This window comes from Schistocerca americana, chromosome 8, assembly GCF_021461395.2.
Source record: "Schistocerca americana isolate TAMUIC-IGC-003095 chromosome 8, iqSchAmer2.1, whole genome shotgun sequence".
NCBI lineage: Eukaryota > Metazoa > Arthropoda > Insecta > Orthoptera > Acrididae > Schistocerca > Schistocerca americana.
In genome coordinates, this window is record NC_060126.1 from 221730110 (window position 1) to 221874288 (window position 144179).

The following is a 144179-nucleotide window of genomic DNA, read 5'->3' on the forward strand; positions in this document are numbered from 1 at the left end:
AACAAAGCAATTCTCGTCTGATGACCAGTCACTTAAGACAGGTCAGACTGATACTTAACATATCATTTAGCAGTTAACTACAAAAATTGACAATTCGGCTGTTGACCGTGAGGAAAAGTTACAGAAATGATTTAATGTTCAGGAGTACAGATTTTCCGAGAGGTTTTCGAGAGGGACTGATAACAGATGCAGAGATTAATGAAAAATTAGAATTCGCGGTACAAATGGCCAGTAATATTGACGAGGGTACTACCCGGGAAGAATTCAATCGCGACTTCAGTCAAGTAAGACCTCCAATAGTGACAAGCTGAAGTAATTGAACTAATGAATAACATACGTAAGGAATTTTCAACGGTCAAGAGTAGTGTGCATAGTACGCCGCATTTAATTACTGGTATAAGTGACAAGTATATGACCTTTAGTCCATAATTCAGTCTATTTCTCGAACATTTGGCTAGTGCTACCTGGGCGGCACCTACATTGTCTTCAACCTTAACAGAGGAAAGCCTCATAAATCATAGGTTTTCTCTCCAGACAAGGAAACCACTCTCATGCCAAAGACTTGAAAAGATTATCAAGAAATCGAGATATCACAGCCTACATTCATGCTGAAGCTGCCCTCCGAGCGAGAGAAACACTGGAAACATATGGTACATACAAAATATTTGGACAGGAGTTTTGGGCAAAATACTGGTCACCTTGTGTTCAAGAACGACTACGGAAGGAAGTTTTTATCCTGAACAGTAGAACAGAAAGCAAAGTAGCTTGAGGAAATATTTCGAAAGATATGTGAAGAAATGCGAGGTTGAGACTAATCGATTTTACCTAGGGACGTCTTAAGAATATTGAAAGCAAACTTACCGCTCCACGAAAATTCCTGGCACATTAAAACTGTGTGCCGGACTGAGACTCGAACTCGGGAGTCTCGGTCCGGCACACAGTTTTAATCTGCCAGGAAGTTTCATATCAGCTCACACTCCGCTGCAGAGTGAAAATATCATTCTTACCGCTCCATACTTAGGAGAAATTGGTTCATAACCTTGAAAACAACCTAGAATGTCTTCCAGGAAAATTCTATGAACAATGGTAGTTACGCCAACAATTTTCCAGCAAACACGGCAGCAGTCAATGCTAGAACGGCGATTATCGCAACAATGATGCATTGACATCAGCCACATCAATAAATAATCTACATAACACCCAGAGTTCTTCCCATTTCGCAAGGTGGCAAAGGAACAATAATAATAGAGAAAGCTGGTCAGTACTTCCTTGGATGATAAAATTGTCCCTGCTTTTCTCATCTGCGTCTTGAATGTTTTAACACATCACTCTATCTTTGAATTCGATGGTGGTCGGAAGTCTGATACCAACTCAGTGGCTCAGAGGCAGAACAGTTGAATGAGGTGACCTGGGAGATGTTGCCTGTTATGGTAGTGTGCGGAGCAAAAAAAAAAAAAAAACTGTTCAAATGGCTCTGAGCACTATGGGACTTAACAGCTTTGGTCATCAGTCCCCTAGAACTTAGAACTACTTAAACCTAACTAACCTAAGGACATCACACAACACCCAGTCATCACGAGGCAGAGAAAATCCCTGACCCCGCCGGGAATCGAACCCGGGAACCCGGGCGTGGGAAGCGAGAGCGCTACCGCACGATTTGCGGAGCACGTTCAGCTGCGAAGACGGTCATGATAGTGTATGTTGTAGTGTCTGCTGTTGTTTCATGCATCCATGCCACGTAAGTAAAATATCAGCTTCAATCCACTGTCGTCCTGTAGCGTTGTGACTGCTGGCAGCCAAAACACTGAAAGTCTGTCCGGTCTCCTCTATCCATTCTGGGTCGTTTTTTGGCTATTTCTATCGCCTGTCTAATCTTCCTCCTCAAGGTAAATAGCTGTTTCGCTTCTCAAAATGATATCTGTGGCCTCCATTCTACGTGGTGGTCCGCCATCGCTGACATAGTGTGTGCAACAAAAAGATAAAGAGGAAGATTAGGCAGGTGATACAAATAGGCAAGAGACGCACCAACACGAATAGAGAATGTCAGCAGGAACAGTGCTAGGGGACGTCAGCAGTCGCAAACAACATTCGCAGGTGCGCTGGAGACCACAGAGTTCTTGGCACGTCTAAGCCGGCACTGTGTAGCAAGTATACATCGTTACACCACAGCTACCTCCAGTTCTTCATTCGCCTATTTTCTCCAATGGCAAAAATAAACTCGTATCTGTGACGTCTATTGCCACCAATAACAAGTGGTAGGTTACTACGGTTATCATTTACGGTCGCAACTCTACCACCTGTTGCATCTAGCACGCACGCCTACTAGACGTGTGGCCTGCCAAGCGAGTGCTTCTAATGTTTGTGGAGCGGAAATGTTGATATGACTTATCTTAGCCACTGCTACTGTTCATTGACAGCAAAGACCTGTCACCCAACTGTTTCGCTACATTTATCTCTTTTTAATTATATCGGCGCAACGGAATTAAACGCTTCTGACTAATAAATTTTAAATATGCCACTGTCTGTAAACTTTTCCGATAGACTCACTTCACCTTCGCAAGACCACATTTCCATTCTATTGCATTCACTTAATTCAGAGCTTGGCTATTCTAGTAATAGGGAGCTTGTGGGGCGGCGGGTAAAAGTTAATCATTTGTTAGTTCGCCTTTTTCCTCACGCGAGCCCGGCAACTAATTTAGTGGTCAGCCAGAAAGTGAAGGGATACATACTGACCTTATTTTCCAGTCTTCACGGCCATATTCTGCTCCAGCCTACTGAAAGAAAGGTTTGTATCCTCCTATTTCTTTGCGGGATCAGGACTTTGCTTTTAAATAAAAGTACAAAGTTCCAGTCAAAATTATATTGCATAAAGTTTCTCCCATACAATACATGAAAATTCACTATTATCAATTGAATGCAAGTCTTTCTATTCAACAGTACATTTAGCAGTTCAGAGGCGACCTCTACGGCATGCTCCTACCAGATTGTCTTTCGTCCTGACTAAAATTACTCAATGAAAGTTTGCAATAAATGTTCAAAATTAATGCTCGCCATAAAAGTGGAAATAAAGTCACCACTTGCCACGCGGAATTGTTATTCTCGCGGACGGCACACCAACAGTTACTCCGGCGAATTCTAAGCGATCCAGGACGGCGCACAGTCCTCGCTAGTTCACTATCCGTTTTTACCGCAAAATACGCGCTTTGACACAGCTCGGCTCTGACGTCATCCGAGGCAGAGCGCGATCCGACGTTTGACGGAGTGGACCTTACAGTGGTTGAGTGCCAAGTGAACCGTACTACGGTCTCTCGGGCTGTATTTATGTAGGTGCCGGAGCGGACGGCCGAGGGAACATCTGTTGCCTACGGCTATCTGCATACTGCAGCAGCCTCCTAACGACCGCTTTCTCGGGCACATAAACTTTAATAATATAGTTACAAATTACTTCAGAAACCTCTTAATTTTTACTTGTATACAGTTAATCTGCTTGAAGGCACAGAAAACGTTTCGGCTCGCTACAATGAAAACTTTGCCTTCTAGAATTTTTTTTAGTGAAACTAACGGTAGATCGTTACCACTGAACCATATCTCTAGTAGAACTTACGTCAGCAGCTATAAATACTACATATCTCAAATTTAGTATAGCTCTATCACTTGCATGTTTTATCATCCACTTTAACCAAAATTCTGTATCATTAAAATCACAGGTACTTAATCCACAACAACTGGGTACATTTTAGTCGCAAAATTTTGTTTTTACTTAATTACTCAAAAACTGTAAGAGGTAGCTTAACGTGGTCTTTCAGTTATTATTTTTGGGGTGAACTGAAGCAGAAAACAAATTTTCATGTTTCTAAGTCCATTATGTAGCGCCTCTGATTTTTCCTAAAAATGAGGATTCCGGCGTTAAGTTTTGTTATATGGTTTAGGAAACATGCACCACATATTTATGAGCTCTAGCTGCACATTCTGACCAAATTCTGGCTTTCTAGCTTCATTATTTAGCGCCACTTATTTTTCTCTTAAAACGGCATTTTTACGTAAGCTGTTAAGCCTAGAACATAAAGACTTGGTATTTCGAACGTTATTACACTAAACTATAATTTAACAAAGTTTTAAACATAAATGTTGATTTTTAATTTCATACTTAATTGTGGTGCAATACTTGCGCGCTACGCGCAGACGCGTTAAGGTGTGGCTCTACTAGCAGTGAACTCCGGCGCCGGCCAGAGTGGTCGAGCGGTTCTAGGCGCTACAGTCGCGAACCGCGCCCTTCGCTACGGTCGCAGGTTCCAATCCTGCCTCGGGCAAGGATGTGCGTGACGTCCTTAGGTTAGTTAGGTTTAAGTAGTTCTAAGTTCTAGGGGACTGATGACCATAGAAGTAAAATCCCATAGTGCTCAGAGCCATATTTTTAAGTCCCGGCACACTCACTCGTCTCTGTATCTCACACATGATACAGCGCTTGCTTTGCTTCAAGCTTATGGAAAAAATGATCATGACCACTATTTCGATTCATATCTCCTCTTTATTTTCTGAGATTCTGTCACTGCAGTGATACAAAATATCCTATAATACATTTAAACATAAAAGGAAACAAGGAATTCCCTGCCTAGTGGGCATGATATTACGTACACATTTCAATATCCTATGGTCTCTTAATGTTTTTCCTTATTATTATTGTACACTTTCTGGATTTGTGCGGATATCCACTACTTCTCTCTCTTTTGTCTGTCCATCCTCTTTGCAGGACGTCTCTGGGATGACGGCCATTTACTATCCAGACAAAAAATAAAAATACCTACAGCCGTCCTCATGATTTTATTTTATTTTGTGGCTACCAATTTCGACGCCTCATTGCGTCATCTTCAGGCTTGTATGCATAAAACATTAAAGATAGCATTATCAAATTATCGGCGAAGTTATATAGAAACTGATTAAAATAGAATGAGAACAAAGGCAAGACTCTACAAATGAATTTAGAGAGAACAACTGATAGAAAGAAAAGACATATATCTAAAATGTACCACCATGCATTTCCACTCAATACATTGCACAATTATACTATCTATTAAAACTTCTTTGAATACTATTCACGATTTTTATTTGACAGTCGGACATGCATTATCTGCACAACCTTGAAATAACTTACTGTAAGACAAAATAAATGTAAAAGGTGATGAATGGAAGGAAACAATATCTCACAAAGAATTAAAAGGAAGGAGCATGACTTACGTGTCGTGTCAAAGTATCAAATGCTTGTATGTACACAGATGAGGGGCATACACTATGTCATACCTATTGAATGAACGTCCAAGACGTAATATAAACCGAATTTAGGAACCACATACATAGAATGTATGAAAAACACCCACAGGGAAATTGTTTATGATGAAAACGTTCATATGCGAATGCATCATATATCGTGTATTGCCATCAAACAATCACACACAGGGATATTAAGTAGCCTGTAAGGATGCAGTGTCTCATGAAGGATGACAAATGTGTGTGTGTGTGTGTGTGTGTGTGTGTGTATGTGTGTGTGTGTGTGTAACTAGTACACACTTCCGTCTTTCGATGGCATTAAAACCAAAAGCCAGTCCATGCCAGAAATTAGAAAAATTGCGACGCAATGAAGCGTCGAAACTGGTAGCGACAAAATAAAATAAAATCATAAGGACGGCTGTAGGTGTTTTTATTTTTTGTCACTTCTCTCTCTGTCTCACTTTCATAAGCTCATTCCCCTCTGCGGGTTCGGAGGTAAGAATAGGCCCGCGGTGGTCCTGCCTGTCGTAAGAGGCGGCTAAAAGAAGTCTCAACTGTTTCGGCCTTTAATGTGATGGTCCCCATTGGGGTTTGACCTCCATTCTTCCAAATTCAACAGAAGTACGAGCCTTTTGGGGAAGAACACCTTACGTGGTGCACCATCATTCCCCTATACCCTAAGACCTTGCCACTCTTTATCGTCTTGGCGTCGTATCTGCATCCTCCATCCCTCATTTTGGGCATACACATCTGATGGGTTGCGTAAGTTACACCATTAGTGCATCACCATCTGCACCCACGATAACTATGGCACCCAAAATCCAGCATGGTAGCCAGCCAGTTGTGGTGGGGCCTTCATGTACGCTCTAGATTGTAGCCCCCTGACAACACAGGGTTCGTACTGCCGATGCCTGAGCTGACACCTCCCCAGGCAAGCCAAGGAGGAGATGCCCGTCTCTCTGGGGCATCGGGACTCCCGGAAACGGCCATCCTGCCAGGTTGCCTTTGCTGTGGCTGGGTGGCGCCCGTGGGGAGAGCCCCTGGTCAGAGTGGGTGGCATCGGGGCGGATGCCCCGCAATAAAATGGGTGACGTCTCAATCCGGTGGTCGCACGACCGCCAACGTCTCTAAGCGCAGTAAGGTAGAATTTAACGTTGTGACATATAACCCCAAATCGTTCCCATCCCTAGCCACACCATGGGAGAGACGTAGGGCTGCGGACAGACAGGAGCCATATTCACCGCGATACCTTGTGTGCAGCAGAACCAATGTGATTTCGTTTTTCGGGACTAAGCCTCTCTTCTTTGTGAACAATCCTGATGATAACTTTGGGGAAGTGGTGTCTCTTTCCAAAATGAGGAGTGGGGCCATCCTGATACAAACAGCTTCATCTGCACAGTCACGGGCATTACTCACCTGTGAGAAGCTCGGTGACATCCCTGTTAACGTCACTACCCATAAGACCTTAAATTTGGTCCAGGGGCTTATCTTTCATAAAGATCTGCTGCAGTCTGATGACAAGCTATCGGAGACCCTGGCACGACAATCCGTACACTTTGTCCATTGTGTCTTTAGGGGGCCCAAGGATAATAGGGTCGCTACTGGAGCCTTCATCCTGGCTTTTGAGGGCGACTGCCAGCCTGAGAAGGTCAAGGTCATGATTTACCGGTGCGCTGTCAAGCCCTATGTCCCGCCCCCTATGCGATGCTTCCAGTGCTGGAAATTCAGACACATGTCCTCCAGGTGCACTGCCAGCCCCACGTGTCGAGATTGTGGACGACCTTCACATCCCAATGCTCCATGTGCTCTGCCTCCCACCTGCGTTAACTGTGGGGAGCATCAATCTCCCTGCTCACCAGACTGTGCAGTCTACCAATGAGAGTGGAAGATACAAGAAATTAAGACCCTGGACCGTTTAACTTACCAAGAGGCAAAGAAGAGGCTAGAACGACTCAACTCCACAACTATGTTAAGGAGTTATGCTACTGGAACACTGCCACCACCAGTTCCTGCAAAGACTCCCTTCTCAGTTGGCCCAAAGAGCAATCAAGTTACGCCTGCCCCACCGCTGGTAAGGGCCACAGTCTCTTCCACTACTCCTGAAACACCCAGTTTGGGAGCAGTGCGCCCCTAACAACCGGGGACGTCAGTCCCCACCTCTCAGCCCAAGAAGCGACAGCCTTCTCTGGCTACTCAGCCAGAGAAGCGACAGCCTTCTCCAGCTACTCAGCTGAAGAAGCGACAGCCCTCTCCAGCTACTCAGCTGGAGAAGCAGCAGCCTCCTCCGACCTCACTTGTTTGGAAGAAGTCCCTTGGGAGAGCCTTCCAAGGACTTCCCCAGTGTCTCACAAGACACTAGCCAGTGGCTGAAGAAGCCACCAGCTGCTGGTCGAAGGGCTTCACGCTCTTCCTCTGTTCCCAACAATACGTCAGGAAAGCCCTCCCACCATGCGACCCTCCTCCCATGCGACAAGAGAGAGACAAGAGAGAGAAGAGAAAGCTCTCTAAGAAGAATAAGGAAGGACCCAGTGGTTCCCGCACATCCACTTCCTCTCAGATCAACCTCTGATGATGAGATCGAGCTCTTTGCGTCCCCTGATGACCTGGACCTCGCTGTCTCCTCAGAAACGATGGAAGTTGCGACGTCAGTCACTCAGTCGGTGGCAGCATGTAACCCTGTGAAGTAATTTGCCTTTTCAGTGCCTTCATGCCCTTACAGGACACGCTTTGTACAATCCTCCAGTGGAATGGTGGCGGTTATTTTAGCCATCTACCTGAGCTAACGACAGCTTCTAAGTATGACACCTGCTTTATGCATTGCCCTCAAGGAAACCTGGTTCCCGGCAATGTGGACCCCTGTCCTTTGTGGATACAGGGGTTATTACTGCAACCGTAGCACTCACAATAGTGTGTCAGGTGGAGCCTACGTGTATGTCCTTACCTCTGTATATAGTGCTCCTGTGCCCCTTCAAACATCATTGGAAGCTGTGGCTGTCTGCGTAAGGACTACCCAGGACATAAGCGTCTGCAGTGTCTATCTCCTTCCAGCTGGTACATTCCCCCTGACCGAATTGGCTACACTTGTCACCCAACTCCCCACGCCTTTTCTTCTCCTGGGGGATTTTGACGCCCACAATCCCCTGTGGGGTGGAATGAAGATAACTGGCCGAGGCAGAGATGTCGAGAATCTCATCTCCCAACTCGACCCCTGCCTCTTAAACACTGGCGCCGCCACATATTTCAGTGTGACGCATGGAACGTTCTCGGCCATAGATCTGTCGTTGTGTAGCCCAGGGCTTGTACCATCGGTCCACTGGAGAGTCCATGACGACTTGTGTGGTAGTGACCATTTTCCCATCTTTCTTTCACTACCCCAGCGTCGCTGGCCCAGATGGGTATTTAGCAAGGCAAACTGGGAAGTATTCTCCTCTGCTGCCACTGTGGAATCTCTCCCCTACGGTACCATTGATCTGGCGGTTGAGACACTGACTGCAGCGATTGTTTCTGCTGCGGAACGTACCATTCCTAGTTTGTTAGGATGCCCCCGGCGAAAGTCAGTGCCTTGGTGGCCACCGGAGGTCACTGAAGCCATTAAAGAGCGTCGGCGGGCTCTTCAGCGACATAAGCGGCACCCGTATTTGGAGAACCTAATTTTATTCAAACGTCTCCATGCTCAGGTCCGGAGGCTCATCGAACGGCGGAAACAGGAGTGCTGGGAGAGGTACGTTTCCACCATTGGTTCCCGTACTTCACCCTCCCAGGTGTGGACAAAGATTCGGCGCATCTTTGTATTGCAGCACTCTACAGGTGTCCCAGGGCTTTCCGTCAACGGGGCGCTGTGCACCGATGCCGATGCAATCGCCGAGCATTTCGCTCAGCACTATGTTCGGGCCTCTGCGTCAGGGAATTACGCACCCGCGTTTCGTGCACTAAAACACCGGGAGGAAGGCAAACGACTTTCTTTTGCTTCTCGCCACCCTGAGGCGTATAACGCACCGTTTAGTTCTTGGGAACTCCAAAGCGCCCAGGCACAGTGCCCCGATACAGCCTCTGGGCCAGATGGCATTCACAATCAGATGCTCAAACACCTGTCCCCGTACTGTCTGCGATGTGTTCTTGCCATTTTCAACCGCATATAAGGGCGATGGTGTCTTTCCGTCGCAGTGGCGAGAAAGTACCATCGTTCCGGTGCTGAAGCCTGGTAAGGACCCGCTTAATGTGGATAGCTATCGGCCCATTAGCTTAACCAACGCTCTGTGCAAGCTGCTGGAACGTATGGTGAGTCGACGGCTGTGTTGGCTGCTCAAGTCTCGGGGTCTCCTGGCTCCGTGCCAGAGCGACTTCCGTCAGGACCATTCCACCACCGATACTTTGGTCTACCTTCAGTCTGCAATCCGCAATGCTTTTTCCAGGCGCCAACACCTCGTCTCCGTCTTTTTCGAACTCTCCAGAGCATATGACACGACGTGGCCGCACCATATTCTCACCACGTTGCACGGGTGGGGTCTCGGGGGCTCTCTCCCCATTTTCATTCAGAATTTTTTGTCTGTTCGGACATTCCGCTTTTTACTTGGCACATCCCATAGTTCAGATCACGTCCAGGAAAACGACGTGCGACAGGGCTCTGTAGTGAGCGTGCCACTTTTCCTTGTTGCCATTAATGGCCTTGCAGCAGCAGTAGGGTTGTCTGTCTCACCCACGTTATATGCTAACGATTTCTGCATCTTTTTCAGCTCCTCCACCATTAGTGTTGCAGAACGTAGGTTGCAGGGTGCCATACGCAAGGTTCAGGCATGGGCCCTCGCCCATGGGTTTCACTTTTCTCCTGCGAAGACTTGTGTCATGCACTTTTGTCGGCGTCGAACTGTCCATCCCCACCCTGAGCTCTATCTTCAGGATGCCATGCTCAGGGTTGTTGACACTTACAGTTTTCTGGGATTGCTGTTCGATGCCCGGCTTACATGGCTTCCACATATTCGTCAGCTCAAGCGTCAGTGCTGGCAGCATCTGAATGCCCTCCGCTGCCTCAGCAACACAACTTGGGGTGCAGATCGTAATACGCTGCTGCGGCTCTACAGAGCCCTCGTGCTGTCCTGACTCGATTATGGGAGTGTGGCGTATGGCTCAGTGTCGCCCTCAGCGTTGCAACTGCTGGACCCCGTTAAACACTGTGGGGTTCAACAGGCGACAGGAGCATTCCACACCAGCCAAGTTAATAGCCTACTAGCTTAGGCTGGGGTCCCTCCACTTCGCGTCCGGCGTCAACAACTCTTAGCTAACTATGCTACACATGTCCGTTGTTCGCCCCGTCACCCTAACTACCATCTCCTTTTCGCTAATGCGGCAGTCCATATCCCACACCGGCGGCTGCGATCAGGCGATACAATTAGGATCCGTGTTTGGTCACTCCTTAGTGAACTCGAGTCTTTGCCTCTTCCATCTGTTTTCCAGGTCCGCCCACATACACCACCTTGATGTATTCGTCGGCCGCAACTTCGGCTGGAACTTTCACGATGGCAAAAAGATTCAGTTCCTCCTGCAGTCTTGCGCCGTCAATTTCTTGCTCTCCTAGGCGCATACCGTGACTCGGAGGTTATCTATACCGATGGCTCGGTGGTTGATGGCCATGTGGAGTATGATTATGCTCATGCGGACTATGTAGACCAGCGCTCCTTGTCGGAAGGCTGCAGTGTTTACACCGCAGAACTGACAGCCATTTTTCGTGCCCTTGAGCATATTCGTACCAGCACTGGAGAGTCCTTCGTCATTTGCAGTGACCCTCTCAGTAGTCTGCAGGCTCTTGACCAGTGCTACCCACGCCATCCCATTATTGTTGCCATCCAGGAGTCCGTTCACGCTCTTGAACAGCGTGGTCGTTCGGTGGTGTTCATATGGACCCCGGGACACGTTGGGATGGCGGGAAACGAATTCGCCGACAAGTTAGCTAAAGAGGTTACCCGCAAACTGACGCTGGAGATAGGCTTCCCGACAACTGATCTCCAGTCGGTGTTGCGCTGTCGGGTCTTTGGGATGTAGACCGAGCGAGGTGGCGCAGTGGTTAGACACTGGACTCGCATTCGGGAGGACGACGGTTCAATCCCGCGTCCGGCCATCCTGATTTAGGTTTTCCGTGATTTCCCTAAATCACTCCAGGAAAATGCCGGGATGGTTCCTCTGAAAGGGCACGGCCGACTTCCTTCCCCATCCTTCCCTAATCCGATGAGACCGATGACCGCGCTGTCTGGTCTCCTTCCTCAAACAACCCAACCCCTCTTTGGGATGTGGGGAGACGAATGGCGCACTCTGTCTGGACCCAACAAGCTGCTGCGAGTAAAGGAAACCACGACTGTGTGGGGTTCCTCGATGCGGGCCTCTCGCAGAGTTTCTGTTGTTCTCTGTAGGCACCGCATTGGTCACTCTTGGGTGATGCATGGTCATCTGCTGCGTCGAGAGGACCCCCTCATTGTCATTGTGGTGCAAACATGACGGTGGCCCATATGTTGTTGGAATGTCCTCTTTTAACCGCCCGCAGGCGAACTTTTAATCTCCTGGGTGATTTATCATCTCTTTTAGGTGACAATGTCTCTATGGCAGATCGGGTTTTAAGTTTTATTCGCGAAAGCGGCTTTTATAGGTCCATCTAATTTTATTGCGTCACTCTCCTATGTGCTGTATATTTTACTTAGTTTTGTGTTGTAATTCGACTCCATCCTAATCTTTTAGGCTGGAGGTTTTAACGTGTTGCAGAGTGGCTAGCTCATCCTTTTATTTTCGTGATCAGCCAGCCACGGTCCTCTGCTGCACAGTTTTAACTCTTTCTGCCTTTCTTCTATATGTTGTTTTTGTTGCTGTGCTCCATGTTCCATGTTGCCTTACCATTGACCGTGGGGCTTTTCTTCCCCCGGAATTTTTATTTTAGTGCTTAGCCTGACTGGTGGATGGTTTAAATATGCTCTGTGTATTTATGCAACAAGGGACCGATGACCTTTGTAGTTTGGTCCCTTTAGTCTTTAAACCAATCAACCAACCATAAGCTCATTCATAGTGGTCAGGCTATTCAAAGAAAATTCTTGTTATTTGGTACAGTACTTGCAACTAAGTCGCCACATTCATATTACACAGATTAAACACGTAAAATAAAACAGAACAATCGACATAATCGACTACGTATCAAATCCCCCCCCCCCCCCTTCCCCGACAAAATTTCAACACAGATTATCAAGTCACAGACCTTCGGACTAAATTTCACGCGTAACCTTTCCTATGGACCTACCACATACTCTGGAGGATTTATGCTCATCTCCCACTGCAATGTAACCCTCATTGTGTTGCTGGGCAGATGGCCAACTCACCTCTTTCTCTCTCAGAGTATCAAAATATCTAACATGTTTCCCACAAATGTAATTAGTAATGGTAATTTTGGTATCATGATTACTTAATTCTCTCACACACGGATCCTCAACTGAAAGTTTGTACAAGCACTTACGTTTGAAAGGGGCACATCTTCGAGAAGGCTGGAAAGTACGTTTTCGAGAAATACGCGGTAAACGCGACCAGTTACACCGTGTGGAACAATATAAGGCTCCACCACTTGGTTGAAAGTAATTCCCGCCCAAACATTAATTGAAACTCGTTCCTAAAGATGATGGACAGCCGTACCACGACGATTTTTGCAAGACGATACATGGGAGTGGCGACTGATGATCATTCCTTCGCGGGTGAAAGCCGACTCTTAAGTCCACAGATCAATGTTTGAGAAATCGGGAGTTAGTATTCTTTGCTGCAAAAACTAAATGGGAAAGTTGTTCCGAATTTTTCAGTTAAACTTAAAACCCAAAACTTTAAGTCTCTGTAGCATATTTCACTATTCGCAATGAATGTGGTATTCAATATTTCGAGGTTCAGAGCCCTACTTACACGTCGATATCTCCCTAAAAATACGTTAAAGTAATAGTCTACAACAATGAACGAAATCTGCATTTTTTAATTTTTATTATGGTCAGGAACTGCATAGCACACGTGATTGAAAGCGCGTTGATATTACTAAGAGGGTGCTAAATGGTATATTCAGGTTCTGGACCATACTTACGCATCAGTAGGTATGTTGTTCACACAATTCAACAGTAATGAAGGAACTTTGCTTTTTTTAAATTTGTTCTCTGGTAATGCGCGTTATGGAAAATGCCTTGGTATTGATAGGGTCAGATTAGAAGGGTCACGGCAAAAAAAAACGACCAATCTCTTTTTAAGCATGTACTTCGTCATCCACAACTTCAATAATTTTTCAGTTTACTGATGCAGTCTCGAGAAACAAAGCATTTATCCACATAAGCTCCTGTCCTTTCAAGTGATTTACATAGCCTTGGAACTAGGATCTCTATACCTACACGGCAGAGGTCAGGACAAGCACGTTTGAGCCACTGTTTACCAGTCTTCATGAGGGAGTCTTCATCTTCAAATCTCGTTCCATAAAAGGATCATTTCAGTTTACGGAAAGGTGGCAATCAGACCGTGCCAGATCAGGTGTGGAGGGTGGATGTGTCAACGTTGTCCACCTAAAGCTGTGTGCTCCAGGCGTGGCGCAAACCTTTCTCAGTATTAAGCACACACTATTTTGTCCCATTCTCTCTCGGATTGTCAGTTCGTTTGGTGTTATGGCTTTGGCGTCCAGGATTTTCCGGAGTTTTTTCGGTACTCGGTCTGCCGTTGCGCGGGAGGCCCCGAGTTTTATCGTGCCCAAATTCAACAGGCAATCTGCTTGCCCAACAACTGACTTCCTCAATCTCTTGTGAATATTGATGACAATCTCATACTAACATCACAGGAACACTAAAACATCTTGTCGCTTGAGACGAACATCAAACCGAGTGAGTTAAAAGAACAATGACACAGTCGTTAGCACGTCACATTCGTATTCTGATAACGACAGTTCAAATACCGTCAGACCAAGGAGATTAAAATTTTCCGTGATTTCTGTAAATCTCTCCAGGCCAACGCTGGGATGGTTCTTTTGAAAAGGACACATCTTTGAAACAACCCTAGCTTGCGCACCGTCTCTAATGGCCGTGCTGTTGACGTGACATGAAACTCAAATGTTCCGTTTTCGAAGACCACATGCAGCAGCTATCATGACAGAGTGCTACGTCTGCACGACTAGCGGAAACAAGTCGAATTAAATTTGAATACAAGGGGGAAAATGTTTCTACGACCTTATTGAATAGCAAAGACATCGAACAGAAGCTGGATTTCTCTTGCAGTGACCCTCACATACTCGTATTTTTATGTTCTGAAATCAGTAGTAACCCTATCTGCTTTCCGTATATAGCCCTCTTTCAACACAGCCTTTTATTTAGACGCAATCGACTGACCGACGTTGAACGTCGCAGTGGCTCGTTGGCCTGCCATAGGTTCCGGACTATCGGTTGGACCGGCCGCCGGTGTGGGCTAATCAGGTCAAGCTCTCCCTCTGCCCCCTCCCCCCCGTCCGCCCACAACAGCCAATTAGCTCCCCGTGTGGGCGCTGACAGGTGTCTGCCGCCGCGATGTAGCCGACACACCGTGCCACCTGACGTCACTACCTCCGTCTCCGCTCAATCAGTGTGATTCCGGATAAGAGACCTACTCCCCCGAGAGGTCTACAGCCGTTGTGTCAACAGTGGGAAGAAAAGTTTGTCTGGTTCTTCCTGGAGCTGGTCATTTCATACTTAAGTCATTAAGACGGTAGCATCCGGATGACGTTCATGGCTCTTATTCCCCTTACCCACAACGTAAGAACAATAGTACGTAATGAATCACTGCATTCTACGATATTTTTTAAATGCTTCATTCTGTCCTCACACTTTTCTTCTGCGCACTCGCGACCAGTTACATCAGCGCATAGTGGTCAAGGTCGCTTCCAAAGCAGATGGCAGTCACCTACTTGTGAAGAGGATGATCTAAAGATAGTATCTGGTACCGAAACTGATAGCCGGTGGACGAATTAAAACTAACAGTGCTACTATAGAATAAATCAAATACCTTTTTCTAATTGTGTAGGTCTCTGTTCCATCCGACAGTGTGACGAGAATATGTGGTAGCGAGAGTGATAAACTTTTGAACACTTTTCATACAATAAACTGTAGAAGTAGAAGTTTAGAATATCTTTTATTCCATTTTGAAATAATAATATTTACGTTTCATGCACCGGAGACTTTTTGAAATTGCAAAAATTATATCGGAAAATAGGTTTTCCAAATGTGTAAACACGTTCCAAGGTACAGAGAGAACAGTCATGCGTCTATCAGTCGAGAATAAGTTGTCAATACTGTATTTAATAACCCATCTGTTAGGCTATTACTCTACTGCATACAAATACTCACGAAGTGAAATGCTGTTACCCAGAAGTATTATCAAAAACCAGTTACAAGTTAATATATTTTGAAATGGAAAACAGTTAAATCTCTTAAGACATCAACGAAACTCGGATAATCTATAAATATCTTGTACTTTGAAACAGAAGAACGCCTATTACCGTGGAACATATGATACTTGCAAATGAAACGAGTTTCTTTAATATCTTAACAAGTTTTTCTGTTTACAAGCAGACACTAAATACAGTATTGACAAAATGGAGTACGACCGACGGAGTATGGCTTATCTGTCGATACGTTAATAAATAGTTCTAAAAAAATGTAGCATTTTACTTAATGCAAAATTCTGTTTCTGAAGAGATCGCAATATAGCCCGGACAGCTTTAATATGTTACGCGGCACTGAAATGTCTGGATCTGAAACATTCAAAAATGCTGCGCAAAGCACAATCTCATACCTAACAACATCAAAAAGTGTAGAAAGTGGAGGAAACTTCTTACGGTGGTCTCTCGAATGCCTTCCTTTATGTGATTCTAGCATCAATCTCTAGACTGAAGAACCTAACAACATCAAAAAGTGTAGAAAGTGGAGGAAACTTCTTACGGTGGTCTCTCGAATGCCTTCCTTTATGTGATTCTAGCATCAATCTCTAGACTGAAGAACCGACCGAAAAACATCGTGTATTTGTAGGTACACTATTCTCTAGGTACAACACTCTCGGGTACTCTATTTATTTTGACATAATTAACGTAAAAATGGAATAATACGAGGGGCGTTCAGAAAGTAAGCTCCGATCGGTCGCGAAATGGAAACGACTATGAAAATCCGATAAAGCTTTGCACAGATGTGTTGGGTAGTGTCTCTAGTATAACCCCAGTTAGCATCACGTCGCTCTTCTCATTTCTGAGCTCGCAGTGAGTGCGTAAAGATGTCTAGAAAATAGTGTCTGCCGCCAAGTACGAGGGCCTGGTGAGAAATTTCGCCTGAAGCTATGCAGCTAACATTACATAACTGTCGTGCTGTTTCGTCTTCACGACAATTCTCAGCCGCATTCTGCAGGGGCAATGAAGATGCTCCTGCATAGTTTTCAATTGGAAATGTTAGATTACCCACAATACAGTCCGCAGTTGTCTCCCCCTGAGTTTCATCTCTGGTCACATGAACCGCTGTCTTTGAAGACAACATTTTGACACAGACAACGAGGTGTAGGCCAGCGTGGAGAATTGGCGGAAAGCACTGGCGGCTGCCTTCTATGATGAGGCTATTGAAAAGTTGGTACAACGCTATGACAAAAGTCTAAGTCAGAACGGCGACTACGTAGAGAAGTAGCTGAAAGGTGTAGCTAATTGTTACAAGTAAAACATTTCTGATGTTCACTGTGGTTTCAATTTGGCAATCAATCGGAGCTTACTTTCTGAACAGGCCTCGTATATTTGTTGTCGGATATAATTTTGTCATTGGGACTGAAATCGTGCGTCTGCAATTTCTGTGACGCTGCTTGTATACTTATTTTAGTCCGCACTTCTTTAATTCGCATACAGATGATTCATTTAAACACCAAAGTATATCAAAATAACGATTCAGTTTGAATATTTTAATAATAATAATAGCTACGGGAGCAATGCTGTTATGTTACGTCGATCATACCTTTTCTATTTACCTTTTCAAGTAAGATTAAATTTTCTACGAATTTAGAGGCCATCTGAGCTTGGAGGTACTAGTAATTACCTTGCTATGTGCTAGAATTTGTTTAATATTTAGCATACAACTTTATGAACAACTAAAAAATTCGCTCTCCATAGTCAGTTTCTCATATACACAATAGTGTACTTGTGGTCTCCCGCGTGCTGTGCATCGAACCGCATTGAATGTAAACTATCAACTGCGACTCACGTTCAACTCTCTAGTAACTACCGGTCCACACAAGTCGATATCAGGCTAAGCTTCTCTCAAGCGCTTCAGTAATGCGCATTAACTGGCAAATTGGGCGAATATGTATCGAAATGTGGTTCGATTGCAAGCTCACTTCCAGTCGCAGACAGTGTAGATGTACAGCATCGGTATCCAACAGTAGAAGACATGCGGTGGTGTAGATGCATAGCACAAGAATCCAACAGTGGAATATATGCGATGGACAGTTCGGTGACAATGAGGTGTACCACTGGGTCACCTGGAGTTGACACCGAGACTGTCGTACAAGGATTAAGAATACTCAGGGCGTTGCAGGAGATATTGCAGCGGCCCTTGAGACCCAGAACGTAGAACCCTGCATCGTCACGTAAAGACATGAACTTCATAATGAGGCGTGTGTGTTGGTTGGAAGAATAGCTGTAGCTACAGCTGTGGTAACAGTCATCTTAAATCTTAAGAGTGTTAATTAATTGTACCAACTATCGTTCTTCCCTAGAAGATCACTCATACACTGATCTTCTGTCCCAAGCGTCGGACTTAAACCCAGTAAAGAACTGATTAAAGTGACAGCAGGGTAGCTACAGGCCAATGAAAGTCAGTATCGTCTGGCTACGCGTCTACTCAGAAACAGACACATAAAGGAGAGGTAAAAATGTCTTCAGAATATACACCAGTCCCTAGGGAGAGCGCAGAATGACTTGATATGAATCACTATAACAAAGATACTACTAATGGATGAAGAATGTGGTCACAGCAACAGACGTCGGACAATAGGGCTTACCACGCTACATATCGATATGCAGGTCGTCTATCTTGCGCTGAAAATATAAAGACAGCAAAGATGCAACCATTGTAGTTGCAGCTAACTTCGTAATTATAAACACCGAGAGCAACTCGCGGATGGTTAACACAAGGCAGTTCCCAAGGTAATGGAAGACAACACCTGTCACAAAATTGTGGTAACTGTTGCTCCCTCCAACCGATGACCGTCTATGTAGACAATACCTCGATTGTGTCTGTGGACCTGGCAAAATTAGTTGAGTAGTATTAACTGAATAATTAAGATGGACGAATGTTAAGTAATTGACCGGCCTGTTTCTGCTTGGTATCAGTTTAGCCGGAATATTATTGTGAGTTCGAATCTGTACTCAGGTATAAAGGATTACTTTTATTACTGTCTTCTTTTGCGGTGGGGACTAGTCTGGATAGACGCTGTGGCCTCCCCACGTGTATTATGTGTTTGACGAAGGCACTGCGTTACAATCATTAACACAGTACTGACGGCGGGCATTAAGGTAACGAAGGCTGAAATATATTTCCTTGATCGCAATATTTTTATGCTTCCACGTGCAAAGATACTGAATTAATGGATACTTTAAATTGTGCGTATTGTTTGGGTTGCGTTAGAGGAATATTATGACGTCAGTCCAATAAGTGTGCTTATTTGCGCTGCAATTTCAACGCGTAATGGCTGGCACAGGAAAGTAGCTATAAATTACCTAACCTACGGATTATTTAATTTACTTGACTTTATTCCCGAAGTCCTATGAAATAGACCTCTCTGCGTACTTGTTCAAATATGGATTTATTATTATGCGTTCATTTGTATTCTACATTTTATATAATCTGAGTATTCGGTACATGACGTGAAGTGTGTAGGGGATTTAAATGTGCCGGCCGGTGTGGCCGGGCGGTTCTAGGCGCTACAATCTGGAACCGCGAGACCGCTACGGTCGCAGGTTCGAATCCTGCCTCGGGCATGGATGTGTGTGGTGTCCTTAGGTTAGTTAGGTTTAAGTAGTTCTAAGTTCTAGGCGACTGATGACCTCAGCAGTTAAGTCCCATAGTGCTCAGAGCCATTTGACCCATTTTTTATTTAAATGCCAGTTATGCTAGGGCGAGACGAAACATCATGACCATCAGCTGAAAATCGTGCTGTTCCACATTTGGAACGCTGTAGTAGCCACTCGGCTTTGTATGGATTTGACGTGTCTTTAGCAGGTTTCTGGGGGCGCGAAGCAAACATGTCACTCATATCCGTAAATTATCGGACAGTGGTTTGCGGGCCCGGGGCTGACGCCCTTAACAACGCAGATGTGTTTCATCGGCTTCAGATCGAAGAAATATTACGGCCAAGACATCAACGTGAGTTCACTATCATGTTCCTCAAATCACAGAGACACTAACGAAGAAAGATGCTATTTTGAAAGTCGCTGTCACCGTTGGGGAATGCATCAATAGCTGGTCGTGATCCGTAGTAACGTTCACGTGGTCCATATCTGTGAAAGTATCTTCAATTACTACCGCAGGTCTCACAGAAACCAAGTTGAACGTCCACCATAGCATAATACCGCCCCTAGCGGTCCGCATCCGTGGTGCGTTGCACGTTCCCCTTCAAGACGACGTATCCGGGCAAGATCATCGGCCTGTTGTGAAAAGAAACGTGACTCATACGAGAAAGTTACACTTTCCACTGAATCACAGTCCACTCTCCAAGATCCCGTGCCCACTGCAAACGCAACGGCAGATTTCGTATCAGCATGGGAACAAACTTGAAGCTGATAAAAATGCTCTTAACGCCTTTATAAGATACAGTCTCCACTCCTTCCGATCTGATCAGGTAAGCGTAGAAAAGATGTGGAATGATTTCAAAGAGATAGTGTCGATGGAAATTGAGAGATATATACCACATAAATTAATAAGTGATGGTACTGATCCCCCCTGGTTCACAAAACGGGTCAGATCGCTGTTGCAGAAGCAACGAGAAAAGGATGCCAAATATAAAATAACGCAAAATCCCGAAGATTGCCAAAGTTTTCCAGATGTTCGTAATATAGTGCGTGCTTCAGTGCGAGCTGCTTTTAAAAATTTCTACAACGAAACTGTGTCTCGGAATCTGTCAGAAAACCCAAAGAGATTCTGACCATACATAAGGCACACCAGTGGCAAGACGCAATCAATACCTTCACTGTGCAATAACAACGGTGAAGTCATTGATGACAGTGCTACCAAAGCAGAGTTATTGAACACGGTTTTCCGAAACTCCTTCACCAAAGAAGACGAAGTAAGTATTCCCGAATTCCAATCAATAACAACTGCGAGGATGAGAAACATAGACATATATATCCTCGGTGTAGTATAGCATCTTAAATCACTTATTAAAGGAAAGTCTTCCGGTGCAGGTCATATACCAGTCACGTTCCTTTCAGAGTATGCAGATGCAATAACTCCATATTTAGCAATTATATACAACCACTCGGTCACAGGAAGTTCCGTACCTAAAGACTGGAAAATTGCTCAAGTCACACCACTACCCAAAAAGGGAAATAGGAGTAATCCACTGAATTACAGACCCATATCACAAACGCCGATTTGCAGTAGTGTTATGGAACATATACTGTATTCGAACATTATGAAGTACCTCGAAGAAAACGATTTACTGACACATAAACGATTCAGAAACTATCGTTCCTTCGGAACACAACCAGCACTTTATACTCATGAAGTAATGGATGCTATCGACAGGGGATGTCAAATTGACTCCATATTTTTAGATTTCCAGAAGCCTTTCGACACCATTCCTCACAAGCGTCTTCTAACCAAAGTGAGTGCCTGTGGAATATCGCCTCTGTTGTGAGACTGGATTCGTGATTTCCTGACAGAAACGTCACAGTTCGCAGTAATAGACGGAAAGTCATCGAGAAAAACAGAAGTAAAATCCGGCGTTCCCCAAGGAAGTGTTATAGGTCTTTTATTTTCCTGATCTATATTATCTGAAGGCTGAGATTATTTCCAGATGATGCTGTCATTTACCGTCTTGTATAGCAATCAGATGACCAAACCAAACTGCAAAATGATTTAGATAAGACATCTGTTTGGTGCGAAAAGTGGCAATTGTCCCTGAATAAAGAAAAGTGTGAAGTTATTCACACGAGTACTAAAAGAAATCAGCTAAATTTCGATTACGCGATAAGTCACACAAATCTGAAGGCTGTAAATTCAACTAAATATTTAGGGATTACAATTACTAATAACCTAAGTTGGAACGATCACATAGATAATGTTGTGGGTAGAGCAAACCAAAGACTGCGATTCATTGGTAGAACACTTAGAAGGTGCAACAGATCTACTAAAGAGACTGCTTACACCACACTTGTCCGCCCTATTCTGGAATATTCCGGTGCGGTGTGGGATCCGTATCAGGTGAGACTGGCGGATGATATTGAAGAAGTTCAAAGAAAGGCGGCTTGTTTTGTATCATCGTGAAATAGGGGAAATCATTAAAACAAAGGCATTTTTCGTTGCGACAGGATCTTCTCATGAAATTTCAATCACCAGTTTTCGCCTCCGACTGCGAAAACATTCTGTTGGCACCCACCTACATAGGGAGAAATGACCATCACGATAAAATAAGAGAAATCAGGGCTCACACCGAAAAATTTAAGTGCTCGTTTTTCCCGCGAGCCGTTCGAGAGTGGAACGGTAGACAGACAGCTTGAAGGTGGTTCATTGAACCCTCTGCCAAGCATTTAATTGTGAATAGCAGAGTCATCACGTAGATGTACGTGTAGATGAGTCGCCTGCTGCACATCCCCATGTTCGACAATGTGAACGATGCTCTCCGAAACACCTGCACCAGCATTCTACCCTGTCGTCAGATCTGCCATCTTCTGTGATGCATTACAGAGTGGGAACGCCTCCGATCTCTACGTTCTGTGATGAGGGGTGAACTTGGCATTTACTGGTAGTGTGACGTCCAGCGAGCTGTCTAGACTCTGACAATGGGGACTGGAGAATGTCCGTCAATCATCTAACGTGGAGATGGCTAATTGGAAGGTATAAAGAGTTATGGAACTCGGTCCGGAAATAAGCAGGCGAAGACAAGACATGAATAATTACAATCTTTAATTGCCCGTCTGAGTAAGAATTGGACAGTGACTTGAATGAATGTACACTACTCCTGACTGAAAAATCCCATGGAGGCATATATGCGACAAGGTCTGCGCGCGAGCAGAGCCAGAGCGAATTCTTTAGGTCCAGCCCCGGGCCTGAGCTACACAGAGGGTGCTCCTGGACCGCTGTCAGTATTGAACTCAAGGTGGCCTACGACGCCTCCGTCTTTCATCCGTGCGGCTGGCTGCATCGCCCCTGCACGTTGTTGCTTCCGGCCACCACCCTTGGGGCCTCGTATGTGACCATATAAGGCGCCACCGACACCTTGCTACGCCTCGCGGCTTCTCTACATAAGCCCATGTGGTGCCTCGTGAGTCCATGTAACATCGCCGGCTAACGGCTAATATCCCAGCCACAACTCTTCCTGTGGTGTTGCCTTTGTATTCAGAATACTTTCAAAAAAACCTATTCCTTATTAATTCTGTTCGTTACATTTTCTAAGTAAGCTGCACATCCCCCCTCCCCAGCCCACCTTAGGGAAGAATACATAAGCGCTTTCCTCAGCGAATACAAATATTTACACAAGGTTTTTTACAAATTTTGTTTCATTAATCGGGAAACATACACTTTTGTTTTACATCAATGTTCAAAACACACACACAATTGTCTTACAACCGTCCACGGCAGAAGTGCACATAATCAATATTTTCCTGTTAGAGAAATATTTACATTTTTATCTCTTACACATTGTTACACATTTTAGAAATAATTCAAAAGCCAAGATCGCTAAATACTATTTACTGTATGACCGGCTTCAACACACTAAAGGAGCCATCACCGGATCTGAATGTAGCTCAACATTTAAAAACCATTTGGATATAACGATACATGACGCAGACCAGCTGATATAAAATCATTGTCACAGAAATAAAAAAGTAAACAACTCCTCTCATGGTCATTCTATTGTTACATATTCTGATACTTGAAATAAACATTACATTTTATTTTAAAATATGAGATATTTCGTATTATCCTACCAGTCCTCTTTTGTAGTAGGATGGGTATATGTATTATTTTACAATCAACTTTATAATGCAGAAGTAAATTTTCACTCTGCAGCGGATTGTGCTGTGATATGAAACTTCCTGGCAGATTAAGACTGTGTGCAGTACCGAGACTCGAACTAGGGACCTACGCCTTTCGCGGGCAAGTGCTCTACCAACTGACCTACCCACGCACGACTGGCGACCCATCCTCAGAGCTTTAATTCCGCTAATACATCGTCTCCTACCTTCCAAACTTCACAGAAGCTCTTCTGCGAAACTTGCAGAACTAACACTCCTGGAAGGAAGGATATTGCGGAGACATGGCTTTTCCACAGCGTGGGGGGATGTTCCCAGAATGAAATTTTGGCTCTGCAGTGGAGTGTGCGTTGATATGAAACTTCCTGGCAAATTCAAATTCATAATGAATTATACTCAATACATTGATATACACTTCATAACATAATTGCAATTTAAGCAATTGAAAAGGAAAACACTTTACACTAGTTTTTCATTCTTCAGCGTTTGTAAGTTTTTTTGCGTAACACTTTGATAAACACCACTTCTAACGTCACTTCTAACTAGTCTAGCAGGCTCGAGAGATCTGTCAGACATTGTCTCTTCACTGTCTCCAGAAGCGTTTCTCGCAGGACGGCATCGCTCTCTGGACACTGTTTTAACACACACACATTTTTCTACAACAATCGTTACCCACTGATTTTCACACAGATTTGAAACAGTCTCGGCAACACTTATATACATAGACAACATAATGTTACTATAATTACTACACCAGAGCCCATGAAAATCCAGAAAGAGAAATGGCCTAAGAAGAAGCTCTTGAAGGCACTTCTCTCCTAGTATTCAGTCTCACTTTGTAGCTCATCCAACTTATGTTCTGCAGCTGTTCGGTCATCTGACTGCCTAATTGCAGGTTGTATTGGCAGTTCCAGGTCAAGATGACTTATATTCTTCACTATGTATCAGTCTATTTCCATGCTTAGGTTCGGCACAATATCACTAATGGGGACATTTGTTCGTATTATATGTTCAGACCATATCACCATCTCAGCCGTATACGTATGGGATCTACCTAAAAATTTTATATTGCCTGTGACTCGGAGCATGATACTTGTGGGTGTCCCATCATGAAAGATGACAGTAATGCCTTCATCTTCCGGGGCAACAAACAGCCATTGATCATTAAAAAATGGTGTCCACAATCTTTCGTTTAATGCTATTAGCTTCTGTACCCAATCCTTTTCAACTTCTCGCACTGGTTGCATCATCTTAGCCTCACACTTATCATAAACATACGTGAATGAAAGTAGAAATGCATGCTTGCATATTCTAAGGCTCAGATCTACCGTCTTACACTGTAAATGCTCGTTACTTAATTTCACATACTGACGTTTCTCGTCATCAATTAGCAGCAGCTATTTCTCTGGGGCCACAACGGAGGGGTATCTTTTGAGAGGCCAGACAAACGTGTGGTTCGTGAAGAGGGCAACAGCCTTTGCGGTAGTTGCAGAGACCACAGTCTGGATGATTGACTGAGCTGACCTTGTAACATCAACCAAAACGGCCTTGCTGTGCTGGTACTGCGAACAGCTGAAAGCAAGGGAAAACTACAGCCGTCTTTTTTCCTGAGGGCATGCAGCTCTGCTGTATAGTTACATGATGATGGCATCCTGTTGGGTAAAATATCCCGGCGGTAAAACAGTCCCCCATTCTGATATTCGGGCAGGGACTACTCAGGAGGACGTAGTCATCAGCAGAAAGAAAACTGGGTTTCTACGGATGGGATAGTGGAATGTCCGAGACCTTAATCAGACAGGTAGACTAGAAAATTTCGAGAGCCAAATGGATAGGGTAAAGTGTGATATAGTGGGAATTAATGATGTTCGATGGCAGGAGGAACAGGACACGGTGAGTTGGATACAGGGTTGTAAATACGAAATCAAATAGGGGTAATGCAGGTGTAGGCTTAATAATGAACAAGAAAATAGAAGTGCGAGTAAGCTACTATGGATAGCGTGCTGTACACATTATTGTAGCCAAAATAGACACGACGCCTACACCCACTACAGTAGTACAAGTATATATCAACTAACTCGATACATGATCAAGTGATTAAAGGGATGTATGATGAGATAAAAGAAATTTTCAGATTCTTAAGGGAGATGAAAAGTTAACACTGATGGGAGACTGGAATTCCGTAGCAGGATAAGGAAGAGAAGGAAAAATAGTAGGTAAGTATGGATTGCGGGAAAGAAATGAAAGAGGAAGCCGCCTGGGAGAATTCTGCATGGAGCATATTTTAATCATCACTAACACTTGGTTTAAGAATCACGAAAGAGACGCGGAGACACCGGAAGGTTCTAGATTATACAATGATAAGACAGATTTGGGAACTAGATTTTAAACTGTAAGACATTTCCGCGGCAGGTTTGGAGTCTGTCAACAGTTTATTGGTCATGAACTGTAGATTAAAACTGAAGAAATTGCAGAAGTGGCAGAGGGAGCATTTGGGAATGACTGACAACAGAAAGAGAAAGGAATTCAGTAGAAGAAGAAGGGGTGGCTTTGAGAGAGGATATAATGAAGGCTACAGAGAATCAAATAGGAACTAAGACGAGGTCTAGTAGAAATCCTTGAGTAACATAAGAGACACAGAATTTAGTTGGTGAAAGGAGAAAATATAAAAATGCAGTAAATGAAGCAGACGAAATGGACTACAAACGTCTAAATAATGAGAGTGACAGGAAGTGGAAAATTCCTAAGCAGGAATGGCTGGAGGACAATTGTAAGGACTTAGAATCATACATCACTTTGGGAAAGACGGATACAGCCTACAAGAAAATCAAGGATGCCTTTGGAAAATTTATCCTAAGCAAAGAAGGGAAAGCTGAAAGGTAGAATGAGTACATAGAGAGTCTATACAAAGGAGATGTACTTGAGGGCTGAATTATAGGCACTGAGGAAGATATAGATGAAGACAAGATGTGAGATATGATACTGCGAGAAGAATGTGTCAGAGCATTGAAAGACCTATGTCGAAACAAGGCGCCGGGACTGGACGACATTCCGTTAGAACTACTGATAGCCTTGGGAGAGCCGATCATGACAAAACTCTTGCATCTGGTGAGCAATAGCTATGAAACAGGCAAAATACCCTCAGATTTCGCGAACAATATAATAATTCCAATTCCAAAGAAATCAGGTACTGAGAAGTGTGACTATCACCGACCTATTACTTTAATAAATCATAGTTGCAATATACTAACACGAATTATTTACTAAAGAATGGAAAAACCAGTGGAAGCCGACCGTGGGGAAAATTGGATTCCGGAGAAATGTTGAAACACGCGAGACAATACTGACCCTACGACTTATCATAGAAGATATTTACAGCATATGTAGACTTAGAGAAAGCTTTTGACAATGTTGATTGAAATACTCTGAAATGTTGACGCATCAAGGGTAAAGTACAGGAAGTAAAAGGCTACCTACAATTTGTATAGAAACCAGATGGCAGTTTCAAGAGTCGAGAGGCATGAAAGGGGAGCAGTGGTTGAGAAGGCAGGATTGTAGCCTATCCCTCGTGTCATTCAATCTGAACACTGAACAAGAAGTAAAGCAAAGAAACGAAAAATTTGGAGTAGGAATGAAAGTTCAGGGAGAAGGTAATAAAGCTTTGAGTTTTGCCAATGACATTGTAATTCTCTCAAAGGCAGCAAAGGACTCCGAAGAGAAGATGAGTTGGGCCGTGTCTTGAAAGAGCGATATAAGTTGAACACCAACAGAAGCAAAACGAGGATAATGGAATGTAGTCGAATTACATCATGTGATGCGGAGAGAATTAGATTAGGAAACGAGATACTTAAAGTAGTAGATGAGTTTTGCTATTTGGGCAGCAAAATAACTGATGATGGCCGAAATAGAGAGGATATAAAATGTAATCTGACAATGGTAAGAAAAGCATTTCTAAAGTAGAGAAATTTGTTAACACCAAGTATAGATATAAGAGTCAGAAAGTCTTTTCTGAAAATATTTGTATGCAGTGTAGCCTGTATGGAAGTAAAACATGGAATAAACAGTTTAGACAAGAAGAAAACAGAAGCGTTTGAAATGTGGGGCTACAGAAGAATGCTGAAGATTAAGTGGATGGATCATACAACTAATACTGAATAGAACTCAGGAGAAAAGAAATTTGTCGCACAACCTGAATAAAAGAAGGAATCGATTGGTTGGACATATTCTGAGACATCAAGGGATCACAAATGAGAATTTTGTGTTACGCGGGGGGCGGGGGGGGGGGGGGGGGGGGGGGAGTCGTAGATATAGATTTACACAGTAAGCAGATGAAGAAGGATGTAGGTTGTAGTAGTTACTCGGAGATGAAGAGACTAGCACAGGATAGAGCAGCTGCATCAAAAGAGTCTTCAGACTGAAGGCTACCATAACAACTACTTTGCGTTCTAGCTAATTGGAAATGCCCTTCAGTTGTATCAGATATTCGTTAACGGTGATCAAGAATACGGATCTCTCTGTAACGGTTTGTCAGTACTGTTCTCAACTTCTACTATTCCATGTGCGATAACTTTTCCCTTTTTGATATGAAGCTTACCGTTTGATCGTAACTAGTCGAAGTCCCTTTAACTATTGTCGCTTGCCTCTTCGACAGTCGGGGTAGCTTTACTGTTCCCCTTCCAAGACATTTACCTTCGCCTTGAAGTACGTGGCGTCATTTTCGTCTAGTGTTCCGAACAGACCTGGCCCACGAAGTTAAGATTCCTCATTTTTTTATACGAGATTTATGCCGTTATGTTTTCCCAATCAGACTCAGTACCTTTTCTATTTTTCCTACATGCCATTTTAACGCAAGTTTCGCCCTGTTACACTCTGTGGCACTCATATCCAACAATGCCAACCTGTCTTTACAATATACGATCGTCCACCTCGCGATAACCTCAGTGCATTCAGATTTCTTTCTCATTTCCATTACATTAGAAAACTCAAAATTCTCCCCATTACACCGTAAATTTTCACTCGACTCATATTCTCTTAACACAGTCCAGCTGTAACTTCGTTCCTTGAGTGTATTGCTCTTGTCCAATGTGCCAAATCCCAATGAGCAGTAGGATAATACCGACGAAGCAGTATGGACGCCGATATGAATATGTTCGCATAAACTGTGAGATATTTATTTCGTTTCAGACAGATTACAACATTAAGCCCCTTTGTCCGTACTATCGTGTATGGACCTCGCCATTGTATATCTGTCGTACGCTCTCCTCAAACGACAGAACCCTATCCCCACAGCGGATTTCCTTTGGGTTCTGGGTCCTATCACAGTATGCCTTGTTTTTTTTATGTTACGTTGCGCATTCTGTATTCTTGCACATCGGTGCATTTCTTTTAAGCGTACCTTTGCCTCTGTCACATAATCATGAAAACCATACCTCACTACAGCCGGATCTTTCTGTAGTATCCCTGGAATGTTACATGTTCTTCCAAAGAATAATTCATGTGACGTGGAACATGTGGCGCTATGCAATGCTGTATTATACACAAAAAACACGGATGGAACACAACAGCCCCAATTTGTCTAAGCTCTATCTACATAGTGAAGCAATATCTTCGTTAATGTTCTATGCGACCCCTGTAACTCTACACTTGGTTGAGGGTGGTAACTTGTCTGCATCTTCTCTATATGTAGTAGTGTACATACTCTGTTCATAGTCTCACGCAAGGAATTACTTCTCATGTCACTTACCAAACGTGACAGTATTCCATACCTCAGATTACTGTTCTCAAATACCACCCTCGCTACTGTATCGGCATCTTGCCTTTCAATGGGTTCAACTACCATAAACTTCGCCAGTGCATCCTGAAATGTGGGGATATACTTGTTTCCTCTTTCCATCTGGTTCAATGGACCTACTATGTCAGTGTCACACTTTTCGAAAACATCCTCAGGCCTCTTCGTGTTGCATCTTTATGTGTTTCCTAGTGAGCTTATTCTTTGACAACTTTCACATTACCGGATATACTCTTTTATATCTTTCTTCGTACCGTTACGTACTCAGTACTTTTTTATTCACTGATAGGTTCTTCCTGTGGCCTGGTGATCCCCGGTGTTTTAATATTGCGGCTTTTTCATTCGCATTTATTATTTCTGTTTTTCGCGACTCAGCTCTTTCTTCCAGATATAGTTTTACACACAATTTGCACTACTGAATAATATCTTTTACTGTTTTCTGGTCAACTGTTTTGTGTCCTGTGCCCTATCGGCCACACGCCTGCCGCCCTGACCTCTCTCACTCACGAGAGTGCGTCGGCGACTTGATTTCGTTTGCCACTCATGTCCAGGCTCTGATAGTCATATTCATCCAGCTTCAATGTAAATTTCATAAACCTGCAAGAGCTACTCATGTTAGGGGTTTATCATCAGTACATATCAGGAACTTTCTTCGAAATACATACGATCTAAAATATTTCACTGCCCAACAAATTGCCAGATGCTCCCTCTCAACCGTACTGTACTCACTTCCTGCATTATTCAGCCATCATCAATGTGTACGCGACACGTTAGTCGCTTCCGATTTTTCCTTAACTTAAAACCGCTAAAATATTGAACTGTCTAGAGTCCGTGGTAATTATGAAGGTATTTTCAAGGTCTGGGTACTGTAGTATAGGTGGACTGATCACCTTTTCTTTCAAATGCTGACAAGCATTTCCCTGCCCGACACCCCAGCTGTAAGGCACTTCTTTCTTTAGTAATTCATGTAGTGGCTTCACGATTTGGCTGAAGTTGCTTATAAGATGCTCCACAAGGCCTAAATACGCCTTTAGTTACTTCTTTGTTTTGGGCTGTGGATACTCGTTGATTACCTTGACCTTTTGCGTATCTGGCCTCAAGCCCAGAGCCGATTCCCAGATGGCACACTTGTCCACTTGTTGCTTTAAATTTTGGAGTCTAAGGCTTTCGAATACCTCTGTCAGTCGCACATCATGCTCCACTAAGAAGAAGCCATATATTACCACGTCATCCAATTAGATGAACAATTTGTCACATTGTAGCCTTGTGAAAATGGAGTTTATTAACTTTTGAAATGTAATCGAAGCTGTTTTAAGGCTCATGGGCATTCATTTGTACTCGTAATGCCTATACGTCGTACTGAAAGCCGTCTTCTCTCTATCCTGCTTGTCTAATAAGACTCGATAACAGCCCTTCGCTAAGTCGAGGGTTGGGAAGTACTTTGCCTTTCCTAGATCGTCAAAAATTTCTTATCTTTGCAATGGATGCACTGGATTTAGGAAGATCTCATTAAGACGTCTATATGACTATTTGCCACTTCTGCTTTCTACAGGCATCCGTCCTTTTCGGAATTAAAATCAAGGATAATTCCAGCCACTTTTACTGCGTACTATAATGTAATCCTCTAAAATCTTTTCAGTTTCCTGCTGGAGCACTTCCTTTCGTCCTTGCGGAATCTGTAGGGTCGCGAATATACAGGGTGATTCAAAAAGAATACCACAACTTTAGGAATTTAAAACTCTGCAAAGACAAAAGGCAGAGCTAAACACTATCTGTCGGCGAATTAAGGGAGCTATAAAGTTTCATTTAGTTGTACATTTGTTCGCTTGAGGCGCTGTTGACTAGGCGTCAGCGTCAGTTGATGCTAAGATGGCGACCGCTCAACAGAAAGCTTTTTGTGTTATTGAGTACGGCAGAAGTGAATCGACGACAGTTGTTCAGCGTGCATTTCGAACGAAGTATGGTGTTAAACCTCCTGATAGGTGGTGTATTAAACGTTGGTATAAACAGTTTACAAAGAATGGGTGTTTGTGCAAAGGGAAAAGTTCTGGACGGCGGAGAACGAGTGATGAAAATGTAGCACACATTCAGCAAGCATTTGTTCGCAGCTCAGGAAAATCGACTCGCAGAGCTAGCAGAGAGCTGCAAATTCCACAATCAACTGTATGGAGAGTACTACGAAAAAGGTTAGTTATGAAACGTTATCGTCTGAAATTGGTTCAAGCACTGTCTGCAGCTGATAAGATTAAAAGAATCGATTTCTGTGATTTTATCCTTGCTCAAATGGAAACAGATGAATCTTTCGTTTCAAAGATTGTGTTTAGTGATGAAGCAACTTTCCACACTAACGGGAAAGTCAAACGTCACAATGTCTGTATATGGGGCACTGAGAATCCGCGGGAAACAACTCAGTATGAACGTGACTCGCCTAAGGTGAATGTTTTCTGTGCCATTTCAGCCAATAAAGTTTTTGGTCCCTTTTTCTTTGAAGGTGCTACTGTAACTGGACCACAGTATCTGGAGATGTTAGAGAATTGGCTGTTCCCTCAGCTCGAACAAGAAGCACAACAATTCATATTTCAGCAGGATGGAGCGCCACCACATTGGCACTTATCTGTCCGTAACTACCTGAACGTCAACTACCCGAGGGGATGGATCGGCCGCCAGGCAGCCCGTGACAGAGCACTTCATCACTGGCCTCCAAGAAGCCCTGATCTTACCCCCTGCGATTTTTTCTTATGGGGGTATGTTAAGGATATGGTGTTTCGGCCACCTCTCCCAGCCACCATTGATGATTTGAAACGAGAAATAACAGCAGCTATCCAAACTGTTACGCCTGATATGCTACAGAGAGTGTGGAACGAGTTGGAGTATCGGGTTGATATTGCTCGAGTGTCTGGAGGGGGCCATATTGAACATCTCTGAACTTGTTTTTGAGTGAAAAAAAACCTTTTTAAATACTCTTTGTAATGATGTATAACAGAAGGTTATATTATGTTTCTTTCATTAAATACACATTTTTAAAGTTGTGGTATTCTTTTTGAATCACCCTGTATTACCCTACCTGCTGCTTCGAGTAGCAGTTTAATTTCGCGCGTGGTACTATCCGTGTAAGATAATGTCTCCAGACAAATGGAAAATGTGTATATACATGGTGCACGTGGTACTATCCGTGTAAGATAATGTCTCCAGACAAATGGAAAATGTGTATATACATGGTGCATAGCTACAAGCTGCTGCCTTCTCTTCTATATTCAAATGACTCATGGGGATACGAATTTAAAAACCTTCAACATCGCAGCGCGTCAGCAATTGTTGGTTAATATATTAAAAAACTAAAAACCCGCCTCGATTGCGAAAAAAGCAGCTAGTGTTAACCAAGGTTTCGGCGTAGATAACTACACCTTCTTCAGAACAATAAAACCCACAAGTGCCTAAGAAGACCTTAGTCAATGATTAAAAGAACACCATAGCTATACATTTATAAACGAAAAAGGAAAGGAAAACACAAACAGTACATATGTACAAAGTCAAAACCACTACTTAACTTAAAAGTGAGCGCTCCACCACACACCGGCCTATGTTCGATGGGCCATGACCCGTCATAAACTTGCAGCAATACTTTCACATTGATTTCTCAGGTCCATTGTGGAACACATTGTTGATGGCCAATTTGTACAGTAAATTTCCATTTGTAATTCCCATGACATCCACTACTACTGTTAGTATTGTTATCGGCTTTCTCCTCTATTTCTGTCTTGAAGGTCTTTAATTTTATGTACTTATTTGTATGTTTCATTGAGGCAGATTATCTAAGTGGACTCGTACTGTACAGCAACTTTTTTTTAAAAAGGCAATTCCATTCGCCACCTTGGCTGTATTACGAGCACAGTCAATTAGTTCACACAATTAGCTGATTTCCCCTTACGCCACTTCAAAACGCCTATTCATACCTTCGTAATTTTACTTCGTCCCCCCCCCTTCCCCTCGTACGTGTATACAAGGTAAACCTTTCATTTAAATATACAACTGATGTCGTTTTAGCCTCAAAGGAGAACAAAGTTCGATACCTGTCAATGATTTCAGAATTCTTCCGACTACTTGCAGGATAATGCTACAACCACTACTATAGGCGTGTTATTTCGTTGCTGGTACGTAAGATTATCAGGAATTAATATTTATTTATTTATAATTAAAAAATCAAACCTGCTATTTACATGGTACTTCCCAGTGTCAGTAACAAACTGCTGAAAACTGGCAGACGTGAACAGTGGTTCATTGTCTTAGACAAGGATCTCGGGAAGACTGCAAATCTACATCCATACTTTGCAAAGCACTGTGAAGTGCATAGTCGAGCGTTTCGCCCCGGGACCCTTTAGTCGACACGAGAGCATTATGAAGACGCACAACAAATTATAGCGGCAGACGCTGCAAGAGAGGCGTCTCTGGGGCTACGAAGATTTTGCCGGGTTCCTTGTCAAACGTCAGGCGACATCCCCGTGTTACAGATATTGACTTCAGTGTTAAAAAGAAAAAAAAATGCCTGTCCATTTAAAATAGGTCATTTCATTTGTGAAATATATTATTGCTTCTGGTCGCTCTCTATAATAATAATTTGCAATTTCATTGTTTTGCACCATGGCTCTTGCCACAGTTTCTTTGTTCATTCAAAATGTCGCCTCTCGAGGTTGGGGAGAAAGAGCTACTCCCAATCTGTAACGGCTCCATCAAGGAAAAATAACACCTTCTTACTGTTAGACAGTGTTGGCAGAAACAGATATGGTTTTAACAGATCTGGAGAATTCCTTCAGAAATCTCATCGAACCTGACCTAAATTTTTGTAATAACGTCTATTTAGGTGGCGACTGGTAGCCCACACCCACTTCCCTCCATTCCTTAAAGAATCGAACATTCATGTAAAAAATAAATTCAAGAAAAGCTAGTTTCTCACGCATCTCAATGTTTATGACGCCATATCTCTCCCTCATCCCCTCCCCTGGCCCTCGACATACGCATCAAAAGTTGGCTGGCTGACATTTTGCTCCTCTCAAGGAAAAGCCCGTGACTGCGATTTTCTTGCAAACTGTTGCTGTAACAGGTTTACGGACGGAGAAGTACAAGCATCGAGTAAAGCCGTCGATACTAATTTCCAGAGCAATACGACTGTATGATAAGCGTTTACGTTTACGTATGTATGTCTCTACACTAGTAATGGTATTGAAAACTAAAGCGAAAATAATACTGGTCTATAAATTTATGGTTCCCAAATTTTTAATCATTTTACGTGGTACAAATGGTTTGGATATAGTAAGTTCAGAAGTTTTCTTTATGACGTATGGTTATTTCAAAATGTAATGAAGATTCAGAAGATTCATGCGAAACTCATCGCACAAAAAAATTCGAAACAAGTACTAAATAAGGCACTCATAATGTTTTAATGAAGTATTATTCTCTCAATGCCTCTTCTTTTCCACCTCTGAAATTTGTTCCAAAGTTTTTCTTTCGTGCACTGCTTGGGGCACCCCATGCATCCAACAATAGTCAGCTATCATGCTAACTACCCATCGGCCTTGACACTGTCATTCCATTTCTTTAATCTTTTGATGGCTGTTTGTCACTTGCAGCTCCTACATTTTCTGGAGAATAGCTGACGTGGAAGCCCAGGACAATGCAGTTACAATTTATTCGATTTGATACCACTGTTGCCCTTGTTTCTGTGCAGATATATTCACAAGAGTTTATAAATACGTAATATGTGATCACCAATGTGTACAACACTAAACATCTACGTACAGATGCAAGAGTGAAGTGACGTTGCTGCCATCGCCGTGAGAACAACGCAGTGCTACGTCATTGTTCCATTCTTCCACGATATTCTTTTACACCATGAAGGAGGTGCATAATGGTCAAGTCTATGCCGTAAACGTACCTGTAGTACTGTGTATCAGTATAAACGCAGATCTGATTGGAAACCAAACTCAAGATAGAACCAAGCAGTACTGATTGCAAGCTTCTGGGTGAATAGTAAAGTGAACATTACTATTGACACCAGGCGGCCGGATGATTCACTGGAACAAATTTGTTTCCAAGCAAAAAGACACATTCATATAACGTCAACATTTGCAATATGGCACACTATTTTTAATGTAATGCATATCCAGAGCTAACTAGGAAAATAAACCAAACAAAACACAATAACTCTGTAACGAGCAGCTGGAGACTGTGGGTACCTGATACCAAAATACTCAGTAGGTGTCATGAAGCAACATTTGAAAGTTTGAAACTTCCTGGCGGATTAAAACTGTGTGCCAGTCCGAGACTCGAACTCGGGACCTTTGCCTTAAGGTTGGAAGGTAGGAGACGAGATACTGACAGAAGCTGATAGGACCTGGCGTGAGTCGTGCTTGGGTAGCTCAGTTGCTAGAGCACTTGCCCGCGAAAGGCAAAGGTCCCGAGTCCGAGTCTCAGTCCGGCACATAGTTTTAATCTGCCAGGAAGTTTCATATCAGCGCACACTCCTTTGCAGAGTGAAAATCTCAATCTGAAAGTTTGTCAATGGTGTTCTGATTAGGTGTTGGGCCACCAAGGAATCGAATAGTATGTGAACATTTTTCCCTCTAATTTTAGGCATTCTACTTTTCCTACACTAGCCTTTTTCCCATGGCTACGTTCATGTATGCGTTCACCACATATATTCCAGACATCTTCACCTTCCCCAATGTGTGTCAATATAATCCCCCTCTGTCTCTGTCCATCTCATCCTTCTTTCTCTATCTGTCCATCTCTTCCTCCCCATGATATGTGCCTCTTGATTTCCTCCTCCCACCTCTATCTACCCATATCATCTGCCCCATCTCTATGGCCATGCATTCCTCCCCTCTCCAACTGTCCATATCCTTCTCACTTTCTTTTTGTCCATAGTCTCCCCCTCTCCTTTTGAACAACTCCTCTCCTTATAATCTTCTCCTCCCTCCTTCTATTCGCCCATCTGCTCCTCCTTCCCTTTCTTCATTTACTTTGTCTTCCATTTCTCTTCACTATCCATCTCCTCTACATCACTCTGATTAGCTGTGTCCAACCACACATGTTGCCCCTGCAAGGCATGCTGATATTAATTACCACTGCTAGTCTCCTCCCGTCTGTCAATCTCTTTCTCTTCACTCTCTCTGTTCACTTCATTCTCTTCTCCTGCTGTCCATACCTGCTCTCCCCTCCACCACCTGCTCCACCCTCTGGGGCCAAGTCTTCCTGCTTTCTCTATCCATATGATCCATCACATTCCCTCACTATTCATCTCACCCTCTCTCTGCTCGGATTTGCCCATTCATACATGCAGTCTCTGCAAAGCATGCCAATGCTACCTGCAAAACATGCCTGCTGTGCAGAGCAGCCTATATATCACGAAATGAAAAAAGCCTTTCTTGTCCTTTCTCCATTCCTATGAGACCTAGGAGGTTCTAATCCCACTGTGGTAATATATAGGAAGCAGAATCTGAATGAGATTTGGTTGAAATGGGTACAGTGGTTTAGAAGGAGATGCTAGGCATACACACACATGAAAACATGCATACATTCATCGTCCAGTGCTTGTCTTTTACATGAATGTTCCATAGTAAGGTAGTGTAGTACAGGCTGTGAAATAAAAGATCCCTTTGTTACAGGTAACATTCTATAACCTTACGAAAAATACTTATTTTATTATGATTACATAGCTACATGTTGCGTACCTCACAGAAATTCTCAATTTATTCCAAAACTGCATGCAATCACACTAAAAAAAATTTTGCGCATGCTAAATAATAAAAAATAAATCAGGAAAAACTTGCGTTGTTTACTAGTGTAATACGAGTTGCCGTCTGTGCAGTGAGACAAAGACGGGCCATATCTGAGGATGGCAGAATTTCGGTTCCATCGGCATACAGCATAAAAATATATTGTACCATTCCTAATGCTTTTATGAAAGATCAAAGCACAGAAGATAAACCAAATCAAGTTTCTGTAAAATTAGCAGGAAATTCGATACAGCCGCTGGCATGGGTGCGTGCAACACAGAGCCTTCTACGAAAGAAGACGGTTGTGAGAGCGCGGTGGAGAGAGAGCATACAGAGTGCGCCACGGGGCTAGCGATCCGCGGCCAGGTGGAGCAGCGGCGGCGAGCGGCGCCAAACGCAATTTGGGGGCCTTTGAGAGGCTGGCCGCCGCTGCGGGCCGTTTATTGGATATCGACGCCACGGCCAGCGAGGCACGCGCGTAGCCGACCCCTGGGGGAGGGCCGCGCAGCTGGACGGGAGCCCGGAGCTCCCACTGTGGAGAGCCGCGGACTGCCTCGCCCACTGCACGCAGCATGGGCCTTCAGGGCTGCACGCCAGCTGCACAAAGGCTAATGTTGTTGTTGCTGTTTTGGTCTTCAGCCAGAAAATTGGCTTGGTACACATGTGAACGATAGTCTATCTTCTACAAGACTTAATTGTACCGCACGATTAAATGCCAGCATATTTGGTTACGCTATAGCGTGACTTATTGATATCGCATGGAACAACAATTTTACTGCCACCAGTCACCATTTCTTTATTTCCAAGACCAGTTTCAGAAACTTAAACCTCAGCCATCAGGCAACTACACGCAGTTCAACATGAGATGTACACGGTTTAGGAGAAAAGTATGGACACACCGTGACAAATGAATACTTGCACATAAATGCTGTAATATCCACGACACTATGTTCTAGCCACAAGTTGTAAAAATGAACTAAGTGTACAAACTTCAACAAATATTTTCGGCAATACGTATAAAAAAGACTGTATCGTGTAAAAATGACGACAATTATTTCATTATTTCTGTAATAATTTAATTTCTGTGTGAATTAAAACTATTGTCAGAGAACTACATTCATAGACAACGACAATTATAATTTTTTTGTTATCTGTGATAATTGTGCTTCAGTTGTTCTCCCTGTGTTAACCGATGAACTGTCCGGACGTGAGACGTGTGACGTCTGTAAAGAGGAAGCCTGTAACTGTATATATTGTTAATTATTATTTGAAAAGTAGAGTCGCTATTGTCTAGACGTCGATTTGTATTTATTTCAATTGTTATCCAATCTAATCAATGTTTTAAGTGTTAATTTTCAGTTCCGCAATTAGGAGCGCGGCCATTAGCGCTAGAAATTTACAGTGCAGTTTACTAGTAGCTGGTATAAAAAATATGAAACATTTTTCATTGAGAATAATTTTAAATGCTAAAGAATAGAGAACACAAGGCTTCAAGACTTTATCTGAATATATTAACTTGATATAAAGGGAATCGAGAATAACAATAGACAAATTGACTATCGTCTGTCTGCCGCCATCTTAGCACAAATATCTTATTTGCTGATGCATGAAGCCTAATTATTTAGGGCGATTTACATGAAATATTTTAATAGGAGACATACGTTATTATTGTGCGCGGGTAGTATTGTGTGACTAAATGTTCCTTTTGCTAGAGAAAAGTGTTTCCATCTTAAGTAACAGTTGTATAAAATCTAATAAATGATATACAATTTAGTTCCACTCTCATGACTTTACAGACCACATTTCTACACAACGTCTAGTGGAGATTTATTTAGCAGAGTGCCAAATATTAGTCGGGATAATCGTTTTTGAGATCAAACGAATTGTTACACTGACAATAGGTTACTGGTTTTATATATATCTACCTGAAATATCATTTATAAGTAATTAAAGTCACGAAATACTATATACCGTTTCCGCCACAATGCGGATGCTAGCCAAGTCTGCTGGTTAAGTTTTTCTACCTGAACACGAATGGAATCTGTGCAATGTTTTCCGTAGGTGGCAGGTGGCAGTCATGGTCACAATAGTCTTCTGAGTAGCTGTGAGTTCACTATGTCTGAGTTAAGTGAGTTGGAACGTGGGCAAATAAATGGCGCGTATGTTTCCATAGCCAATGTAGTCAAAAGGCTTGGTGTTTACAGAGACGCCGTGTAGAAAGTTGACACCGTATCCAGGCAATACGATTTTTAAGTGCCTGTGTTGTTAAAAAGTACGATGCAATGTGCTTTTGGACATGCATGCATGTGTAAGTTGTGAAGCATGAAGGATGACATACGAAAATTTGCGTCTGGTCGTGAGTCACGCACGCATAGCCAAAGTGGCTAAAGCAAATCTTTGCGTAAAGTGGGAAATCCGAGTTCCGGCCCGGCTCATATCTGCATTGTCTTGAATCCATTATACTGTTTATTCTTGTCCGTATTCGCAACTACGAATATATTTCATGTGTAGCGAAGGCTAGAAAACATCATCCGCTAAGTCACAATGTGTACGAAAGTGTGTGTTGAGTGATCGCGGCCAAACGCCATTGAAGAGGATTGTGACGAAACATACGGGGACGATAACTTCATAAGTCACTGCAAAACCGAATTTCGAATTCGCTAACCCCGTCAGAACCAAACAAACACAAAGGGAACTTTAAAGCAACTCATCAGAGATGCAAATGCTAGTAACATGAAAACGTGGTTCCGAAGCTATAAAACGTGCATGGCGGAGCAATGTAAGCATTTCTTCGGATTTGCCTTGTTCCACATTGTTTCCAGTTTCTCGTCGACTTCGTTCCGAGAGTGAAACACGGCGGGGGGTTCAGTGATGTTTCGGGCAGCCATATCGTGATATTCCAAGGCTCTCTTTCGTTTCTCTGCAAGGTCGCATTACTACGAAGACTTTGTGACCATTTTGGCTAATGAGGTCCATCCCATGGTGCAATGTTTATTCTCCAATGGTGACACTGTATTCCAACTCCAAAGAGCCGCTGTTCACACAGCTCTAATCATTCAGGACTAGTCTTGTGGGTATGACGATAAACTATCACAATGGCCACCGCAGCCACCAGATCTCATTATTCGAGCCCTTATGGTCTATTTTGGAGAGAACAGCGCATCCATCATAGTTACCTGAACTTGCCGTTATTTTGCAGGAACAATCGTGTAAAATTCCCTTGCGGAGTATGCAGGACTTGTATTTATTTATCCATTCCGAGATGGCTAAAAGTTGTCTCTAATGTTAATGTTTTTTTCCCACCATATTAGACGTGGTAATGTGTTGCGTTTCTGGCTTCTCCACATTTTTCCCACCCTCTGCATGTATTGTGTTACGACTTTTGGGTAACCTGTGCCCTTGCCTATTACAGAAAACAAAACAAAACACTATTTGAGCACATGGCTCATAGTATGGTGGCGTTCTTTCATACGATGAACGAAAATATAAAAGCAAAAATATTGCCAACCGACACAGATTCATCATCATGTTTACATACAGTAACACTTGTCACATATACCGGGTGATCAAAAAGTCAGCATAAATTTGAAAACTGAATAAATCACGGAATAATGTAGATAGAGAGGTACAAATTGACACACACGCTTTGAATGACATGGGGCTTTATTAGAACAAAAAAAACACAAAACTTGAAAAAATGTCCGACATATAGCGCTTTATCTGATCAGAATAGCAATAATTTGCATAACAAAGTAAGACAAAGCAAAGATGATGTTCTTTACAGGAAATACTCAATATGTCCACCATCATTCCTCAACAATAGCTGTAGTCGAGGAGTAATGTTGTGAACAGCACTGTAAAGCATGTCCGGAGTTATGGTGAGGCATTGGCGTCGGATGTTGTCTTTCAGCATCCCTAGAGATGTCGGTCGATCACGATACACTTGCGACTTCAGGTAACGCCAAAGCTAATAATCGCACAGACTGAGGTCTGGGGACCTGGGAGGCCAAGCATGACGAAAGTGGCGGCTGAGCACATGATCATCACCAAACGACGCGCGCAAGAGATCTTTCATGCGTCTTGCAATATGGGATGGTTCTAATGAAACTCCATGCCATACCAAGCATGTGTGTCAATTTTTACCTCTCTATCTACATTATTCCGTGGTTTATTAAGTTTTCAGATTTATACTGACTTTTTGATCACCCGGTATAAGTAACCAGAAAACCATGTGTTACTTCAGTATTTACTTATATATAGCGTGTAATAGATATAAGCTTAACTACGCACAGCTCTTTGTCGTAACCCAAACTTTGCTGTGCTTCTCTTATTCCTTACGGCATCTATCTGTCAATCCTTCAGGGCCTTCAAAAAGTGAGCTGAACACTATTATGACAGGCCAAGTAATACTGTTCTACAAGTAAAAGTGACACAGATACATCACACTGTTTTCCACCACAGCCATCAAGTATCTGTGAACAACGATCGAAAAGTTCTATCTGGTGTTCAATCCCTAGACGAGAGAAATACGCTCCTGGGTCACGTAGCCATTCGAGAATCGCTGTATGAGCATCCCCGAGGTTGGAAAATCGCCATCAGCAATTACATACCTTCTTCGAAAGCCACCACATGGTTCATCGAGGAGGTTCCTTGTACCATTACTAATTTCCTCTTTTGTTCCAGACGCAGACAAAGCGAGGGAGAAACTACTGTCTTATCTTCGCGGTACTTACGTGAAATCTTCGTTGGTGGCAGCAAAGTTGTTCTGCTGCCAGTTTCAGGTACCGGTTCTCTTTCTCAATAATGTTCCTCGAAAATAAGTTCTTCTTCTCTCCAGAGATTCCCACTTAAGTGCAAGAAGCGTTTCATAATACACGCGTGTTGATCTAGCCGACCGGTAACAAATCAAGCAGTCTTTTAATTACTTCGATACCTTCCTTTAATCCGACTTGATGGGGCTTCCAAACACTGGATTTGTACCTACGCATGCGCCGCACCAGTATTCCATACACGATCTCTTTTGCAGATGAACCATAATTTTCTAATATTCTTCCAGTAAATCGGAGTCGTCCATTTGCCTTTCGTACTGTATCCGTTACGTGCTCGTTGCATTTTGTATCACTTTGCAACGCTATGCCTAGATAGTTAATCGGTGTGACTGTGTCAAACAGTACACTGCTAACGCTGTATTGAAACACAACAGGATTTATTTTTCTTCTCATATGCATTAAGTTACATTTTTCTACATTTAGGGCAAGCCGCCATTTATCACACTAACTACAAATTTTTTTCTACGTCCTCTTGTATTCTCTTATAATCATTTAGCGACGACGCATTCCCGTATACCACAGCATCATCAGCACACATCGCAACTTGCTGCATACTCTTTCCATCAGCGAATTTACGTATCTGAAAAATACGTGGGGCTTTCCTTGCGATGCCCTTGTCCCTGATGAATACTCCTCGTTGAAGAGAACTTACTGGGTTCTATTGAAACGACCCCTTTTCTAAATATTATACAAGACTGTGCTTAAACTGACATACAATATTTTTAGCGCAAACGCAATCTGACTTTCAAAAATCCCTACAAAAGAATGGCCCTGACTAACATTAACCTATACCTTTCACAAATCACTTACCTCACAAATATCTTCGTTACTCAAGCTACTGCAATACAGCGAGCGCCACTACTGCCAGCTAAATAAAAGATTCAAACTACGGAAGGCACTAACTACTGATAGGCATGGTTAGCAAATGAAAGATTTTTATAGAGACATTAAAGACATAACATATATAGCAGTTCATGACATCCAGTCTTACAAATTTCAAAATTCCGCCATTTCTCTCCCCATATCCACCACTGCTGGCGGCTCACCTCCAACTGCGCAACGCTACGCGCTGTTCACATCCAGCTGCCCAACACTACAATGGCAGACAACAATGCAAACTATCCACAGACTGCACACAGCACAGACAGTGATTTTCCTACTGAGCGCTACGTAGCGTTGCCAACAAGAAAACATAAACAGCCTACTTACATAGCCCCCATGCTCCCCACAAAAAATTTTACAAATTGTTTTGGGCAGTGGCCAATAATGATTTGATAAAATTTTTCATAATTACAATAACAAGGAAATCAAAGGCACACATTTATTGATACAATGTTGGTCAAAAGCTAAAATTTTCTCACAGTCTATAAAGACAGTCCTGATCGTTCATCACAGTAAAATAGCAGTGTTTTTCTCAAAGTCTGAGCAGTAAAAGACAATGCACACGGAAGTAGTGGATTTCCATGCAGTCTTGAAGAAGTAGTGTTGTCCTTCCAACGGAAAGACAGTGCTGACTCTTGACATGCTGACAGGTAACGAGCCACAACAGAGCAAACCCACAGCAGAGCCATTCGACGTTTTGAAGAATATTGGTAGGTAGGTCATCACAGAGTAGACCCACTGTAGTCCTGGTAGAGATTATGGTATTGCTGGGCCACCAGAGGTGCAGACCCACTGTAGTCCTGGTAGAGATTGTGGTATTGGTGGGCCACCAGAGGTGCAGACCCACTGCAGTCCTTGTAGAAATAATGGTATTGGTGGGTCATCAAAGATGCAGACCCACTGTAGTACATGTAGAGATGGCCAGCAGCCATCTGTTGTGACTGTGAAGGTGCACAATCACCATTGAAGAGTCTTGCGGATAATATAGCAAGTCCATAACCACAACTTGTGCACTCACAAAGTTTTTGGAATTGCCCTTAGAACCAGCAATGCTGTTATCCAGTCCCTTGCTGAATTATTAACACACGTGCAAACACTAACAGTCCCTACTTCTCACATATTGTCCATATACTATGACCAACAGAAACGTGTGCAGTGAAATGTAACTTACAAGTTAATAATATGATGAACTGGTATCAATTGCAATTTTGTAACATAAGAATACAATAACAACGGTACAAAATACATCATTAAAAACATAATAATACAGATAACATTTGTAGTAATAGGGGCTTTACAAAAGATTCGAAATAACATATACATCAGTGTTACAGGAATTATGACATAAGTAAATACATAAAAGATCAGAATAAATATTGAAACATCAACTTCACACATGAGCATTAAAACAGAACAGAATTAATAATGTCTAACATCTTTACAAAGTAAATAACATATTATTAATGCAAATTATATTTGAGGATAACAGTATTCCTCATCATAGTAAATTTAGCTTAGTACTAGAAAAATTCTACAACATAAATCTTATTAGCTAAACACATAAAGACAGGAAAAACACAAAAATGCAAGAGTACACAAACACATACCAGAATAACACAGCGGGAAAGGACAGGGTTTGTTTTCAGTGTAACATTTGGTACTGCAGTATTTTGCAAACAAAACCTTTTTTTTCTTGGAGATCTCCCTTCGTTCATCATTATTCCCAAAAATTCCTATCTATACCTGCTTTCTGTAATTTTTTCGTATAACTTCTCAATGCATTTCTTCCAGTTCATCGCAACTCATTCTCTTATATAGTCTACCCCCTCTTAAGCTAACTTAAATCTACTGAGCTCAGGGACGAGGCAATGCAGCAGCACAAAACAATTAATACAAACAGCAATGAAAAAAAAATCAAATTGGCGAAGGAATTGCAATATTACAACTAATATAAGACACTGTGCAGCAAACAAGAAAAATAAATCCGTAGTAAAACTGGCTTAACAGCTTAATACAAAGTCAAATTCAGTAACACTATGCCTGGCAAACAGCAGCAGCAAATGAAATAACTTATATCTAAAGATGACATAGCTCAAGCAGAAAAAAATATTACACTAAAGACAACAATGCAGACAAGGGAAATGTATACTCACATCGTAATGTCTATGTAATTAAAGTGGTGCACCACAAGAAGTTATTCTACCAAAAAAATTACCAAGTAGTTGAAAAGAAAATTCCATATGCAATTCCTGTGAAGGGAAATGTCTTTTTTATGCTCCGTTTTTTTTTAATAGATCATAAAATTATTTACTGGATCTGTAGGCATAAAATATTTATATTAGTACATCTATTAAATTTTATTTTAACCAATGCTGGAGTTCAGCTAGAAACTAGATATTAAACAAAATGAGTAAATAAATACATAAAGCAAGCCATACGGCATTTCTCTCAACTAGCAAGACAATAGCCGTGAAATGTTTCTCATCGTTTCATTAGGCATTTTAGTAAATATCGTAAATTAAGAGTTTTGTGGCGGCGTTCGTAGCGACAAACAATTCGCTGTAGAAACGGCTTACGAAGTCACCGCCACACTTTTCATAGCGGGCCGACCGGTCCGCTGGAACAGTGAACAGAAAGATGAAAACCCAAACACTCTGATTAAATAAAAGTCGGTACTTATCTTTATTAACGAAGATACAGAAACATAGTAGTGAACTCCGTGTCTACAGAAATCTGTCTAGTTCGAGTCGGAGCGGGTAGGTCAGCGTCGGCTGACGACAAACAACAACTCTGCTGCGATGAACACACAACTGACTAGCAAGTACACAATTCGGTGGCGAGTATACAACTGAGCGGCGAATACAGAACTGTCCTAGCGCTCGCGACTCCAGCGCTTAAGAAGCCAGAAGCCAGCGGTGGCGCGCGCAGACTTGCGGCGATTTGCTGTCTCGCTGGCGCTGCTTATGCGGACGGCGTCCGGACTTCGATGCTGCCAACCTTTTGGCAGCGGGCTCGGGTGGCATTACTGGCTAGGATATAACACTCCTCCCCCCCAAATCGCCGCACCGTCGTTGAATAATGACGTGGCGAGCGTCGACGGCGGGGGAGGGGTCTGGCCGCAGGCGTAGCAGAAGAGACCGGGGCGGAGACTGTTGTCGGTGGCAGTCCCCGGTCCGCACCCCAGCATTGGCTGCGCGGGGCCTCGGGAAACACCGACTGAAAACCGAGGTCAGGGTGCACGCCTGTGACCACGGGCGCAGCTTCTGGTACTGGACGCGACGGGGCGTCGGGACCCACGAAGAGAGGCAGCGTCTCCTGACGCTGCGTCGACGGCTGCTGAGTGGGCGCCGGACAAGGCGCTGCGGTGTCAGACTCCTTGGGGGTGCCCAAGGAAAGCGGCTGCAGGACAGGCTGCACAGCCACCGCTTGGGAAGGCGGCCCGGCTGAGGGGTCGACGTCCATCAGCTCCGAAGGCGGTGGCGACTGAAGAGGGACCGCAGGCGCCGGAGCGACCACCTGGGGCGCTCCCGGATGAAGCTGCGCGGGAGGCATCAACGGGACGGGCTGTCGGCGTGGTAGTGGCGAAGACTGCTGCTGCTGCCCTGGGGGCGGCAGCGAAGTCGGAAGGCGCGGCTGGAACCCGCCGCGGACCAAATCTGTGGACAAAGAACGAGCGGCAGAATTCGGGCGGCCAGCGCGGCGCAACTGGTTCTGATGCCTCCTGTGCACCCCAGTAGCACCTTGAACAGTATAAAAACCGCGACCCTGGACACGTATCACGGTACCACGTTCCCAACGACGGCGACCGTGATAAACTCTGAAAAAAACGGCGTCGTTGCGCTGAAAACGCGTGCGATGCTCAAAAGCGGCGGGTCGATCCGGGGGGTGCAACAACCGTAGTATGGTGCGATGACGACGGCCGTGGAGAAGCTCCGCAGGCGAAGGGCCGTCGCGTGGCGTGGTCCGGTACGACGACAGGAACGTGATGAGGGCCTGCTGACGAGAGTGCGTAGCACGAAGGCGGTCCATATGATCCTTGAATGTGCGTACAAAACGTTCCGCTGCACCATTCGATTGAGGGTGGAACGGCGGAGTAAGAACATGGCGAATGCCACTGGCAGAACAAAAACTTTCAAATTCAGCAGAGGTAAATTGTGGACCATTGTCAGACACTAAAACTTCTGGAAGACCCTCAATACAAAAAATTGAAGTCAACGCCTGTATAGTTTGTGCAGACGTTGTAGACTGCATGGGCACAACAAACGGAAAATTACTAAATGCATCTATCACGATGAGCCAACGAGAATTCCAATATGGACCAGCGAAATCAATATGTACTCGCTGCCAGGGACCGTCAGGGCGTGCCCACTGAAAATAGCGATGAGGCGGAGCAGCTTGGTGTTCGGCACACGTCGAACAATCTGTAGACATCTTCGTAATCTACTTATCAATGCCGATCCATGTACAATGACGGCGGGCAAGCTGCTTGGTGCGGACCACTGCCCAATGACCTTGATGCAACAAGGCGAGGACCTTGGATTGGAGCACTTGGGGAACCACGACACGAAGCTGGTCATTCTCGGTGCGTAACAGCAAAACTCCGTGCGAAACAGACAATAGATGACAATGCGGATAATAGCGACGAACCACAGGATCCGATATGTCCTTTGCCTTGGACGGCCAACCACGTTGAACAAAACGTAATAGTAAACTGAGATGAGGATCCGTAGCTGTCTCACGTGCCACCTGACGATAATCAATCGGAAAATCCCAGAGGGATTGATGCTCATCGGCGTCAATCTGATGGCAAGAGTCGTCAGAGGAATCGAAGACATCATCCGCAGCAATCGGCAATCTAGAAAGCGCGTCAGCGTTTGCATGCTGAGCTGTAGGGCGATACAGTATCTCATACTGGTATTGTGATAACAAAAGAGCCCAACGTTGTAGTCTCTGAGCTGTCCGCTGAGGAACTGGTTTAGACGGATGAAACAGTGACGTCAGGGGCTTGTGATCTGTTACTAAATAGAATGGTCTACCATAGAGGTAGTAATGGAATTTTGTGACACCGAACACAATAGCCAACGCTTCCTTGTCCAATTGGCTATAATTACACTGAGCTTTGTTTAGCAATTTAGATGCGAACGCAATAGGACGTTCGGTGTTACCGACTCGGTGAGACAACACAGCACCGAGGCCGAAAGAAGAGGCATCACAAGCTAACACCAGAGGCTTGTTAGGGTCGTAATGGACCAGACAACGATCATTCAATAAAGCCTCTTTAAGCTGCTGAAAGGCTGATTGGCAATCAGCTGACCACACAAACGGAACATTCTTACGGCGGAGACGATGCAACGGTGCAGCAATCTGTGACGCATTAGGTATAAACCTAATATAATACGTCAATTTGCCAAGAACTGCTTGCAATTCATGCAGATTGCGAGGCGCGGGCAAATCACGAATAGCTGCTAAATGTGACTGGGAGGGATGAATGCCTTGAGCACTAATAACATGTCCCAGATACTCCATCTCCGTAAGGAAAAATGAACACTTATCGATGTTGCAACGTAGGCCTGCCTGAGACAACACTGTAAACAAACACTCCAAATTACGGAAATGTTCAGCAGGCGTCCGACCGGACACAACAATATCGTCTAAATAGTTGCAACACGATGGCACATTAGCCAGAAGTTGTGACAAAAAACGCTGAAAAACAGCTGGAGCTGACGCACAACCAAAAGGCAAACGCAGAAAACGGAACAACCCCAACGACGTGTTTATGACAAAATACTGTTGTGATTGCTCGTCGAGGGGCAATTGCAAATATGCTTCACGGAGATCAGTTTTGGAAAAGAAACGAGCTTCCCCTAACTTATCCATCAGCTCGTCCGGTCTAGGCAAAGGAAAAGAATCAATGACAGTCTGAGGATTAACTGTCGACTTAAAATCAGCACACAAACGTAACTTGCCAGACGGTTTCTTTATAATAACTAAGGGAGAAGCCCACTGGCTCGCTGAAACGGGTTGAATAACACCGTTGTTTTGCCAACGACGAAGTTCATCTTCTACAGGTGCCCGGAGGGCGCGAGGCACTGGACGAGCACGAAAAAATCGAGGCTGAGCATTATCTTTTAACGTAATATGAGCGGCAAAGTTCGCAGCACAACCTAGTTCGTCTTTAAATATGTCACTGTATCGTTTACACAACTCGGTTATGCTGTCTTGAGGAACAACAACAGAATTAATTTGCAACACATTGTCTTGGATAGACAGGCCAAACAAGTCAAAACAGTCTAATCCGAAAATGTTTACACTGTTTGTAGCGCGGAGCACTGTGAATGAAACTGTTTTGGTATTGCCACGGAATGTGGCTGGCACGCTACATACACCTAACACAGGAATTTGTTCTCCACTATAAGTAGCCAAAGAATGTTTTGCCGCTGAAAGTTTAGGGCGGCCGATAGCCGCATACGTAGCACTATTTATGAGAGTCACAGACGCACCAGTGTCTAATTGAAAATTGAAGGTCTTATCCTGGATGCGTAGCTTCACAAATAGTTTATTACACTGTCTCTGGATCGGTGCAGTGGAGGCGGAAGACACAAAATCAGCGCGTTTAGCGCGTGTTCGCTGCGTACGACAACTCGTGGGTTGGGCGGGTGGAACAACAACTCCCGCTTCACGTGCAGTCTGTACATTACTTTTTACAGCGTTTGAATTACGCTTGGGTCGCATAGCAGAGGGCTGGGTGGGTGGCTTATTGCGAACAAGCTTATTACCCACACGAACCGTGGAAGAGTCTTTAAACGCGACCTTCTGGGCGGGCTGGCTTTGAAGAACATGGATATCCATGGGCTGGGAAGCACTAGAATTTTTCTTGCGCTTACGCAAACAAACAGTCTGGATGTGTCCTTTCCTTTGACAAAAGTGACAAACCGCGTTTCTTAACGGGTAACGTTCACGAGGATGAGCAAGAACACACTTAGGGCAAGACTTAACTCTATCATTTTGCACACGCGGCTGACGAATGTGTTTAACATGACGCGGCCGGCTAGTGTTTACAGTCTGACTCTGCCGGTGGGGCCGCGGGCGTGACATAACTTGCTTAGCACAGGCAATTTGAGAAATACATGGCTGATCTAACTCACACTCAGCATAGTCAAAAGTATCTTGGGCTTCAATGATGTTCATCACAGTCTCTAATGACGGGTCAGGCAACTTTAAGATAGCAGCACGAATACGAGAATCTGCAATGTTTTGAGTAATAGCGTCTCGTAACATGACATCACTGTAGGAAGCTCCACACACACAATTAAATCGGCACTGACGGGTGAGGCCCCGTAAATCTGTTAACCACTGTTTATTAGATTGATGTGGCAGTTTCTTTAATCTGAAGAACTTGAATCTGGCTGCTGCCACATGAACTCGCGACTCGAAATACTCAGCAAGCTTGTTAACAACAACGTCATAGTCTAAAGCTTCTGGCTGGGATTCCGGGAACAACTTACAAAGTAGTCGATAGACTTCCACGCCTGCAGTGGAAATTAAATAAAGCTGCCACTCAGTACCTGTGATTTTGTAGACTGTCATGTGCGCCTGCAACTGCGCGAAATATTCTCGCCATTCTTCTCTTGATGCATCAAAAGCACGGAAAGGTGGTGCTGCCTGTGCTTGTTCCTTTTGTGTTGGAGAATTAGCCGCTTGTTTGGCGATTGCTTCCACCAGACTTTGTATTTGCTAACTCTGTAACAAGATCAACTGTTGCAAGTCGGCAGACATAGTGAACACAAATTAAACCAGCCCCCAAAATTTTATCGCTATAATTAGTATAACCTGAAACAAGTTGAACCAGCCCTGCACACGAGTTCCGAAGTCCTCGTCGCCAGTTTTGTGGCGGCGTTCGTAGCGACAAACAATTCGCTGTAGAAACGGCTTACGAAGTCACCGCCACACTTTTAATAGCGGGCCGACCGGTCCGCTGGAACAGTGAACAGAAAGATGAAAACCCAAACACTCTGATTAAATAAAAGTCGGTACTTATCTTTATTGACGAAGATACAGAAACATAGTAGTGAACTCCGTGTCTACAGAAATCTGTCTAGTTCGAGTCGGAGCGGCTATGTCAGCGTCGGCTGACGACAAACAACAACTCTGCTGCGATTAACACACAACTGACTAGCAAGTACACAATTCGGTGGTGAGTATACAACTGAGCGGCGAATACAGAACTGTCCTAGCGCTCGCGACTCCAGCGGTTAAGAAGCCAGAAGCCAGCAGTGGCGCGCGCAGACTTGCGGCGATTTGCTGTCTCGCTGGCGCTGCTTATGCGGACGGCGTCCGGACTTTGATGCTGCCAACCTTTTGGTAGCGGGCTCGGGTGGCATTACTGGCTAGGATATAACAAAGAGCTCCACAGTATAATCATATGTTTTCAAGTTCGAGCGTGTCGTATTTGCGATGCTTTCTACAAAGGAATGTCAATAGCGAGGATAATGGCCTCCCTTTTTTTTCTACCTGTGCCTCTGAAAAGGCACACACTAATGGCTTTTTCTCCAGGCATCTGACACAGCTGGGTGCCCACGACGCATTACGTGCAGGTGGTCACTTAACTTTCTTACGGAAATATTTACGACAGCAGTTTCCGCTACAGTGACAGTCTCATATAAAAATATTTCACAGGTCAAGAATTTGCGTTACAAATCTGTAGAAACAAAATCCTATTGATATAACAGAGTCCAAAAAATTTTCGTCAGCATTGTAATACATTCACGCATTTACATACATTTCATAACTCTTAAAGTACGATTCTTGGTTTCAAACAACCTTTTTCACAAACCAGAGTCCCTAACCACTACTCATTATTCCTTACCTTATTCCTCGTCACTTCTTCAATATTTCATCATAACAGATACGTAGCATACTCAAATAACTCGTATAGCATCAGCTCATTGATCATAAACATACCGGAACAGCATAATAAACATAGTCATCGTAATAATAACATCATAACACCTCAGTCAACTCTCAAAATCGTCGTAGCTTCCTCCAATAATTTCAAAACCTAAAAAAAATTCTCTGCTCATGTCAAAAGTGTCATCTGCCTCAAATGTACTTTAAAAATCGTGATCCCATACCAAATATGTCATTCAAAGCTCTCATAGTATCACAATGGTTCCGAAAAAGTACGAACAGTTCACAAAGTACAGACAAAATACAATTTCATAAGTGTGAAGTTACCCAACTGTGTAACTGCACAAACATGTGTCACTGATGTAGTAAAAAAATGTTTATCTCTCAGTTAACTGATCAGATGGCTGTGTAATTTGTGTGTTAGAGAAATATGGTACCGATGTGTAAAGTTGTATAAGCAAATACCATATTAGCTAGGGCTCCTTGTGCTTGCCAAGCACATGGTACACAAAGTAAGCGTATACCCCCCTGTTCCTGAGGCAAGCTGTTGCCGACCGATCGATTGATAATGCTTCCCAGTTCACTAATTGTTTCACTGCCTACGCCATTGTTTGTCACCTGCTCCATTTCCCTATGCACAATTACCAAATTACTATGTTGAACATTAGTTAATTCATAACACGGTGGCGCTAACACACTGCTTTCGTCTTCACTGTCATTTCTCAGTTTACTTTGGAGCCTAGTATTACATTTTTCACCTGCCATAATTGTCACAATATTTCACACGATAACACAGAAAATAAGAGAACACATTAACATAGCGCTGAAAATAATATTTAGTTAATTGGAAGCTGCGAAATACTTGGTGCAAATTTACATGCTTGCCACACCTGTTTTACTGTACAACAATGAAAGACTGCAACTACAAAGGAGATTCTCTCTACAATTACGCGCTAGCAATAAACAAAATCTACACTAATTACACAAAGTACAAGAAAAAATCAGAAGATTCCAGTGAGGTATCCTGGCAGGGTCGCCATATGAAACGTCCCCTTTTTGAAATATTATACAAGACTGTGCTTAAACTGACATACAATATTTTTAGTGCAACACAATCTGACTTTCAAAAATCCCTACAAAAGAATGGCCCTGACTAACATTAACCTATACCTTTCACAAATCACTTACCTCACAAAAATCTTTGTTACTCAAGGTACTGCAATACAGCAAGCACCACTACTGTCAGCTAAATAAAAGATTCAAACTACGGAAGGCACTAACTACTGATAGGCATGGTTAGCAAATGAAAGATTTTTATAGAGAACAAACAATGTATTTACCTTAATAGACATCAAAAGTCATATATAGCAGTTCATGACATCCAGTCTTACAAATTTCAAAATTCCGCCATTTCTCTCCCCACATCCACCACTGCTGGCAGCTCACCTCCAACTGCGCAATGCTATGTGCTGTTCACATAAAGCTGCCCAACACTACAATGGCAGACAACAATGCAAACTAGCCTCAGACTGCACACAGCACAGCCAGTGATTTTCCTACAGAGCGCTACGTAGCGTTGCCAATAAGAAAACATAAACAGCCTACTTATACTATTACACAAGACGTCTCTTCAAATTGACGAAAAAATGGAAATTCCATGGTGTAAGAAATGGACTTGCTCAAATTGTAGCCACCATTTTGCTACAGCTGGAAATTTTGGAAATTTGTGGTAAGAACCTATGGAACCAAATTGCTGAGGTCATCATTCCCTAGGCTTACACACTACTTAATCTAACTTAAACTAACTTACACTAAGGACAATACACACACACACACACACACACACACACACACACACACACACACACACACACATACACATGCCCGAGGGAGGACTCGAACCTCCGATGAAGAGAGGCGCGCGAACTGAGGTACGGCGTCTGAGAACGTGCCGCTACCCGGCGCGATGCAGCTGGACTTGTTACATTTGATCTCTTCTATACCGCCAAGGTTTCACTGAAAACCACGATGCAATTTAGACGTTTTGCGCAAAAGAATTGTGCTGTCTTATGTATTTCAGGTTTGGAGTACGTTTCCAGTTGTTGTGCCATGTTACTCCCATACTGTGATGCACCCGTCATCCATGTAGAGCCGAATTGTATGAACGTAAGGTCGGAATCTGTTCTCTTTTCTGACAATCTACACGGATGATGCACGGCAGCCATAGCATGGGAGGACAGATACAACTTACTTTCTGAAGTCCCTATATAATATTCCAAGGAGAGGCAAAAATAAAAGGTGGATACACACACACCTTCGTCACCTATGAATTTGAGCTGACGAAGCGATTAGGAACAGGCGAGCTCTAATTTTTTGGGACTCGGTCATTATTACAGACAGGGCTTTTCGAATAAAGAGATCTACACTACTGGCCATTAAAATTGCTATAACAAGAAGAAATGCAGATGACAACCGGTTATACATTGGACAAATATAATATACTAGAACTGACTTGTGATTACATTTTCACGCAATTTGGTTGCATAGATCCTGAGAAATCAGTACCCAGAACAACCACCTTTGGCCGTAATAACGGCCGTGATACGCCTGGGCATTGTTCAAACAGAGCTTGGATGGCGTGTACAGGTACAGCTGCCCATGCAGCTTCAGCACGATACCACAGTTCATCAAAAGTAGTGACTGCCGTATTCTGACGAGCCAGTTGCTCGGCCACCAGTGACCAGACGTTTTCAATTGGTGAGAGATCAGGAGAATGTGCTGGCCAGGGCAGCGGTCGAACATTTTCTGTATCCAGAAAGGCTGTACAGGACCTGCAACATGCTGTCGTGCATTATCCTGCTGAAATGTAGGGTTTCGCAGGGATCGAATGAAGGGTAGAGCAACGGGTCGTAACACATCTGAAATGTAACTTCCACTGTTCAAAGTGCCGTCAATGCGAACAACAGGTGACCGAGACGTGTAACCAAACGCACCCCATACCGTGAAGCCGGGTGATATGCCAGTATGGCGGTGACGAATACACGCTTCCAATGTGCGTTCACCGCGATGTCGCCAAACACGGATGCGACCATCACGATACTGTAAACAGAATCTGGATTCATCCGATAAAATGACGTTTTGCCATTCGTGTACCCAGGTTTGTCGTTGAGTACACCATCACAGGCGCTCCTGTCTGTGACGCAGCATCAAGGGTAGCCGCAGCCTTGACGCAGCATCAAGGGTAACCGCAGCCTTGGTCTCCGAGCTGATAGTCCATGCTGCTGCAAACGTCGTCGAACTGTTCGTGCACATGGTTGTTGTCTTGCAAACGTCCCCATCTGTTGACTCAGGGATCGAGACGAGGCTGCACGATCCGTTACAGCCATGCGGATAAGATGCCTGTCATCTTGACTGCTAGTGATAAGAGGCCGTTGGGATCCAGCACGGCGTTCTGTATTGCCCTCCTGAACCCACCGATTCCATATTCTACTAACAGTCATTGTATCTCGACCAACGCGAGCAGCAATGTCGCGATACGATAAACCGCAATCATGATAGCCTACAATCCGACCTTTATCAAAGTCGGAAACTGATGGTAAGCATTTCTCCCCCTTACACGAGGCACCACAACAACGTTTCAACAGGCAACGCCGGTGAACTGCTGTTTGTGTATGAGAAATCGGTGAGAAACTTTCCTCATGTCAGCACGTTGTAGGTGTCGCCATCGGCGCCAACCTTGTGTGAATGCTCTGAAAAGCTAATCATTTGCATATCACAGCATCTTCTTCCTGTCGGTTAAATTTTGCGTCTGTAGCACGTCATCTTCGTTGTGTAGCAATTTTAATGGCCAGTAGTGTATGTTCGACAAAGAAGCTAGGATAGTTTTTGGCTGCGAAAACACGAAGGATCGACCGTTAATCAACCTTACACTTTCCCAAATTTCCTCATTTAAGCATGCATCTCCCACTTCTCCCAATGTAAGACACATTATTTTTGCATTAAAGAATATCTCGGCAGACAAATACATGAGCCACATGAGCCAAAACGAGGAGAATTTGAATTATTATTTATTTATAATATGGCTTCCTGTACTGGGAATCACCATAGACATGATCGGTTCGCCTTCGATGCAGCTCTTAGCATTTACGCAAAGAGGTTGCTTCTTTAAGAAAACTGGAATCTTTCAGGAAAGAAAGAATTCGGAAGGAATTTGTAGTGGCCTATATTAGGGGATCAACCCCTGAATGTACCTAAATTATAGGAAAGCACAGAAAACTATTTTCAAGGTTGCTGGAGGGTGGATTCAAACCACTTCACCTCCCGAATCCAGGGACTGCTGGCTCAGCGGCCCAACACGCAGAACTACTCCACGTCGGTGGAGAATTTGTAGACTCTACATTTTCCATTGTTTTACAATAAAATGAATCATAAAATGACTAAATGCTGACACTGCATGTTTAGTCATATGGTAGTTCATGAATGAAGAGTGAAACGGGAATTTCACTCTTAAAAGCAGAGAAGAGAGCGGATAGGTGGAAAGAGTACAGTGAAGACCTCTACGAGGGGAAGGACATGCCTGACGACGTGAAAGGAGAAGAAATGAGAGTCGATAGAGAAGAGACAGAGAATCCAGTTACAATCGGAATTTAAAAGCGTTTTGGAAGACCTGCGAATGAATAAGGCAGAAGGGATAGATAATATTCCACCATAATTTTTAAAAACAGTTGGGAGAAGTGGCAACAAAGCGACTATTCGCCCTGGAGTGTAACATTATGAGTCTGGCGATATACCATCTGACTTTCGGGAAAGAAACATCCACACTATTCCAAAGAGCCGACAAGTGCAGAAATATCGCGTAATCAGCTCATGCATATACGTTCCTGACGAGAATAATAGGCAGAAGAATCAAAAAGACAACTGAGGATCTCTAAGATTGGGATGAGTTTGGCTGCAGGGAAGTAAAGGTACCAGAGAGGTAATTCTGAAGTTTTAGTTGATAATGGAAGCAAGTCTGAAACATGTTAAGACACATTCATAGGATAATGCGACGCGCAAAAAGCGTTCGAAGATCTACATCTACATCTATACTCCGCGAGCCACCTTACGGTGTGTGGCGGAGGGTACTTATTGTACCACTATCTGATCCCCCCTTCCCTGTTCCATTCACGAATTGTGCGTGGGAAGAACGACTGCTTGTAAGTCTCCGTATTTGCTCTAATTTCTCGGATCTTTTCGTTGTGATCATTACGCGAGATATATGTGGGCGGTAGTAATATGTTGCCCATCTCTTCCCGGAATGTGCTCTCTCGTAATTTCGATAATAAACCTCTCCGTATTGCGTAACGCCTTTCTTGAAGTGTCCGCCACTGGAGCTTGTTCAGCATCTCCGTAACGCTCTCGCGCTGACTAAATGTCCCCATGACGAATCGCGCTGCTTTTCGCTGGATCATGTCTATCTCTTCTATTAATCCAACCTGGTAAGGGTCCCATACTGATGAGCAATACTCAAGAATCGGACGAACAAGCGTTTTGTAAGCTACTTCTTTCGTCGATGAGTCACATTTTCTTAGAATTCTTCCTATGAATCTCAACCTGGCGCCTGCTTTTCCCACTATTTGTTTTATGTGATCATTCCACTTCAGATCGCTCCGGATAGTAACTCCTAAGTATTTTACGGTCGTTACCGCTTCCAATGATTTACCACCTATGGCATAATCGTACTGGAATGGATTTCTGCCCCTATGTATGCGCATTATATTACATTTATCTACGTTTAGGGAAAGCTGCCAGCTGTCGCACCATGCATTAATCCTCTGCAGGTCCTCCTGGAGTACGTACGAGTCTTCTGATGTTGCTACTTTCTTGTAGACAACCGTGTCATCTGCAAATAGCCTCACGGAGCTACCGATGTTGTCAACTAAGTCATTTATGTATATTGTAAACAATAAAGGTCCTATCACGCTACCCTGCGGTACTCCCGAAATTACCTCTACATCTGCAGATTTTGAACCGTTAAGAATGACATGATGTGTTCTTTCTTCTAGGAAATCCTGAATCCAATCACAAACCTGGTCCGATATTCCGTAAGCTCGTATTTTTTTTCACTAAACGTAAGTGCGGAACCGTATCAAATGCCTTCCTGAAGTCCAGGAATACGGCATCAATCTGCTCGCCAGTGTCTACGGCACTGTGAATTTCTTGGGCAAATAGGGCGAGCTGAGTTTCACATGATCTCTGTTGGTTATGATGAAGGAGATTTGTATTATCTAAGAACGTCATAATACGAGAACACAAAACATGTTCCATTATTCTACAACAGATTGACGTAAGCGAAATAGGCCTATAATTATTCGCATCTGATTTATGACCCTTCTTGAAAATGGGAACGACCTGCGCTTTCTTCCAGTCGCTAGGTACTTTACGTTCTTCCAGCGATCTACGATAAATTGCTGATAGAAAGGGGGCAAGTTCTTTAGCATAATCACTGTAGAATCTTAAGGGTATCTCGTCTGGTCCGGATGCTTTTCCGCTACTAAGTGATAGCAGTTGTTTTTCAATTCCGATATCGTTTATTTCAATATTTTCCATTTTGGCGTCCGTGCGACGGCTGAAGTCAGGGACCGTGTTACGATTTTCCGCAGTGAAACAGTTTCGGAACACTGAATTCAGTATTTCTGCCTTTCTTCGATCGTCCTCTGTTTCGGTGCCATCGTGGTCAACGAGTGACTGAATAGGGGATTTAGATCCGCTTACCGATTTTACATATGACCAAAACTTTTTAGGGTTCTTGTTTAGATTGTTTGCCAATGTTTTATGTTCGAATTCGTTGAATGCTTCTCTCATTGCTCTCTTTACGCTCTTTTTCGCTTCGTTCAGCTTTTCCTTATCAGCTATGATTCGACTACTCTTAAACCTATGATGAAGCTTTCTTTGTTTCCGTAGTACCTTTCGTACATGATTGTTATACCACGGTGAATCTTTCCCCTCGCTTTGGACCTTAGTCGGTACGAACTTATCTAAGGCGTACTGGACGATGTTTCTGAATTTTTTCCATTTTTGTTCCACATCCTCTTCCTCAGAAATGAACGTTTGATGGTGGTCACTCAGATATTCTGCGATTTGTGCCCTATCACTCTTGTTAAGCAAATATATTTTCCTTCCTTTCTTGGCATTTCTTATTACACTTGTAGTCATTGATGCAACCACTGACTTATGATCACTGATACCCTCTTCTACATTCACGGAGTCGAAAAGTTCCGGTCTATTTGTTGCTATGAGGTCTAAAACGTTAGCTTCACGAGTTGGTTCTCTAACTATCTGCTCGAAGTAATTTTCGGACAAGGCAGTCAGGATAATGTCACAAGAGTCTCTGTCCCTGGCTCTAGGGATGTTCGAAATTCAGAGAAAAATAGGGGTACGTTATAAGGAAAAGCAGGTAATCTACCACATGTACAGGAACAGAGAGGGAACAATAAGAGTGGGAGACGAAGAACGATGTTCCCAAATTAAAAAGCGTCTAAGACAAGGCTGTAGTTTTTCGCCCCTTCCGGTTTTCCCACATCCCATGTGTCAGTACCAAACAATGCCGTGCTCCAAACGTGAATTCTCAGAAATTTATTCCTCAAATTAAGGCCTGTGTTTGATACTGGTAGACTTTTCTTGACCAGGGATGACTTTTTTGGCGCTGCTAGTCTGCTTTTGATGTCCTCCTTGCACCTTCCGTAATTAGTTCTTTTGCTGCTTTGATAGTAGAATTATTTCATCTATTTCGTGACCATCAATCCTGATGTTAAGTTTCTCACTGTACTCATTTCTGCTACGTCTCGTTACTTTCGTTTATCTTCGATTTACTCGTACTTTCAGTCTATATCCTATACTCATTAGACAATTCAATCCATTCAGCCTATTATGCCAGTCTTCTTCACTTTCACTCAGGACAGCAATGTCATCCGCGAATCGTATCATTGATATTCTTTCACCTTGAATTTTAATTCCACTCCTGAACCTTTCTTTTATTTCCATCATTGCTTCTTCGATATACAAATTGAACAGTATGGTCGAAAGACTACAACTGTATCTTACACCCTTTTTAATAGGAGCATTTCGTTCTTGGTCGTCCACTGTTATCATTCCTTCTTGGTTCCTGTACATATTGTATATTACCCGTCTCTCCCAATAGCTTACCCGTGCCTCTCTCCCAATTTCTAACATATTGTGCCATTTTACATTGCCGAACGCTTTTTTTAGGTCGGCAGATGCTAAGAACGTGTCTTGATGTTTCTTTCATCTTGCTCCTATTATCAACCGTAGCGTCATAATTGTCTTTCTGGTGCCTTTACATTTCTTAAAGCCAAACTGATCATCTAACACATGCTCAGTTTTCTTTTCCGTTCTTTTGTATATTATTCTTGTCAGCAACTTGTATGCATGAGCTGTTAAGCTGACTGTCCGATAATTCTCCCATTTGTCAGCCCTTGCAGTCTTCAGAAGGGTGTGGATGATATTTTTCCGAAAGCCAGATGATACGTCACCAGACTGATATAATTTACACACAAACGTGAACAGTCGTTTTGCTGCCACTTCCCCTCAATGATTTTATAAATTCTATCCATTCTGCCTAATTTGATCTTAAGTCCTCCATAAAGCACCCCGTCTTCAGGCCACAAGTGGCCCATCGAGCCCAGTCGACCGCCGTGTCATCCTCAGTGGAGGATGCAGTTAGGAGGGGCGTGTGGTCAGCACACCGCTCTCCCGGCCGTTATGAAGGTTTTCTTTGACCGTAACTGCTATTATTCGGTCGAGTAGTTCCTCAATTGGCATCAGGAGGCTGAGTGCACCCAGAAAAATGGCAACAGCGCATGGCGGCCCGGATGGACACCCATCCAAGTGCCGGCCACGCCCGACAGCGCTTAACTTAGGTGATCTCACGGGAACCGGTGTATCCACTGCGGCAAGGCCGTTGCTTTATGTCCAGAGCTCTCTTAAATTCTGATTGTAATACTGGATCCCATATGTCTTCTATCTTCTATCACATCACACAAATCTTCCCCCTCATAAGGCCTTAGTGTACTGTTTCCTCCTATAAGCTGTCTCTCTCTCTCTCTGCTTTTAACAGTGGAATTCCCGTTGGCCTCTTAATGTTACCGCCTTGCTTTTAATTTCACCGAAGGCTGTTTTGACTTTATGATTATTCTATCCTTCTGACAATCATTTCTTCGATTTCTTCACATTTTTCATGCATCCATTTCGTCTTAGCTTCCCTGCACTTCCTATTTGTTTCATTCCTCAGCAACTTGTATTTCTGTATTCCTGAATTTCCCTGTACATTTTTGAAGTGATTCTTTCATCGATCAGCGGAAATATTTCTTCTGTTACTCACTGTTTCTTCGGTGTTACCTTCTTTCTGCCTCTGTTTTTCTTTCCAACTCCTGTGATTATCCTTTTTAGAGAGGTCCATTCCTCTTCATATGTGCCGTCTACTGAGCTATATCTTACTGTTGTATCTAAAGCCTTAGAGAGATTCTAGCGTATCGTCATTCCTTAGTACTTCCATAGCTCACTTCTAAGCGTATTGATTCTTCCTGCTTAATCTCTCAAACGTCAGCCTACTTTTGATAACAACTGCATTGCGGTCTGAGTCTATGTCTGCTCCTAGGTACGCCTTACAATCCAGTATCTGATTTCGCAATCTGACTATGATGTGATTTAACTGAAATCTTCCTGTATCACCCGGCCTTTTCCAAGTATACCTCCTCCCCTTGTGATTCTTGAACAGAGTATTCGATATTACGCGCTGAAATTCATTACACAGCTCAATTAGTCTTTCTCCTCTCTGATTTACTGTCCCAAGCTCATATTCTCCTGTAACCTTTTCTTGTAGTCCTTCCCCTACAACTGCGTTCCAGTCCCATATGACTATCAGATTTTCATCTCCCTTTGCGTACTGCATTACGTTCTCGATATCTTCATATACTCTCTCCTCTGTTCATCTTCAGATTGCGACGTCGGCATGGATACCTGAACAATAATTGTCGAAGTGGGTTTGCTGTCGATTCTGATAAGAACAACTCTATCACTGAAATGTTCACAATAACACACTCTCTGACCTACCTTCATATTCGTAACGAATCCTACTCCCGATACATCATTTTCTACCGCTGTCGATATTACCCTCTACTCATCTGTCCAGAAATATTTTTCTTCTTTCTATTGTACTTCACTGACACCTATTGTATCTATATTGAGCCTTTGCATTTCCATTTTCAGATTTTCTAGCTTCCTAACTACGTTGAAGTTTCTGAGATTCCATGCCGCGACTCATAGAACTTCTTTGTTAACTGAATCTTTCTGTCATAGTCGCCTCACGGAGATACTAATGGGGGACTGTTCCATAATCTTCTGCCAATCGAGGGATCATGATGACACTTTTTCAATTACAGGTCACATTTTCTGTGGATACACGTTATCTGTCTTTAATGCTGTGCATTGCCTTCTGCATCCTTATGCCGTTGATCACCGTAGATTCTTCCACCTTTATGGGCAGTTTCTCACACCAAGGACAAGAGAGTGCCCTGAACCTCGTCTCCTCCTCAACCCTCTTTGACAATGCCGTTGGCAAAATGAGGGTGACTTCTTATGCTGGAGGCCTTCAGCCTCCAAAGATGATTATTAACCAAAAGTTTAAGGGGTGTCGACTTTCGGACCTGGGATAGAGGATGTTTTGATTACTAATGAAAGCGTTACTCCTAGACCATGGTTGTGTTACAGTATTACTACACCATAATTAGATTTTGGAGGAAAGGGAGAGGGAAATGTGCAGAGTGCAGACGGTTCGGGCGAATTCAAGCAGCCCGCTGAAAGTATCTTTTACAAACGAATGAACGGTAGAATGTGCTGTCATCCCGTACCCGTTCCGCTCTCCACAAACCCTTTCTCTATCGTTCCGTATCGAAACTGGTTCTTATGACAGAGTACCGCCCAGGTTAGGCGTTATTTTGACATTTTGGCCACTAATGATAGAATATTGAACAAATTGTTTAACGAAATGCAGCCATTTGTGTTTGAACGATATTTTTGTTCGTCAACGCGACTTTTTTGAGACACAGGCAAATCCAAGTGTACTTTTACGCACGTATTTTAATTTAATGTTTCTTATAGTGATATTTACCACTCCGAAGCCTTGTGAAATACAGATATATTGCAACCTCAAAGTTCTACCAGCTTTCAAATAACAAATCCAGTGTTAACATTAAAATGCTTAGATAGGCCATTGTGCTATTATAGTAGTGCGCGCGGGAGATCGGAGAGGTTTGTGCGACCTTGTCACGACGATGACAGACGCCTCAAGCAAGTACTCACCGTACTTTGGTTCACTTTCAGGTTTCCGCAGACGTTCTTCGAACACCCATGAATATCTGCGTTGCTCTGATCTTCCGTCTAAAAATATTCAGTGACTGCTTGGAACGCAGTTCTGTTAGAAACGCCATTTTGAAGCCTGTGTATAGCGCCGCCACGCATCAGCACTTCGTGTAACTGTAGGGACTGAAACGGGTATATTCCAATACTAATTCTATAGTTTTTCAACTGAAACTTGCCCAGAATAGAAAAACGTTGCATTACTTATTGAACATCCCTTGTAAAAGTTACTGTACGTTCAGACGAAATGTATTATAAACATTTCGCATTAGAAAACATTTCATATAATGCTGGTACATTCTGCTTCTGTGTGCTTCCCATGATTAATGCGATTATGTAAAGAAACAGAAGATGAGTTTTAACATGGAAATAAAGTGTTTCCCGACCAATATCTCTATAACACGTATCATTTCTCTAACATTTCCTCAAAGTTTGGCGTGCCTTTTTGTTACAGCACGTATTCGGTCGTCTTACGAAGTTCACAGCCGAATTCTTGTCTCTTGCTTACTAACTGAAGGAATGAAAGTCCTGGTGTTTTAAAACTGTGTGCCTGACCGACACTCGAACATAGAAACTTTAGCTTTCGCTGGGAATACTCGCTCCACTGGAGAGTGAAAGTTCATTCAGGTAACCGAAGTAGTGTTTCGTCTCTACTGACAACGATATCTAATAAGCGCTAGAAACTCTAGTCTTTGGTAAAACACACACGTCGTTTCAGCACCCTGTGCAGAGAGCAGTTTTCGTAGACAGCCAAGTGCTCAGGGAAACGAAATAACTGGCTGGAATTAGGTCGGTATTGCGCATGCAGACTGCTTGCTGAGAGAACTCGTCAGGGCAAGGGGCGGCGCGTGCTATTAGCTCGAGCAACCCACAACTGCCCCGCAGCATTCAGAGGCGGGGAGAACTCGGTCGGGCCCGTATCGCTTTCAGAGCGAAGCTCCGGGGAGTTGGCCGCGGCAGTAGGAAGCTTTCAGAGCCAGCGCCGTTACGGAACTCACAAAGTTACAACTCGCCGCGAAACAACACCGGCGTCCCCCGCTGGCCAGTTCCCTGTCCAGCTGCTGCAGGCCGCGGATTGCTTTCGGCGCTGACGATGTCGTGGCCGTCTCAGTTTTCCTCTCTGGTCTGCGCTTTCTGCTCACGACACGCGACTGCTTTCCGCGGGTTGGTGCACAGTGCCGCACCCTGCTACTCCATTTCGACTGCTGGACCGGATATAGTCACTTTCCCACGGCTACACAGCTCTACACTGAGGTGAAAAAGTTGGAGGAAGGGATATGCACTTATACAGATGGCGGTTGTATCGCGTGCACAAGGTATAAATGAGCAGTGCGTTGTCGGAGCTGTCATTCTAGTCATGTGACGGATCTTAAAAGGTTTCCGACGTGATTATGGCGCAGACTTTGAACACGAAATGGTAGTTGGAGCTAGACACATGAGATATTCCGTTTCGGAAATCGTTAGGGGAGTCTATATTTGGACATCCACAATGCCATAGGTTGCCGAGAATACCACAAGTCGGGCATTACCTGTCACTACGCACAACGCCACGGCCTTCATTTTTTTTTTAATGACCGGGACCAGCGGCGTTTTAGAAGAGTAGGCGTAGTCAGTACTAACAGACAAGAAACACACCCTGAAATAAGTTCAGAAATCCATGTGGGACATACGATGAACGTATCCGTTACGACAGCATGTAGAAATTCGGCGTTCATGGGATATGACAACAGACGATCGACACGAGTGCTTTTGCTAACAGTAGGACATCTCCTGCAGCGTTTATTCTGGACTCGAGACCACATTCGTTAGATACTAGACGACTGTAAACCGTGGTCTGGTCGTATGAGTCCTAATTTCAGTTGGTAAGACCTGATGGTAGGGTTTGAGTGTGCCACAGAAGTCATGCGTCCGAGTTGTCAAAAAGGCATTGCGCAAGCCGTTGCTGGCTCCATAATGTTGTGGGCTGTGTTTACATGGAATGGACTGGTCCGCTGTTCCAGCTAAGCCGATCAGTGACTGGAAATGGTTACGTTCTGGTACTTGGGCATCATTTGCAGCCATTCACGGACTTCATGTTCCCAAACAATGACGGAACTTTTATGGGTGACAAAGGGCCATGTCACAGGGCCAAAATTGTTCGAATTTGATTTTAAGAACATTCTAGTTAGTTCGAGCGAATGACTTCGCTACCCTGATCGCCCGACGTGAATCCCATCGAACATTTATAGAACATGGCCGAGAGAACAGTTCGCGCACAAAAACTTTTAGCGGCAACACTCTTGCAATTACGGACGGCTACTCAGGCAGCGTGGCTCAGTGTTTCTGCAGCGGACTTCCAACAACTTGAGGCACTGCACTACATGGGGCAGCTTTGGGTTCCACACGATATTAGGAGGTATCCTACGACTTTTGTCACCTCCTTATACTTGAAAATATCATAAATTGTACCGCTGGTCAGGAAACGACAGAATTTAAAGGTATGAGCGAAAATCATTGTGATACTACTGAGAGTGGGATGAGCCGACACTGCTGTTGCAAGGTTGTAGGATAGGCAGCTCACACAGTTCCTAGTTGGTTTAAGCAAACAAAAAAGTGTCCAGTAAGCATGGGCTCTTAAAACTGTACGTTAAGAGCTACGGTCATTAGAAGGGAAATGTCCGCAGGTCGTGGTCTAGTGGCTAGGGTTGTTACCCCTAAATCACGGAGTCCCGGGTTCGATTCCCAGCCAGGTCGGTGTTTTTCTCCCTTCGGAGATTGGGCGTTTGTGTCCTCCTCATCACCTCATTGTCATTCGAGTAGTGGAGAGACTGGCAATGGAATGACTGGAACTTGTACGGGCACTGATGACCACAATGCTGAGCGCCCCACAAACCTACATCATCATCATCAGACGAAACGCGTTTCACTGTAGCGAAGATGAGCAAGTGCTCATAGCGATTAAGGAGTGTATTATAGAGCCGATGTTTATGAGATTTTTTTCTTGTTTTGGTCCATGCTGCCACCTCTGCAAATTGCCTACGCTACGATCTGAACAAAAACAGTATCTGTGCATTTATTCCACTGTGTCAGATACAAACAGGGACTTTGCTTATAACTTTCGAATCAGTCGTTTCCGGAGCAAGGTCCTATACCTTGAATTCATACATTTATCCTTCTACATGATTCCTAAAAGTTTATAACATAACCGCAGAATCATCCCGTATCTATATTAAAAAATTGAACTCGCCCATAACAGGCCTCGAAAGCCCCAACGACACTGACCGATCGCCGTGTCATCTTCAGTCTATAGGCGTCACCGGATGCGGATAATGAGGAATACCGCCGTCCCGGCCATTGCCGGTCTACGAGACCGGAGCCGCTACTTTTCAGTCAAGTAGCTCATTAATTTAAAAATGGTTCAAGTGGCTCTGAGCACTATGCGACCTAACCTCTGAGGTCATCAGTCGCCTAGAACTTAGAACTAATTAAACCTAACTAACCTAAGGACATCACACACACCCATACCCGAGGCAGGATTCGAACCTGCGACCGTAGCGGTCGCTCGGTTCCAGACTGTAGCGCCTAGAACCGCACGGCCACTTCGGCCGGCTCATTAATTTACCTCACAAGGGCTGAGTGCAGTCCGCTTGCCAACAGCGCTCGGTACACTGAGCAGTCACCAATCCATGTGCTAGCCGAGCTCGACAGTGCTGAAATATATAACAACGAACAAAATAATAAATGAAGGGAACATTAATTTAATTAGGCAAATATAAGAAACGTTAGTCTTCTGCAGAGTTACGAGTGCAGTTTGTTTAGTAATTTCAAAGACATGTAGAGCAACAGGTTATTATTTTTTAAATTTCACATTTCGCCTCCACTTTAGTTGCGCATTCAGGAAAATAGGCACTTGTTTGAGAAACTGATTTAAATTAACATTCCATCATCAGAAAATCCACCGGAACACAATTAAATGAAGCATGTTGCGTCTATCACTGAAACTTAGAATGTTTCTTGATTTATAAGCACATTTATAGACATTTGACTGAAACTGATATACGCACAGTTGCTTTAAATACATCTTTATGTGATAGAAACAAATAACATTCTATTTGAAAAATTATAAAACGTTGCTGTTGTTTTTTTGCAGCTGTAGGAGAACGACACAAGGCAGACGTTTTATATTTAAAATTAACGCACTTTTGTCTTCAATGTTCACGTACACAAGCTGGCAAAAGCAGTAACACAAAGGACTGAACACTGTCCTTGGGTCACTGAACAACCTTCTTGTATAATGATTATTGTGGCGTAGGTATCGACTCGCCATCTCGATCAGGATTCTGTGGCAGTCTTCCAATGGTCGCCGTGTCTTCTCCCGTGGTCCATCGTGTGCACCGACTTTGAAAGAGGTGAGGGCAAATACACTTATTTTCACTTATTTAGTTAGTTGGTAAGTTACATGTTCCATTGATCATTTGAACGATGTTATTGTTTCAGTCCTACTCATGCAATTACGCCTCAAAGCATTTAGCAACCACTTTTTAAGTAAAAATACGTCAGGAGAAATAATGTGATTTTATGTCACATTTAAAACCTACCTTTCTCCCTGTCTGACAATTTATGTTAATGGGCAAATGATAAAAGATTTTTGTTGCTGGTTATTGAGCTCCTCTATGAGCTACTGAAAGCTTCAATAATAATAAAGATCACTTTTCCCTCTAGTGTTGTCGATACTGACATCACAGTTCTACTCAAATTGTGATGGATTATTTATGAAGAATTTCATTTGCGAATATATCTATTGTGATGGCTCAGTTAAAATGCCAACGTCCTTGAACCGGTGCCGACAAGACGTCCGTGCTTTAACACCACATATTACTCTTACTTCTCGCTTCTGTGCAATCAATACTTTCTTTGTAAGCGATGAGTTACCCCCGAAAATTATTGTGTAAGGCATTATTGAGTGGAAATGTGCAAAATAAGTGGAAATGTGCAAAATGTATTGGAAAGGATGATTCGGTTGTTTCCAAGACTAACATCATACAAAGAGCGTAAGTAGTTGAACTTAATTGTTTGAGAAGCTAAGTAATATGCTCTTTCGAGTTGAAGTTTTCATCCATATGTAAACCCAAGAACTTGGAGTATTCCATTCTGTTTACTGACTCTTCCTCAAGTGCTGCATCAGTTGTTGGTATAACACTATTTGTTGTACAGAAATTTTAGGAAGAGTCCACTTTTGAGAACCACTTTATAATTCTTTCGAAAATAAAATTTTCCATCTCTCCAGTTGTTTTCTCTCTAGTGTGATTTATTATAAAGCCAGTATCCTTTGCAAAAGTAACTGTCTTGCTGTCGAGTGTTGAGAGGAAAGTCACTCACATGTACAACGAATGAGAGTGGACCCAAAATTTAGCCCTGTTGGACTCCCTCTAGGGTTTCTCCCAAGTAACTAAAATTGTCTTCCGTTCTGACATTGTTTGAATTATTCAGCACAACCTTTTGCATTCTGTTTGTTCATTGTAACTGAAACCAGCAACGTTCCCTAATACCTGAGTTTTTCTGAGAGAGTAACATGATCTACACAATCAAACGCCGTGGAAAGATCTAAAAGATACCAGCTGGCGCTCTCTCATAATCTAAGGTTTGTACTGTTTGATGAATGAATGTATAAATAGAATTCTCAATTGAGCAACCTTTCTGGAATTCACACTATGATATGCTAAGCAAATTGTTTCTACTTAAGTGTGAGACTGTTCTTGAGTTCGTTACATTTCTGAATACTTTCGAAAAATATTTCATTAAGACAACAGCATGATATTTGTTTAAGTCTGTGTGGTCACCTTTCTTATGAAGAAGTTTCCCAATTATATATTTTAACATGGCTGGAGAAATTACCTGTGCCATTGACACACTGCATATATCACTAAGGACATGACTTATTAAGTTGGAACAAATTCTCAGAATTCTGTCTGAAATTCCGTCAGCACTACATGAGCTTTTGTTTTTTAGAATTTTTGTAATTCCATTTATTTCAGCGAAGGATGCGGGTGCTACTTCTAGTTCTTAAAATTTTTGTGGAATGATATTTGTAATATGTTCTCTTGCTTCTGCAATTGACCCTTCTAATCCTGTTTTTGCTGCTACATTTAGATTGTTATAAATACATGACTTGTGAATTATCAGTCAAAACATTGTCATATAGTTTTGTTGTTATAGTTTGTTGTACACTGACTCGCTGTCCTGTCTCCCATTAGACAATATCCCACATAGTTTTCATTTTAATATCTGCACTGTTTATTTATCTCAGGACAGTCATGCTTCTGGACATATTAATGACTTTCCTTAAAATACTACAGTATTTTCTTGTAGTAACAACTAATGTCGGATCTTCGCTTACTGTGGCCTTTGTATAAATTTCCATCTTCCTCTCACATGAGATTTTAATTCCCTTTGTTATCAGTGGCTTATTTGTTTTATCTTAATTGATCTTCCAGATAATTTTTTACCAAAGCAGCTTACAAATGTTGACATAAATTTGCCATGGAAGCAAATCGAATTTGAGGTCAGAATCTCTTTCTATATATGCTATATTCTTTACTACCCCTTTTAACTTACTATTACGATGTTGCAGCCTGTTCTTATTGATAAGTCTCACTGCTTCGTATGAAACTGTATCAGGATTATAAGGTGCCATACTGTTCATTTTCATTAGTTGCGCATCACGATCAGATAGTCCATATTACGTGTTAACCATTTCAGCCTGAGCACTGTCTATAAAAATGTTGTTGGCCAGTGTATTACTATCTAGCTGCACACAAGCTGGAAAACTCAGTGCTAAAATTTTATTAAAACATCCAAATAACAAGTCTAGTTCATTTTTCCTCTCTGTATCCTTTAATAAATCTGCAGTGAAATTTTGTCTGACAAACAGTGCAATAATGAATCTAGAGTTCTCATAAATAACTGCATTTATTATAGCAGTATTTTGCAGTAACAACTCACAAACACATGCTCCTAGGTTCTGATCAACTCAAAAGTTATTTGTTTCGACATTCGTTTTAGGATTAAGCTTTTAGTGACTATATGTAACACCACCCATCGGTCTTTCAGCGACTGATGGAAATTTCAGAGCTAGCAGAGCGTTAGCTGGAGGCTAGCTTGGCGTCACAGGTCACTGCTCACACCAGTGTAGCGTCGTATGCAGTTGGCATAGACACTTCCGGCGCCATAGTCGTAACTCTCTGAAGAAATAAATACTTAAAAAATGCTCGTAGCTCTTTATAAAGAGTATTTTTTATCTTTACCTGTCTGAATAATACATATTCTAATCATACTTAGCTTTCTGCAATATTTGCAAGACTTTTTTGTATTACCTTCAGTTTTTATTGACTCACAAGCTCTATAGGAAACAGATGTCTTCTGCACAATGTTTTTCCTCAAACCAGATTGTCCTTTCACTTTGTTCTCCTCATTGATATTAATTTTGTTTTCTACCCACCCCATCGAAAACTTAATTCATGTATCCCCTTTTGTTAACAAACCAAGTGCACTGATTTCATGGCAAACACTACGCCCTTGAATTTCTTTTACTTGAAACCATATTTGTACTACTCTTCGTTCCAAACATCAGCAAATTCTGAACTTTCACAAGTCACCCACTTGCATCATATTCATCAACGTTAGTCACAAGGATTGAATACTGGTTTTCAGTTATTCATGTGCTATTTAAGTTCTCAACACACCGCATTTTACTTATAGTTTCTCATGTCTCTACTGTGACTGGTCTTTCCTTCAGAGAAATTCATCGCACTCATGAAGGCAATATGACAAAGAAATGTAAAAGTAAAGTTACTTGTTATTTCATCACAACACGAGCCACTTCAAAGATGCAGGTACTAATTCCATTTCTGCCCTCCAACGAAAACGGAGTTGACGCTTGTGCTGCTAGTGTCGCTCTAGTGTAGCTGTAGCCTGCAGTCGCGGGAAAACAGAGCTTTCTCTACTCTCAACGAATGTAATGAGTGTTAATTGCAATTATCTTTAATAGACATATCTCTGGATTATTATTTCTGGGAATGCCGTTCGCAAGTAAAGCACTGGATGTAAGTAATGTACGTAGAGGTGTGTACAGTTGGCCTGTATGTTTAATATATGAAACAAAATTTTAAGGCAAGTAATGGTTTTTTAACGGAAGGATCCACTTTTCTTAATGGTCTTTATAACCTCTTGAAATGACGAGTACAGCGATATAGCGCCAGTTGACTTTGACGTTTAAACTTTTCACAAACGTATCTGAGAACTCAGATGTAACTGAAAGGTAACGCGGCCAGAATGACATATTGCACTTTAAAAGCCACCAGGCAAGTCTCTCGTCAAACGCTAGATCGATATATGCAGCAAGAACGTAGGCCTAGGGGAAACGTATTCACTCAAAGCACTCACTCATACGAAACAGATACAAGATCACCTACGATTGTTGTAAATACTTACATCCAGTGTACAAGAAAGGGCTTAGGAAAACTTTAAAGGAGCGAGGACTTTTTGCCAGCCAACTTTTATACACTACTGGCCATTAAAGTTGCTACACCACTAAGATGACGTGCTACAGACGCGAAATTTAACCGACAGGAATAAGATGCTGTGACATGCAAATGATTAGCTTTTCAGAGCATTCACACAAGGTTGGCGCCTATGGCGACACCTACAACGTGCTGACGTGAGGAAAGTTTCCAAACGATTACTCATACACAAACAGCAATTGACCGGCGTTGCCTGGTGAAACGTTGTTGTGATGCCTCGTGTAAGGAGGAGAAATGCGTACCATCACGTTTCCGACTTTGATAAAGGTCGGATTGTAGCCTATCACGATTGCGGTTTATCGTATCGCGGCATTACGGCTCGCGTTAGACGAGATCCAATGACTGTTAGCAGAATATGGAATCGGTGGGTTCAGGATCCGAACGGCCTCGTATCACTAGCAGTCGAGATGACAGGCATCTTATCCGCATGGCTGTAACGGATCGTGCAGTCACGTCTCGATCCCTGAACCAACAGATGGGGACGTTTGCAAGACAACAACTATCTGCGCGAACAGTTCGACGACGTTTGCAGCAGCATCGACTATCAGCTAGGACCATGGCTGCGGTTACCTTGAGGTTGCATCACAGACAGTAGCACCTGTGATAGTGTACTCAACGACGAACCTGGGTGCGAGAATGGCAAAACGTCAGTTTTTCGGATGATGGTATGCGGTGCCATTGGCTACACGTCTCGGTCACCTCTTCTTCGCATTTACGGCACTTTGAACAGTGGACGTTGTATTTCAGATGTGTTACGACCCGTTTCTCTACCTTTCATTCGATCCCTGCGAAACCCTACAATTCAGCAGGATAAAGCACGACCGCATATTGCAGGTCTTGTACGGGCCTTTCTGGATACAGAAAATGTTCGACTGCTGCCCTGGCCAGCACATTCTCCAGATCTCTCACCAATTGGAAAGGTCTGGTCAATGGTGGCCGAGCAACTGGCTCGTCGCAATACGCCAGTCACTACTCTTGATGAGCTGTGGTATCGTGTTGAAGCTGCATGGGCTGCTGTACCTGTGCGCGCCATCTAAACTCTGTTTGACTCAATGCCCAGGCGTATGAAGGGCGTTATTACGGCCAGAGGTGGTTGTTCTGGGTACTGATTTCTCATGATCTATGCACCCAAATTGCGTGAAAATGTAGTCACATGTGAGTTGTAGTACAATATATTTCTCTAATGAATACCCGTTAACCATCTGCATTTCTTCTTGGTGTAGCAATTTTAATGGCCAGTAGTGTACTTATTATATTTCTTCCATGTAGCGTCTTTATTAATTCGTTAATTATCGGACTGCCATTACCGTGGTGAATATATTGAATCAGCAGCCGGATAATTACTTTTTTTCTGTATTCTGCAGTAACTGGTATTGGCAAAGTCTAAATTTCATTACATGTGCGTTATGAGGCAAGGCTAGGCTGTCGTGCCTGCTGGTGAAGGAATCAGAAATCTTGCAGGCAGCAGGTTGTGCTGAGAGACAGGAGTAGGTAGTGCAGTGGTGTGTCAACGGGAGTAAGGTTCAGTCCAGGAACCGCAATGCATGCGCGACTTGAGAGCGCCAGGCCAAGGGACACAGTAGGGTGGCTCTCGGGAGTTCAGGGCCCCAAGCTGAGCTGAAGCAATAGGGTGGCTTTTACAAAGCCGGCTAAGGAAACTCTCTAGAGAAAAGAGCATGGAGGTTGCTGGAAACAGCTGTGCAGCCTCGGGCCCAGTGCGTTAAGCTCTACAAGCCAGGATGAGAGGCTATAAGGTGAACGAATGCAACAGAGTCATTGGCACAGTGCTTCTAATGTCAATAGCTTCAATGCAAAGCCCTTTAACTTCGTTAGTGGGAGACTATTCTGCTGTGATTTGATCTGGGAAGAGACGCGCACTTTTGGTTGGAAGATGTGTCGGAGGGAAATATCTCCACAGGCTGTACTAAAACGCCCAATACCGTCTTTGGTACGTAGACTGGTGTGACGCGAAAATATTGCAAAGAAGGAGGAAGACGCGGATTTTCGGCAGTCGTGAGTCGAGAGGAGGGTAATGAGCCAGAGGATGTAAGGAATGGTGGCTGCACGCTGTGGAGTCGCGGTAGAAAGAACTGAAAGCGGCATTTTTGAGACAAGTGCTTCCGTTCGGTGCTTGAGATCGCGCGTGTCTTTGATAGGCAATTACTGTTATTTTGATTCCTGAAGACCACCGCAGTTTGAACACTATGTGTGTAACTGATGGTCAGTTTTGAAGCCGGTGGTATTGTGCCATACGGTGCACACGCAAGGTGGAGTACAGAGTCTGGGGACGCGATATTATTTGACAGCAGGCACAGCCCTCCGTGGTGCGAGTGAGTACATTGCTGTCGGTGGTGTTTCAGCGTGATTCGCAGCAATCCAGTAGCGAAGATGGAGCAGTTTCAGCGGCACCCGCACCGTCGTCTCGCAAGCAGCAGATAGCGGTAAACTGACACAGCTGTATGATAATTATTAACACAAGAAGTTCTCAAAACACCAACGAGCAGGTGGCTTGTTTCAACGCTGGTACTACTCTGCTTGACAGAGTGTACGTATTTTTGATCTAATGTGTTCAGTTACTGATCCAAACGGCAAGATGATATCATACGTATGATGGTCTGGGATTTTATGACTGGGCATTTCGAGTAAACCAACGCCATACACAGACACACATAGTGTTTGTCAATAAAGACTGTGTAAAGTAAATGTTCTACTTAAATCCAGGATTCTGTTCTTGAATTAAATCCTGTCACAGTGTCAATCAGGCAACGGCCTTGCCGCAGTGGATACACCGGTTCCCGTGAGATCACCGAAGTTAAGCGCTGTCGGGGGTGGTCGGCACTTGGATGGGCGACCATCCAGCCGCCATGCGCTGTTGCCATTTTTCGGGGTGAATTCAGCCTCGTGATGCCAACCGAGGAGCTACTCGACCGAATAGTAGCGACTCCGGTCAAAGGAAACCATCCTAACGACCGGGAGAGCGGTGTGCTGACCACACGCCCCTCCTATCCGCATCCTCCACTGAGGATGATACGGCGGTCAGATGGTTCCGATGGGCCACTTGTGGCCTGGAGACGGAGTGAGTGCATAGTGTTAATCAGCATAAAGGGGCCCAGTAACTCATGTTTTAAAACACTTTTTTGAGATACAATTATTCTAGCAGCGTATTGAGCGTATGGGGCTTCCCTGGTTAATATTCTGCAGTCTGTAGTGTTGAGACAATTGGTTCACGTGATAATCTTTTGGCTTATTACAGTATACTATAACATAGATTAAATCAGCGAATCAAACAACCAAGAGAATCCTAGATGAACGAGACTACACTGTTTTCTCACCTTAAAGTGTTCTTAGTTATGATAACAGGAGCAAGATTAAATATCATTTAGCGTTATCCTAATCCTGCGCAGACAATAAATCAGTATTCATTTAATACATAGAACAATTATTTCATTGCATCATTGAACACACTTTTTAACAAACTTGAACAGTATAAGGAGAGTAGATAGTTCTTTCATAGCGGATTTTGTCAGAAGAAGCAACAATTACTAGGATACAAGCAAGTGCGAAACAAATACTCGTTAACACCATCACGATCTGTGACCTATCATGATTCTGGAAACATGATCCACATCTTTTAAATGATCCGTAAACTCCCACTTAAATTCATTTTTTGGCGTTACTTGCATACACACGTAAATCTTCCAAAATGTTTTACATATTCAGGTTTAAGTCACTGGATTCTGGAAAATAAAATACCTGTTGTATATGATTATCCCCAGCGCATATTATTTTGTATGGGCTAATGCAATTCACCTAAGACTGAGCCCTTGTGATTGTTTCATTTTATATCCCTACAAATAGTTGCATTCAGGTACACTGACGGAAGAAATCGCAACACAAAAAAAAATGTAGGGATCGAAATTTTGGGAGTAGGTTTATCTAGCTAAAATATTTAAGTGATTAACATTGTAACATCAAGGTTAATGTAAGCATGAGATAAATCATTGTAAACGTGAAATGCTGGTACATTAATATCCGGTATAACTGCCAGATTGTTGAATGCAAGCACGCAAACTTACATGCATTGAGTTGTAGCCGGCCGGTGTGGCCGAGGAGTTCTAGGCGCTTCAGTCTGGAACCGTGCGACCGCTATGGTCGCAGGTTCGAATCCTGCCTCGGGCATGGATGTGTGTGATCTCTTTAGACTAGTTAGGTTTAAATAGTTCTAAGTTCTAGGGGACTGATGCCCTCAGATGTTAAGTCCCATAGTGCTCAGAGCCATTTGAACCATTGTGTTGTACAGGTGCCGGATGTCATTTTGTGGTGTGGAGTTCCATGCTTATCAGGGCCGGCTAATGATGTTTGTAGAGGACACTGGAGGTGTCCGATTTGTGTCCCTTATGAGCTCGACTGGAGACAGAACTGGTGATCGAACAGGCCAAGAAAACGTCGACATTCTGTAGCGCGTGTCGGTTTAAAACTGCGGTTTCTGGGCGAGCGTTATTCTGTTGGGAAACACGCCCTGGAGTGCTGTTCTTGAATTTGGAGTCAGGGTTCATGGGATGCCAAGAGAATGCTCCTGCTGTCATGTGAGATCGCACCCCAGACCTTAACTCCAGCTGCAGGTCCAGTGTGCCTAGCACGCAGACAAGTTGATTGCAGACGCTAACTCGCCACCTCCTAATCAACAAAGGGCCATCACTGGCACAGAAGCAGAATCGGATTTCATCAGGAAACAAAACAGACATCCACCCTGCCCTCCAATGCACTCACGCTTGACACCAGAGGAGTCGCAAATGGGGGTGATTTGGGGTCAGCGGAACGCACGCAGCAGGGCGTCTGGCTCGGAGGTGTCCTTGAAGTGACTGATTTGTAACAGTTCGTTGTATCACTATGGTTCCAACTGCTGCTCAGACTTCTGCTGCAGATCCAGCACGATGCTCCAGAGCCATACGCCACACGTCCCTTTCGATAGTGCCAAGTGACAGTCTGGATCCGCGGCTTCTTACGACTGTATATTCTCGTGATCACCGCTGCCAGCAATCGTGTACAGTGACTATATTCCTGCCAATACTTTCTACATTATCGCAAAAGGAACGTCCACATTTCCGTAGCCCTATAGTCAGACGTCGTTCGAACTTAGTGAGGTGTCGATAACGGCATCTTTGTCGCCTCGGAGGCATTCTTGACTATCATTAGCTCAACACGTCCAGTCTCAAAGGTAACTAACACTCACGATCGTTAGAGAGTGTAGTGACAAAAAATCACATTTGCATCTTCATATCGGCGCTACAGGTTGCACTCCTATGCGACTGGTGTGAAATTTCATCTATCATATATAGAAACACGTTTTCGGGTGGTTGATGTTCCCTCTCTTGACTGTGAGAGTCACAGTTGTCTCCCGAGGAGGTAGCTGCCACCTGGTGCAACATAAGAGATTCGATCCTGTTAATTTCGGCCCTGGTTGTCGTTCGTTATCGAAGAAAGGAACTACCTTCCGTTGATTCTTTAGTAATTATACTGAGCTGGTATCCTGCTTCCCTGTTGATCAGGTTCTCTGTCGTTTTGCTTTCGATAGATTCAGTAACCACACTGCCCCGAGGTCTGGGATTTGAGCCAGGACCCTGGTTTTATCACAATACACGGCGTGTTCAGGATCCAGGCAGTGTTCTGCTATTGCTCATTTAGTGGTCTGTCGTGGCTTGGTAATCTCTGCTGTTCTCTACGTCTTATTTCAGTCGTTCTGATGGTTTGACCGGTATAAGATATATCACATTCATATGGTATAATGTAGATACCAGGTTTCCTTAACCTCAGAACACCTCTGACGGTGCCAAGGAGACCACTGATCTTTGTTGGTGAGCAGAACACCCTTCTAATTTTGTGTTTTTTCACGATCGTGCTGATGTTAGTCGATATGGGACCTGCACATGGTAGAATGGCTACCCTCTTTGTCTCTTCTTCTTGTTAGTCTGTTTATATTAGGTCGCCTGAAGGAATGTAGTGCTTTACAGATGTCCTTCTGAGTACCCGTTGTCTGTAAACACTTTCTGTAGATATCCTAACTCTGCTGCCAAACAGTATGAGTCGGAAAGTGTCTTGGCTCAGTCTACAAGCGTTCCAGTATCCCGTTCTTCTGCGCTGGATGTTGGCAGCTGTCAGCCTGTACGCATATGTCTGCGTGTGTTGGTTTCCTATACACACTGTGGCCTAAAGTGCCGCCTGTCTTCTTTTTCACCCAGACATTCAAAAATAAAAGTTGACCATCATTCTCTAGTTTCAATATGAACATAATATTGGAGTGTCTTGAGTTCAGAAGGGCAGGGAACTTGTTGAGTCTTTTCCAGCTATGTGGCCAAGACACTACGGGGATGAAAAGTGCAAGAATGTGAAGTTACTAAACAAGCGACGAAAGGGTAAGGAGAGGTGGTGAGCTCTCTCAATTTCTTCTTAGTTGCAGAGGAGAACACGTGGTGCCTGTATTTATCAAAATTATACACCATATTACATCTAAGGCCGCTAACAGGATCTAGCATCGTGGCAGTGTAGCCCTGATAAGGGAAAGGATCCGCGATATGTGGCACAGACGGGACGTCACCTCCAGGGAGCTACTACGCCTGCATCTGGAACTCGCAAACAGAGGGCTGAGTACAGCGTGGTCGGTGCCGCATGGTCGCTCGCAGGTTGCATCAAATAGAACGATACACCTCGAAAACTGGCGAAATTTGATCGCGTGAGTAAAAAAGTGCAGCAAACACATGATACCCGCAAGCCGGTCAATCTGAGTGGTTGTACATTCGATGGTGCCATCTTAAAAGTGCTCGGAATGAGCCTCAACTTTGCAGTCACTTCTAAAGACCTACCGGTTTCCAGCCTCATCAGCACCGTGGAGAAAGTGGTCAACATCTTACCATCAAGTGTTGCAGAAGAGATTCGGAGAGAGACGTGCAGGGCGCTCACCCAAGCCAGGCCATTCAAACCAAACATATAAAGAGACGAGAGTATGACCCGCAAGAGTTTGCGAGAAGATGAAAAAAATTAGTGGTGTTACCAGCCGACAAGGGGATCTCTACCGCAGTACTACTGAAGACAGACTACTATCAGAAGATCAGCCAACTTTCAGAGGACCCTCCTCACAATCAACTAGAGAACGACCCCCCGGCTGAGTGGGCAGTAAAAAAAAGAACCAGGATTCTTAAGGAAACAGGGTGACCAGAGAAGGTTGTCAAGCAACTGAAAGCAAAGGCACCAATATCACCCAGACTATATGGATTACCCAAGGTCCATATACTGCTTCGTCCAGTCGTAAGCAATGCTGGCGGAGCCACGTACCCTACAGGCACCCCCTTAAGATGACGATAGCACCATATGTGGGAAAGTGCGTCCTCCACATCCGAAACTCGTCGGACTTTGTGTAACGTTTCAAAAACCTACGAATCTCGGACACAGACACCATGGTTGGCTTTGATGTTGTGTCTCTGTTCACGAGGGTACCACTTCAGAACACACTCAATTCAATCGTCTAGAAATTTGATGGAGCTTTTTTGGACCTTTTCAAGCAAATTTTAACATCGACTTCCTTTGTAGAGGCCAATTTTGTTATGAACTGACAGAAGGAGTGGCGGTGGTTAGATTCTTATCTCCGGTGGTGGCAAATGTTTATGGAGAGATTCGAGGATGCAGCACTTACGACTGCTGCCTACCAGCCGACGTGTTTCTTCAGGTATATTGATGACTAATTCGTCATTTGGTCACGATGTCAGAAAAGAATAGACGGTTCCTTGGCCATCAGAATTCGAGACACTCCAACATTAAGTTCACAATGGTCAGCTTTTGCTCCTGGATGTCCTGGTGAAAAGGAAGACAGGCGGCACATTTCGCCACAATGTGTATAGGACACCAACATACACCGACTTATACCTACAGGCTGACAGCTCTCATCATCCGGCGCAGAAGAACGGGGTACTGAAAACATTTGTACATCGAGCCATGACACTGTCCGATTCAGGACTTGGAAGCAGACTTAGAACATTTACAGCAAGTGTTTACAGATAACGTGTACTCAAAGAGGGATATCCGTAAAGCGCTACATCCCACCAGATTACCTAATATAATGGGAGAAGAACAAGAAGAAAAGGCCCGTAGTATAGCCTTTCTACTGTATACATGGCCTGTATCTGCTAACATCAACAGAATACCAAAAAAAGATAAAATTAAAAGTGTGTTCTGCCCACCAAGCAAGATCAGGGCGCTCACTGGAACGGTCAAAGACGTTCTGAGATTATAAAAACGTAGTATCTACCACAAATCATGTGATTTTGGTATGTCTTATACCGGTCAAATCACCAGAAAAGTTGAAATAAGATGTAAACAATACCAAAGACGTACAGGCCACAAGCCACTAAATGAGCAGTAACGGAACATTGCCTTGAACCTGAACACGTCGTGCATTGTAATAAAACCAGGATCCGGGATCAGATACCAGATTTTGGGACAGTGTGTTACTGAATCTATCGAAATCAAGATGACAGAGAATCTGATCAACCGGGAAGCAGGATTCCAGCTCAGTATGGACTGGATTTCGGCTTTGTAATTACTAAAGAAACAAAGAAAAAAGTTCATTTCTCCGGTAACAAACCTCAGACAATCAGGGGCGTAATTGAAGGGACCGAACATCTTACGGAGTAGAAGGCGGCAATTACCTCCGCGGTAGATAGCTGCAGCGCTTACGGACAAGAGAGGGAACAACATCAACCATCCGAAATTTCAGGCAGCACATACGTGGTGCACAGACTGAATATCCAGTTTCCACAGCAGTCTGATTAGGATGGCAGCGCAGCTTGAGGCGTGTATCGAACCCACGAGGCCAGGAGAATGACAGGGGCGCGATAGAAAGCCGGAGCGGTCGCCAACAGCATTAGAAACGTCTGCAGTACGTCGATAGTGATGGGGACGTGCAATGCGACGCGGACCTAGTAGGGAACGCCTTGACACGGCCACCTCGCACCGGGGAATAGAGCGGAAACGGGCGCGGATGGAAGACGGAACGCCTAGAGATAAAAAACAGCGCCAGAAACGGTTGCAGCGGGCTCGGAACACCAGACACCATAACTATAGAACTCGGTCAGCTTGTTGACCAGTCGCAGGAGACACCTGAAGAAGACGCCGAGTTACGACGTCGAAATATTGTACTGGGAAGACATAGACCACCGGCAGTACACCCAATTCAAAGAAAAAAACTGGCGTCTTCACCGTTCATAATCTGCAAAGTGTCCATATGAAACATCTCCGGTATCTAAACATCCGTCAGATGTAGATACTTGGGGTTTGCGGCATTATGTAAAATAACCCCAAAAGTTTTTCACAGTAATCTAATACTCTTCTACATGGACTCCTTTCGTAATCCATCAGATATCTAACTCATATTGCACTCAACCCACGTGTATTCAAAATTTCCAGGAGTGATGGAGGCTGTTGCGTCCAACATTTTTCTGCGGAGGTCACCAAGATCATGTTTCTGGCGAGGTGCCCACAAAGTCTTTGGCATAGCGAGAGGTATTACGTTCGGTCCAGTAAGTCATTTACGTGTAAAATGCAGTGGTGAACCATTCTGCGGGGAGACCACATCTGACTGAAGGGGAAGAATCTGAGAGATCGCAAATTGTTCAAGTTTGTACAGGTTTTCGGTTCCTGTTACTATTTCCTCGATGAAGAAAAATAGCTCAGTTATGTATTTCTTAGATACGTGAGGTTTTCTCCGATCCAGTCCAACATCTCAATAGCAAAAACGTGGCCAAGCTGCAAGTCGTTTTACTTCAATTTTTGGTCAGTTTGAACTTTGTAAGTATGCAGGAAGTCGTTAATGCTGCACCTTGTGAACTGTGAAAGAGGGATGTTTGGCTTTCCTTAATGCTCAGCAAACTGACTTCGACTTGTGCACGGATGCAGGGGATTTGGCCACTGTCAGTAAACAACTGAAGCTGAAGCTGTGGTGGTCACAGTGGATAGGCTTCATGCTGCTGCCCTGGCCTGCGGTGCCGTAGGGACACCTGAGACAATTACTTTGGCATCTCTGGGGCCTTCCGATTCGCACGTCCTGGCCGGTCGACAATTAGCTCACGGTGAATAGTGAACAGTGGCAGTCCCTCTGGGCAGAAGGCGAAAGTGGGCACCAAGTGTACAGCTGTCCCCTTGCGTCGTAAAAGCAGGTTCGAGATGCTGGCTGCTGCTGAAAGTACAGCTAAGCCAAAATGGTACCCTTCTCTTGTTGGGACTGTGGCTAAACTTCCTAAGAGATCTGGACAAGTACAGAAGATGTGATTGCTTGTCATTGAGATATGCAATGTTAGACGAGTGATGGAACCCCTCACGGAAATCCCTTTCCTTTCACAAGGTTCTAGACCGAATCGTGGAGAAGGCCCGTACAACAGCAACGGCGCACACTGGGTGCACCCAGCTGCATATCGTAGCGTATGTCGGCAGGAATGGCGTCTGTCTTCTGGGTTCAGAGACCATCCTCGATTCCTACAGGCAGCTGGCTGATTTGGGGAAAACATCTTACCCCAGGTGTAACAGAGTTATCATAGTGCAGTATTGTTCCTAGAACCAATCGTGGTCCTCTGGTCTGGAGCCGATTGTAAGGCTTAATCAAGAGACTCAGACGATTCTGTGACGATCTTGCATACAGACTTTACGACCCCCGCTATCTGGTGGAGAATTTTAGGACTGCCTTAATCGGTCAGACATCAATGTAAGCAGGAAGTACCTATGATGATCACAGAGGTCGTGTGACGTACACGTATGGGTTTTTTAATGGTATAGAAATGCCTAAATAGGCCCGAGAAGATGCGTTCTGATTTCTGATGGATAGCATTCGTCGTAGAAGTTCGTAGAAAGGAAACTTTAACACGGTATTAGTCAAGTGCAGGAGCCTCTACAGAAACGTCCATGGACTGGTTTAGATTATAAATGTTCATAGACGACACATAGAACTAGAGACAGAAATCTGACTGAAACCAGATAACTCTGGTGGTGGAGGCATGTTCAAAGGAAAGAGAGAGAGAGAAGGAGGTAATGTCTAATGAGATTAGTACAGATCGAGAATGCGAAATGATTTGGGTGAGGGCAAATGTTAAAGGCGCATCAAACAGTCACCAGATGTTTTTATAGAACTGTTGGGTGAGGAGCAGTAACTGCGGAATATTTGAGGGCGAAATTGGAGAATATTTCGTCCAAATTTCCTGGTCATGTTGTAGTTTTAGGTGAAGATTTCAATTACCAGCTATATACTGATTAAGTCGGACTGTAGCGACAGGGAGTCGTGTGAAGTAATTGTAAGTGCCTTATCCAAAAATTATATCGACACGTGATCTTAGATCTTCTGCTGACAAACAGTCAAACTTTTCGAGTCAGTTAGTGCAGAAAGGCCGCTGCAGTATCAGTCAATACGTCTGTGAGTAGGAATACAAAGAAAAATAGGAAGACGTCTGCTAAGCAGAAGCTTTCAGACTACCTCAGCGGTCGGCATTAAAATTTCATCGCTGCATTGACAACACTGGGTACCAATGGACAACGCTGCATTGACAACACTGAGTATCAATGGACAAAGTTGAAAAGCACTACGTAATTCGCATTGGACATTGTTTGTACTAAGCAAACTTTAGAGAGATGGAAAAGGACCCCTATGGTTCGACAGATGTGTTAGAAAACTGCTGAGAAAGCAAAAAGAGGTATTCAGTGGTAAGTTAAACGTAGCCAAATACTCGAGACAAAAAGAAAAAAATACTTAAACGAAACGTTGTAGAAAGCGTCCAAGGAATTCGAAGTAGAATTCTGTCCACCCACTTGACAGAATATCCCAAGACGTTCACATCTTATATTAAATCCGTCAACGGCTTGAAGCTATCTATTCAGACATTCTGTGACCATAATGGCCTCAAACCAGAAGACGACAAAGAAAAGGTCGAAATTCTACATGTCGTTTTCGAAAATGTGTTACAGACTCCCCGAGCTCAGAACGACCGAGAGGTGTGATTTCGGTGACAGGAATGACTCACGCTGAAGCATGCAGAGAACATCGGCAAGTGTGTCATTGTCTTTATTGCATCGAAGATACACAGCTGCCCTTTCGCTGATACCGGTGACGGTGCCCCGTAGCGTGCGTGCATCGTTTAGCACCTTTGCCAATGCCTGAATCTGATACTTCGGCGTCCAGTCGCCCAGCCTCCCAGACGTAGCGCTCTTATTCACGTCACGGTTACATGGCCGCTGCGTGTGTTGGCTGCGCCAGTAGCTTGGAACACTGCTCACCATACCCTCAAGCGCAACTCTTGGACTCCACGAGGAGAGTCGAAAAGAAACAGCCGTCCGCCGTCGTTGTCGTGAGCCTCATTATCTCTGGCCGTCCCCAGACCAGCTCGACCGGGGACCGCAGGGCTCTGCACCCAGAACACCCCGAGTTCACGCCCCCGCGCAGCCCCTGCGAACGGCAGCTTGCGGAGTTTGGTAATACACTACTGGCCATTAAAATTGCTACACCAAGAAGAAATGCAGATGATAAATGGGTATTCATTAGACATATATAGTATACTACAACTGACATGACATTACATTTTCACGAAATTTGGGTGCATAGATCATGAGAAATCAGTACCCAGAACAACCACGTCTGGCCGTTATATCGGCCTTGATACGCCTGGGCACTGAGTCGAACAGAGCTTGGATGGTGTGTACAGGTACAGCAGCCCATGCAGCTTCAACACCATACCAAAGTTCATCAAGAGTAGTGACTGGCGTATTGTGACGAAACAGTTGCTCGGCCACCATTGACCAGACGTTTTCAATTGGTGAGAGATCAGTAGAATGTGCTGGTCAGGGCAGCAGTCGAACATTATCTGTATCCAGAAAGGCCCGTACAGGACCTGCAACATGCGATCGTGCATTATCCTGCTGAAATGTATAGTTTCGCAAGGATCGAATGAAGGGTAGAGCCACGGGTCGTAACACATCTGAAATGTAACGTCCACTGTTCAAAGTACCGTCACTGCGAAGAAGAGGTGACCGAGACGTGTAACTAATGGCACCCCACACCATCACACCGGGTTATACGCCAGTATGGCGATAACGAATACACGCTTCCAATGTGCGTTAACCGCGATGTCGCCAAACACAGATGCGACCATCATGATGCTGTAAACAGATCCTGGAATCATCCGAAAAAATGACGTTTTGCCATTCGTGCACCCAGGTTCGTCGTTGAGTACACCATCGCATGCGCTCCTGTCAGCGTCGAGGGTAACTGCAATCATGGTCTCCGAACTGATAGTTCATGCTGCTACAAACGTCGTCGAACTGTTCGTGCAGGCGGTTGTTGTCTCGCAAACGTCCCCATCTGTTGACTCAGGGATCGAGACGTGGCTGCACGATCCGTTACAGCCATGCGGATAAGATGCCTGTCATCTCGACTGCTAGTGATACGAGGCCGTTGGGATCCGTCACGGCGTTCCGTATTACCCTCCTGAACCCACCGATTTCATATTCTACTAACAGTCATTGGATCGCGACCAACGCGAGCAGCAATGTCGCGATACGATAAACCACAATCGCGATAGACTACAATCCCACCTTTATCAAAGTCGGAAACGTGATGGTACGCATTTCTCATCCTTACACGAGGCATTAGAACAACGTTTCACCAGGCAACGCCGGTCAACTGCCGTTTGTGTGTGAGAAATCGGTTGGAACTTTCCTCATGTCAGCACGTTGTAGGTGTCACCACCGGCGCCAACCTTGTGTGAATGCCCTGTAAAGCTAATCATTTGCATATCAGAACATCTTCTTCCCGTCGGTTAAATTTCGCGTCTGTAGCACGTCATCTTGGTGGTGTAGCAATTTAATGGCCAGTAGTGTAGTTTCAGGGGGCCAGTTGCCAGCCGATATTCATCACCAGAGATCTTCGTGGTTGGCGTGCAACTTGAACAATCGCCACTCTCTCCGGTTCTTGAAGTGGAGAGAAGACCCCACGACTGCCTGATGGGAGCCTCCGGTCTCGCTTATTTAGGCGTCTTTCCCTTACGCATCTGATGTAGTTCCTCTGGAGGGCACAAGTGGCGTGCTCTTTAATACTTAAAACTTCAGATTTCCTCAGTCCGCTTCGGCTTTTAGACACAGGTCACTAGACGCTGGGGTAACTGCAACGTATGGATTCTTCACAGCACGCGATGTTCTGTGCTGCCCTGATTACTTCAGACTTGTATATAGTGCCCACTGAGCAGTGCCTTCCGGCCTGCGAGCGGTGTCGTAAACCTGCCTCGCAGAATTATTTGCCAAATATCAACATCGCCCGCGCCTGCTATCCGATGTGACAGTCAGTACAACTACTACCTTCCAGCCACAGCTGCGCTAAATTTATTAGAATTCCCCAAATGAACGCCTGTGCTTATTCGTGGCGCACAGAAGGAGATGGTACTCTAGTACATTATCTCCTTTACACTGTCGAAAATAGGTGATATCCAAATACGTGATTTTGGGATACAAATGCAACTGAAAGCACTCACCAGAAGGAAGGCTACTGGACCTCGCAGGATTTCAAAACGATTATACGAGTTGCATCTTTTTAGTAAGAACCTTTTTGAAATAAAAGTAAAACAAATAGACTTTTGTTAGCAGTTTCATTTTGCCATGAAAGCCTGTATTCCAATCCACTTTTCTAGATTATTTCCACCATTATTAAGGCACTTGTCGTATCGTTAAACCAGCTTTCGAACACCATACTCATAAATTTTTATTAAAAACGAAACTCCTCCAGCTGCACTTACGATTTTAAATTTATTTGGCTACTAGTTTCGTCGTTGTGTCAACGCCATCTTCAGGCCCGTACACTTTGATGAGATCAATTGTGTTGTGTGCTGTCCTTAGGTTAGTTAGGTTTAAGTAGTTCTCAGTTCTAGGGACTGATGACCATAGATGTTAAGTCCCACAGTGCTCAGAGCCATTTAGATCAATTGTGTGTGGCTCAGTACTAGAAGTCCGCCATGAGACCAGCACGTGCTCAACATCACGGTGTACGGGCCTGAAGATGGCGTTGACGCAACGTCGAAACTAGTAGCCAAATAAATATAAAATGTTAAGTGCAGCTGGAGGAGTTTCACTTTTAATAAAAATTATACCAGATGTGTCCCACCTTCATCCAAATGAAATATGGATGTACGAAGATATTCACAAATATCTGCTTCCTGGTCAGACAAATATTGAAATATAGGCGTTTTCACAACTTCACTGTCGTGACGCTGGCCACGAAGATGGTTCTTCAAACGTAAGAACACTTTGTGGTCACTGGGCGCTAGATCGGGGCTATATGAAAAATGATATAGTTGTACCCAATCAAATGATATAAACATCTCTTGAGCTCGATTGACCGCGTGTAGGTGGGCATTGTCGTCAAACAAAATGGTCTACTTACTTACCATGCCACCCCTTTCGTTGTGGATTGCACTGCGCAGTTTCTTTAATGTCTCACAACAAGTCGTATAAGTAATGACGTCGCCATGAGGCAAAAAATCCACAAGCAACATACCCTTCTTGTTCCAAAAAATAATACACATGGTTCTTCGGGTTGAAATTTTTTGCTTCATCTTCACTTTCTTGGGTAATGTTGAATGCCGCTAGGCTGTGGATTACATCAAGTCTGATCCACGTGTAACGTCAGCTACCTACGTTTTGCCGCCTGTGGCAATTTAGCTTAAAAACTCGTCAGCTTCCTCATTCTGACGCTCAAAGAAAGTCAGACAAGGAGCTAAACGTTTGCTGTCGTCTACCTCAGTCAACAATTTCAGTACACAGCGTAAGCACAGCTTTAGATAATTTAAACGTTCTGTAACGAATGCATAAAGTACACTTCTCGACACTTGAGGAAACTCATCACATAAAGTCGACATCGTGAAGTTTCTGTTCTCTCTCGCTTTTCATCAACTTGCTGCACAGACCGTCGGTAATGATGAATATGGCTCACTCCGTTCCTCATCATTCGTATGGCCATCTTCAAAAGGTCTGAACCATTTCCGTACAGCCCCTTAGCTCGTAATGTTTTCCGCGTACACTTCACCAACCTGAAGATGAATTTGAGCCGCTTTAACGTGTTTATCACTGAGAAAACAAATCACGTGCGTATTTCATAGTCGGAGGCATTCTCAGTCGGAAGAGGCATTTCAAATACTCTCAAAGAAACGTAAATACATCAAACGGTTATGTAATGGCGTCTGTGGCTTACCAACAGAGAGGCACACAGTGCGCATGGGCCAAATGCAGAACAGAACGTAGCATGTCATTCTCAATGGACAGGTCTTCAGATGTAAAAGTAATTTAGGTTATAGCTTCTTTAATTTTCACAATATACATAAATCACGTACTGAACATCATCGGAACTTCCATGAGGCTGAATGAGATTTTCACTCTGCAGCGGAGTGTGCGCTGATATGAAACTTCCTGGCAGAGTAAAACTGTGTGCCCGACCGAGACTCGAACTCGGTCCCGAGTTCGAGTCTCGGTCGGGCACACAGTTTTAATCTGCCAGGAAGTTTCCATGAGGCTTTTTGCGGGTGATACTGTTGTATACAGGGAAGTCGCAACACTATAAAATTGTGGCGCAATGCAGGAAGACCTGTAGAGGATCGATACTTGGTGTGTCTATTGACCCACAACATACATAAATACGCTGATCAGCCAGAACATTATGACAACCTACCTAGCAACCGATATGTTCACCTTTCGCACGGACAACAGCGGCGACGCATTGAGACATGGAGGCAGTGAGGCATTGGTAGGTCGCTGGAGGAAGTTTACACCACATCTGCACACACAAGTCACCTGATTCCCGTAAATTATGGAGAGGGGGCGATGTGTCAGTCAAAACTCGCCACTGTGTTCCTCGAATCACTCCATCACACTCCTGGCTTTGTTCAAAAATGGTTCAAATGGCTCTGGGCACTATGCGACTTAACATCTGAGGTCATCAGTCACCTAGAACTTAGAACTAATTAAATCTGACTAACCTAAGGACATCACACACATCCATGCCCGAGACAGGATTCGAACCTGCGACCGTAGCGGTCTCTCGGTTCCAGCTGCAGCCCTGGGTTTGTGACATGATACATTACTGAAAAATGCCACTGAAGTCGGGAGACATGACCGTCGTGGAGGGGTGTACGTGTTCTGCAACCAGTGTACGGTGCCCCTTCGCCGTCATGGTGCCTTCTAACAGCTCCGCTAGAGCCATGGGTGCCAACGTGAATGTTCCCCAGAGCATACTGGAGCCACCGCCAGTTTGTCTCCGTCCCACAGGGCAGGTGGCCTCCTCTGGAAGACGACGGATTCCCGTTCTACCATCAGCGCGAGGGAAAAGGTATCGAGTTTGCGTACTGGACGATTTAACGTAGAGCGACCCGATAAAACTAATCACAGGGGCAACAAATGCGAGAATGATATTCGTTGGAACAATTCTCACGAAATGTAGTCAATCAAAAAAGGAGGTAGCTTACAGTGCCCACGTTCGACCAATACTTGAATATTGCTTATCAGTATGAATCCATACGAGATAGGATACATTGAGGAAATAGAGAAGATTCAGAGGACAGCAGTGCATTTCTTTACAGGTTCATTTAGTTCATTTAGCAAGCACGAGTGTATCGCGCAGATGATCAGCCAAGTCTCTGCCACTGAACAAACGTCCAGTGCCGATGGCCACGTGCCAATTACAGTCGTAGTTGCCCATGTCGTAGTAAAGGTGGCACATGATTGGGTCGTCGGCTGCGGAGGCCCATCGTTAGGAGTGTTCAGTGCACTGTGTGTTCAGACACACTTGTACCCTGCTCAGTCTCAAAATCTGATGTAGTTCGCCGCCTGCCTTGTTCTACCAGTCTGCGCAGCCTACGACGTCCGACATCTGTAATGCGGGGTAGCAGCCGGCCGGAGTGGCCGTGCGGTTCTAGGCGCTGCAGGTTCGAATCCTGCCTCGGGCATGGATGTGTGTGATGTCCTTAGGTTTAATTAAATCTAAGTTCTAGGCGACTGATGACCTCAGAAGTTAAGTCGCATAGCGCTCAGAGCCATTTGAACCATTTTTGTGGGGTAGCTTCCCAACCTCACGACATCTGCACGTGGTTTCACGTCGGTTTCGCCTCGTCTTGAAGACAATACAGCACTCCTCAAACACCAGACAAGTCGTGCAGTTTCCGAAATGCTCGTGCTGAGCCTCTGGGCCATCACAATATGCCCTCGGTCAAACTCAGATAGATCGCGCACTTTCCTCACTCTACACGCTTAACAATACGCTCACTAATACCACATACATCGTGCGCGCGTCTGCCCAGCAGTCATTCCTCGCCTAGTAACGCTGCTATCGCGTGGACGGGTTTATATCGACAATGCGTCGTTGGTCATAGTCTTCTGGTTGATCAGTGTGTAGCGTATTGCGTATACATAGAGAGAAAAGACTTTTATTGTACGATTAAACGATTTCGAACAATCACTGAAAGCAGATACTTTCGTAAAATATCTAGGAGTTTGCATACTGGACGATTTAACGTTGAATGACCCGATAAAACTAACGACAGGAGAAACAGATGCCAGACTTGATATTCATTGGAAGAATTCTCACGAAATGTAGTCCGTCAACAAAGGAGGTAGCTTACAATGCCGACGTTCAACCAATACATGAATATTGCCTATCTGTATGAATCCATACGACATAGGATATATAGAAGAAATAGAGAAGATTCAGAGGACAGCAGCGTATTTCATTACAGGTTCATTGGGCAACCACGAATTTGTCACGGAGATGATTAACCTAATCCAGTGGCAGACGTTGCAAGAGAGGCGTACTGCACAGCAATGCGGTTTACTATTAAACTTCTGAGAGTCCACATTCCTGGAAGAGTCAACAAATATATTGCGCACTCCTACGCATATCTCCCGCAAAGGTCATGAACATAAAATCAAAGAGATGCGAGCCCACCGTCAGCGACTGGCTCGGGAAGGGGTCGAGGGGGGGGGGGGGGGAGTGATACTAGTACACTAAGTGACCTACGCAACACACGGTAAGGTAGCTTGCTGGGTATAGATGTAGACATAGATGGTAACCGTTGGGGGATCTCGTATTCCATTTCATGAGATGTGCGTTTTCTGCCAGAACCTATTTTTATTTGTGCACCCGCAGCAGCAGCTCCAACCGTGGGAAAAAGAATCAGCTTTGCTAATACGAAAATTCATCACTCCTCCGCCGAAAACACAAGCCCATCCGCAGCACTAAAAGATCCATTTCCTTGCAGCTCCACTTATTTTAAATAACTACACTACTGGCCATTAAAATTGCTACACCAAGAAGAAATGGAGATGATAAACGGGTATTCATTGGACAAATATATTAAACTAGGACTGACATGTGATTACATTTTCAGGCAATTTCGGTGCGTAGATCCTGAGAAATCAGTACCCAGAAGAACCACCTCTGGCCGTAATAACGGCCTTGATACGCCTGGGCACTGAGTCAAACACAGCTTCGATGGCGTGTACAGGTACAGCTGCCCATGCAGCTTCAACATGATACCACAGTTCATCAAGAGTAGTGACTGGCGTATTGTGACGAGCCAGTTGGTCGGCCACTAGCCAGACGTTTTCAATTGGTGAGAGATCTAGAGAATGTGCTCTCCAGGGCAGCAGTCGAACATTTTCTGTATCCAGAAAGGCCCGTACAGGACCTGCAACACGCGGTCGTGCATTATTCTGCTGAAATGTAGGTTTCGCAGGGATCGAATGAAGGGTAGAGCCACGGGTCGTAACACATCTTAAATGTAACGTCCACTGTTCAAAGTACCGTCAATGCGAACAAGAGGTGACTGAGGCGTGTAACCAACGTCACTCCGTACCATCATGCCGGGTGATACGCCAGTACGGCGATGACGAATACACGCTTCCAATGTGCGTTTACCGCCATGTCGCCAAACACGGATGCGACCATCATGATGCTGTAACTAGAACCTGGATTCATCCGAAAAAATGACGTTTTGCCATTCGTGGACTCAGGTTCGTCGTTGAGTACACCATCGCAGGCGCTCCTGTTTGTGATGCAGCCTCAAGGGTAACCACAGCCACGGTCTCCTAGCTGATAGTCCATGCCGCTGCAAACGTCGTCGAACTGTTCGTGCAGATGGTTGTTGTCTTGCAAACGTCCCCATCTGTTGACTCAGGGATCGAGACGTGGCTGCACGATCTGTTTCAACCATGCGGATAAGATGCCTGTCATCTCTAGTGATACGAGGCCGTTGGGATCCAGCACGGCGTTCCGTATTACCCTCGTGAATTCACCGGTCCATATTCTGCCAACAGTCATTGGATCTCAACCAACGCGAGCAGCAATGTCGCGATACGATAAACCGCATTCGCGATAGGCTACAATCCGACCTTTATCAAAGTCGGAAACGTGATGGTACGCATTTCTCCTCCTTACACGAGGCATCACAACAACGCTTCACTAGACAACGCCGGTCAACTGCTATTTGTGTATGAGAAATCGGTTGGCAACTTTCCTCATGTTAGCACGTTGTAGGTGCCGCCACCGGGCCAACTTTGTGTGAATGCTCTGAAAAGCTAATCATTTGCATATCACAGCATCTTCTTCCTGTCGGTTAAATTTCGCATCTGTAGCACGTCATCTTCGTGGTGTAGCAATTTTAATGGGCAGTAGTGTATTTAAGTCTGATGGTTCCCTTTGAAACTCACGTCGGAAATTTCTTTGGGCAGTAATGGGCGGTTTCGTTTGGGGATAAGATAGTACATAATGGGGTTTCTCTTGAGATGAAATCATTGATGGCATTTTTGATTTTAAACAAAACTAAAGGAATAGCAAAGAAAAACATCTACACAAAATTTTTGAAATGCCTTACATGATTCCGGAAACAGCATATATCTACATCTCTTAGGAGTTTAAACTGCAATTGGAAATGGTGAACAGCTACGAATTTGGTGAGGGTACAACATTGCTGACAGGTTACATTGCTGTTACCATGTGACGTGCCCTAATGGATGGTACACGTGTACATGCACTGTGCGAGACTAGCCTCTTCTGGTTTATATGGATGTTTCTCGCTTTTGTCGTCAGACATCTTTTTTTTTCAGAATTGTATTATTCCTAATCTGAAAGTATTACACGAAGTATGGTATCAGTGAAGTACAGTACTCCATTTGAGTTAAAAGATTAAGAATGAGGCGAGCGACAATAAAGTTGTGACATCGTATAAGGAGAAAAAACGTAACAATACATTCGTAATTTACGGCATAAATAGAAAACAGCTGATCTGTTGGCTTTGTCTACGTAATATGCCCGTAGACCTTGAAAACAAATAAATTAACACGAAAACTAGAATTCATCAACCTCAGTTCTGATCCTTTAGCCCTGACTATTCTTTGTAATGCCGAAACAGTGGTATGATGCACGATTGCGACATGATTTTTAAGCAGAGTTTCGAAAAATTGGAATCACTAGGAGAATACTGGCGATTTTTTGTGGAATTCATCCACTCATCACTTTTCGAGAAAAGTAGCGAACAGTTGAGTTACAAAGTTTACTTTATTTGTCAATTTAATTTAATATTATGGCTCTATGTGTCTTCAGAGTGAAGGCGTCAACATTTTTCAGTCTTTCTTCAATTTCCACGTTATTAGAGAAAATAACAGAAACAAAAAAGCGAAAATCGGTTATTTCAGAAACCGATTATTTCGAACGGATTTAACACCCAGGTTAAACTGGCATTGAAAAAAAACTATGTTACCGAAAATCGGTTGTTTCTTTGCTGACCCTGACAGCGGCCACTACTGTGTTCTCGCATCCATTTCCGCAGCTCTGCCGCCCTCCGCGAGAGACAAGAGGTCACACCGCCCGCCACTGTTCGCTGCTCCTAGCACAATGCAGTCGTGCAGCCGCTACAGCTAGCAACGCCCAGCGTTCCCGACGCAGCGGCAACCGCACCTTAATAAAGTATAGCCGCGGCGCGGTGCGGTACGCGGGTTCTTTGTGCCGGCGGATTGCCTCCGCCGCCTCCTTCCCGCGTTTTTAAAATTTTCCCCCTGAAGTTCGCAGCAGAACAGCGCTGCGGTTGCCCCCCCCCCCCTCCCCCCCTTCCACCTTTTTCCCGGCGCCACAACCTCTCCGCCCACCAGGGAGCCGCCGCGGCGGGTTATGTAAACTAATCCGCGAACCGGCATCGCCGTGCTGCGCGCGTTCTCTGACCTGGCAAAGGAGAAAAGGGGGCCGACGACGTTCTTTTCTGTCATGCGGCACGGAATGTGGAGACTTTATTAAAAAACCAAAAGAATTCTAATTCTATTCTTTCTTTCAGTTTGCAGTAGCGACTCTATTAATAAAAGCTAGTACAAGGAAGAATTCGCACACTTTGAGTACATTACGGACTGTACTCTGTTACGGGTACAAACAGGTACGAAATGCAAGTCTCACTTCCCACTTACAATTAAATGAATACCCCTAGCTGCATACAGGCGTTGATATAAGTCAATGGGAACAATTGAAGATGTGTGCCTCGACTGGGACTCGAACCAGGATTTCCTGCTTACATGGCAGACGCTCTATCCAGAGGACAGTGCAGCTGCAGGAACTTATCACTGGCACGCCTCCCGTGAGACCCAAATTCGCAACGTATTGTCCCGCACTATATTCATAATGCCCCTGTGCACCGTACTCATTACTCGCGGCTTTACTGGCGATTTCCGTGACTTCGGGCACTGTTTGTGCATCCGCACGGAAGAAGACGGTCAAATGCCCTGTGAGCCTTAACTATGTATATATATATATATATATATATGGACGGACACCAGTCTCAACTTTTACCACCTTAAGTCGGACCACGAGGCACCTAACACCACAAAACTTGTATGTCTAACCCCTTTCACTAAAGAGATGTTCAGTTTCAAAGAGCTTATACATTATTTTGTACACCCTGTATGTAACTTACATTAGCTTACCTCAAAAAGAGACAATTTGAAGGTTAAGAAAGACATTTAAATTTTGCCTAATATCTTTTAACAAAAAACCACCCATGTGACGCAGTGGCGGATACACAAAAACCTCAAGGAGGGAGTGCTAATGATATTTTGACCTACCATTATTTTTACCGTAGTAAAAAATAATCAAGTAACATGCAAAGTTTAATCTAGCCAGGCCAATAGTCCGTATTTATAATGCTACGTTTCTATACAAGTTTCTCTATACAAGAAAACAGTAGAATACTCGCATCTTTTCTCGAACAAATGCCAGACAGAGTAACGTATCGAGATCACTAGAATGGCCGTGTCTTTTCTCGTAGGTATGTGTTAGCTATTTATGGGCCAGACAGAAAGGTATAAAATACGATAACGCGTACGCGCGTGCTACACAGGAAAGTACAACTACTCGATGACTCGATTCAGTCGAGTCGACTGACAAAAGAAACGAACGAATAGCGTGCGGCCGCTGACTGGCGGGGGCGACGCGGGTAGCAATGCCGTCGGCCCCGCAAGGGGAGGAGGGGATGTGACATAGAATGTGAAATTTTAAATATTGTTAAAATGACCCTAGTGACAACAAAAATTCCCTAAAATCTGGAAAGTAGGCAGTGTAGTAATTATGAAAAAAGGACCTGATAAAGACCCAGCTCAAGCTAAGTCCTACAGACCTTTTTGCCTTTTAGACATTTTCGGTAAATTACTTGAGAAATTGCTAGCTGACAGACTGACCGCACTCCGAGTGCTGTGCGGGATGAGCAGCAAGCAGTTTGGCTTCAGGCCGGGGCGACGGCAACTGATGCAATCGCCCTAGGGGCTGAGGTCTGTGGCTCCACCGCGTGCAAGTACGTTGTTGGCATCATGGTTGACATCAGTGGCGCGTTTGACATCCTGTGGTGGCCATCGCTTTTCTCCTGCTTGCGGGAGAAAGAGAGTCCAGGGTCGCTATATGATTACCTGAGGAGCTATTGTGAGGGTCGGGAGGTCTGGCTGTCGTAAAGCCGTAATGTTGGAAAAACCTTAAATAAGGGATGTCCCCAGGGTTCTGTTTTAGGTCCCCTATTCTGGGATATCCGTATGGAACAACTTTCACAGAGTTAAGAGGTGCTAGAGGTGATAGCCTACGCTGCTGACCTCCATCTGCTGGTTGGCTGCCGGAGTGGCGAAGACATTGAACCAAAAATTGAAAGGGCCATGGCAAAATTGCAACTATGGTGTCGTAATACTAAAATGACTATTTCACCAACTAAATCAACATGCCTTTTTCTGAAAGTACAGCTAGTAAGAAATCCTACAGTGAGAATTGGGGGTGTGGTGTCACCGCCAGACACCACACTTGGTAGGTGGTAGCTTTAAATCGGCTGCGGTCCATTAGTACATGTCGGACCCGCGTGTCGCCACTTTCAGTGATAGCAGACCGAGCGCCACCACACGGCAGGTCTAGAGAGACGTACTAGCACTCGCCCCAGTTGTACGGACGACGTAGCTAGCGATGCACACTGACGAAGCCTCGATCATTTGCAGAGCAGATAGTTAGAATAGCCTTCAGCTAAGTCAATGGCTACGACCTAGCAAGGCGCCATTAGCAGTATATTGTCTGAAACTATAGAGTCTCACTTGTATCGTCAATAGCGATGTACCAAGGATGGATTAAAGTTAAGTATTCCAGAAGCTACGTACTTTTCTTTATAGCATTCATTACGTATTCTGTTGTAGACCTATCTCTATTCTGCGTGAGCTTATAGCGTGTATTTCGGTCTCCTCAAACCACACTGTGTCGGCACTTCTGTCTACACATCAGGGGACTCACCAGTTCTCAGGCGACATGAGACACGCTACTTGGGAGTTATCATCGATGAAAAGTGGAACTTCGGGAAGCTCATTGAATCCGTAACCCAAAGAGCATTCAATGTACTCAATAACCTCAAAACACAAAAAATTTCACCTTCCTCCCCACCTGACAAAATTGTACCATAACAGTATAGTAACTTCAATAGTGGGTTACGGCTCTTGAGTCTGGGCACACAGGCTCACTAGGGTGGTGCCTGCCATGACAGTGAGAAGAGTAAAGAGGAACATGCTGTTAAGATCAGTGGTAGCTTATAGGAGATCTCCAGGGGGTGCCCTATTAGCGATAATGGGGCTCTGCCTTCTGGACATCAAAATTAGAGAGCAAGCAGCATGGTACTGGGCTAAGAAAGGGAATGATAGAAAATATTCTGGGAATTTGGGCTTGGGACAAGGGGGAGATAAGGAAGAGGGGCGAGGATCTATGGTTCAAATGGTGCAAATGGCTCTGAGCACTATGGGACTTAACATCTGAGATCATCAGTACCCTAGAATTTAGAACTACGTAAACCTAACTAACCTAAAGACATCACACACATCCATGTCCGAGGCAGGATTCGAACCTGCGACCGTAGCGGTCGCGCGGTTCCAGACTGAAGCTCCTAGAACCGCTTGGCCATTCTGGCTGGCGGGGGTCTATGGCACGAATTATGGGAAATGAATGAATCTGGCAGAAGAACCTTCAAACTCTCGCCAAATGTCAAAGAAAGGTTAGGCATGAGGTATTCGACCCAACCCGGTGTTTAATTCATTTTCTCACTGGTCATGGGCCCTACCCGACATATCTATGCCGGTTTGGAAAGAAGGCTACACTTGAGTGTGACTGTGGCGCATCGGAGGGTAGTCCCATGTGGTTTACGAGTGCCCCCTTTTCGATGATGTAGCAGTTACATTACGACAACAACTACCAAACAATGATACATACGACCTATTGAGACACGAAGAGACTTTCGAAACTTTGAATAGCCTGGCAAACGAGGTATCACATGAAGGTCTGACTGCATACCTGAGGGACATTCGCGATTAAAACCAACTACTGAACGTGTCCTGGTACCCTCATCCTGTACTGCCTGTGTGTGGACAGGTCGACTCGCTAGTTGGAATCCGCCACGTGCAGGGCTAGAGGGACTGAGGTTCATTAACTTCACGATTATGACAGCACCGGACTTGAGGTAGGTTAGTTAGTAGTTAGTAGGATTAGAAGTAGATATCAAAATAGGAACCTGCAGCGACTAGAATTTTGGCCTGCCTAGTATCAGGGGCACGCTCATCGGGATTAGCTCGATGAGCAAGGCATTGCTGTAGGTTTATATCCACACTGACACACTTGTAACGCTGCAGACAGTTAGGATTACTACTGAGTAGGTAGTAGTGCATAGTTTAACAAAAATCGTAAGTCTGCCCATTAACCAGTACTGTTTACACTGTCTGTAGTTCACAAATTTACAAATTAACTGTAATAGCTGCAAATAACATACACCATTGTCTCTCTTAGGACCCACTAATCATTAAGGTGGTGGGTTATATTGTATAATTATTATGTATTGCAAATAAAGATTTAAAAAAGAAACATTTTTCCATGTACGGCTTCGTACACAATGGTATGGAGAGGTGAGCTGCAGAGTGGTGTGGCAACTGTCATCGCAGGAAAGCTAGACAGTAGCAGAAGTGATTGACTAACAAGTTACCACAACGAACAGGAAATTTATTTTACGTATATTTCTTCAGACGTACGAAGACTCAGTTCAAATAGTACAGCAAGAAACAGAGTTCAGCTGTTACAATGTCCACAAGTAAAAGTCTCTCTGTAGTAAAGCACGAACGATAAAGGCGGGGCCGCGACCGGGAGGCGTCTGCGTAGCATCGTGTTGTGAAGTGGGTCCGAGGACGACGCTGCCGCCGACCACCGTGTATCGTGGCAGCAGAGGGCGTTCGTGGATCGAGCCACCAGAGGCGTGGCACAGCAGGTATGCCACACGACCGCTATCGACGTCTCGCTGAAACTCGCAATTTCGTTGCCACGATGTCCGTAGGGTCGTATCGATACGTAACACCACACATTTTACTCATAATAACAGCTCAATAATAAACCAGTATCCCTCCCAGCCCCATCTCCTACTCCCATATATAAAATATTCCTTTAATGCATCTGAATGTTTATGACATCGTATCTCCTCATCTCCGTGTCTTTCAATGCTGCAGTATAGTAGGCAAATGCAGTGATACTTGTGGATAATCTCTGCTAAATGTATTGCGAATAGAGTCTGTAGTAAATAAGTGCTCTGGAGTCTTGATAAATTAATATCAATTCTGTAATAAACGACAGTTTTTTTCCTTTCATTCCTTTGCGAGGAAGTCAGAGACAAAAAGTTTCTAAAAGCTGTGAAATTATATCTAAAGTTCGTTGGAAATAGCTAAGTGCTATCATTCTCAAGTATTGGATCAATATAGTCCGACTAATTCGCACACCATGAGTTACGCTGCCTGAAGATATACTGTGTACATGGTTTCTAGCATTAAAACTTACTTACAGTATTAAAAATTTAACGCAAGACAATAAATTTTAATGAGTAAATTACTGTAGCATTTCATATTTTTAAATTCGATCAATAACAATTATATCCAATACTGAACATAAAATTATTGTTGTTCCAAGGAGCCATTCGCTAGGCAACCTGCAACTGGATAAACATTTGATCATTTAGTAATATAGATGACAATACGCACCTTCAGTTCTCCACCTTGGTACGTTAGTTTAGTTATATAAATATTACATTACAATTGCGAATTCAAGTTTGTTTTTCATGTTTTGTTAAATATCACGATGGCCACATGAAAATTTTATATTTCATTTACAGTTAAATATTAACTATTTCTGCGAGTCATAAAATGTAATACATTCCTCTGAAAGGACTCTACATAACATCACTTTTATTTCTTCTGCCAAGCAATATCTGTGAAACTGCTGCTTCATTTTATCTTTTTTTCCAACACTCAGTTGACACCTGGCGATGGCCAGTGACTAAATTAATATAATTTTGCGGAACACTAGGAAAGTGTTTTCCCCATTGAACACGAATAACAGTTACATATTTTTTACGCCAGTTTAATGTTTGCTCACGCATACAAACCAAAGTGTAATTGCTTAGCCTAGTTCCATGAATACTTTTCTTGGCTAGTCCAAGAAAACATCACCCTTTTTACCTAATATTTAAAGAGGAACCTGTGTTGGGAAAGTGAAGTACATATCCTCGGAGTAGTGAAGCAACTTAAATCACTTAATAAAAGCAAGTCTTCTGGTCCAGACTGTATACCAATTAGGTTCCTTTCAGAATATGCTGATGCATTAGCTCCATACTTGACAATCATATACAACCGTTTGCTCGACGGAAGATCTGTACCCAAAGAGTGGAAAGTTGCACAGGTCACACCAATATTCAAGAAAGGTAGTAGGAGTAATCCACTTAATTACAGGCCCATATCATTAACGTCGATATGCAGCAGGAATCTGGAACATATATTGTGCTCGAACATCATGAACTACCTCGAAGAAAACGGTCTATTGACACACAGTCAACATTGGTTTAGAAAACCGCGTTCTTGTGAAACACAACTAACTCTTTATTCGCATGATGTGTTGATTGCTATTGACAAGGGATTTCAGATCGATTCCGTATTTCTGGTTTTCCAGAAGGCTTTTGACACTGTACGACACAAGCGGCATGTAGTGAAATTGCGTGCTTATGGAATATCATCTCAGTTATGTGACTGGACTTCTGATTTCCTGTCAGAGAGGTTACACTTCGTAGTAACTGATCGAAAGTCATCGAGTAAAACAGAAGTGATTTCTGGCGTTCCTTATCTATATAAACGATTTGGGAGACAATCTGAGGAGCCGTCTTAGGTTGTTTGCAAATGACGCAGTCGTTTATCGACTTATAAAGTCATCAGAAGATCAAAACAAATTGCAAAACGAATTAGAAAAGATATCTCAATGGTGCGAAAATTGACAGTTGACCCTAAATAACGAAAAGTGTGAGGTCATCCACATGAGTGCTACAAGGAATCCGTTAAACTTCGGGTACACGATGAATAACTCAAATCTAAAGGCTGTAAATTCAACTAAATGCCTCGATATTACAATTAGGAACAACTTAAATTGGAAGGAACACTTAGAAAACGTTGTGAGGAAGGCTAACCAAAGACTGCGTTTTATTGGCAGGACACTTAGAAAATGTAACAGATCTACTAAGGAGACTGCCTACGCTACGCTTGTGCGTCCTCTTTTAGAATACTGCCACACGGTGTGGGATAGGACTGACGGAGTACATCGAAAAAGTTCAAAGAGGGACAGCACGTTTTGTATTGTCGCGAAATATGGGAGAGAGTGTCACAGAAATGATACAGAATTTGGGCTGGAAATCATTAAAAAAAGGCATTTTTCGTTGCGACGGAATCTTCTCACGAAATTCCAATCACCAACTTTCTCCTCCGAATGCGAAAATATTTTAACACCGACCTACATAGGGAGAAACTATCTCCACGGCTGGCCGTTGTGGCCGAACGGTTCTAGGCGCTTCAATCTGGAACCGCGCGCCAGCTACGGCCGCAGGTTCGAATCCTTCCTTGGGCATGGATGTGTGTGATGTCCTTAGCTTAGTTAGGTTTAAGTAGTTGTAAGTTCTAGGGGACTGATGACCTCAGATGTTAAGTCCCATAGTGCCCAGAGCCATTTTGTTTTTTTCGATTACCACGATAAAAATAAAGGAAAATCAGAGCTCGTACGGAAAGATATAGGTGTTCGTTCTTTACGCGTGCTATACGAGATTGGAATAACAGAGAATTGTGAAGGTGGTTCTTAAAAGTGATTTGCATAGTATCCACGTAGTTGTAGATTTAGATGTTGATGAGGAGAAAGGCTATTTACCGGATATCAGCCCTAGCAATCTATGCCACCCTAATTTTGATAGTACGAAATTAAGACTTTCTGAAAGTATAGCGTTTAGTTTTTGCGCGAACTGATTGTTTCGGCTCCCGCTCCGCCCAGCAGTAGTCGCCTAACTCTTTGCAGGACGGGCGTAATCGTAACAGACCACGTACGTAGACGCTTTGAGGGGGGAGGGGTGGCCACTGTGGCTAATCACTTTTTTTTCATTTTCAGTTTACCGCTGAAGAACGGTCGTTCTCTCAGCTAACCACCTAATTGTTGACAAAAGTTTCGCTAGACGGCACGAGAATCGCAGTGAAGTACTTGTGCCGCATATTTACGACACGAGCTGATATTTCATGCATTGTTGATGTGGAAATGTCGTGCGTTTCTCTCTGTAGCTAGTCTTTATATAGATATTGTCGGTAGGAATTTTTTATATTTATGTGTTCCTTACAGGTATGTACATGCGATATCAGTTTTTTTAATAGAATTTTCTGTGTGTATTAGGCAGACAGATTTGTGTGTGGTCACTGCCGCTAACCACGCCCTTCTTCTCCATCCAGTACACCTCGCGAAAAAATAGTATCGGAGGAGAAATGTTGCCAAATATTATTTTATGAAATTCCTTCTAGTGACAACAGCGATGAATGTGATGACAGTGACCCGACATTCACTTTCGGCGAGAGGTGTAATTTAATAAACCATGCTTGAATCTCGTATCTTAAATAACTGTGCCGCTTAAGTTATAAGTGATAGTATAGAGCCATTTCTACTCCGTTCTGTTATACACCGTTATGTATGATATATAGTCTAATGGCTACTGATAGGTTTCCCGTAACTGGTGCACTTTATGTTATTTATAACGGAATATACAGTGGTGTATCTTCACATGTTAGATGTATCATACTGTACACCTCGTGTCAGTAACTACGACTTAAGGTTCTGAATGATCTGCAGCAGTTAGTTTGCGTTTCTGTCAGCGGTACAACTTCAACTGGTTCCCACGACACGTAGGATAGAGTACTATACTGATGGTGTGCGATCTAACGCACTGCTTTCCAGGCGGGAAGGCGTATCGGTCCCCAGTACGAATCCACCAGGCGGCTTAGTGTCGTGGTCTGGTGCGCCAGCCAGTCCTTGGATGGTTCTCCATCTGCCTCGGCGGATGCGGGCTGGTTCTTCATATTCCGCCTCAGTTACACTATGTCGGCGATTGCTGCGCAATCACTTTCTCCACGTGCACGTACACCATCATTATCACGCAAACATAAGGATACTCGTCTGGTGTGAGACGTTTCCGGGAGGGGGATGGGGGTCCACTGATGGCCGAAGCGCGCAATAACGCTGGGTTCGGTGTTGAGCGGCGGTGGGGTGAGTGGACTTCTGTGGCCTGTTGTGGGGTTGTGTACCACTGCGGGCTACGGCGGGGACGAAGCCTCTCCGTCGTTTCTAGGTCCCCAGTTATGTACAGGACAATACAAATAATATACTGATTATGGTTATTATCTCAGAAAATGTAAGATCAACATTACACATGGGATTCTGCACTGTGTGAGACTGCTCAGTACTCTGTACAATGTCTAATATGTTGCAAGTTCTAAATTACAGCTAGCTAATATACCTTAGTATATCCAGCTATCCAAAAAATAACAGACGTTTCGAAATAAAAGATTACGTTACGGAGAAAAACAATTTTTTTTATTTATTTTTTAAAAGTACGCTATTAAGCTATTTTACTACATAATCGCCATCAAACTGGGGCATTTATCACACCGTGGCACAAGTTTTTCAACACCGTGTCTGTAGAAGATTATCGCCTGCGATTGCATCCACTGGTTTATACCGGCATATACACTGTACCGCCAAAGTGGTATAGGCGTTAGTATTCAAAAACAGAGATATGTAAACAGGATGAATACGGCGTTGCAGTCGGCAATGCGTATGTAGCACAAGTGTCTAGTGCAGTTGGTTACTCCTTCTACAATCGCAGGTTATCAAGATTTAATTGAGCTTGAACGTGTTATAGTCGGCGCATGAGCGATGGGACACACCAACTCCGAGGTAACGATGACCTGGGGATTTTCCCGTAGCCCCATTTCACGAGTGACTATCAGGAATCTAGTAAAACATCAAATCTCTGACGTCGCTGCGGCCGAAAAATAGATCCTGCAAGAATGGGACCAATAACGACTGAAGAAAATCGTTCAACGTGACACAAGAGCAACCGATCCGCAAATTGCTGCAAATTTCAATGCTGGGCCATAAGCAAGTGTCAGCGAGTGAACCATTCAAAGAAATATCAATATGGGCTTTCGGAGCCGAAGGCCTCGCCTGGGCCAGTCAACACCGACGGTGGGCTGTTGATGACTGAAACATGTTGCGTGATCGGACGAGTCTCGATTCAAATTGTATCCAGCGAATGGACGTGTACGGGTATGGAGACAACCTCATGAATCCCAGGACCCTGAATGTCAGCAGAGGATTTTTCAAGCTGATGGAGGCTCTGTAATTGTGTGGGACGCGTGCAGTTGGAATGATACGGGACCCCTGATACGTCTAGATACTACTCTGACAAGTGACACGTACGTAAGCATCCAGTCTGATCACTTGTATCCATTCATGTCCATTGTGCATTCCGACGCACTTGGGCAATTTCAGCAGGACAATGCGACACCCTACACGTCCATAATTGCTACAGAGTGGTTCCAGGAATATTCTCCTGAGTTTAAACACTTCCGTTGGCCACCAGACTCCCGAGACATGAACATTACTGAGGATATCTGGGATGCCCAGAAGAGATCTCCACCCCTTCGTACTCTTACTGGTTTATGGACAGCTCTGCAGGATACATAGTGTCAATTCACTCCAGCACTACTTCAAACATTAGTTTAGTCCATGCCACGTCGTGTTGCGGCACTTCTGCGCGCTCGCTTGGCCCTACACGATATTAGGCGAGTGTACCAGTTTCTTTGGCTCTTCAGTTTAGTTCGGCATGAGCATCACAGCCTTGTGTAGTGAACCATATCCTCATTGCTGGGAAGAGGTGGAAGTCGCCTGGTGGCAAATCCTGGCTGTATGGTGGAAGATCAGACGCCTCTCATCCAAAACCACATAGGAGTTCTCGGACAGGATTGGCCGTGTGTGGACGTGAATTTTGTGGGGATTTCCATGATACTAGTTTACTATCACCCGCCTTAACTTTGTCATCGAAAATACCTGAGTGAACTGTTGTGCCGCGTTCATGGGAATCCACGAGGATCGCTTTCTTAGTCCCAAGACGCATAAGCAACGATCTTCCTTGGTTCCTTGGAGAATTTGTTTGTCGCCATTCCATCGACTGCCTTCTTGGTTCATAATAAACATGCTTCACCCAAATCTCGTCCCCAGTTACGATACGTTTGCTAACTTGTTACCATTCTTCTCGTAATCTTCGATGAAGGTCAATGCTGCAACCAGTATCTGTTTTTTGTGATCTTCTGTTAGGACATTGGGAACCCATGCACATAGCAAAAAATTTGTGGTAGCGGAGATTTATCGCTACAGTTTCATGCACGGAACACCGTAAAATTTGCGGAAAATGTTGCGAAAGTTCCGTAATGTAAAACGACTATTTTCATGAATTCTGTCGTTGATTTTCATCATCAGTTCGTCAGTCTGAAGGCTAGGCCTACCACTGCGGTCCTCATCATGAACAATGGTACAGCCATTTCTAAAATCAATACACCATTGCTTTCACTCGTTATTCCGTTTTCTTACACACCACAAAGGCCACGATAAATTTTAATTGATGTACAGTTTTTTTTTTTTTTTGCTAACAAAAGCCTTATCACAGAACGCACCTCACATGTGGCGGGATTAAATACTGCAGCGCACGTTGTAACACGTCTCAGCGAACAAAGTAGCAAAGACACAGGCTACACGCTACCACAGCTGGCTGCGTACTAAGTAGAGGAATGTTATAGCACTAAGATGGGGGTTGTAGTACCACTCACTGATGCAATAGACCAAAACGTCTGTTACTTTCTGCACAGTCATTGCACATAAAGCACAATAATGTAATGTTAATGATGACTTCGAATCAGTTTCCGCAATTATAATATTTTTACGTGTTGTACACAATCATTCGATTACTTACTTAACAGCATTCATATTACCGCACATGTTATACAGTCTACTGAATTTTATTGCAACATTTATGGTTGTACCCACCCATATTTCGTTGTAAATCTTTACGGATCTGAGCATGTCAGTTGAACCATGGAACTGGTCGAACCTAGTTATCTGTGTAACAAAACTTGCCCAAAAAAATGGTTCAAATGGCTCTGAGCACTATGGGACTCAACTGCTGAGGTCATTAGTCCCCTAGAACTTAGAACTAGTTAAACCTAACTAACCTAAGGACATCACAAACAACCATGCCCGAGGCAGGATTCGAACCTGCGACCGTAGCGGTCTTGCGGTTCCAGACTGCAGCGCCTTTAACCGCACGGCCACTTCGGCCGGCAAAACTTGCCATCTAGGCAATAAAATGACCTATGACGATTCTAGGTTTTTAAACACCCCCATTCGTTTCATTCTTTTACATTGCGTTTTTGAATCGTAACAAAGAAATCTATGGCACCTGTTACAAGTTACAAAGCTATAAGCCGCACTCTTTGACTCAATGCACAAGTCATGTTATCAGTGCCAGAACAGTAGTTGACAAAACTCTTAACTTACTTCACTACACTTACAGTTCTTCGCGCACAAGCATTAACGAGGGAAATTACATTAGGAGGCTTTTAACACTGACTTTTTGTGAGGTTTTTTGGGTGGGAAGAATTAATTAGAAGTTAATCAAATTTTGACATCATTTCATTCATAGTTCTAACTGTTTTTGTGAATTTTTTTGAATAATTTCAACCAAAAATAACAAATTTACGATGTGATGTCCGCTGAAGGTTGTGAGTATAGTTCTCCGATTGCGTGCAGTGTAGCCATTCCGATATCCATCTGAAATCAAAAAGGTTTTGATTTTACATTAACATCTTATTTTCTAAAAACATGAACCTCAATGCAGGTGAAAGTAATTAAAATTAAAAATTTTGCAGGCGTTGGAACAATTTACTTCGAATTTCACGATTTTTTCTCTAATTATGCAAAGAAAAATACCCTTAAAATCATGATATATCTCAAAGTTGGTTCATATAATTCGTAATTTATACAATTAATTATACAATCAATTTTCATAATGATCGGTTGTATACTTTTTGAGTTATACTGCAAGCAAATATGAAAAAAAGTCGTTTATAAATTATCGGAAACTAGAAATGCAAGGAAGTTAATAATGTAAAATGCTTACCGATGAATCTGCGATTCTAGCACCATACAGTAATCCTTCTTCTTCCTCATAAGCTTCGTTTTGCACTTGCAGCAGTGCTTTCCGGGCTTTCCGACCTTCCTTCAAATCCAGTGAATTGTGTCGATTCTGCCGGCTCAGGCGCTGGTTATCCGTTTGTTCGGCATAATTGAAGCTTTGCGTGCCTACTACAATTCCTGCCTCGTTCATGACGACCAGAAGGGATGCTAAATTCAACGACGTTCAGTCCGAATTGCAGATGTTTAGGAGCTAATCGCCAAATGGTGGAAGTAAAACTTTCATTCACATTTTGTGTATGGTTCTCGAGCCTGTCGATGTTCACTCTGTTACATGCTCATAAAATCTAAAGGACTGCGAATTTCGGTTTGAAATTTTGACAGCGTAGTTAGTGAAGCTAACGATTTATGCAAACAAAAAAACTCTGATTTTTTTAACCTCCTAATGTGGTTTCCCTCCTTAAGCGGCTGCAGCGGGGCGGAGCGAGTGACAACGGAAACGTTTGTATGTTTAAAAGCTGTACTTTCAGAACGTAACAACTCTGTAATATCAGCACTGTGCCGAAAATCTTCGCCCGGTATCGTTTTATAGGCCAGATATGTTGCTAGCGTGCTTTTTTCCATACAAAATATGACGTCAGGTTTGCAATGTTTCCTTGTCAGCCGGTCGCGGTGGTCTCGCGGTTCTAGGCGCGCAGTCCGGAACCGCGCGACTGCTACGGTCGCAGGTTCGAATCCTGCCTCGGGCATGGATGTGTGTGATGTCCTTAGGTTAGTTAGGTTTAAGTAGTTCTAAGTTTTAGGGGACTGATGACCACAGCAGTTAAGTCCCATAGTGCTCAGAGCCCTTTCCTTGTCAGTCCTCCAACATTATGTTTCCTTGTCAGTCCTCTAACATTATAGTATTATTTTTAAATTTGTTTTATGTTGCTAGAAGTTCATTTAGTTTGTTAATGTACTAATGCATTGTCGACATGTACGCTGAGGTGAAAGAGTCATGGTGTAGCGATATGCACATATACACAGGGCGCTAGTATTGCGTACACAAGGTATAAATAGGCAGTACATTTGCGAAGCTGTCATTTGTACTCACGTGATTCATGTGAAAAGGCGTCTGGCGCGATTGTGGCCGCTCGACGGGAATTAATAAAATGGTTCAAATGGCCCTGAGCACTATGCGACTTAACATCTGAGGTCATCAGCCCCCTAGCACTTTTAACTACTTAAACCTAACTAACCTAAGGACATCACACACATCCATGCCCGAGGCAGGATTGGAACCTGCGACCGTTGCAGCAGCGCGGTTCCGGACTGAAGCGCCTAGAACCGCTCTGCCACAGTGGCCGGCTTTCCCTTGATCCTAAGTTAAACGCTGCAACTGGAAGTCGCTTGCTGAATGATCCCAGTTATGGTCCCTCCTGCTGCATTTGATCTCTGCTCGTCTTGCATTTGGCTGAAAGAATTTTGGCTCTACAAAGAGTCTGACGTCGAACAGCCTGCTCCCCTTTTCGAAGGCGAGAGAGAGAGAGAGAGAGAGAGGAAAAAACCAAACTCATCATGTTGATAAAAACAGCTCCCGCTTGAGAACGTTCTGAGCCTATTTGCGACGCAGTGCGGCTTTAGAAGCACCGGCATTTAGACAAGAGATTAGTGAGGCATTTATGTCTTTGCGACGTGAGAGCACTAAATATTGAAACGTGAACTGTGGCGACATCTCGCTTCCCACGCCCGGGTTCCCGGGTTCGATTCCCGTCGGGGTCAGGGATTTTCTCTGCCTCGTGATGACTGGGTGTTGTGTGATGTCCTTAGGTTAGTTAGGTTTCAGTAGTTCTAAGTTCTAGGGGACTGATGACCATAGATGTTAAGTCCCATAGTGCTCAGAGCCATTTGAACCATTTGAACCGTGGCGACATCATTACCAAACTAGTCCTAACAGAACCCACGTCCTGTTATTCTTTTCTTAGCTGCTGAAGGGTGAACATCAGTATACATCCATCGGAGAATGAAGACTGTGTATGAGGCAGCATGTCTAAAACTTTCGTTGTGGAATGGTGCGCCATGTTTCGATCGAAGACGCCGGTCGATTTGAGAGGCCAGCTTCGTCTGTTACGGACACTAAGAAACACTCGAGTACTTCTGCATAGTCCTGATCTCTTCCCATGCGATTAGCACGCCTTCGTTCTCTTAAAAAGAGGCCTTGAGCGATCGAAGATTTCTTTCGGACGATGATGTATAACAGAAAGTTAACGGACTTCTTCACGCGACAAGACACGACGTTTTACCAAACAAGTGTCTTCAACGCAGTGCATCGGTGGTATGATTTCCTCAATGCTCACGGCAATTTTGCCTAATTGGCACACCGATTCTAGACTGTACGACTTTCGAACGGAAACTTTTTGATCGTCAACTTATAACTGTTGTCGAAGGCTGCACTACTCTTCATTGTGACACAGATAAATGACAGTATTGTTCAACGTAGTCGCCAAGTCTCTGTAAACAACGATCGCAACGTTCTACCAATAGTTCAGCTCCTCGACGACGGAAATCTGCTCCGTGGTCACGGCGCCTTCCAAGAAGATCTAGGTTGACGATCAGCATCGCCTACGTCTGTGCGCCTTTTTCAAATTATTGTTAACTATTTCACCACGGCTACGGCTGACACGACATTCCATTTGATCAATATGCCAAACCTGTGCGCTGTTTAGACGTTTTACCTGCAAGAATCGTACTGTCTCATGTACTAAAATTTTGGGGTATGTCTACAGCTGCTAAACAGTACAGCAGGCGAACTATCTCTACAGGAAGCCCTTCTGCCATTGAGCCACTTTTGTTGTGCAGTGATTTAGCGTGGTACGAGGAGTGTAGCTCATTTTCTAAAGTTCCTACGTGTTAGAGGTATAAAGAGTAAGACTTTACTTACTGTCGACGACGATTCCATTACAGACGGGGTGCAGTCCCTTCTAGGAAAGGAACCGCCTGCGTATTTTCAGAACGCAGATTATGGATTACTGTCTACAGAGATTGTCTTACGAGCTTATATACTAACACGCTTTTTGTATCGGCTTGCTCTGTTTCATTTTGTGAAAAATGAGTTTCATCAGCCACGAAATGTTTGCTACACCGTCGTTCGTCTATCTTGTTTCTCTTTCCGCTTCGATAAACATGTAAATTACTTGTTAAAAAAAATCGAAATATGAAACATACTCGTAGTACTTCGGCCTGAGTGCTCCTCCTGTGATTGGCTCCACCGTGCTGACTCCAACCTGGGAGAAAACAAAGCAGTGTCTTTTCCTCCACCCACTCGCCCCCGACCACCCACCCCTGCATCACTCGCCCCTACCAGACAGCGCCGCCGCTCCCTCACAGGCATAATGGAAATGTTAGGGGTAAAAGAAAAGAGGAAATCCTGTTATTGGTGGGATCAACGGCCGTGGCAGCCAAAATGAGAAAAATACGTCGAAGCCTACAAACTGCAGAGAAGTCACTGCTCAAAGTCTTCCGCAGTAAAACCAAATTCTGACGCTGCAGTCGGTTCTCTGAACACTGGATATGAAACCTTAAGATTTTTTATTTTATTTTTTCGTGTTCTGGTTCACTTACATAAGATAATACATCAAGATATGGATGATAATAACGCATAAATAAAATTATAATAGTACATTATTCACTAATATACTACCAAAAACATATTTAGGATGTAGTTTTGACAGAACGAAGCTACAAAGATAGCTTCGTCAGTGCGTGATTTAAAATGCCTATTGGTCAGATTGTCTGACTACTTTCTTTGTTTCTGGCTGACCGCAATGAGATATTTTGCCCACATTCAGATGTCGGCATTTAACGAGACTGGTCTTACGCTTTTAAACTCCTGTCCTCTATCAATGAAGGGACTTCCGCGTGAGATATAGAATGGGAACGCATTCAGTTGAAGTCTCCTCTCGCCAACATCAAGATACGGATGATAATAACACATAAATAAAATTATAATAATACATTATTTACTAATATAATACAAAAAACGTATTTCGGATGTAGTTTTGACAGAACGAAGCTACAAAGATAAGTTGGTTCAGGTGCACGACAGGAACTTCATGTAGACCAGATGGAACACATATGCTATCGGATGCCATCTCCGGCCTGCAAGTCACTGCCCTACAATTTATGAGAATTGTGTGTCCTGTTCATAGATGCCGCATGCTTCCAGAAGTCTACACACATCAAAAAAAGTTTTGCATCACCCCAGTTTCCAGAACTCCTGAAGATGGACGTTGAGAGTGGATATTGTATCGACACAGTCCATTTGACTGTTCAGAGATGTCACTAAACTTGCTCAAAGATGTAAACAACCATGCACGAGCAGCACCTATTAGACGGAGGGGGCCAGACAGCCGATCAGTTCCAGTCATTCCACCAGGAAGGAGGTACAGGGCTCATGTTGTCTGCAGTTCAGCCATCCCTAGACAGTCAATACCGCGGATCGATCACGTCCGCATTGTTACTCTGTGCCAGGGAGGGCTCTCAATAAGGGCAGTGACCAGGCGTCACGGGGTGAACAAAAGCGATGTTGTTCGGACATGGAGGAGACACAGAGAGACAGGAACTGACGATGACATGCCTCTCTCGCGCCGCCCAAGGGTTAATACTGCAGTGGATGACCGCTACCTACGGATTATGGCTCGGAGGAACCCTGACAGCAACGCCACCATGTGGCTTTTCGTGCAGCCACAGGTCGTCGTATTACGACTCAAACTGTGCGCAGTAGGCAGCCTGATGCGAAACTGGCCGGCCGGAGTGGCCGAGCGGTTCTAGGCGCTACAGTCTGGAACCGCGTGACCGCTACGGTAGCAGGTTCGAATCCTGCCTCAGGCATGGATCTGTGTCATGCCCCTAGGTTAGTTAGGTTTCAGCAGTTCTACGTTCTAGGGGACTGATGACCACGGCAGTTGAGTGCCATAGTGCTCAGAGCCATTTGAACCATCTGATGCGCAACTTCACTCCCTACGTCCATGGCGAGGTCCATCTTTGCAACCAAGACACCATGCAGCGCGGTATAGATCGGCTCAACAACATGCCGAATGGACCACTCAGGATTGGCATCACATTCTCTTCACCACTGAGTGTCGCTTATGCCTTCAACCAGACAATCGTCGGAGACCTGTTTGGAGGCAACCCGGTCAGGCTGAATGCCTTAGACACACTGTCCAGCGAATGTAGCAAGGTGAAGGCTCCCTGCTGTTTTTGGGGTGGCATTATGCGGGGCCGACATAAGCCGCTGTTGGTCATGGAAGGCGTCGTAACGGCTATACGATAAGAATACCATCCTCTGACAGATAGTGGAACCATGTCACTATCATATTGACGAGGCATACGTGGACGACAATTCGCATGCCCATCGTACACTCTTGTGAATGACTTCCTTCAGGATAACGACATCGCTCGACTAGAGTGGCCAGCATTTTCTCCAGACATGTACCCTATCGGTCGTGCCTGGAATAGATTAAAAAGGGCTGTTCGCGGACGACGTGACCGACCAACCACTCTGAGGGATCTACGCTGAATCGCTGTTGAGGAGTGTGACAATACGGACCAACAGTGCCTTGATGAACTTGTGAATAGTATGCCACGACGAATACAGGCATGCATCAATGGAAGACGACGTGTTACTGGGTATTAGATGCACCGGTGTGTACAGCAATCTGGACCACCACCTCTGGAGTTCTCGCTGTATGGTGGTACAACAAGCAATGTGTGGTTTCATGAGCACTAAAAAGGTCGGAATTGATGTTTATGTTGATCTCTATTCCAATTTTCTTTACAGGTTAAGGAACTCTCGAAACCCAGGTAATGCAAAACTTTTTTGATGTGTGTATTAAGCACCTGTCGAGTCTATTCCATGCAGAATCTCTGATATGTGTATTTCCAGAAGTCGACCAATACACTATTAAGCAGGTAATCATAATGTTTTGGCTCATAAGAGTTAAATTGCAAATCCAAAGCTCTCCACACGAGGATAGCAGACAAAATAGATCATGAGGTGAGGAATATCAGAGGGTTTTATAAAAGTAAGGACATGCGTCATGTAGACCTGGGGACTGCTTAACTGTCTCTACAAAGCATTGTAGGGTGTGTTTCTAGATTTCTAAGAAGCTTATGATCTGGTCGACAGTGTTTTTACGTACTGATAGAATTCGTAGAGGACATGAAAAAAAAAAAAACTGAAATCATCAAGTAGCTCTTCAGGGGTACCTGTTACATGGTGGAGTTTGTGGGGGAGCTAACAAAGAAATAGTAGTTCAAAGATCAGGGATTCTCTCCAACTACGGTGAGTCCCTGCCATAGGTGGATCCTTGGCCAATTGAAAAAAAAAAGGTTCAGATGCCTCGAATCACTATGGGACTTAAGATCTGAGGTCATCAGTCCCCTAGACTTAGAACTACTTAAACCTAACTAACCTAAGGACACCACACACATCCATGCCCGAGGCAGGATTAGAACCTGTGACCGTAGTGGCAGCGGCCAATTGCATTTTTCACATTTTGCTTCATTTCGAAAGTGAGTTAGGTGGCAAAGTTAGATGGGACACTACGTATGTGACAGATATCTAAGCCCCTCATTCCTGAAGAAAGGCACGGCAAGATACAAAAATTTGACAGCATAAAGTACCTCAGGGAAATAGTACAACTGAAAACCAATGAAAACCATGCTAGAAACACAATATGATAAAAGACTACCGACGAGTTTCGCAGGAGACACGTTTTAACCAAGAGAAAAGCTATCTCAAGGGGAGCTAAACACAAATCGATTATTTCAACAGAGTCTCTATATGCCAGTGAAAAGCGAATCTCAGGACTAAGAGAAAGCGGGAGATTCAAGAGTTAGTTGCTCTGCAAAATAATCGGTCCACAGATCTCCGATAGACTTTATAGATTACGATGAAGGGACGATTTGTGCCAGGAAAAACGAAAGATTAATTGACTCAGTTAGAAAAAAAGGCTAAAATTCTACACGCATCTCTTAAGAATGGATGAGAAGATACTGACAGAACATTTTCTGTTTCCAGCAAATCGTTCAGGGAGACAAGGAAGGGGTCTGGACTAGATCAAATTGAGAGGACATTTCAAACAGGGCAAATTGTAGGTCAGTAATCGATCGCTTTAAAGATTTGCTTTTATCATGAACAAAAACTGAACAGGAGCTGACAAAGCAAAGAAGACTGGCTTTCAGAGTTGGAATGCAAAGCTTTTGAGCTGCCAAGAAGGCCTCCAGTAACGCGTAACGTTCACCTATTGTTATCTATAAATTCCTTATCTAGTAAAAAGAAAAGCTGCAGAAACAAATGAGTTTAGTTTGTTTTAGCATTCTGATCTTCAAGGATAATGATCTTGCAAATGTTTGGAAGAGCTGTACTAGATGACGTAACGGAATTAACTACTTTATGCTTACTCTTTGTCAAAAGACGCTCTGCTGCGATAGTTTTATCATCATGTAACTGAGTATCCATATGATAAGGGTTAATGTTTTACACACGTGGATAGACACAAAAGTAACTTGATTTCTTTCTCTAATGGCAGACGGGTACCTCTCCACCTGCAAAAATCAAATTGTACTTATTCTTAGCTCTCCCGTTTACCTCTGTGACGAATCAAACATTTCACCTGCAAATGAAGCCAAATTTATTTCAGCGATGAAATAAGAAATTAAGGGCCAAAGTTAATGCTGCAGAATAACTTAATGTAGTTTATGATCCACTGAAATGTTAACTTACCAGCCAGTGGTTGTTTCTTACCATTGCTTGATATGGAAGTCTAGTGAGGGGTGGGGTACTTTTCGGTGTTGCTCAGTCTTCTCTTATAGCCTTGTACAACAAAATAACAGCACTGAATACTCTCGACTTATTATGCTGCGCTCCGGACGCGTCACCCATTGTATTCTTGCTGAAATGGGTTTCAACACGGGATTCGGCCCGATTTTTAGCGTCGATACTACTATCTAAAATTCTATTGATCTTTCGTTAACATCGTAACAAAAATACTGTCACACGATACTAATACCGCTCTGATTTTTTTTTTTTTTTTTTTTTTTACTTTTCATTAACACAAAGAACTTACTTGGAATACGACATGAAATAGGGAGATTTTGGCACTGCATCAACATGCGTTTGATTTACATACAAAACTAAGAAGTAAAGGACAATTAACCCAACCACATACAAAAATATAATCCTTGACAAAAATCGTTTGCAACCCACCCAAGCCGTTATTGTAGTTCTACTTTAATACAAAAATGTTAATTTCTTAAAATACAAGGTAAGTTATGAGAATTCTCCTACGATTACATGAATCAACTGCATACAATATGAGATAGAGACATAAGCAGGAACGGCCTAATTTCCAAAACTTATCGGGTACCCCGAACAAAAACGAATTCACTTGTGTTCACTTAGGACTGCGGTCCTATTAGTTTCTGCTTTTCTTTCGTACTATTGTACTGTTAACCTTTCGATGTAAAATTAATCTGAAAACGTGAACATTCAAATTTGTAACCCCGACAGCTGCAGTTGTTGCGTGATTTTTAACAGAGTGTCAGAGTCTAACATCTGAGTTACGAAACTCCCTGAGATTTTCTGCAGCTTCGCTTCTGCAGCGCTGCCAAGCGGCTGGCCTGCATAAATGTAACGTACTGCCAAACACTTGTGTACATCTATATGGAGGTGGGAGGCACATTCAAAATGCGGTCGTATTTCGTAGCTTATTTTGGCGCTATAAATCGCAGCGCCAATCAAAATTATAGTCCGGAAATATCTCTTTATCGATTTCCCAAGAATGCTTAAAGGTAAGTCAATAATGTTACGAATAACAGATGCTTGTTTTTGGATGATTAGTTATACTTTCGAGTATGCGAGAAAGTGTTTAACATTTCCATTCAATCGTAGTGTGTTCAGAACTTTGGTTCCTAATGAGAATCACAAAATGTTAACCACCATTTCATGATTTTGCTACTGTAAAAAAAAAATGTCTGGGCGTTTCCGAATTGCATGTAAGCAATCGATAACTTTTTGAACAGTGCCTGTCTAGTTAGATCTTCAGTTCCACACAAAAGTGAGGGCCTACATACCGGTATATTTTTGCGGCTTACTTGCGAAATTAAGAAAACGCGTCGTTGCAAGTAATTATTATGGTCTTGTATAGATAACCAAGAAATAGCTATAATTACCGTCAGTTCATGAAAGCAAGGAGATGTTCTCAATTGCATTATGCTATGTTATGTGACTATAAACTGAGAGATAATTATAATATTTTATGGTCGTTGTGAAAATTTTATGTGGTCCAATAACCATTCGGATTTTTCTTTTTTAAAAAAATAGAGAAGTTTATTTTCACTCTCCCGGAGCAAGAAGTGGGTTATCAATTTGAGAAGGGCGACCTTATGAAGAGTACGCAGCATCTACACAAGCATACTACGATTTGTGCTCTCCATTCTGAGGCATGCCAGTTCATGGATTTAGGCGAGAAGAAATTAGTGTGGATTGCAATGCCAACATTTTTGATGTTCCACATTAACACCCTCCTATTTGACTCCAACACAAAATTGCCGAACAGATGCATTGTGCCAGTACAAAGAAAGCAAAAAGCATCTTACTCTTTGGATGCCAATGATGAAGCTGAATTGATGGCATCAGTGAATGCCCTGAAAATAGACTCCAATACATAGCCTGCACCATTTGATTCAGGTGTGCTATGCAGTTCATGAGAGGAAGAAATAATTAAATTAAATGGAACAATTGATCACTTGAAGAAGCAAACTGAGACGCTGCAAAAAGCTGCTGAGATTTTTCGTTTGCGTGAAAGTTGTGACAGTTTAAAAGATACCTGTACCACACAAAAACAATAAGAAGAAAGTTGAATGCAAGAAGGTGGTTAAAGACAGGTAGTTGAAAGTAATTACTGCGCACGTGAACAGACAGTCAAGAAACTGTTAAACTTAGCATGTCATAAGAAGTTCGTGAATGTAAGGAAGCATTCTGGATTGCATTAGGCTACATTATGCGAGTATAAACTGAGAGACAATTATATTATTTTATGGATGGTGTGACAATGATTTGTGGTACAACATGGATGCAGTTTTTTCCTTTTTTTTTTAAAAAAAAAAAAAAGAGACTGTGTGTCAGTAACTTACAAAAATACCTTACATCTTGTTCTGCGCCAATTTAGAGTACCTGTTACGGTAAGCGTGGGCTTCGATTTGATGATAAAATAAAGTGTTTACCCTGAATATGTTATACTGCAGTGCACTTGTATGTAGGTATTTATCGGAATATTTTCATATTCCATCAATTAGGGCTTTACAGAAATATGTGGAAAGAGTAAAACTCAAATGTGTTGTTAAGAAAACTTACCATTTGTTAAAAGAGAAGCACTTTTCTGAAAGTTTAAATACCAGTAAATTTGTTTAAGGACGAAATGACAATAACATCAGATTTGTCACATGATGTTTTATCAGATATTGTCCCTGCTTTGTGTTAGACGTAATGGAACTTGTGCTAGCTGTAGTTAAAATATGTTCATAAATAACAATAGAGCCTCACAGATGGACTAAGTTTTACATCTGGGAAAGAGATTCTTGGGGAGATAGATACATTTCGATACCCGGAAAGCAGTACGGATAAACACGATACACACACGGCATAAAAGCAAGGAAAATCCGAAAATGGTGTTTGTAGGGAGAAGAAACATCAAATCTCTAAAAATGTAAAAATCGTGTCTAGTTTTGACTGTATTAAAATTAGCTCGAAGTCGGCTAAAAACACTGGTGAAACGAATTATAATCGGCGCAAACCTTCAGAAATTACAGGCCAATCACACGGATATATATATACACAATCAGTTCCTTTGGAACTTAGAGACACATCCGGTTACAAACGATTTTCGAAGATTACGACTGTGAACTGTATGTATTACACTGCACTGACACCTTTCATGTTACAGACTGACATTAACAGGATATGGGACATTACTTTGATTTTATGCTCCTGTTCAAATTGGTAAAATCACCGCCACGTTCAGTTCGTTTAAGATATGTAGGTTACAGAACTAGAACTGTCAATTGCTTCGTTATCGCCTGAACAACCCGCCACAAGTCTACATCAATTTAAGTATATAATGCTTTAAATGTATAAGTGGCCATGAGGACCATGAATTGTTTATGCTAAAGAACCAATGAGTAAATATTAGCTGATGAAGAAATTTCGCCTGCGAGACTGCTTCTAAAGTGTTTTTTTTTTTTTTTTCTCAGAGCGAGTGAGGCGGAAATCTTTAATCTTTGTATCGGTCCAAATTATTACTGACTGTTACACATTGATCTCACAAGAGCCTCAGTTTATTTCTGCTTCTTTTCTACTGTTCATGTCCTCTGTGATCAAATATATATGCAAGTAAGCTGCTCCTACCTCGTGACATATAAAGATGGCGATTGAAGCTGGATCCGCTGTCACTGCTGTATTCAGTAAGGTAACCCAACCTGCTAAATATCGCGGAATTCGCTGTTAACGTGATAGATGCATGGCAAATGGATGGCGATTGCTATAATTTGGCAGTTCTTGAAAACCAAATGTACGTAGTACTGTTCATATCAGAATTTTCATTGGGGTCCACTTTTAAATTCACGCCGGTAAGTTACCGGTTTCATTTGTATATTTCTCACTTAGCTTCTATTAGAACACTCGGGCGATAGTTTAACCCTTATCTCACGAGGTTCCTTTACTGCAACGTATAATGCGAGGTGTGGTCTATGAGACACCTGTAAATCATTTGAAAATTTGTTTTATGTTATGTAACAATATTTATGGTTACAACTACATAAATGTTTTTTACATACTTCTCGTTGATTTTATTGCAACAAAGCCTGCAGTATTTTATTTTTGTGTCATACTTCATAAGAGATGAAATGAAGGAATTCTGCCACCTTGGGAACAAAATAATTCCAAATGGCGGACGAAGGAAAGAGGATACTAGCAGTAGACTAACAGAGACATAGAGAGCTTCCCACCACAGCAGAAATCTACCGCTTTCAAATATAGGACTTGCTCTGAGGAAGCATTGTACGGAAATGGTCATGGCCATTACAGCAACCTAAAAAATGGGGGATTTTCAGACGTCTGAGAATTTGTGTTACAGAGGGCATAAAAAATCAAACGGACTGATTACGTAAGAACAAGGAGGATCTCCGCAGAGTTGGCAAGGAAAGATATATGTGAATCCACTGATTAGAAAAGCTGCTAGTACGATTACGTAGGTGTCACGACATTAGCGATTAGCTTCCAAGATACTAGGGAAAGGCAAAAACTGAAGGGAAAGTCAGACATTCGTATATGTCCAGTAAATAATTGAGAATACTGGGTGTAAGTGCTACTCTGTGATGAAGAGGTTGACACACGAGAGGAAATCAGTCAGACGACGCGTCACAAACTGTAGTTGTCATACCTTGCAGCAGGTCCAGGCATGGCACCTCACCGTTCCCCTCTGTCTTGTGCGTTCCATGTTCCTATCGTTTTCCTCCCTGTCGCTGTCATTTAGCTGATATCTTCCTTACCGTGTCTTTCCCTTCGTTATAGCTTTCATTCCTTGCTCGTGTAAGAATTATCTTCTTATGATGTGACCTAAACAGGCTTTCTTCTTTTGAGTTAGGGTGTTTAAGAGGTATCTCTTCCCCCAACTCTTCTCAGCATCTCCTTTTCCTCATCCTATCGTCCCTTCCCTCACCCACCATTTTCCTCAATACCCACATCTCCAGTGCCTCCAGGCTTTTATCCGCGCCTTTTCATAATATCCAGATCCCTGCCTCATATAAATCTAAAATCTATATGCAGCATTTCGCCAATCTGTTCTCAAATTTTTATTTAGTAGTCTGCATATTAGCTTATTCCTTTTGCCGAACACTATTTGGGCTATCACTGTTCTCGATCTTATTGCTGTATCACATTTTACACCATCCGTTATAAGATTTTCCAAGTATTTGAATTTTGGAACCTTCTCTATCAGTAGTCTGTACTTCTCTCCTTTTTATAACGGTGTCCGCAGCTAGGTTGCTGCCTCCGGATCACAGGGTCCCGCGTTCGATTCCTGGCCGGGTTGGGGATTTTTCTCTTCCTGGGGACTGGGTGTTTGTGTTGTCCTCATCATATCATCATCATCATCATCATTCGGATAGTGGCTAGATTGGACTTCATAAAATATTGCAGTGTGAAAAGTGTGGGACTTTTTACGGGCGATGATGGACGTGCAGTTGAGCGCCCCGCAAACCAAACATCATCATCATTTTCCTAACGGTATCACGATTTTCGCCTTTTATTATTTATTTACATTTAATTTCTTTCCTGTTTACTGTTTATATCTATAATCGTTTAATTAAGCACTTTCTTGGATGCTGCGAACACCACAATGTCGCCGAAACATAGCATTCATTCCCGTCTTTCACCTACTACACACATTCCTCTTCTTCCACCTATACACCCTCATATGGCCTCTTCCAAGTAGATGTTAAAAAGCGTAGATGAAGGCAACATCCTCTCTTATCTCCTGTTGCTAGCCCTATTCCCTCGAACAGCTCTCCACCAACTCTGATTGTAGCTTTTTACTTCAGCTACGACTGCTTAATCAGCTTTCTTCCTCTTAGGTCGATGCCATGTTTTCATAGGCTGAGGATATCAACGAATTTTTCCAAGTAAATTAAAATAGCATAAATTGTTATACTCTTTCTGTATAGGCCTGTCCTAAGGCTGACAGTAAGCCTACAGTATGTCTCGTCCATAACTCTTCTTCTGAAACTACTCCTCTTCTCTCATGCTCCCACAATGATGTCCAGCTTGCTGTACATCTTTCTGTTCATCAGTCTTGACCGTGCATGATATAAGACGTAAAATCCTATATCCATCACATTTTTGTGATATCAAAATCGATTTCAAGAACTCATCATGCCACCTTTCAGTGGTTTTATATATTTCTGCTGCATGCTCATTAATTCCTGTGGCCATTCCATTTTCTTATTTCCGTAATACATGCCTGTAATTTACTCTTTAGAAAATAGTAGGCGTTGTCTTCTTCGTTCTTAAAACAAGATGTATGCCACTAAGCCCTGCAATTTCACTAGATTTGATTTTATCAGTGAAACACAATGTAAAAACGAACTCAGTACGACCGTGCAATAGCGAGGTGATGAGCTTTATTTTGATACTTCTTCGCAAGCCACGTGTAATGATTACGCAATCTATCAGAGCACAGTGAGTAGAAAAACCTACTTCGACAATCAATAGACTATTCATGAATCTGATAGTTTATTAAAAATAATTAAGCTAGACAAAACACCATCGCTAAACTTATCCTCAAATTTAACGGATGAAGTCCAGCAACTGCGCGAGGGGTGAGAGGATAATGTCTGTTTGGGTTACAATCAGCATTAATGAGACTCCTCTTAACTATTTGTGATCAAGATCTACGCAAGGATGGGGTATAAGTCATGCACACACGATGGAGATCTATAGACACTGAAAAGTAACATCAGAAAACTGTGACTGGTGATTACGCAGATTTCTAGAAGGATTTACCTAATACGGAGACTAAAGTTGACAAGCGGTGGGAGGGCGCATGATCTCTCTAGTTACAATGGCTGATAAATGATTGAAAGAGTGATTACGACAGACGCTAGGGGGTTCTACACGAATGGGTGCATGCCTCTACAACATGTTGAACAAATGGTACCAAGTTTCAACCGAGAAGTCAAATGCACATGCAAAGATATCAATTAGACATGACCAATCAGTCACTGTACCTAAACGTGCTGATATCACGATTTACCGCGTCCTAACTCATGAGACAAACCTCGAGTCAGCTGTCCCGTGTTCACCTCTTGCCTGACGCAACTTCGACGTCAGCATGTTTTGGAGGAGGCGGTAGTGGCCACGTGAGGCGCTGACGCAATCAGGGTTCTAGGAGCAGCGCGGCGGCAAATGCATTTCTTTCTTAAAAGAACAAGCTTCAAGAATATTCTCGAAGGCTCTGTTCGGAAATCTGGAAAGCAAATGGCAGGGATTGATTTTAAAACAGTCGCTATGTTTCGACTATGTGGTTGAGATTCGCACCCGCCGGCCAGATTTAAAGAAAGCTAACGTATTTCCCCTCGGTTCCAGGCAGATAAAGGAAGGAGATGTCTCTAACAGGCAGCCAACTCGCACGTTCACATTTCATGCAGGCCTAGCTACATGAAAACTTTTGCGGCAGCTAATCACATATGAGTACACAGAAAAATGAAGGGAAAAAGTCACAGGTCCAACAAAACTCCTCCAGGAATCAGTAACTAAAGTGAGAGAAGGAAAAAATGGAATTGATAGAATATAGATAGTGACATTAGACCATTGAAAACAATATTACGAAAGAGGAATAACGGAGTAAAGTACGACTTCCAACCTTGCAGCTCAGATTGATTATCACTTTCCCGCTGATAACCTCGATTAGTCAGATGAAGCGAAGTTACGTGGATTTCAAATGTACAGTTGGAGTGGTGTTTCCGTGCCGATACTTATTCTGTGTCCACCGACATGCCTGTAGTACAAGATCTCTTGAAGACTTGGACAAGTGTCTGCCGCAATGATATGATGGTTGTTTGTGAGTATTGCTGCTCAGACGCTGTTGGTAGCAGTTGGAACTGGAATGTCTGGAATTCAGCTTATCTGTGGCTCGTGTATCCGTTGTTGGAACAGAAACTAGACGACAGCAACCCGTGTGGCACACGAGACGCGGACCTCAACAGCTGACCGGAAGGGCAGCGGTTTTGCAATCATTGTCGTCGCCGCACATTCTTAGTACAATGAACCGTGAAACATCCACTGGCTGCCCAATTTCACGGTCATTTGTAGCGATCCAGCCCCAATCGTATTACATCGTGGTTGTCTGTCAGGTCGAATTATTCCATTCGACGAAGCAGAACGTGCCTCGGCTCTTAGAATGCGTTCTTTCACGACAGGAATTGCGCACCAGCGAAAATAATAGTGCAATCGTCCTCGTATTTCTATCATTTCACGTTTTTATATTCAGTGTCTTCTTTCTTGCTTACTGCGCTTAATACTACTAATGACAGAGAACTGTTGAGGCTTTCGTGGCTACTTGTCTGCGTTTTGTGTGTTGGCTTCTGTGTCGGGTTCTTCGTCCGACGTTTGTTAGCCAGCAAAAGCGACTAGGATTGCCAAAGTCTCAGCCTCCACTGCCCATGATGAATCTGATTCTAGCTCGCGGCCGCCGGTTTACGTACCTGTTGTGCCAACGTCTGAGAGCTTTTCCGTGGTAATTACCGCTGTGGTTCTCCCCTTGTTACCGGTAACGGTCGTAAGCTGCAGCACGAGAATGCAGGAGCCTTTTGGTTCGAGACTTCTCTTTTTGATGTCGAAGCTATTGTACCGATATTTCTTCATCCGACGTATCATTTTCCGAGTGATAGACTTCGTGACACTTGTAGTGCAACTGGTAAAGTACGTATTGCTTCTCAAAATGCTGTCTCGTTGAATTCCTATAACATCTTAACAGTCTACAAGTCATCATAAAATTTAGTACGGACATAGAAAATCATCAGAGGCTACATCTTCTAGATGTGCTCGTTACGTGTAATGGTGAGAACCGGGGGAAAACACACAAACATTGACCATATTTTTACAAACCGTTACATCATCACCAAAGCCAGAAAAGAGGAATGATCAACACGCTCTTGAAGCGCACAAGACGAAATTGGGAGCCGCAGAACCTTGGACGCGAGATGCAACACCTGGAAAGCGTTCTGAGAAGCAAATGGTATCCAACCAGCTGCAAAATAAGTGGCAGGAAACCATCGCCGACGACCTGTGCATCGTACTTCCGCCTTTCCCCTTCCTCAACCGTCAACGCAATAATGGTCGTAGCCATTGAGGATTAGTACAGCGTGGGGCATATAAAAGTGCCCCGGACGAATGGATACGATTTTGGACTCATTTGTGCAAGTATAAACGGAGGAGGAAAAAGACTTACAATTACTTCAAACAGGGTGGACAAACTTTCCATACAGCCGACCGAACCTTGGAGCACACATACACAATCTACAGGCTTGTCAGAGTAGTTAGCATAGCTCAGCCTGGTCGTGACCGTAGCTGGCTGGCTACCCAGGCCACCTAATCTGTGAGTGTGTGATTACTTTCAGTGGAGTGGTGCATCGCAACGACCCTGATAGTTTTCAAGAACTGCAGCGCAATATTTCGGATGAGACTGCAGCAATTACAGCGGTATAGGTTCTATGCCCCCTTCAGCAACTTGCTGACCAGGGCACAAAAGATCCAAAAGATAAATGGTGTAACTTTCAACATCTGCTGTAATCAGGTTAGTACTGTAGTTCCCTTCCTCTATATGTTTCTTTATGCCTAGGAACTCTCATCCCTGGGCCACTTTTATTTGCCCCACTCTGTATTAGCGTATTTGTATATCGTTACATTACAAAAGTAACTGTCTTAGCTACATGCTACTTTATTACAGTTGATAACCGGTTAAGGCTCTACCACCATTAACAGATATAAAAATTACAAAAGATAAAAAAACAATATCAATAGTTCTGTACAACAAGAAAATGGACAATAAATATGCGAAGAGAGTGTACAAGTAAATAAAAATTGCGACAACTAGGCGCCTAGTCAGTACATAAAAGAACAAGAAAAGAGGGTGCGTATTTAGACATTAAGTAAATTGTACAATAATCTATGCTAGTGGCGCCAGTAAATTACCAGTTGTCGACAGTTGAATGCATATCTATAGAGAGTGACTCCTCTAAAATTGGCACCGCTAATACTGTGGAAATGGAAAGTGATATTGATGTGCCGTTTTCACAGAATGAATTGGCGGTAACAGATAGTAATAATACTTTTTTAAATGGAACAATGCCTATCGACACTAACAAACTAAAAGTAGGGTAAATCGGAATGTTAGCGGTGTTTGTTGTAGGATTCTAGTGCGAGTAGTTTACGAGGTATCGTATTTTGAAATGTCCCTCCTCCGACACTTGTAACGTACCTGTGGTAGCATACAGTAAAGAACAAGACGCGCGCATGCACTAGTTATGTGGATTCTGACTAGTAACGAGACAATTGACCGTAACAAGTTGTGTTTAAAATGACAGCTGGCAGCGGAATTACACGCTTACGTTGTTTTTAACGACGGTAGCACCGATGTCCGAGCAAGTTGCAGAAATAGATCGTTGCATGATATCGGGTGTAGTTCGTATGACGTTGCAAACAGCGTCTTTCAGATTCCCCCGGAGAAAAACATCTATAGGTGTCAAACCCGGGGAACGAGCCGGCCAAGGTACACGTCCCCTGTGTCCAATCCGACGTTTGGAAATAATTCGTGAGGATATGCTGTAGTGCTTCGTGCATTATGAGCTGGACGGCCATCATGTTGGTTTCCCAAGTTCCTCCCAGTCTGCAGAGGTACGTCTTCTAGCATCCGTGGAAGATGATCTGTTAGGAGGCTGTGATACTTGGTGCGCCTTCAGTGGTCTGTACAAAATCGGGCCCCACACCACACGTTTAGACTCCATGGATGTTGACGTTCCACCCGATGAAGCCAACGGGGACTGTCAACAGACCAACAGTGAATGTTTCGGCGGTGTACCTGGTCGTGTTTGGTAAATACGGCTTCATCACTATGCAAGATACGTAGCACATCTTAATTATCATGCCGTAATGCCCATGTAGAGAAGTTAATACTATTCTCTTAATCATTTGCATGCAGCGCTTGATGGAGTGATATGACAGGGATAGAACCTATGTCGACGGAAAAAGCGTGGGACACTTGACTGACTCATGCCACTTCCTCGTACGACAGCGCTGGAACTAACGTACGCATCAATGCAACAGCAGCAAGAACATAAATTTCCCCCTCTTCTGTATTCACTTGTTTTCTTCTGTTACGTTGTCTAGATGTTATACTACCACCTTCACGTAAGTCGTTGAAGAGGTTGACAATAATTTCCTGTTGGGATATCTTGCCGCACACACCACACGAGAACAAAATGCACTCTTCCATACACTATGAGCATGTCAGCTTTTCCTGCATTGTTATATTGCACTGTACACTTACAATCTACTACTCGGTCAAACACTAAACGATTAGCAAGCCGCAGTGCACTCAAGGAAAACACTAGCACACTGAAAGTAAATATAACAACATCGTACCTAGTAAGTACGCAGGCTCAATGACACAAACGACTGTCGGTGTGGAAAGTTTTCAAAATACGATATCCTGTAAACGACTCGCACTGGAATCCCCCAACAAACACCATTGACATTCTAATTTATCCTACATTTAGTTCGTTAATATCGATAGGCGTCGTTCCATTGAAAATCGCGTATGTTTGCACAAAAAATACACTTTCTAAGTGTTATTACAATGGGCTGATTCGCTAACATATGAGCCCCTGACTATCAATCTATTTTATGAAAACGGCAGATCAATATCACTTTCCATTCCAGCAATATTTGCGTTGCAAGTTTTAGGTGATTCAGCCTGCATATATTATGTCTATGCTAGTGGATCTAGAGATGAACACGTATTATAGTTCGTAAAATGTGGTAAAATGTACATGTTTAAAGGTATAAAATACATTTAATATGTGTAATAGCTACAAATCTGCTCATTTCACGAGTTATAAAAGAACGTAATATACACTGACGAAGGTAAAATCTCAACACCAAGAAGGATTTGTGCGATGTAAACGAAAGTTGATAGGAACTCGCCAGGGTAGCCGAGAGCGCTAATGAGCTGCTTCCTGGACGCAGGTAGGCGGACCGACTCCGGATCCAATCCACCCGGCGGATTAACGATGAGGATAGGTGTGTTGGTCAGGCTGGATGTGCTTTTTAGGCAGTTTTCCACATTCCGCTAGGTGAATACCGGGCTGGTCCCCACGCTCCGCCTCAGTTATGCGACTCGCAGACATCTGAACACCTTCGCACTATTCCAAGGCTTACACTAGACGCAGACAGCTGAGGTACACTAATTCCGTCCTTGGGGGGGGGGGGGGGGGGGGGGTTCAGGGTGGCGGCAAGAAAAGCATCCGGCCACCCTATGCAACTAACGCTGCCAAATCATATTAACACGGCCGACCCCGCGTTGAAGCGGGACTAAGGTCCCGAGAAAGAAAAAAAAAAAAAAAGAAAGACAGAAAAGCGAAAGTAGATAGGTATATTTAATCATCTGAAAGGTGATATGTACGCAAAATTCGCGCCAGTCGCGTAACATGGGCACTCGCAGCACAGCTATGAGAAAGAAAATCAGGTTTGCCTTAAACACACGCTGTTATGGTCATGAACGTTAGTTACCTGTGAGACTGGACGTCGTGAGTTAATGTTAGTCAAGAATGGTTTTAAGGCGACAAAGGCACCATTGTCAACAGCTCACTGACTTTCAACGAGGTCGTGTAATAGGGGTATGAGGAGATGTATGTTCCTTCTACGATATTTCAGAAAGACTTGGCAGGAGGATGGTTACTGAACAACATTGACGGCAGCAGTCGTTACAAGAACGAACTGTCGGAGGAAGACCGGTGTCAGGACGGCCACGTGCCACTACCGAGAGGGAAAACGTCGTGCTCGGTGTATGGCTCTGGCGCATTGTACAGCATCTGCAGCAGAAATCTGAACAGCAGTTGACACCACAGTGACACAACCAACTGCTACACGGCCAAACGCCTTGTAGCGTGCATTCCACTGACACCAAACCACCGCCGTTTGCGACTTCGATGCTGTCAAGCGAGAGCTGTTGTATTTTGTGATGAAATCTGGTTCTGCCTAAATGTCAGTGCTGGCCGTGTGTTGGTTAGATGGTGGCCAGTTGAGGGCCTTCAACCCACCTGTCTGCATGCTGGACACACCACGAGTTATGGTTTGGGGTACGATTTCGTATGACAGCAGGAGTGCTCTCGTGGTTCCAGAATAAGGTTGGAAGGTAGGAGGCGAGGTACTGGCGGAATTAAAGCGGTGAGGACGGGGCGTGAATCTTGCTTGGGTAGCTCAGTTGGAAGAGCACTTGCCCGCGAAAGGCAAAGTCCCGAGTTTGAGTCTCGGGCCGACACACAGTTTTAATCTACCAGGAAGTTTCACTCTCGTGGTTGTCCTTAGCACCGTCACTGCGAATTTGTACGTCAGTCCGGTGATTCTACCTGTTGTGGTGCGATTCATGAACAGCCTTCCAGGGGTTGTTGTCCAACAGGATAACGCTCGCCCACATACCGCTATTGTAGCCCATTCAATCAATAAATCTGTCTCATATCAATCACATATGGTATATCAACCAACGACAGTTCCAGCGCTATCAACAAACAGCCTTAACTGTCCCTGTACTGAATGAGTAAATACAACGGGCATGCAACTCCATGTCACAAACAAACATCTGGCACCTGTACATCACAATGTAAGCACTTTGGCACGCTTGCAATTCGGCGGCTACATCGATTATTAATGTACCAGCATTTGACATTTGCAGTGGCTTATCTCTCGTTTACTTTAACCTGTGATCTTGCATCGTTAATCACTTAAATATATTACCTAGACAAATGTATTCTTGAAATTTCATTTCTCTACATTAATTACTCTTTAATGCTGCTATTTTCTTGCGTCAGTGTGTTATACTGTGTAAGGTAAAAGTTAAAAACGTAAAAATTATTTAAACAATATAAAATGCGCTTATACGCAATATGTACACACTTATATCACAATGCACTACATGAAGAGCGGCACACGACATCGCAACTACCATACAACTTTGTACGTTATGTAATATTATCAACGACAATTTACCGAAGTAAAGAAGATATACAATAAGCTTGCAAGCATGAGATATAAACGTAAGGTGACGTGAATAAAAATGTAAGAAAGCAAACAGTGGTATAAAGAGGGAATTAAACCTTTATGACTCCTGTTGTAAGAGTAGTCGAAGTAGTCTACGTGACGTCATCAGCTGAGTGAACTCTGGGTGGCTATCGGCAGTGGCAAAGGCAGGCAATGCCGACATGTGTTGACATCGGCTGGCCGCGAGATTGCTATCGACGTGAAGCACAGTTCCCATAGCAAGCGTGGAAGCAATTGTAATGAGCTATCGTGCTCCAAGACAGCATTCAGAAGTACTGGGTCACACCGAAACTCTAAAGATGCCAAAATCGGTGCTGGGATGGAACCCGAGTAGTTCATTTAGGGTGTTCATGCAGTTATTTATCCGGACGGTATAGAAATCAATTTCTTTGAGGACGCTGAGTAGAGCACCTTTTTGTTCATTATGCAGAAGTTTTAAATCTGCTTGGATGCCACTCATAGTGTGCCCAGTGGCGTTCATACGTTCGCCACAGGCTGACTTGTTACTCTGTGCGTTCTTTACACCATGTAAAGTAGTTTCTACCTGTTTGGCTGATGAATTCCTTCTCGCAGCTCCCGCACTTGAGTTCGTGTACCCTCGAGCTCGGAAATATATTACGTGATAGTCCATGTGATATAATATGGCAGGAAAAGGAGGCTGTGACCCTTGGATATAGTGGCACAAGTTACCCCAAAGTCGTAAATCAATACATAATAAGGATGTTTCATTCGCATAGATCCACCTGATGGTGGAGGTTTCCATCTAAGAAACTATTCGTGAAAATAAATAAATTGTGACTGGTAATAGTAAACTCGTTGTTTCATTCGAGCTCAATAATTAGCCGTGTAAAAATCGCAGTTTAGTGCTCTACAAACTGCCTTCATTTCTCCTAAAATCTGGAATATACATGATTCACGGCAATGTACGAGACATTACGCCTGACAGAGATTTTTTCCCATTCTGCCAGGCCATGAGCGCCTGCTGAATTTTTTCAGAGAGGGGACAGTATTGTAAAATATTAATTCCTCATACTACTAGTGCGGTGAATTTTATGACGCTTCGTGCTGTACGAGTTAAACTTGAATGAAAGTACACTAAACGTATCGTATCTTAGACAATCGATACTCGTCTACTCAATATATTTTTAAGCTAAATTGCTCTTTTACTTAAGAGATGGGCATATTTCATTACTATATGCAAAGTGCATATTTTTATAGTATTGATATGATTGTGGATGCCAACTGTTTTGAGTTAATGCTTCAAAATGACATACTCATGAATGCGAAATAAAGCGTGTCGAGTAAATTAGTTGGAAAATATTCATAAAATATGTGATTGTGTTAGGCCATCATTTAAAGTAAAAAATCGTAATAAAAAAGTCAAAACGACAGAGGAAGTTTTGCCAGACATGATCAAAATACAGTTTGTAAACGGTATAAGTTGCCAAAACAACCCTGTTAGTAGAACACAAGTATCCGATTTAAGACGTTTAGTAACATTGTAAGTATGCTGTTTAGGTTTTTATGTTGGTAACGCCACGTAGCGCTCTGTATGAAAATCACTGACTGTGCTGTGTGCAGTCTGTGTCTGGTTATCATTGTTGTAATGTTCGCTGTTGTAGTGTTGGGCAGTTGGATGTTAACAGCACGTAGCGTTGCTTAGTTGGAGGTGAGCCGCCAGCAGTGGTGGATGACTTTTGAACACTATTAAGGTAAATACATTGTTTGCTCTCTATCAAAATCTTTCATTTGCTAACTATGCCTATCAGTAGTTAGTGACTTCAGTAGTTAGCATCTTTTATTTAGCTGGCAGTATTGGCGCTCGCTGTATTGCAGTAGTTTGAGTAACGAAGATTTTTGTGAGGTAAGTGATTCATGAAAAGTATAGGTTATTGTTAGTCAGGGCCATTCTTTTGTAGGGATTATTAAAAGTCAGATTGCGTTGCGCCAAAAATATTGTGTGTCAGTTTAAGCACAGTCATTTATAATTTTTCTAAGGGGACTTTTCAACAGGTTTGTCCCAGAAACAAAATCAGTTCATCTCGGGACGATGTTTTTGCAAAAGTAGACACGGGATAGAGCACCGGGATTTGACGTGACTTGTGGAAACATTACGCACGGTAGACTGGGAGAATTCGTTAAACAGGGTCAAAACACTGCGAGGTGGCTGCTCCGCCCCCTCTCCCAACATGCGTGCACTTACGTAAACAATCGGTTAGTGTTAATTACCGCTGCGCGTATTTACATCGCGAGCGCTAGTCGCAAACACTTAGACAACAACGGCCTGCGTGGTTGTGACTGTAATGCGTCGATCATCTGCAGTCGTCGAGTTACCTACGCAGACGTTACTGCAACTTGGCTGAATGTTAGGATCGAGAGGAGATTTACTGTCGCTGAACTATGCGATATTCTTTTCATTTATGTCGGGGAAAAAGGCGTTTGAGGGCAGCTGTGCTAATTTATCGAGCATTTTCCACAATTAAGACTTCCTGCACTATCGACATCTTTTGGTGTTCACCAAAGGTTTGTATCATCATAAATCTGTACTTTTACTCGATTAATTTGCAGTTCAGAAGCAGCAATTAAAATTATCTTCTTTATCTTTTTACATTTAATTCTGTATGTGAAATGTATTGTATATTCTGACTTGCTTTCGTTTTGTTATTAAATAAATCGTGACAGAAATTTGCATATATTGAGAGATACTGGCTCTTTACTACCCCGCACAGGAGGTGAGCGAAGAGCGTGTCCTGGAAGCTGAAGAACGAATCCTGGACCGCATCCACGAAGATCCTACTCAGAGTGGTAGAAGCATCACCCGCCAAGTGGGTGTACTGCAGACTGCCGTTTATCGCACTTTGAAAAAGGAGCGTCTGAAGCTTTAGCACATTCAACATGTACGGGCGTTGGGAGAGCAACAATTCCTTCCACGACGACAATTCTCAGAGTGTTTTTTGTTAGTATGTGTGCAGTGTGATTTTCTAAACAAAATACTCGTCACAGATAAGCGGAATAACTAATGTCCATAACATGCACTCATGGAGTGTACGCAATCCGCGGCAAGTAGTAGCAACATATTTTCAGCTCCGCTTTTCCGTAAATGTGTGGGCAGGTACAATCGAGGTTACAATATTGGGCCTTATGTGTCACCTGCATGATTGACTTGTAAAAATTACCGTACCTCTCCAGAGGAAACACTGCTACGAACTTCACTAGAAAATATTCCTTTAGCCGTACGTTATAACATGCGAGTGATGTCGTCCCATCCCACACTGGTCACAGAATACGAAGATTTCTAAGAAAACGATTTCCAGGACAGTGGATAGGACGTTTTGGTCCACGTAGACATACAGCACGCTTTACCGCTTTAAATCCATTGGATTTTTACTTTTGGGGCCATATGAAGGAACTTATTTATGCTCATGAAGTAAATGATGTGGACGAACTAACACAGAGGATTTTTGATGCTCCCAATACCATAAACGAAATGTGCATGTGTGTGGAAGAGTGCAACGAAACTGGGTTCGCCGTAATGAAACGTGTGTCTAATCGAATGGTGGGCATTTTGACCACTTATCATAGTATTTGTGTAACAGAAAACAAAGTAACGAACATTTCATTTCCGTTACGGTGCTGTTGTAGAAAAGGAAAATAATCACAATTTAATTTTCGTTGTGATTTTGTTGTGAAAAGAGAAAACGGTTGAGTGTAGTTAACGCACAACAAATTACGTGGTAATTGGTCGATTTTGTGCCAAGGGAAACACATTGTATTTGATGTCAGCTTTTCTTTACTATCACGACCTTCGTTATGCCAATTGCGCAGAAGAGAAAACGTCTGGTTATACCCAATTCAGTGTTTACTTGAAACGACTTACACGTTCTTGACAATCAAATGACAGCTTACACCGTTTATTTCGGTTGTACCTAGCCGCCCGCCGCGTCGTTGTACACATGCAATGTTTACATTGGTCTTGCTCGTCCGTTACCTTTCTCTGACCGCTGAGTTGATGCCGGTAATACACAAGCAAGGCCGGTGTGTCATTAGCTGGCAATGTGATATGCGTCTACTATCAAACCTAGAAATATCTTTTAGGGATACAAAAATTAAGAACGTGATACAACAATATTTCATTAGGCTACTTTTTTTAATGTCTACTGAGATGTACCATCTTTATAATTTTTGTACCTTATATCGTTTTCACCCTGTATAATCAACAAGAAATGACACTGAGTAAATTCTTTAAAGTTTAGGAATAAGAAATAAACTTTTAAAATCTCTTATACAACTCTGATGTGAATTATAATAAATCGGATCGTGTTAATGTATTTTTTATTGCTTAGTGATTTGTATTTCGTACTGTTGACTAATATACAATTTAAAAAAATTGCCATTAAAGCTACATATTTTCGATCATTGGGTGCAGTGGAACCAAGGGGCACAGGATGAAATCCAGCTAGCTTAGGAAAGTGTGTTCATGGATGTGTGTGATGTCCTTAGGTTAGTTTGGTTTACGTAGTTCTAAGTCTAGGGGACTGGTGACCTCAGATGTTAAGTGCCATAGTGCTTAGTGCAATTTCAGCCATTTGAACCAAACTGTACTTAAATTTCTGCAATCATTTTTCCTTTTGAATCTACTCATTGCGGAATTACTCTTAAACTTTTAAGTGTCATTTCCATCACAACTTGCTCTGGTACATGAACATACATCAAACAAATCTGACGCTGACTGACACTATCGTTATGTTCCATATAGAGGGTGTACTCCGTAACTGCACTGATTACAAATCAAATCCACGCAGGACTCCAAGTCGCGACTTCAGTGGAAGTAGCCACTGACTCTGCCCCGAATCCACGGCCGCCATCTAGTCTAACGGCTTAAGGTGCGTTTGCGCCTGCGCGACTTCCCGTGTGCACTTGGCGCTTGCGCTGCTGCACGTAGAGGCAAGGGACTGCATGCAGCGCTGCAAAGTTACGCATGCCTCTGATGTGTGCGTACGGGCCGCCGTGTGCAGGCGCAGCAGTCTCGCAGCCTCCGTCGGTGAGACACGTGAAACAGTCTTGCGCAAGTCCGCCGTGCTCTCCGTTTATTGGTTTGTTTGAGTGTCGCTGATAGTTGAAAGATCCAGTATTTTGCACGCCTTTCCCTTAGCACTAGGGTTGTATCTCCTAATGAGAAACATATAGAATTTGTGGAGAATTATGGTTCTTTTCCTTGTTTGTGACTCGTCAAAAATGGTTCAAATGGCTCTGAGCACTATGGGACTTAACATCTATGGTCATCAGTCCCCTAGAACTTAGAACTACTTAAACCTAACTAACCTAAGGACATCACACAACACCCAGCCATCACGAGGCAGAGAAAATCCCTGACCCCGCCGGGAATCGAACCCAGGAACTCGGGTGTGGGAAGCGAGAACGCTACCGCACGACCACGAGCTGCGGACTGATTCGTCAATTCTAACAGTTATAAAGAAAGAATTAAGACGACTGGTTGTCCACAGTTCCTGACAAATACGTACAGCATACAAACAACGAAGGCGGTATTTTCAGACAGGCTGTGTGGGCCCACTCAGTAGCATCAGAGACTGCTAAATAGGTAATCAGTGGATAGGTTATTCCAATACTGCCTTAGTCCTTTTCTCAAACTCATTTTTTTCATTCAATTCTATTACTTTCAAAATTTAAATATGAAATACATAAAATGCACGCTAATCAACACACATTACTTTTATGAAAATGCCCATCTTGTTTCTAATTACATATTGCATGCAAAGTTACACAGTTAATTGTAAAGACAATTCCGTAATTATCGATATTTTATAAACGACTGTTAGTAAGTTTACATGTTTTTTTCTTTAGTTTAAACAAGCTTTATTAATAATCTTTTATATAATATCGATTACTAAGAACATACATTAGTAACTAAAACTGGAATTTTGCATGTAATTTGTAATTAGAAGCAAGAAGATGTGCATCTTCATAAAAATAGCTAAATACATGTTAATTAACTTATATTTAATGAAAATCAATAAAATGATGTAATTGTTCGATATGAATGGAAATTTTTAAAAAATTTGTTGGTATTTCTGATGTTATATATACGAAAGTTTCGTGTATTAATGCAGTTCCAAAACACTCTTCTCTTCGTGTGCTACCATTTGCCACAAACTTGTTTCGACATCTTTAACCGTTTATGAAACATGAGGGATATTATGAATAATTCACCATACCCTAACGAAATCGATGTGCGTGCGGGCAGAAGTGAGAGTGATACATATTGGAGACACAGATGTCCTCCTAAGTATGAAGCAAAATTCAGTATGTTAGATGGGTTTGATACCCAACATCATATAACCTTGCATTCATCAAACGCAAATGCTTAGCGACCCCTATTTTCCATAGCAAATTATTCAAATTTCGAATGGTGACGTACGTAATCCCTAAATATCGCAACAACTATCATCATTAACGAAAGTAAAGGCAGTTTAGTCTTGACGTTGATGTATAAGATTACGCACAACAAAAGGATAAAATTTTTTCATCCAGTATTTTCCGTAATACCGTTTGAGAAAGATTGCAGACTGGCCGATGTGCGGTCGCCTTCGTTTTTCCAGAGTAACGCGTCGGCGCGGGCAAAGAAACCTTGTGTGAATGGGATCACATGTACCCACAGGCTGAGGAAGACGCACGCGCCTACACCCCGTGCTTTTACTTGCGTATGGAGCAAACGTAGCAGCACGGTGACTAGCAGCAAGGCGCACAGACGTAAACGTGCCTGATCATAAACGAACCAACCGCCACTGGCACATAGCCTAGTGGCACTTATCCATACTGTGAGGGTTAGGGGGAGGGGGGGTGAAGTGAGGGCGCACAGAGGTTGTTGCTGTTTCTCATACGACCAGTAACATAGCCACGGCCGGATCTAACGAATCAAACTCCCATGTACGGAATATCCATTTCGCGGATCTCAGTCTTTATGACGCCATATTCCCTGAAGTATGAGTCGCACGACGATGTAATTCTGCGGGTTGATTCTGTTGTGAATGTGGATACTGTTAGTAAAAAGTGTTACGAATACATGCCGCAGTAAAGAGGTAATATTTTAAAAAGTCATGCCTGATACTGAAGTTTTATTGTATCAGTAACCAAAATCTAGTAATCAGTAAACTCTTTCCATTCGTTATTTTCTTTATTGGTGTCGGAAGGGGATGTAATCAACAAGAAAAGAGTTTGGAGAAGATCTGAAATTATATGGAAAGTTTTTTGAAGTCACTGGATACATGCAGTCTGGGTAAATTGCGCGCTATGAGTCACGATGCTTCGACATATGCATACAGCTTTTAACTTTAATACCATACTTACCGAGTTAATCATTTAGCTTAAAACCACATAATAAATACACACGTTAAAAAATATTTTGCATCACCTCGGTTCCGAGAGTTCCGGAACCTGTACAGAAAATTGGAATGGAGATCAACATAAGTATCATTTCGCCCTGGTTATTGCTCATGAAAACCACACATTGCATGTTGTACCACAATACAGCGAGATCTTCAGAGGTGGTGGTCCAAATTTCTGTACACACTGGTATCCAGTAGCGCGTCCTCTTGCATTGATGTATGCCTGTATTTGTCGTGGCATACTATCCACAAGTTCATCAAGGTACTATTGGTCCAGATTGTCCCACTCCTCAACCGTGATTCGGCATAGATCCCTCAGACTGGTTGATGGGCCACGTCGTCCACAAACAGCCCTTTTCAACCTGTCCCAGGCATGTTCGATAGGGTTCATATCATGTTGGCCACTCTAGCCGAGCGATCTAGTTACCTTGAAAGAAGTAATTCACTAGATGTGCATGATGGGGCGCAGATTGTCGTCCATGAAGACGAATGCCTCGCCAACATGCGGCCAATATGGTTGCACAATCGGTCGGAGGATGACATTCAAGTATCGTACAGCCGTTACGGCGCCTTCCATGACCACCAGCGGCGTACGTCGGTCCCACATAATTGCGCCCCAAAGTAGTATGGAAACCTTGCTACACTCGCTGGAGAGTGTGTCTAAGGCGTTCAACCTGACCGGGTTGCCTTCAAAGAAGTCTCCGACGATTGTCTGGTTGAAGGCATATGCGACACTCATCGGTGAAGAAAACGTGATGCCATTCCTGAGCGCTCCATTCGGCATGTTGTTGGGCCCACCTGTGTCGCTGTGCATGGTGTCGTGATTGCAAAGATGGACCTCATCATGGACGCTGGAAGTGAAGTTGCACATCACGCAGCCTATCGAGCAAAGTTTAGTCGTAACACGACGTCCTGTGGCTGCACGAAAAGCATTATTCAACACGGTGGTGTTGCTGTCAGGGTTCCTCCGAGCCATAATCCGTTGGTAGTGGTCATCCACTGCAGTAGCAGCTCTTGGGCGGCCTGAGCGAGGCATGTGTTCGACAGTTACTGTCTCCCAGTATCCCCTACATTTGGTTTACTCCGAGACGGCTGGACACTTCCCTTGTTTAGAGCCCTTCCTAGCACAAAGTAACAATGCGGACGTGATCGAACCGAATCTAGGCATGGCTGAAATACAGACTACACGAGCCATGTACCTCCTTTCTGTTGGAATGACTGGAACGGATCGGTTGTCGGCCCACTCCGTCTAATAGGTGCTGCTCATGCATGGTTGTTTACATCTTTTAGCGAGTTTAGTGACATCTCTGAACAGTCAAAGGGACTATGTCTGTGATAGAATATCCATAGTCAACATCTATCTTCAGGAGTTCAGGGAACCGGGGTGATGCAAGACTACTTTGATGTGTGTAGAGTATGGTAACATTTTAAATTTTTAAATTCTATCAGTAATTATATGAAATGCGAAACTAAAATTTTTGTGTCCTCTGGAAGTCGTTAGACAGGCAACCAGCAACTATAACTGCCCGACTGTTTCGTCTATTTAATAATACAGATTGGTTCTTAAACGACTTATTTTCATCAGATCTGGTCTTGTAAATACCTTACCCTCTTCCAGTTTCATGACCATTTTTGAAAGCCCTTAGAATATTTAGTAGCCTAACCCGATGTAGATGTTATACGAATATAATATATTCTGCACACAAGGTGATCTGAAAAAATCTGAAAAGATTCTAAGGGTTTTGCTGTGTAGGATGTGCTGAGAAGTAATGACCAAGAAAACAAAATCCGATACGTTGCTTCGTTTCCGAGTAAGTTAACATTGAAGTTAGCCAATCAGGCCATTGCGAGGGCAAATTTAAGCAGCCTGCCCGAGACGGTGTCGCGAAATCTGTTCGTCGTTTGGTTACGTAAAATCGTACAAGAGAGTGATACGGAAATTGAACACGGGTCAGTAGGCTAAATGAGAACGACTGACACTAACTGTATCTGGTAGGCCGCTTGCATATGCGAGCAATGACCTGATTGGCTAACTTCAACGCTAATTAATTCGGAAGCGGCTCATCGTATCCTTTTTTCCCCTTAACAGTTATTTCTTATCATAACCTGCAATTCAACACCCTTCGCAAATTTTCAGGCTGTTTTTAACGAACCTGAATACATCTGTCAGTGGAATGGTCTACCTTGTATAAGATGTGAACAAATCAACGATGTTGCCGGAATTCCTTCATTAAGACGCGGCACGGGTAAATTGGAAAGGAACCCATCTGAGAATTTTTCTCCCTTTTTCGTCGATGTAAACGAATTGTTGTGTAACAGACGACAAGTGGTCTGTTGCATGCGCCATCTATCGTCCCTGGCCTAGCACAAATTCTAATTAAATGATAAAATTGAGTTGCGGGATAGGATTTGTTAGTTATGTGCATAAGTACTGTGGAAGTATTTGGTTTTTATATGTGCAAATAATTCAAACACCGAGCCAGCAACCGGCGCGGGCTTTCGTTGACGCGGCAAGTAGCGGGCCGCCATGGAGCAAACACAGTGAGGCTGATGACGTCCCTCCATGGAGGTCCAGAGTGGCGGCGGCGGGAGCTCCGAGGCGGTTGTTGGACTTCGGAGGAAAAAAACGAAGAATGTATAACGAGGAAATTTGTGTATAACAGCGAAAGTAAGAAGAAGCAATTTAACGGCCGGTAGCACCTCAAGAGCCGACTGTACACAGGTATCAGAAATAAACCGCTGTAACTATGGTAAAAAAGGAGTTCTGAATAAGGGTTATTACCAGAAGCAGTCAGACAGCGTCAGTTACTGGCGAATGATCGCCATAGGCGACATTTTCTTCATCAGCTGCGTCGTCCCCTCTTTCACTCGACGAATTTAGTTAACATTAAGACAGAGCCGAACTACACAAATAATAAAACTCATCAGTGGGGCGGGGACAGCGCAGAATAAACAGCCGAGAATTGAGACAGATCCGAGAAGCGTGAACCGGAAACAGTAATTGGAAGCTTACGCAGAGAAATGATTCAAATCGAGAATTTTGCGGTTCTCGGTTCTCTTACTGCCCGACATTAAGCCAGACGTTCGTAGTAAGATGTAGGACTCAGCGTTAGAACTCGCCGGTTTCTTTGCGTGCTGCGCTGCAGACGCTGTATAGCAGGCAAAAACTGAGTGATGCTGCAAGCAGCGCCGCCGCCTCTTCTGGCCGTGCTGCGTCATCGCCGCCCCCACCATCCGCCCCCGCAGGCGGCGCGAATGAAAGATAAATTAGGTGTCAGCGCGGACGCGTACCCGGCGGTGGCTGCTGGCCCGGCGTCGACGCCGCCCACGAATATCGTGGCCGACAGGGGAGGCGGCTAAGCCGGACAGCACCGCCCAGCTTCCCGGAACCCTGTCTGTCCACAAGGAGCGTGTCAAAAATAGCTGTGTCCGCCAGGAAAGCGGGAGCCGACATGCACCTGGAGAAACTTGGAAGGAAACGTGGCGTAGCCTGCGCACTGGCTTCAACAACACGTACTCGGATTTGTCTGCAGAGGTTTGAAGTGGTATTATTAACGATACTCTTACTCAAGACGTGCTAGAAGTGTCTGGACGCTAAGAGTTTCGCGCCAACGGTCGGGGAATACTAGGTAAACTGCGCGCCCTTCGAGACCGAGAGAGTCAGTTGGTGGCTGGTTGCCAAGAGTGATGACTGGATTGCTGCCCAGAAGCGTGGAAAAAAGAATAATTTTGACGAATTATTTCAGTCGTGATAGAAACTAAATGTTTAGAAGAAATAATTTTGTGAATCTAATGGTGAAGAAATGGAAATGAGCGTATGGCATAGTTGGCCGCATTCGCGAAAATTCGGCCGCCAAGCGCAAGTCTTATTTCATTCGACGCCACATTGGGTGCCGGTGATGAGGGTGAAATGATGATGAGGACAACACAACATCCAGTCCCCGAGCACAGTAAATCTCCAACCTGGCCGAGTATCGAACCCGGGTCCACTTGCATGGGAGGCAAGAACGTTATCACCCAGCTAAGTATGCAGAAAATTGTGAAAAAATCGTGTGTAAATGGGCAGTCTGAAGCTCGCAGAGAGATCCGTGTATGACAACTACTGCTGGTACAAGGCAAACTAATTTCGTTATAGAAAATGATGTATAAGTGTTGAATATCGGAGGACGTCTTTAAGAATATGTGGTGAGGTAGCGAAATAATTCAAGTAATGCCGGCCAGGGTGGCCGAGCGGTTCTAGGCGCTACAGTCTGGAACTGCGCGACCGCTACGGTTGCAGGTTCGAATCCTGCCTCGGGCATGGATGTGTGTGATGTCCTTAGGTTAGTTAGGTTTAAGTAGTTCTAAGTCTAGGGGACTGATGACCTCAGAAGTTAAGTCCCATAGTGCCCAGAGCCATCCAATTCAAGTAATGAGAACTAAATGAATAAAATTGATACAAGTGTCTGATCAGTATGGATGATGGCTGGGATAGACTGATAAGGACCTGTAAACTTATATCAACATGGGTACCAGGCTGTAGTGGGATGTGGTAAAAAACCTAAAAACCACATCCAGGCTGCCCAGAACACCGGCTATGCTCGTTGATCTGCTGGGTGGACTCGAATAGGGCCGATGTGCCTCCCCGTCCAGGAAGCAGGTGTCTTAACCCACTAGGCTACTTGATCGAGTGTTACGCATAGTTCGATGTACGTATAGGACGTCGAACTCAGGTTGGATTAAGGAAAAAAACTCCGTCCGAACAGGCCTTGGAAGGCCCAACTGTTCCGATCGACCGCCGTTTCATCCTCAGCCGACAGGCGTCACTGGATGCTCATATGGAGGGGCATGTGGTCAGCACACCGCTCTACCGCCCGTACGTCAGTTTAAGAGACCGGAGCCGCTACTTCTCAATCAAGTAGCTCTTCTGTTTGCCTCACAAGGGCTGAGTGCACCCCACCTGCCGACAGCACTGGGCAGACCGGATGGTCATCCATCCAAGTGCTAGCCCAGCTCGACGGTACTTAAATTCGGTGATCTGACGGGAACCGGTGTTACCACTGCGGCAAGGCCGTCCGTTGGATTAAATAAAAAATTCAATTTAATAACCGCCTGCGTATCTGATGCAATGAACCACTTTCATCCATACAATTGGCTGAACACTGTTACTCAAAGTAAAGATGACAGGGCGGCATACGGAACACAGCGCTTTCTCTATCATATGGGCGTACTTGGCTAGGGAAACAAAACCTCAATGGCGACACAGTTTTAGTGGAAACTAAAAACGTTTCAAGAAACTGAATTATCTCCTTATTTCACAATTTTACCTGCTCACAAATATAACTTAAAAATATTATGTTTGAGGCAACTCAGGCACCAGACATGAGCGGACGCCCCCGATAACGACGTACGTGAGCCTGTATATCTGACGAATATTTGTAGATTAGGTAACGACTGAAGGGGTACTATTTAGAAATAGGAAGGAATGAACTTTAACACAAAGCTTTACTTCAGGAAGACATTAGTTCGTAGGTCTCACACTGGGACGTCAGCTAACAATTTGGTAGAGGTAAAAATGGGAGTGGCAGGTCAAAGCTGTGAATAGATTCATGTGGACTTAGGATTCAGTAGCTATGCAGTGGTGAACAGACTTGTGCAGGAGAGAATAAGTTGCATCACTACAACAAACCAATCTTCAGACTCATTACTACAGCCACCCAGCAGCAAAAACACCTCAATTTATTTACCAACGGTACATTATCTTAAGGGTAAGTACGTGGCACTGCAGGTGTAATTAACCGTTCCGCTATCAGTTAGGATACAGGAATTACCTCAATTACAATTTTTCTCGCATATTTATACTCCAAATCATGCTTACAATTTCAATGTCTATGCAGTTGTTCGTTATATACCCATTAGCATTTTTCCCTTAATATACAAGGTGATTATAATTCAAGTTAAACTTTCAAACAGCTTAGAAATAACAGCACTGGTCAGAATGATGTTAAATTCCAACGGAATATTATCGGAGAAGGGGGAAAGCGTATGGCAGAAGAAAAATAAATAATTACAAAGCATAGCAATGGATGGCGCTGTAAGCACCATAATTTAATAGTGGTCGACTACAAATGACAAATGAACCATACAACAATATCTAAGGTGTACGTTTGACGTTAAAAAAAAGTACTACTCAGTGCGCATGGGTGTACAGATGCGATACTGTTAATTATGTAAGCCCGTCCACCATGCCAAGGTCATATCACATCGTATGGGAAAAATCGGTTTTTAATTGTCCTGAGGCCAAAAACAGCATAAAAAGCATAAATCAGAATCAAATATGATTATTAATTTCCGTATGACTGGCGCAAAATATGTTCAGCATGCTGTCCACCATTTTCTGCAACAATTTGAAATCGAGAAACAGCATATTCCACAACTGATCGTTCCCACGGTCACGTTCAGAATGTGTTGCTCCATGCGTGTCTTCAATGCAGCTACGTTTGCAATCCGTACACTGAACACAACATCTTTCAGGTAGCACCACAGCCAGAAGTCACACGGATTAAGATCAGGTGATAGGGACCGCCAGGCTGTAGGTAAATGGCGGCTGATAATTCTAGCAAATCCGAAATGGCGCTTCAGCAGCTGCTTAACTGGATTTGAAATGTGCGAAGGCGTGCCATCTCACATAAAAGTGATCCCACCAACACATCCACGCTGTTGGAGAGCTAGAATGATGTGGTTGTGCAAAAGACACTCATAGCGCTTACCAGTGACGGTACAGGTAACAGGACCGGAAGCACCTTGTAACCTCCCCCCTCACTTATCGACCTTAATGACAGTGAAAAATGAAACCGCGTGTACCTAATGGAAATTTGGGAAAAGCAATCGTCACCGAAGTTAATCTATCGGTAAAGAGGGAGGAAAGGGTTACATCTAAATGAAAGGAAAAATGCAAATGAAACTGGTGGAAATTAATTTTGAAAAGGGGTAAAGTTAATAAAGAAAGTAAATGTGCGGCCGTTACGTTAACAATTAACTAGCGGTAATTAGATATTTGAGATTTGGGGGAAATCACGGTCGCCAGTCCTAAGGACAATTACTATAGTAACTGAAAAAGAAAGGTTATTACACATATAATTAACACTAGAAGCGTGGCAACTGAAGGTTGACACGTGTAGTGTGAAAACTGAAAGTTTGTCAGAAGTAATAAATTTCGCTACACTCTGACTTAATTTAGCAAAAGAATTAATAAAACCGGAAAATCGAAAGTTAATTTAGTGACTGAAGTTAATAGTGAGCTTTCTTTCTGAAGCACATCGAAATCCAGTAAAATACGGTTAGTCTTGGACTACCTCAACAATCATTTCAAAAGCAACTTGACTCTACGCAATTTAGAAACAAGAGATTTAACTTTCAACTTGAATTAAATGATTCTGAACTATTAACAATAGTAAAATTTAGTGCGTACCAAGCTGAGCTGCAGTCACAGGTAAGCTAAAATATGCTAACAAAACTCGCACTCTCAATTTGTGCTCGTGTAACCTAAATATTGTAGCCAGCTACTGAACTTTGAAATTAAAGCAGTGAAATCTAATTATATTATTTTAATGCTGGCGTTTGAATTTCAACGACACTCGGGTTCATTTCGGAAAAGGAAGGGACCCTGCTTGGCAATGCAATTGGGACAATGAGCAACAAAGGTTCATGCTAAGTTGCTGTAATTTTGCGAGGCAAATAGAACAATTTGAAAAGCTGAGGTCTGCCATACAGTTCTGAAACTTAACGTGCTTTTAGTCTTCCTTGTTGGTTGATTGAAGGTTTGAAGCCGTCGATCGAGGAGGTGGCGACAGTCACTCATTGTCGGCCGTCGCTGTTGCAGAAGCTGGATGTTGGCGCGCCTTCTTCTCGACACGGTCACCAGGCGAAACGGGCTCTTGATGTGCGCCAGCTAATGCTTCCCGTCCGCGACACCTTGTCAGAAACTATCATCGCGAGTCGAGCGCAATTACATGCTGCCAAACCCCGAAAGCGCGGCAACTCGCGGGAGCGTCACACAACAC

General features: G+C 43.5%; 1 protein-coding gene across 1 annotated transcript; it reads right to left on the bottom strand.

Annotated features, from left to right (window-relative positions):
* Positions 1 to 37343: 37343 nt before the first annotated feature.
* LOC124545685 (vegetative cell wall protein gp1-like) lies at positions 37344 to 81192 on the bottom strand. The gene is made up of 3 exons (XM_047124632.1): positions 81066 to 81192; positions 46011 to 46424; positions 37344 to 37618 (listed from the first exon to the last, which is right to left on the bottom strand). The coding sequence occupies exons 1-3, from the start codon at positions 81190 to 81192 to the stop codon at positions 37344 to 37346; spliced, it is 816 nt and encodes a 271-aa protein (XP_046980588.1).
* Positions 81193 to 144179: the final 62987 nt, after the last annotated feature.

Bases quoted from the DNA above. Each gene is read 5' to 3' on its own strand.
- LOC124545685 (XM_047124632.1), bottom strand. From the start codon at position 81,192: ATGCCAAAGACTTTGTGGGCACCTCGCCAGAAACATGATCTTGGTGAC. The intron at 46,425-81,065 runs GTTAGATATCTG...CTTTGTCCACAG, and splicing joins GTGGGTTGAGTGCAATATGA to ATTTGGTCCGCGGCGGGTTC. The intron at 37,619-46,010 runs GCGTGCACCCTG...TGCTGCGTGCAG, and splicing joins AGCTGCGCCCGTGGTCACAG to TGGGCGAGGCAGTCCGCGGC.